This window comes from Camellia sinensis, chromosome 12, assembly GCF_055761805.1.
Source record: "Camellia sinensis isolate YWXY chromosome 12, ASM5576180v1, whole genome shotgun sequence".
Taxonomy (NCBI): domain Eukaryota; kingdom Viridiplantae; phylum Streptophyta; class Magnoliopsida; order Ericales; family Theaceae; genus Camellia; species Camellia sinensis.
The window spans coordinates 136,803,064-136,914,185 of record NC_138972.1 but is presented as its reverse complement, the minus strand read 5'-3'; the positions used below and the strand labels follow the sequence as shown (position 1 = coordinate 136,914,185).

Here is a 111,122-nt window from a genome sequence, read left to right as displayed (position 1 = left end):
TCGGTCTATCCATTCTGAACATTAAAGCTTATATTGTCATGTCTAATAATGTAAAATTTTGCTCATCACTATCTGGAGTCCGGACTGTACAACTACTGAACATAGGCCATGTTTGTTTGGACAAATTGGATTAAATTGGATTAGCATTCCATGACTAATTGTCCTAGGACTACGAATTCCTTTGGATTATGTATCCTATCCTGTGTTTAGATTGAGGTAGAATTATAAGGAATGACTAATAGTCCAGACTTTGGCTTAATCTTCCAATTTATATCACATCCCTCTTTGTGGGATTGAATAGTCCATCATATATGAGATACCATATCTGGATGAATTGTTAATCCGTACTTCAATTGTTTAACCAAATATCGGATTAATAATTTTATTGGACTATTAGTCCAATCCCAAGCTCATGTCAACCCAAACAAACATCGCCTAGGCTGATAGATTATACTCCATAGCAGAGAAGGGCAACAAGGGTGGATTTGTGTAATGACTAGAAATGGAAGTTTAAGAAATATAGAAGGAAAAGAGTTTATTGATGCTCTTATTCCAGCCCAACGACTGGTTACAAAACAATACAATGAATGAATTTGGCAGTGTATTCCCTCCTATATTTATACACATAACCAACCCCTGCCTTAACAGATTCAGTAATTGGAATTACAAGAATAACCTTCCTAACCGACTCCTTACCGACTCCAATTAACTTCCAATTAACTTGTTCATAACAATTTGTTTGGTTGGAAAGACAGACTGCATTGATCAATCAAATAGCCCCAATTTGACAATTTTGCAATCTAGGCGTTCTTAACTAAAATAGTTGAGGGAAGGGAATTGAGGAAAGGCGACATTTGCTGTGAAATAAAAAGCTTCAACAATTTGCCTTTCGTAAATCTAGGTCATATGGCCCATCCAATCCGAGAAATGCTCCAAAATTCAACATCATGCATGAAATTCATATTAGTCAATATAGATTTGAAGCTGCAACTAGCCTGGAAACAATGTGAATGTCAAGCATGGAAAGTCAAACAACATCAGACTATATCATGGACATATTTATGTTAAAGTGTATTTACTTTTCTTAAGTGTGCCTTGCATATGGTATGCAAGGCATTCACGCCCTTTCTACTTTGCATTTATACCTTCTATGTATTGGGTTATACGACATTTTCTTGAAAGTTTACATATTGGTGACCTGCTAAACGGGTCCTTTGCAGGTAAATTAATTAAATAATGTGAAAATATTTTCAGAAATGAGTGTAAACTTTTACAAAATGGTGTAAGGTATAAACTTTCAGTAAAAGGTGTAAACCTTCAGAAAATGGTGCAAGGGTTTTGACGAGAGGGTATAAACTTTCAGAAATGGGTGTAAACTATAACACAAAATGGTGAAAGTATTTTGACGAAAAGGTATAAGTTTAGAAAATTTTTCAGAAAAGGTATAATGTTTCAGAAAAAGTATAACATTTAGTTTAGTGTAAATTTTATCGACAAATAAGAGTTTAGTCGCTAAAGGTATGAAATTTTATTACCATCGACCCCCCTCTTCTCTGTTTCCCACCAACACCTTCTCTGTTCTCTCTCACACGCACACAGAATAGTCACCACCAATCCTGACCCCCGCTGACCACCCAAGCGTCGGTGGCCTCCAGTGCTCACTGCCGTCTGACATCGCCACCTCCACGGCCACCGCTGCCGCAAATCAAAGGTTTTTTTCTCTCTCGCTATCGATCTTGGTCTCTCTCTATCGATGTTGGCCTATTCTCCGTCGATGTCGGTCTCTCTCTGTCGATCCTTGTCTATCTCGGTCTGTCTCCAGCGATCTTGGTCTGTTTGTGTCCATGTGGGTCTCTTCTCTGTCGATCTCTGTCGATCTCGGTCCCTCTTTGTCGATCTCGGTCTGGCTGTCTCTATCGATCACTGTCCATCTAGGTCTCTATGTCTGTCGATCTCAGTCCATCTCTCTCTCTCTCTCTCTCTCTCTCTCTCTGTCCCTTGCTCTATATTAAAAACGGTTCTCTTTTACATTGACATACTTGGTTGGATTTGGACTTGGAGTCTCTATTCCAAGCCCTCCCAAACTCGTCTTCTCTGAAACGGACTTCTACTGAGAGAAAGACCAAGCCCTCCGAAACGCCCTTCTCTCTCACATTGCCATTATTTGAACAAGACAAATACGGTTTGATTAGATTTTAGGAACTTACATGTTTTGTGAAAAAACGGAACTTACATGTTATGCGAAGGTACTTACATCTCTTGTGAAAACACTTACACTATTTGTAGAAGGTTACACATTTGTGTAATAATTTATTTTGTAAAATTTACACATTTCGTTGAAATACTTATACCTTTTTTTAGAAGTTACTACTTTTGTAAAGAATGTTATTAAAAGAATTTACATCTTTTATTGGAACTTACACCTTTTCTGAGAACCGAACTTACTCTTTTTGTCAAATAATTTACATCTTGTGTGAAAAAATTTATACCTATGGAAAATATGTTTTCATAAAGTTTACACATTTTGTTAAAAACTTAAATGTTTTCTGAAAGTTTATACCTTTTGGTGGAAATAATTACACCTTTTATGAGAAGTTACTCTGTTTGTGAAATAATTTTTTTGAGAAAATATGCACCTTTCATTAGAACTTACATCTTTTCTGAAAATGTTTACACCTTTTATGGAAATCTGAATTATATTTTTCATAAAATTTACACCTTTAATGGGAAGTTACACCATTTGTGACATAACTTCGATCTTTTGTGAAAACCACATACAAATTTTTGAAAATATACACCTTTCATGGAAAGAATATTTGCATAAAATTTATACTTTTTGTTAAAAACATAAACCTTTTCTGAATGGTTACACCTTTTTGTGGGAATACTTACACATTTTCTGAATGGTTACTGCTTTTGTGAATAACTTTTTCCATAAAATTTACACTTTTTATGGGATATTACACCTTTTCTGCCAACAACACTTAAACATTTTTCAAAAATTTGCACCTTCTATGGAAAATATGTTTTCATCAAGTTCACACCTTATTTTAAAAACGTACACCTCTTCTGAAAAGGTACTCCTTTTGTGAAACAAAAATTTTTAAAAAATTTATACCTTTTAAATAGGAGTTACATCTTTGGTGAAGACAATTAGACATTTTTTGAAAATTTACACGTTTTATGGAAAATATGCTTTGATAAAGTTTGTTAAAAGAAATTATTTGACAAAAATTATAACCTTTTCAAATATGGTGTATGTTTTTCCGAAGAAGGTGTAAATGACCTTAGAAAAGATGTAAGTTTTGTTTTTCACTAAAGGTGTAACTTCAAATAATGTAAATTTTATGAAAAAGGTTTTGCCACAAAATGTGTAATTTTTCAAAAAAGTTGTAAATATTTCCACGAAAATGTGTAAATTTTTAGAAAATGTGTAAAATTTAGGAATAGGTGTAAATTTTGTGATACAATCAAGCTGAATGTTTCGTTTTTACAAAAGATATAAGTTCTCAAGCTGAATATTTCATTTTTACAAAAGATATAAGTTCCCAAAGAAGCTCTAAATTTTATCGACGACTTATACGTTGAAAATTTTATCACTACCGACCAGCCAACCGTCGCGGCCCACCGTTGCCCACTGCCGACTGACATTGCCACCGCCACCGCCACCGCCGCTGGTGCAAATCAAAGGATTTTTCTGTCTCTATCCATTTTGGTCTCTCTTTGTCCATCTCTGGCTCTTCTCTGTCGATGTCGGTCTCTCTCTCTCTGTCTATATCGATCTTGGTTTGTTTGTGTCGATCTGGGTCCATCTCTCTCTGTCGAACCATGTCTATCTGGGCTCTCTCTGTCTGTCGATCTCTGTCTGTATCGATCTTGGTTTATCTGTGTCGATCTGGGTTCGTCTCTCTCTGTCCAACCATTCCTATCTCGGTCTCTGTCTGTCGATATCGGTCCGTCTCTCTCCCTCCCTTCGTCTCTGTCTGTCTATATCGATATCGAACCATGAATAACACAAATACAGTTTGATTGCGTTGTAGCAACTTACTCGTTCTGCGAAAAAACGGAACTTACACCTTTTTTGAAGTTAATTTCATCTTTTGTGAAAACACTTACAGTAATTCTGGAAGGTTACAGTTTTTTGTGAAATAATTTATTTTGAAAATTTACACATTTTCGTTCAAATACTTACACCTTTTCGGAAAAGTTACCTCTTTTATAAAATAATTTCAATAAAAAAATTTACACATTTTATTTGAAGTTACACCATTCTGAAAACAGAACATACACCTTTTGTCAAATAACATACATCTTTTGTGAAAAAATTTACACCTTTTATGGAAAACTACATTTCATAAAATATACACATTTTGTTAAAAAAACTTACACATTTTCTTAAAGTTTACACCTTTTGTTGGAAATACTTACACGTTATCTAAAAAGTTACTCAATTTGTAAAATAATTTTTTCAATAAAATTTACACCTCTTATTAGAACTTACACCTTTTTGGAAAACAAAAGTTACACTTTGTGTGACATAACTTACATCTTTTTTGAAAATTTCTACCTTTTCTTAAAAACTTACACCAATTCTGAGAAGTTACTCCTGTTGTGAAATACCTTTCATATGACTTGCACCTTTTCCAAAATCAAAAGTTACACATTTTGTGACATAACTTAAATCTTTTGTGAAAACAGTTAAACGATTTTTGAAAATTTACACTTTCTTATGAAAATATGTTTTCATAAAGTGTACACATTTTGTTAAAAACTTACATTTTTTCTGAAAGTGTACACCTTTTGGGGAAAATATTTACAAAACTTTTCAGAAATGGTGTAAGTACATCTACTGAAAGGTTTAAACTTTCAAAAAAGGTGTAAGGACTCACAAAAGATATAAATTTTATGAAACCAAATTTTCCATAAAAGGTGTAAATTTTATGGAAAATATTAACTTACAAATGAAGCAACTTTTCATAAAAAGGTGTAAGTATTTGCACGAAAAGGTGTATGTTTTTAGCAAAAGGTATAATTTTATGAAAAAATTTATTTCACAAAAGGTGTAACTTTTCAAAAAAGGTTTATGTTTTTCACGGAAGGTGTAAATGATTTCAAAAATAGTCTAAGTCTTCGATTCACAAAATGTGTAAATTTTATATTAAGTTTATTTCACAAAAGAAGTAACTTTTCAGAGAAGGTGTGACCATTTTCAGAAAAAGATGTAAGATTTAAGAAAAGGTGTATGTTTGAACAAAAGATGTATATTTTTTGAAAGAAAGTATTTCACAGAAGGTGTAATTTTTTAGAAATGGTGTATGTTTTTCCATAAAAGATGTAAGTAAATTGGCAAAAGGTGTAAGATTCGTTTTCAGAAAATGTGTAAGTTCGAACAAAATGTGTAAAGTTTTTTGAATAAAAATATTTACAAAAGGTATAACTTTTGAGGAATGGTGTAAGTAATTTCACTAAAACATATAAGTTTTCAGAAAAAGGTGAATGTTTTAAAAATGTGTAAATTGTATGAAAAAATTTATTTCACAAAAGGTGTAAATTTTCTGAAAAGGTATATGTTTTTTCACAAAAAGTGTAAGTCACTTCATAAAACGTGTAATTCAAGTTTTCACGAAAGGCGTATGTTTTTCTACAAAATCTTTAAGGGACATCAGAAAATGTGTAAGTTTTGTTTTTACAAAAAGTGTAAGTTCCAAGGTGTAACTTTTATGAACAAATTAATTTATAAATGAAGTTTGGTTTTTACAAAAAAAGTGTAAGTTCCAAGGTGTAATTTTTATGAACAAAATTAATTTATAAATGATGTAACTTTTCATAAAAAGATGTAAGTTGTCAGAAGAAGTATAAAATTTTCAAAAATGTGAAGTGTTCAGAAAAGGTGTAAGTTCCCTCGACTCGTCTGTCTCTCTTCTATCTCGGACCCTCTCTCTTTGTTTGTCTTTCTCTCTCCCTGTCTCTCCGTTGTTCCATTTCCCCGTAGCTGTAGGGTTTTACAAAGAAAAATATTTTAGGGCAAAAATCATATTGAAAGAACAAAACTTATTTACTTGAGTTTGGCGAACATCAATCATTTAAGTTCTTGGGAAGGCTAGCCATGGAAGTGGATGCATAAATTCTTGTTTGAAGTTGATTTTTGTTACTGGAGCACAACTGCAAGGGTTAATCGAGCACCACCGCCGGTTTGTCTGCTCCGGTTGGTATTTCCTTTATTTCGTGCTGGTACATTCTCTGTCTCCTTGTTCGTCTTCTTTCATTCGCATATACCTTCACACCCAACCCGAAATTGACCCAATAGGAACTGTTTTGTACTTCATTTTCGTATTTTGTGCTATTCGAATAGGAACTCTTCCCTCTGCTACCCGAAATCGACCCAATAGGAACTGTTCTATACTCCATTTTTGTATTTTCTCCCTTTCAAATAGGAAGTCTTCCCTTTGCTATCAGTGCTGCAAGTTGAACATAGGTATCATAGTAGTTAGCAACAAGCATAAAAGGTGTTCTGCATTTACATGGCGAACTTGTTAGGTTAGGTTATATATAACCAAAGAAGACTTAACAAAAAATTTGTGTAATGTTGGCACGGGAAAAACAATTTTTTTTTAGAGTACCGAAAAAAACAAAAATAAGAAACTCGATAAACAAACAATGACTAATCTTGATTCTGCAACGGCTAGCACACTCGGTTGAATTCTGCTTTCAATTTTGTAGTACTCAATGATTTTATATTGCCGGAACTTATGTTTAGAAACAATCTGTGTTACACGGAGTCTTCAAAATAGTTCAAATACCCGTATCGGACACCTGAGAGTCGGACAAGGGTATGGGATATGTGTCGGATACTTTTCAATGGACACTTCTTATATAATTGTATATAACACAATTATTATATGTGCAAATTATTGTCAAAATACTATAAATGTCATTTTGACACTGTAAGTTACGTATAGTACCATTTTATGTCACATATTAGATTAAAAATATGATATTTTTTCCCCAGACCGCGTACCGTTGAATGTAAGATTTAATGAGTTGGACCTGTACATACATACCCGCACCCGTACCCGAGTCCGTGTAACACAGGAAACAACTATTTATTTCAGTGCTGAAGTTCATGCATAGTTGACGGTATTGAACTTAAAACATAGGAAAGCCAATTGAATGAGTTGAAATGAGGATGACGATTTTCAAATTTTGTAGAGAGCTATTCGTTCCCCACACCCAATTCTTTTTCCAGAGTCGAACCCTTCACTTTCATGGCTAGCCTTACCAACAACTTAAGCTGCTGGAGACGATGGCTGAAAACCAATGCCTTCTCCCCACCTGATTCGGACAAGCTTAACAGATTAAGGAAGAATTTTTCCTTCAGTCCTTCTCTAATATCCAACTTTTCTAAGATGTGGTCTATTCGGGCATCGTCAATGCCCTCTGTTTCTGTGGTTGACGTGTCTGTAGGTGAACTCTTTAGGAGAGATCTCAACTGTGCGTGCACATAGAGTGTGCTCCCATCCCAGCTGATGTTCAACTTCTTAACTAAGTTGTTCAGTTCTTCAACTTCACGAACTGTTGTAGGGCTAAGGTGAAGAAATGTAGAAAAGTCAACAAGGCCAGGCAATTCATGAAGAAAATCTCATTCGTAGAAATGGACAACCTTGCCTATCATTGCATGCAACTATTGAATAACGGTTACCTTTCTCTTGAAATTATCATCTTTCTGTTGAATAGCAGTTACATTTCAAGAGAAAGGTAGCTGTCATTCATGAGTTGCGGGCTGTCTCGACTTTATTGAGCGAGTTCATGAAATGCGTACTTTCATTTGTGGGAGTATGACCTTTGTCCAGAATGAGAATGGATGGGTATGTTAGTAATATTTGTTGGTAGGAAGCGACAGTCTTGCTTGTTTCATTGTCACATACAATTGAAGAAACTTGCTTGTACGCCCGGAAAAGTATCCTTTTCTAATCTGCCCACTGTCTGAGCACCCAAAGGTAATGGAGCGTGGGCCAGGATGCAGCCACCTCGATTCTCTGCAACCAAGTTGCTCAGTAGGAAATTGAAGCCCTCAACTTGATGGGGTTTCATCTGGTTTTTGTGCCTGGGATGAGCACCAATTTCAGTGACAGCAGAATCCTGTCCAGATTGTTTAACCCCGTCATGAAATAGTTCAGTTGCTTCTTTGTCCTTTGTAGTCCGGCCTTCATAAAAGTATGTGCGTGTAGTCCTTCGGTCCTAAATGAAAAACAAAATGTAGTCCTTCCTCTTTAATTTTTTGGGAATTATGCATTTATCGCTTGTACACATAATTATTTCAATTGTAAGCTGTGTGAACTAAATGCAAAATTTTGATGTGTGTCCTTTCTTTTGCCCGTTTCAAAATCTGTATATGTGTTGGGAAATTCTGCGTTTTGTTGTCTGTGTTTACGCAAAATTTTCAGGTTAACAGCCACATGTTGCAGCCGTTTGTTTGTGTTCTTGTAAATATTGATTGGAATACTTTGCAGGAATTGTCATCATTACATCTGATGGATATTGGTCACCTCGCACCAACAATGTTAGTTTTCTCCTTCAAGACTTGCTACCAGTTGGTTTCGTACATATGTTTGTAAACAAACGAAATCCATCACCAAGGAATACGCTGAATTTTTTTTGGAATCAATTCTTACAGCAGCCCATCTACTTTTGTGTTTGTGTTATTTGTTTTGCACAAATTTTGAATGGCCTCGCTTTGCATCATCTGCATGTGAACTTTTGTTTCAATTACGTCCATTTGATTACAACTCTTCCATGTTTTCTATCAGAATATATGCATATACGTGGCAACTGTACTTTTTGTTGTAGTCAACTTATAACTTTACTGAACTTACATAATCTCAATTAATTGACATGACAATATTTGTTATAAAAATCACAAACGACATTAGCAATTTGACCAAAATTGTCCAGGAAATTTAAAATGGAGTGTCAGAATTGAGGGAGTTTAAAGTGCATCAATTCAAATTAGACAATGGACAAAATGTGTTTACCACCCCTGTAATTTTTCCTTCAATCTAATTTGTATGATTTGCTCTTTCATAAAGGGGAACGAAAAGATTAAAGACAATTGCCAAACAACATATCCAAATGTTTGACACTATCGCTGGGTCTTGTCGAAAGCGGCCAGTTGCACCATTGTTACAGGTACTGGTTGTTCATTTTGACAATCTGGAATTACATTTTTTGTAGTGAAACTACGTGCCTTGGCGAAGTTCAGTTTGTGATGTTTGAAATTGGTTTCGTTTCGCATGTCTGAAAATGTTTAAATTGGTGTCGATTCAGTCCCGGATGTACGAAAGGTGTCTTATGCGGATTTTGGGACCAGCTTGACATAAATACTTGCATAGATATATATGTATTTATGTTTAAGATTCAGTGATGATAAACTTCACGATGCTTGCATGCAGCCGGCAATAATTCAAGGAAATGCAAGGGCCAGACAACACTCGACGAAAAATAGCGAGTGTCGAAATCTGTATTCTCTATAATATGCTATGATGGAAACACATGGCTGGGTTGCTATCCACACGTTGTATTCAATGGTCGTAGTGGGCTTGTGATTGTTTCACGTTTGTAGGATTGTAGCATGTAATAATGTCACCTTCCTATTGTTTTCGTAAATTTCAATTCGTTGTAAAAGTTGAGCTACGTTTTGCTGCTGACTTTTTCTTGCAACTGCTATTTGTATTTGCAATCTTATTTAATTACCAACAATGCACGCGGATTGCGTTTGGCATAAAGTTGTAGTTACAGTTATTTTGGACTCATAGTTGTTGCTTGTGTTGTACATCTGTCATTTTCGTGGTTAAAGAGTGGAAAGGAGATTGGGGAAAGGTGGAAGGCACTCCCCTCCGATGAGAAAAAGAGGTTTGCGGAATTGGCTAAGGCGAGCGCTGAGGAACACGCCAAAGTAGTACCGTGTGTACCGAAGTCTGAAAAGGTCATTACGTACTTCATGTTTTCATAAATGCATTTGGCTGGGTCCTGCTTTGCTGACATTTTTGGTTGTATTTTTGTATTAATTTAAAGGTAAAAAATATGCAGGGTAAAAGGCGACTTCGCATATCATTAAAGGCAATTGTTGAGCTAGTTAACCGGTTTAACGAAGCACAAAAGCAAGCAGTCATTGACATTGGGTTTGCTGGCCTTCTGGGGATGAAGTGTATACGTATAGATCGCGCTTGTGCGCATGGTTGGTACAGAACTTCGATCCTGATAGTAGTTCATTGAATGTTCATGGTCGTCAACTCAGGCTCACCTGTAACGCAGTTAATGTTTTATTGGGAATACGGTGTGAAGGCGATGACGTGCAGTTGGCTGGATCATTAGAAGCATATCCCAATATCTACGATGAGGTTGGAGTTGTTAACGGAGTCATTGCTTTGAACAAGTTGAGACTTTATCTAACCGAGACTGAGGTGCGGCAGGAAATTTACACTGTACGTCTTGGGGGCCATGTTGTGTCCTACCACAATGACCGCCTTGAATCCATCGTTCATTCATGCCGTGAAGGACATGAATAGTATGCGAGCTTGTAATTGGGCAAAGTTGACACTGCAATTCCTTCACAATGGTGTTCGCAAGTATAAAGGTCATCGCGGTGCAACTGGATGTGTTTTCTTGCTAATGGTATGCCAATAACTTGATTGTTTTTTCCATTCCCCCGTTCATATGTTTCATGCATTGTTCTGTCATGGTTCAACAAATTGGCCATGATTGGGACATACAATGTTACCTACTTTGTGAGTACGACAAATAACACTCTTCCTGACCAAGTATGGTACTTGCAAAAATATATTTTCTGCGAGTACCGTCATGAATTTAAGAACAAAGAGTACAGGGCAAAAAGTATGACAGACCTCAATGGAGGAACCAATTTGCCTACGTTGCAAAGAGGGGAACATAGTTGATTGATCTTCATCGGTTTGGAATAATCAATCAGACACAGAATGACACAGGAAATATTATACACATTTGTAGGCAGAGTTGAAGAAGAATATACAGAAGAAACCTTGATAGGACCATTACCAAACCAAACGTATTGATTCTAAGAAAGGTCTTTTGGGTTGCAGCCATTCATATATACAAACATGTACATAACTTTTTTTTCTTGGTTTCATCAATAAAGTCTTTAGCTTGCTGTACATTTTTTTTCCCAAAAAACATTGCATGATATGTGCCTATAAAGTTGACGGCATTGTAAACAAAATCGGTATTCTATGTACGTTTCGCTGCAAAATTTAGAAGAATGAATGTCATTGTTACTGAATATAGTTGATTTTTGTGGGAAGAATAAATTAATTATGGTGTGCCCTTTAATGTCCATAGCTATTGTACCTTGATTGTGTTTGTCTGAGCTCGACAAGTACGTCGGCTATAACGCGGTCCATGCCTTGGCTTCATGATTGGGGTGATACCCAAATACGGGAGACGCTGCGACGTATCAGAAGGAAGTAAAATTTCCCAACAATTGCGGTAAACACTCCAACCACTGTGCACATTTCACACCATCGGCCCACTTGTCTTCAACATACAATGTCAGACTTCATTTATGCGTTTCTATGATTAGGTGGAGTTTGATTACAGTAACGATGAAAGCGACGCCGATGATGCTGACACGGATGCATGCCATGTCGAGAACCAACAAAAAGGACAGTACAATCAAGTCCGTATGAGCAATTTAGAGTTCGACATTCGCGAACTGAAGGAAATGATGAAGCAAATTCTCCACAACCAAACAGATTTAATGGAGATGTTGTGACATTTCCAAGGCAAGCACGTTGTTGACAATGACAAGGTAATCTATCCAATCATTACACAATTTTGACACAGTTGAGCCACATCATTTGAAGATGATTTATAAGACTAAGTTCACGAATGTGTATGTATGATTAGGTGGAAGGCAATGATGTGTGTATCATTAACCTCTCCTCTAATGTTGCTGAACTGAAGGAAATGCTGAAGCAACTGCTTCAATGTTTCAGTTTGTGCTGCAACGAACCGTTCACTGAACAAACCAATTTAGGTGAACTGAAGCAAATGCTACACCACCTCATCGAAGGTATATTCTCTAGACCACAACCGGCAGGCGTGGACAAACAGGGTGTGGACCCTGCTGTTGGAGTCGAGGCGCATGACGATGGCGTGGTCAAACCATCTGAGTGTAATATTTCAGATGTACAAGGGGTGGATCACCAACAACAGAATTTGAAGGGAACCTTGGCAAGGGACAAAAGTCATTTCCATGATGGGCACAAGCTGAACATCGAAGAAGGTGGGGACAACCAAAAGAAGAGAGGCCTTCAGTCGGGGGAAACATATGAAAGTGAAGATAAATACAGTCCTGACCTTCAGTCAGTGGGCGTGAAGAATGCGGCGTGCAATGTGCATACTTCACCTACTAAGCTTGGCCAACCATTGGGAGCAACTGGAATTGTTAGAGGAAGTGCAAAGGGAAGAGGAAGAGGAAAAGGAAAAGGAAAAGAAAAAATGCGCGGAAGTGGAGTTCAAGCCACTGAGGTCGGGGATATGCAATTGTGCATCGATAGCAAAACAAATAGTGGAGTTGACGACATCAGTTCACCTGTGGATGTTGATGGTGTGAATAAGGTGAACAATGTACAAATACTGCCTTTAATGCCCCACAAGTTTTGAATACCTAATTCATGCCCACATCAATAATGTGAATCACTAATTTTACAATCATCTGTGTTGTATTGTACTAGTTGTCAAACAATTGCATGTTTGCAGCTATGACTGCTGACATATGTTTGTACACATTTGTAACAAACTCCGCACCAAACATCACAAGTTGGAAAAACTCTGAGGTTCACAGTTTATACATCATTTTACGTTATTTTTTATGACTACCGACCTTGTAATGTAAGCTTCAATTTTTTTTTATGAAATGTGTAGTGTTAGTTGGCTATTTATTTTTGTAAGACTCGTTGAGGATGTTGGACAGCGAAGGGTTGTTATCGGCGGAGGAACAAAAACTTCTCGACTATGTATTTGACGATAGCAAAAATGAAATGTATTATTTCATTTAGTACTTGCAAATTTTAAATGACAGTCCACTGTGAAATAACTATCGTTCTAAGGATCATTATTGCTTGTAGGGACATTGTTGTTTCCATGAATCTTCATGGACGGGCATGTGAAGTTGGTACCCGGCGTGACATGCGCACGCTCAAACCAGGGTCGTGGCTATCCGACACTGTAAGTGTTGGCTGCGCACATATGAATCTGCGTTTTTCAATACCCCTGAACTCAGAAACCTTTCTAATCAACTTGCCTTGTGTCTTACATACAATGTTCTAGCCAATCAACTTGGTGGTGGTGCAATTGACTAATCGACAGAGGGATTTACACAATGATGGGAGGCATACTGATTGGTTCTTTCCCATATATCTGTCGGTAAGTAAGTGTTTAAAGCTACGTTGTGTTTTATGTATGACATATTTTGACAAATGTTTCCGTTAATGACCTTTATGCATTACACATGCAGACTTTGATTCTAAATAAAGATACGCAACCTCTGCACCATGAAAATATCGTCACATCATTTTTCGGACATGACAGATACACTGGTGCGATTGATGCATACCAAAGGGTAATATCAATGTTTATCCCGTTATATTAAAACGAAAATATGAAAGCCATTACATGTTTACATGGCCTCTAAACAAGGTCTGCCCTTGTGGTTGCGTGTAGATTTACATGCCTTTCAATTACAGAGGAGTGCATTGGTTGTGCGTTAAAATTGATATGGTGGACCGTGTAGCCTACCTATTTGACTCGTTCCCATCCAACCGACTGAACAAAAGGAAGCTAAATGCGGCAAAAATTTTGGAATGTCTTGGTGCATTTCTCAACACTACAACAAACTTGAACATCCTTTACATAAACCAACTTCAACCTTGTGGAACAGGTTCAAACTATGCACGACTTTCTGCAACTACACTTTGGAAATGATTATGTTACAGATGTGCGTAGCTTCCACCTCCGCATGTTAGATGAGAGGCCAGTACAACAACTGGACGAGTAATCCACAATCCCTTCCTCACATTAATGTGTATGCTGCATGACTGACTTAACGAACCTACTGACATTGATGACAAATTTAATGTGAAATTATTTTTGTAGCACGTTTGATTGTGGGATGTTCGTCATCAAATTCATGCAGCAACCTGATTTAAGCCCCGGTCCACACAAGGTACATTCTACCGCTTCATCTCCATTTGTCAATCAAATCCTTCCTTGTATGTCTTGCAATTTTAACTCATTTGTCTTGTGATCTTTCTGTACAAAGTTCCATCCCTCTGTGCGTCATAAGTTGTTGGCTAACATCGTTATGGATGTTAATAATGCAAAGATTGCAGAGTACCGGGAGTGTCATCATATGAGCAATGCCACAAGCTAGGCCAATGATGGGAATGGGCTGCCAGTACGCCAGTAATTTGGGTGGCAACAGGACTTCACTAATTTTTTATTCTTTGATTTCAATATGGATGTTAATTATGGCTCCCCAGTATTGTTTTTGCTAGACGATGTAAAGATGGACTAACAGCAAAGTATTATTTTGTTTACGCATGTTTCTTGTTCGGATGAATGCAACTGAAACAAATATAATTTACGGCTGTTTTTTTTACTCATATTTGGAGTAATGTACTTGTTGTCCAATTTGTCAGCATAACTTTCATGTTGCAACTATAATAAAAAAAACAATTTGAAAATTTTCAAATTAAATAAAAACTAATTTAATTACAAAATGAATTTATAATGAAATTTTGTTACTGGCTGCTGTCTTAGTTGTATTTTTTATTTGTTACTGAAATGAATTTATAATTTAATTACAAAAAAGGAAAAATTAATTTTCAGAAATGAAACCAACCACATTATGAATGAAAACTCAACTCTTTGTAGGTAAGTTATATATCAGCCCATTAGCACAGATGACTCCACCCAAAACAAAAAATGCAACGTCTTACAGGAAAGGTTAAAAAAAAAAAAACTACATATCTGCTGTATCATCAGCAGCGTCTTCTGAAGAGTTGTCCGTACTGTCTGATTGACTGTCCTCATCCATTGTCTTATCAGACTTTGCTTCGTCCGCCGCCAATTTCTTATCGGTCAGCCAATCAATGTTCTGCTTCATAGCGCCGACTTGCCACTCCAAACTTGACAGTCGTGTGTCCACTTCATTCAGCCTTTCGTAGATATCTTGCAACTGCTGCAATACAGGAGCAACATGAGCTTCAACAATAGCTTTAATCTTGTTCGAATCAGACATTTTGTAGGAATATGTGTATGGTTTATTTTACTTACTACTTTTTTAAAGAAATGTACAGATTCATAATATTACACAACACTATGCTGTAAGTATTTGTAAGATATGGTACATGACTTGTATGTTTTCAGAAGACCTCATGCATTGTGACATACATTGTATTAATTTCTCAAACTGGTCGAATTCATCTTACACAAATTCGTTCCTTCTTGGATACACCAAGTCATCCGTTCAGTCCCCCTGATCGTCCATTATTTGGCATTTCCAACACACATGCATTGTACCTTTCATCAGTAATATCCCACTGTCATTGATTTCCACACCCACAGTTTATCATACATTCACATTCGTCATTTGTATTTGTGCCCCAACCCAACTTTTGGTCTACCCCAACTCAATTACATGTCTACTCATCCATAAAGCTTAGCAAAATTCCTCTTATCAGATACATATGTCTTTCAAACTACACCGAACCTATTAAATGAATATTATAAATAATTAATTTGTTTTTACTCAGTTTGGGTAGGTGTTGCCACCAAACAACAATAACTGTGTTCACATCTTTAAACCTATCGCCAACGTATTAATGACTACGGGTTTAAGGTAGTTTAACATTTACAACCAACCACAAAAAAGTTTGCAACCAGTGTTGTTTCCTTTGCATTTGGGTTTATTTTTGCGTCCATATATTCTTCGTCAACTTGCAAAAACAAAGTTGGACTCAATCAACAATCGTCACACCTATGGACGTACACCACGGTAAACGCGGTCGTGGACAATCACTTGCAAGGGCTGACAGCTCCCGACCGAAGTCACCAGAATTGGATTATGCAGGTGGATATATCGATTCCTTCGGTGATCGACGTTTCTTTGAAACAGGGTTCCCACTGTGGAGTTTTGAACCTCTACGGGATTACAATTGCACCCCAATACAAGATGCTAGCCTGGGGAAGTATTTTGGAATTCCAATTTCACTATTTGCCAAACGAGTTTAGTGTGAACACCACTGTCGATGTGTTTTTGTCAAGGTTACTAAAGCCTGATCGGTTGAAATGCAGCGGCAATTCCCTCATGTCAGCGAGTCCCAAGTTAGGCATCGTTTGCAAAGTGAGATTGATCAAATGACTCGTCGACTCATTAGGCACTCACGCATAGAGGACGCAAAGGCAGAGTCGAAGATACATGGATCGAACCTGGCATCTGCGATCAAGGCTATAATGGAGGATCCTACACTGGTGTCGGACCCTGACCTTTCAAATTACTCAGACTCCGAGGTTGTTGATTTGAGCGAGGATTAGGAGACCTCAACATGTGTATGACATAGTAAGCGTAGTGTTGTAAGATGCCATCGTGGTGCGAAAAAATACGACTTAGAAACTAACAAACCGTCAAACTCTGCTAACCATTTCAACAGTGCATGCGTTAATGTCTTCATCATTTCCGCTTTGTTGAAGGTATTTTTTTGGGTCACCATCATCGACTGAAAGCTGTCTTATGATTTTTGTTGGTACGATGACAAGGTAATTTTATTGTAATGTCATTGACCGATATTAGAAGCTATCATTAACCTATGTTTTGTTGATTACTTCATGTTTTGTGAATCGTTGAATATGGACAATAAGGTTTAAGTGTCAGAATCATTGAATGGAATCACAAGCTGTGATTGTAAAAAAAATTGTGCACGACTGGACAATGGTCTCATACACTCTAACATCAATATGGGCACAAATGTTTTATTTTTTCAAACACAACGGTTGTATGGAAGCATACACTGTGGGGTCAACCTGTGCATTAGCAATTTTTCTCCCATTGTGCATTGTTATGAACTAATCAACTCCCTTTCAAACAAAAAAATATACAATAGACCATTCAGAAACAGAGTATTGATTATCATTAATGAAGAAGTCAGCACAATGGTGAAGAAATGTACCACGCATTCTGTGCAATACAAAAGAAATTACAAAATACACTAGTTTAAGATATGGGGAAGGGAATGGCTAGAAGCTAGAGGACTCCATTCTGATTGAGCAGCTGCGACCATGGTTTGGGCTTGAGCAGCTACAGAACCAAAGCATCAAAAACCAGATATGCCAAATCTGCTTTAAACTTGCTAACAGATAATAGTTGAGGCCACAGATAAGTGACAAACAGATACTAATTGACAGATAACAGATCTACCAAATCTGTTCATTACAAACAATCCTGCAACAAATAACAGAAGTTGTTCATTACAACCAAAATTCATGCACCCAAATAACAGAACCTGCAACAGATAACAGGCCACAGATAAGTGACAAAGCACCCACAAAATTCAGTCATCCACAAAGTATCCACAAAATTCAGCCACATAGCATCCACAAAAATGAATCCACATAGCACCCACAAAATTCATCCAAGATCTGCCAAATAGCATCCACAAAGCTCTAACAATGAGACCAATATTTCCCAAAATTCATTCGATAATAAAATTATAAGTTACATCATAATAACTTATAAAATTCATTCCGTACATTTATTCCATAATAAAATTCATTCCACAAAGCTATTAAGTAAGTTACATAAGTTATATCATAATAAAATTCATTCCATAAATGTTAGTTACATCATGAAGTACAATACAACCAAAACTAGTACAAACTTCCATTCAATTTCCCAAAATATAAAAAAGTACAAAAGTTACATGATCAAGTACAAAATGATAGAAAATATAATGAAATACACCTTCGCTTTGATATTATTTTCTATCCTTTCAAGCCTTCGACCATGGTCATTTTGCAAGTCATCAAGCCTCGTCCTTACATCGTTAAAGTCTTCTACTGTTATAGCATCACAAACTCCAGTGTTGGAACAGATTGTGGACGTAACGTCTTCATCATCTTCAGCCACGAACTTGAAGTAATTGCAATGGAGAGTGGGAGTGGTACTCTACAATGCATGACAATCAGTTAGTTGAATACGACAAATATTAATGTGACTAGTAAAGGATTAAAATTTCCAATACATACTTACATATTTTGATGGGCAAACAAAGAACAAACGCCCTTCATTGCCATTCTCATTGGTTCTTACAATATGTATGGCAGCGATTCTTCCACAATTGCACAGCCTCGGTTGTAATCTTATGTTGCTAATGTTAGAAGAAGAAGCCATTTTTTAAATCTGCATACATGAGAAATTTGTAGTGCTCTGCTATGCTTGTGTTTGATGGGGTTAATAGCAGTTCTATTTGAATTTGAGGGACAGAGTGTGCTTTTACTGAAAACATCTATTTGTTCAAACTGCCATGTTTAATAGCATTTGAATAGAGGTTACACAGACTAAACTATTAATAGCATTTGAACAAACATCGCAGTTCAATGTCAGTCATTTTCTTCAGTTTCAAACATATCATTTGTGATTAATTACACACATGTTACACACATAGCATTTTTAAACTGAACAAACATGGCAGTTTTACAAACATATTAGTTTAATGTCAATTCAATTATCAATCACACATGTTACACAACTATTATCAACAAATCATACTGAAGTGAAATGATTATGGGTAGATTGTTGGAGAGTGTGATTCAACTAATAGTTATCAAACTGAAATAGTTATCAACAAATCACATGTGATTTTCAACAAAGCACAATGAAATACTTATCAACAAATCAGTAATAGTTATGAACATTTCAGTTCAGTTTGATAATAGTTATCAATGTTGATAATAGTTAATTCAATTCACGCAGCTAACATATTAGTTGATAGCAGTTCATTACAACAAATCATGCGTGATTGACAACAAATACACTAAAATTCAATTATCAATCACACATTGAAAATTACACCACTATATGCATTTGTTCAACTAATTATCAATCTGCATAATCATACTATGTTCTGCAAAAATGTGATCCTTTCATTTTATGTTCGATCACTTTCTGCATAATCATACTATGTTCTACAAAATTTATACTTTAACTCTAAAAGGTAAATGCATATATGTTCTTCACAATATGTTCCACATTTATCAATCATAACATTTATCTATCTGCATAACAATAATTTTCAAAGCCCTAATTTTCGACGCCTTAATTTTCAAAGCCCTAATTTTGAATGAGTAATTTTGAAAGCCCTAATTTTGGAAGCCCTAATTTTCAAATTTCAAATCTTTTTTGTCAATTATAACCCTAACTTTTTGATTTCAGTGTTTGGAGGACGAACCTGGTTCATCTATGGCCTGAAAGCCCACGTTCTCCTCAACAAATTCCTTCGCTACAGCCGATAGTGGTCGCGGTGGAGCTATGGTTCGCGAAGCAGAGAAAATGAGGGGTACAGCGGTGGGTTGGGTTTACGAGTGGGTCGCCGTCGGGAGTGGTCGTCGGTCAGGCTGGGTTCGGTGGAGGAGGAGTGAGTGTGAGAGTGAGGGGGAGTGAGAGTGAGATTGAGGTGTATACTCTGTATAACCTGTATAGCAGAGCGGGAAAATAAAAATTTGTATTTCTTTATTTTAATTTTTAGTCAAAAAGCCAAAAATTCACTAAAAAAATGAAAAAGCCAACATCTCATACAAAAAAGTCAAAGATTTTATTTTTTCTCTATTTTTTGCACATCTTTTCATAAAAAATCAAAAATTCGTCCCAAACATACTAGTTTTTTCTAGCTTATATTTTAGCCAAATAGCCAAAATATTTGTAAATCAGCCTGTTCCCAAACGAGCCCAGTCTCCACTTTAGTCATGACGCAGGCTAGATTGTAATCTATCAGACTATTAGTCCTGGGATACATTGTCCTGGGATTATTTTGTTAGAGTAAATTTGTATCTTATGTTTGTTTAGTCATGGGATTAGATGTCTAGATTGGACTATTTTTAGTTATCTAATGTTTGTTTGAAATATTATGGAGAAGGATAAATGCTCAAATGACTATTTTATCCTTTTCTAATTGTTTGCTAAGTAATAGCATGGAGGGTAAAATGGACATTTCACAAAATAATCCCATGGGATACCAATCCCATGGTTTCTATCCCACCTCCCCCCATGGGATAGGATAGTCCCATATTTGTGGGACTAATCGTCCGGGGGGACTATTAGTCCGGAGCAAAAAAATGAAACAAATAATGGACTATTAGTTCGGTAGGACTAATAGTCCAATCGCACTCCCTAATCCTTCAAAACAAACACATCCTATGTCTATTAAAAATCATGTTCATCGGATATCGCTAACTATATGATCAAATCAGTTTTGTATAAAAATAAAGGATGGTGTTATAGTTAACGGTTGAAAGAAAACTATTCCGATCAGATAGTTATCGATATCCGATCAACGTGATTTTTCATAGGCGTGTAGTACTCGACGAGCTGTACGCATTTAATGATTCAGATTATCAAAACGGGTCCTGTGATGGCCCCCACGGGCCGAACAGCACTGTCCAATGCAATGCCCAATATTTGTGTATTCGGAATACGTTGGGATTATGATACCCTCCATAGATGGGATTAGTAGTCCCCCATTGGAGATGGTATTACATATATATGTATACCCTTCACATTTGTTTATTACATATATATATATATATATATATATATTGACAAATTCTGCCAGACACGGATCTTAATACACCCTTTAATCCATCCATTGTATCATCATTCACATAGTTTGCCCTCTTTCTTTGGACTGCATAAGCGGGGATTGTAATCCACCAGACTATTAGTCGTGCGATACATTGTCCGCCGACCAGTCGGTTCGGGTGTATTTGTATCGTATGTTTGTTTACTCATCGGATTAGATGCGAAAATTGGAGTATTTGTAGTGAATCAAATGTTTGGTTCAACGGACTGGATAAGGATAAATTACAAATTTATATTTAATTCATAATACTAAATTTGTAATTTATAATTCATAACTGAACAACACAAAAAAATTAAATTCATACGGCCATACGAAATTTAATTTTTAATTTATAGGCCGAAAATTTAATTTAACGTTACCCTACCTTACGCTACGCCTCATTTGTGAAAAATAAACAAAAACCAAAAAAATCAGCAAAAATAATTAATAAGATAAAATGGCACGTCAAACCTATAATCAGTGCAAATTTAAGTCACATCATCTTATTTAAATCACATCATCTTATTTAAGTCACATCACCATTCACACACATCAATTCAACCCAACCCAAACAGAACTCATATTTCACAAAAAGTCAAAAAGTACACTTTTAGATTATCCCAAATATTTAGGGGTTGTTTGAGATGTCCTAAATAAGTGCATTTTTTGACTTTTTAGACTAAAAAGTTGAGGAAAAAAATATGGTTGTTTGGGTTAACTTTTTGACTTTTTATGGAAAAATGTGTATTAAAAAATTGTACAAATTAGTGTGTAGGAAAAATTAGGATTGGGAGTTGTGCAGCCGTAATTTTTGACTTTTGGTGAATAGTGATAACTTTTTAACTTTTTGAGTAAGTTTTTGACTTTTTAGCTTTTTGGGCACATGCCAAACTTGGCCTTAATGGATAATGTCACGTACGTTTCCGTTTCCCTCCCAAATTTGGAACAAAAACCATAGTTGGCAGACAAAGCCTATGAAATCCCACATAGGCAGTACTTTTCATGATGACCCACATGTCGTAGCCTTTCTAATCTCACCAACTCATTTCCATTTCCCACATACAATTTCGGCAACTTTGCTGTCCCTCCTTCTATCTGCATTTCGATTTTGCTGTCCATCTCCAGTAACACACTCTCTCTCTGTCTGTCTCTATGTCTCTCCATTTTGATTGCGCTAGCTCGCCGACGGTAACACTCACCATTTCTCGGGCATGTGTGAGTCTATCTATTTTTTCTTTTAGAGCACATTATTATTATGACCTGCTGTGTTCCACGCACGACATTACCATTTCTCAACTATTAAACTGTTCCTCGTTAGGTTATTGAAACCATACATATGATTAGGTATACAAACTACACGGGTGACAAATTTATATTGCCATTGAGGAGTTCCATAGTGACAAACAGTCTTGGTTGAGCAATGTAGCCAGTTTTTTATTTCTCTGCATGAATGTAAGTTGCGTATGGGTGCTCTTGGGTTGAATGTCCCATGTGGCTCTGTTTAAAGTGTGCGTATTGGTTGTTGTTTCTGGCTTGAAGTCGTCAATACTATAAAACGAGTACAACATATGGCCAATTACTTTTCATAAAACAATGGCATGCCATAGGTGCATAAATTAACGACAACATATCACACTTGAACAATAAACAAAAAGTACCACTCGTACAATGCACGTACGACTGAATGGTCCGTTCATTGTAAGTTGTTAATAGTGAATTTCGTTTTGTTACAATTTGGGAGTAACGTTCTTTATGCATCCTTATCAATATTGCATGAAATTCTTTGCAGGAATTATCGTAATTGGATATGGGCGATATGTCAGATAATGCGAAGCAACTGTGAGTTTATGTCGTTCACTGTTTCATACAATTAGGTTTGGAAGGATATGTTCCCTGTACGTACTAAATTCCACGGTCTGTTCGTGTAGGACATATTGTGGCGGTATGTACTGTCATCAGGAGGTTGTGCAATTTGAATTTCACACATTTGCGATAGCCTCAAATTGCACCATGAATTTCGTGTAATGGATTAAAACTCTATCCCATTTCTTAGCAGAATATGTGCACATACGACACATGTCGCGTATTCTGTGGAGAGAAATTGTGAAATCCATAATTGACTGAGTTATACTAAACCACTTCAGTTAATAATTTTCGGTCACAACGGAAAACAACATTACTAATTTCACGAAAATGGCACAACTTTTGAAATGACAAGGCAAGATTGACTGCCTTTAAAGTTAACCGACAAAGATGATAGAATGCATAAAACGTACATACCACCAATGTAATTTGGCCTTCAATAAAATTTCATTTACGCCGATATTTGTTACAAGCAAAGGAAAACATTGAACCCAAGTGGCGAAGGTTCACAAATCAAAACGGTTGACATTATTGAGCCCCCTCGTCGAAAGCGGCCAGTTGGACCATTTATTTTTTACAGGTTCGATCCGTGTCCTTGAAAGCGGCTCACAGTATGAATCCCTCTCGTCAGAAACGGTTGACAGTATTTTTGCACAATTGTGCATTACATATTTTGTACTCATAGTTTGCGCCTGTGCAAATTTCACTTTGTACTCACAATAAATTAAGATTTTAGAGATCAAAAATAAGGGCCAAAATAATTTCTTACAAACCTAATTGTTGTTGCAGAAATCATATGGTTATTATATTTTTAGCAACGAAAATTGGACATTATTGATGCATTATTATGTAGTTGGTACCAAATTTGTTTGTGTCACAAATTGGTCCCTAAATGTCAATGGTTGCAATTTGTGTACATAAATGTATATATATCCATCCATATCTAACATATATTTACGCCAAAATTCACAATGGTTGCAGCCAGCAACAATTCAAGGAAAGACGAGAAGCAGACAACCCCGGACAGAAAATGGTTAGTGTGCAGACATGTACTAAGTAGGGTACAGTGATGGAAACACGTGACTGCTGTGATAGCAAAGTATGGACTTCTATTCCATGCGCACACCAGTCATGTGCTTCTATTGTGTCGCATTCAGCGATTTCTAGCAGTCATAGATGCCATATTGCATGTTCTTATAAACTTCGATTATTTGTAAAAGTCCATGTCCGTTTTTATTTCAAATGTGTGCGAAATAGTAATTTGTATGTGCAATCATATGTAAATACCACAAAATGTGCACACATTGCGAGTGATACAACTTGTGGTGACAATTATTTTGGACTTACAGTTCTTATTTGTCCTGTATGTGCGTCATGTTGGTGTAACACTCACAGAGCCGAAAGGATATTGGGGAAAGGTGGAAGGAACTCCCTTGTGATGAGAAGAAGAGGTTTCAGGACATGGCTAAGGCAAGTGCCAAGGAACTGGGTGAAGAAGTTGCAAAGAAATCTGCAGAGGTACTTACATACTTAATGTTTTCGTAACTGCATTTGGGGAGGACCTGCTATCGACACAATGTTGGTTAAATTTGTGTATTAATGTTCACGTTAATAACATTGCAGAGTAAAATGCAAGTCCGCATATCATTGAAGGCAATTGTTGATATCGTGAACCGGTGTAACGAAGCACAGAAGCAGGCAGTCATTGATATTGGGTTCGGTGGCCTCCTTGGGTTAAAGTGTACCCGTATAGATCACAACTTGTGTCAATGGTTGGTACAAAACTTCAATCCCGACACGTGTTCATTGACTGTTCATGGCCGTCACCTGAGGCTCACCTGTAAGGAAGTACATGTCTTATTAGGTATACGGTCAGAAGGCAATGACGTGCAGTTCACTGGTTCAATAGACGCATATCCCAATATCTGCGAAGAGGTTGGAGCTGTTAAGGGAATGATTCTTTTGAACCAGTTGAGAGTTTATCTGACTGAGAGTGATGGTGCGGACGATGAGTTTCGGCGAAAGTTTGCGTTGTACGTGTTGGGGACCATATTGTGTCCTACCATAATGACCGCCTTGAGCCTGTCATTCGTTCATGCCGTGAAGGACGTGACCGGTATGCGGGCATGTAATTGGGCAAAGTTGACACTGTAATTCCTTGTCAAAGGTGTTCGGAAGTATAAGATGAAACGTCAGCGCGAGGCAACTGGATGTGTTTTCCTTCTAATGATAACGTAATCGACCGTTGTTTGTTTGTACCATGCCGATTACATATTTCATCCATTGTTGTGCATATGGTTCAATAAAATAGCAGTCGTTGCGAAATACAAACTTACTTGTTATTGAACAGCATGACAAATATACTTGTACGGGCCACAGTTTTGTAACCAGAAAGAGCTTATCTTTTTAACCGGAAAGCTGCATGGGGATTCTGCCATCGAGACACATAAACACATAGATATGATTGTGTTGTAAGTTGTATGCATTGTTAACGAATACGGATTATTTTGCTCGAAACTGTATACTAAATATCTTTCCCCCCTTATAATGCAACTATTTTACTTGGATCGTTTTGCCCCTCCCTGTCAGAGTACGTCGGCTACTGCACGCTCCATCCCTCGGCTACATGATTGGGGTGATGCCGAAATACGGGAGATGCGGCGACATATGGGAAGGAAGCAAATGTTGGAGCAACATGAAGTAATCAACCCATTGGTTGTGCACATTTGACAGCATTGCCCCACCTGTGTTATGGAAACAGTGACGAACTGAATTTGTGTTCCTATGACTAGGTGACAAGCAGTGAGAAACAGTGACCCATTCCTTAGCGTATGCCATATTTTAATTTTGTCCCTCCCTATTTACTCTCAAATACTCAAACTTTTGCGAGAAAGACATGAAGTTTCCATCTGGACAATATTGTAGCCTTACAAATTCAATTTATGTACTACCGTTATCAAATGAATTTTGGTTAAGCCCTGAAGTTAGATTTTTGGAAAAGTTTGAAGATTTTGGTTTTTTAACCTTGTAAAAAGGTCAAAACATTGTCGTTCTGTTATTGTTAGTTAGTTTGTAATTGAAAGTTTGTCTTTGTTTATCTAAATAGAAAAAGGTGAAGTGGTAAACATGGGATCGACTGTGAAGTTTTTATCCACCCCAGATGAGCTTCATTTACAACAAATTGTTTGTTCATTTCAGACAAATGGAGTAATTAATTTTTATTAGATATATTTAATATGTAAGTGTGTACACATGCATTGTGTGCAACTTAAGAAAGCGGACTGAAACTTTACGATTCACAGTTGAGATCGATTAATGATTCAGTACATTACCATTTTCATTCATGATTTGAATCCCGATTTGACAACTATGTTAGGTGGAGTTTCATCCAATAATAGAGGAAAGCAACGACATTGATAACGCAATCGACGCACACCATGTCAATAACAAACAGAAACCACAGATTGATGAAGTTCGTTTGAGCAAGGTTGAGTCTGACATTGATGAACTGAAGGAAACCATGAAGCAAGTGCTTCATAACAATGCGGAAATAAAGGACATGTTGCTCAATTTTCGAGGGAAGGAAGTTGTTGACAATGCAAAGGTAAGCAAAAGCAATCAGTACACATGCTTCACACAATTCACAGAGGTTACTTGAAGATAAAATATCGTAGTAAGTTAATGTATGTGTTTGTGTGATTAAGTGGAGTCGACTGAAAGAAATTGTAACATTAACATATCCTCCAGCATTGGTGAACTCAAAGGAATGCTGAACGAACTGGTTGCAGCTATATTGTCTAGGAAATAACCGTTTAATGAACAGACACATATTGCTGAAATGAAGCAAATGATGCAGCAAGTGCTGGGAGGTTTATCGGAAACAGCACAATTGCTTTGCGCAGAGGAAAAGGGTGTTGACCCTAGCGTGGGAGTCGAGTTGCATGACAGTGGTGTGGTCTTCCCAAATTATTATGGTAGCCTAAATGAGGGTAATCTTCAAGATTTACAGGGGGTAGATTGGGAGGACAATAATGTGAATGGAATGTTGTCAATTGAGATAATTGATATGCACGTTGGACAGTTGCGTACCGTCCAAGAAGTTGGGGACATGCACAACAACCGTGGCCTTGCCTTGGAGGAAACATATGCAAGCAAAGAAAACAAATCTCTTTCGATTCAGTTTCTGGCCATCAAGAACGTTGCAAAAGAAAGTTTATCTTCCTTTGATGATTTGCAAACCTTGCCACCAATGCGAGGAGAAGCAGACAATGTGCATCCTTCTGCTGGTAAGCTTGCCCAAACATTGGGAGCGGGACAAATTGTAACAGGCAGACGAAAGAGAAGAGGAAGAGGAAAAGGTGTTGAAGCCACAGACGTAGGGGATACGTATTCGTGCAACGATAGCAAAATAAGTACTCGACTTATTGCAAAAAAATTCCCAAGTCGCCACATCACTTCACCTTTCATATGTTTCATTACCAATTGATGTCGACAGCATTACTAATCATAATTGAACCATTATTTGTGTTGTATTTTAATACTTGTCATTCTAGTGCAAGTTTGCACTAACAAATGTTGTACAATTGTCTTATAGATTTCAGACAAAGTCCTGTCCAAACTGCACAGGTTGGACAAGCGGTTCCGTTCAGAGGTTAGACATCGCTTCACCAATTTTAGATGCATAAGGATGTGTTATGTATTTTGTAAATTAATTTTCTGAACAGTGTTCAGTTAGTTAATTGTTTATATTAATGGGAGGAGTTGATGTTACTTGATTGTTTATATTGATAGAAGAACTTGATGACACTGGAGAGCAGAGAGGTTTTATCAACGGCCAAACACAAAGTTGTTGACTCTATACTTGACGACAGAAAAAATGAAAGGTACGGATGAGTTTAGTACTCGCAATTAACCTGTTCCGTAGTATTTATGAAATAAGTTTGAATTCCACAATTTTTGATTGTGTATGATTTTGATGGGTTTATCCATGTTGTATGTAGGATTTTCTTTGAATTTAATACAGTGGCGTAAGGAAAGATCACTTGCTAAATTTTCTGTCTGAAGTTTTCTTCTCTTGGTCTTATCTTGTACACATGTAGTTATTGGGAAAATTGCAAATCACTGATTTTTTCACAAAATATTTACAAATTCATGGAAAACTTTATAATTTTAATTATGAAACTTAATAAAGTTTACCAATGATTTGCAAATTTTTTTGAAAACTTATACTGGAGTGCAATTTTCCGTAGCTATTTCCTTTTAGTCTGCTTACATTTTCCATTTTGATCATTTTGGAATATCGTTGGCTCCAGTTTGTAAAATACATGTGTTTTTTTTTTAACTTGCTCACCTGTAAATGAGCATTTCAATTTTCACATATTATTTTAGCAAATACTATTGGACATGTCATAAGTTGTAATATCTAAAGCTTTTTCTTTTAATTTTGTTTTTTAAAAACTTAAAACTAATCTTAATTGGATTGGAGAGTAGTAGAATCAGGAATATCTGCCATAGTTCTACAACAGAAAAAGCTAATCTTATGCTGTAGAGTTAAGCCAGATACGTTTAAGTTTTACTAGGCTGTAGGTTGCTTCTTACTGGTTTATGTATACGTTTAATGTAGGGACATTGTCGTGTCTATGAATCTTCATGAAGTGCCTTGCGAATGTGCTACGCGACGTGACATGCGCACACTTAAACCAGGGGCATGGCTATCCAACACTGTAAGTCGTGGCATCTGACAATGTTATTTCCACTATATTTGCATGATGGACATTTCCATGTAGGGACATTGTTATTTTGTATTACATTTAAACAAATTCCAAACCTTATTTCGCAAGTTGCCTCGTCTGTTACAATGTTCCAGCCAATCAACTTGGTCGCGGTTCAATTGACTAACAAATAGCGGCAAGTACACAAAGACGAGAGGCATACTGCGTGGTTCTTTCCAGTATATCTGTTGGTAAGTAAGTGTTTTAGGTCGGTTGTGTATTGTAGAAGACATATTTTCAGAAAACTTTGGCTGATTGAACTTTACACACCAAACATGCAGACTTTGATACTAAATCAAAACACTCAACCTCTGAACCATGAAAATATTGTCAAATCATATTTTAGACATGACAGATATACTGGGGTGCTTGATGCATGTCAGAAGGTAATATGAATGTCCATCCCATTGAAGCGAGTAGATTTAATATGAACGTCGATAATATGAATATCGATCCCATTTACATGAATGTCAATGTAAATATGAAAGTGCGTACATGTTCGCATGCCCTCTAAACAATGTCTTCACTTGTGTTTATGTGTAGATTTACATGCCTTTCAATTATAGAGGAGTACATTGGTTGTGCCTAAAAATAGATATGGTAGAGGGTGTGGCGTACCTATTTGACTCATTGGCATCCGCCACACTGGACACCAACAAGCTGAACACGGCAAAAATGTTGGTATGTCGTGCTGAATTTCACAAATCTACGTCCACACTGTCACATCCTTCACATAAACTAACCGTCTCATTCTGCAACAGGTTCAAACAATGCATGCCTTACTACAACTACAGTTTGGAAATGGATATGCTGTAAACGTGCATACCTTTGACATCCGCATGTTAGAAAAAAGGCCATTACAACAGCTAGACGAGTAATCCACAAACCCTGCGTCACATTGACTTCACTCCTGAATCACTCATTTCACGAACCTGCTTATATTTATGAGAAACTGAATGTTACATTTCATTTGTAGCACTTTCGACTTTGGGATGTTTGTGATCAAGTACATGCAGTGATCTGATATACCCAGCGGTCCACACAAGGTACATTCTATCGCTTCATTTCCAATTGCGAAATAAATCCGTTTATTTTCTACCGTTGTAACTGTACCTGATTTGTGTTATTTGCTTTCTCTATATAGTTTCATCCTTCTGTGCGTCGGAAGTTGGTGCTTGACTTCATTATGGATGTGAATAATTCAAAGATGGGCGAGTATCCTTCGTGCATGTGATTGATTGCAATTACAACAAATAGGGCAACGATTTTATCATGACCTGCCAGTACGACAGTAATTTCGATGCCCAACCACAACTGGATTACTACATCAGCTTGTCGTGACAACTTTTTAGATCGCAGCTGTGATAATACTAATTTCCCACGCGTATTGATTGTACACACAATTCCAATGTTTGGGACTGGAACAAATGAGGGAAAGTAGTAATGTTTGTTTGCTTTTATCGTGGCCTGTACGTAATGTGATACATATAATTCCAATGTTATGGGTATAGAACAAAAAATGCAATGTAATATTTGCCCAAATGAATATAGTAATGTTTGTCCAATGCAATATGATATGTGTCCAACAAACAATGCAAGTTGAAAGTAGTAATGTTTGTTCGCTTTTACCACATGAATTATGTTTGTTCGATTTTTCTGAATGCCATAATTTTGTCCAAAACAAAGCAAAAAAAATCCCACAGAACAAACATATAGCAGTGACTATAATGCACCAACAAGGGTCCACCTGTCCACAAGAATTCATGTGGTAAACAAACTGTTGTAATTCTCCTATCGACCCACCTTACTATTATGTTTCCAACTGTCCCTGCACATTGTGGACTTCATATCTTCAGGTCAACCTCTGTATTCTGCCAATGAGCGTTTCTACAATCCACCTAGTTAGTCCATGCAATATCCTCATAACTGCTGCACCATGTGGGCCCTCACGTATAGTTAAACTAAACCCCTTTCATATGTGTAACTGATGGACTCTGACGCTGACTTTCGTACATGTCATGTTGTGGTTGATCCACGTGTGAACAGGCAGAAACAAGTACAAATTTTAAATTGCAAACGTGCCACAAATTTTAAACTGCAAACAATGTCATGTTGTATACTGCATGGTTGTTTCCAGTATATCGGTCGGTAAGTAAGTGTTTTACGTCAGTTGTGTATTGTAGATGACATATTTTCAGAAATATTTGGCTGACTGACTTTACACACTAAACATGCAGACTTTGATACTAAATAAAAACTACTAAACATCTGTACATGACAGACATACTGGTGTGAAGAAGTATTATCCAACTATGTGGGAAACTTTGAAGGGGAGTTGATTACTTCATAACAATGCACAAACGGAGAAAAATTGCACAAAAAATAAAAAACCATACGACAGACCATTAAAAAACAGAGTATTGATATTCATTTTTTTTTATCGCCAAAAGACAAAACTTTATTCATGAAAAAGCACATACAAGGTGTGAATGATACATCAATAAAGAGGAGCTTGGAGCTAAAAAAGCTCTAACCTCCTAGTTGGTGAGAGACCAACGAAGAGAAACAAAACCAGAAGGAAAACAATAAGAATGTAACTCCAAGCCCATCCTCACAAAAACGCATAATAGGGCAACCAGATGAAACTCCAAAGCAACATGAACAAACTTCAGACCATACAACCAGGCTTCAGACCAAGAGCACAATGCAGCCACAAAAACCATGGCCAACTTCAGACCATGAACAAGATACCAACAGCCACACAACCAAAACAAGCACACATAGGTGAAACAGCAAACCAAATATGCTACTTAGCAACAACCACCAAAACACATACAGCAGCAGTTTGGATTTTAATTTGCAGTTAACATCACAAATCTGCAGTTTACAGCAGTAGTTTGAACCATTGACAGCAGCTCCAGATCAGTGAACTGTTGTTTGACCTCCAGATAGTAGCCCAGCAACACCAGAGCTACAGCAGAGAAGAACCATGACATGCACTGCAACCCTACAACTCAAGCTACACAACCCAGATCCTGCACTTCTGCACTGAATGGATATAACCAAACCAGGAAATCACCTATTAACATACTGCGGCATCACACAACCAAGTATCACCCCATTTGAGTCTGAATTCACACAGATCACAGCAGACACCAGCTAGGAGCCTGATCCATTAGACTTGATCCAAACCTCACAACAGCAGCCACCATTCAAACTTGAGTCTGATCCTTCAACCTCCAAAACTAAAAAATAACTACAGCAACAGACCAATAATTACAACAATGCCAGCAGCAGACCTCCAATAACTTTCCCCAATCCAGCAGCAGACCTCCAATACAGCACACCAAAACATCATTCCAACAATTGCAAAAAGTCCAATATGCAGCAGCAGACTTAAGCCTATTCCTTGATCCCATATAGCAGCAGCAGAGTACATATATAGCAGAGCAGAGTTGAAGCACAGCAGAGCAGCAACCAGAAATAAGCATGCTTGACCCCATAAACTAAAGCAGAGCAACAACCCAAAAATAAGGCAAATCATAGCAAAATTGAAGCACAACAGAGCAAAATTAGCCACCAAGAAGATCTGCTAATACCAGGTATACACCCATTTCTCCCTGCTTCTATCAGCATACCACAGATTGATCAAAATCCTGCACCCTTGCAACAAAAAACACCAAACACCACCCCTCAATCAGACTTTGATCCTATCCAGATTATTGACAATGTCCTCCACTGAATACTGAAGGCCTCTATAACTTTGCTTACACCAAAATGCAACCCTCACTTTCACCATCTTAGCCAATTCAGGCCCATCAACAATCTTATCATTAAAAAGGCAATCATTCTGTCACGACCCAAACCCGGCCCTATGGGTTTAGCACCGTAACCGGCCAGTAATCCGAGATTACCGAAGGCCTGCAGAACGGTAGTACAGTAAAATAGAGTACAGGGCCTGGCGGAAGCCAGAACAGTGAATAAACAATGCCCAATGAGCTGTGACAGTCTGTATGCCAAAAAGACTTTTCATGCATTCACATATACAAACAGTACAGAACGGTATGCACAATATTTACAATCATTCAGACTAGGGACTCAACCCTAGATAACAGTACGGTAAACATTCAGTCTATACAAAACAGTAGACGGTACAGAAGGGGGAATTGTAAAACACCCCTAAGCCTTAACACGATAGGCTCGGAACCTCGCAGTGAGGCACATAGGCTGGCTTGACAAAACTGGAGTCTAACCCACGCTCCTAGCTCCGGTCTGGTGGCTGAGCACCTACATATATATATAAACAGTGAGCTAAAGCCCAGTGAATAACATAATACGTAAAGGGGTTATGAATGAAATGTCCTTACAGTAATGAAATCAGTTCATTAAACAATACTTCAGTCTTTCAGTCAGAACAGTTATTCAATCATATGTGGTACATCCATTAGCATAGCAGTAAACAGTAGGTCTTAAAGACCGAACAGTAATGATGGCCATCAGTCAGTAAACAGTAGTGGTTCCACGAGGGAACCGACAGAGATCTCTATAACAGTAACAGTAACAGTAACAGTAACAGTAACAGTAGATGCCAAGGATGCCACAGTACAGTTTAGGATATAGGACATACATTCATTCAGTAAACAATAGCAGTTCAGTAAACAGTTCAGTTCAGTATTCAGAAGATAATCATTTGAACATATCTTTACACAAGTGTTACTCACAGAGTTCGGGCTACAGTAAGCTAGAGCGTGTCTCCCCAGTCGCCAACCCTACACAGTTAACAAATTGAACACACTAAGCTACGCAGTTGGGAAATATAACAACTTAATCCCTAATGCCTCGGTGTGTTCTACCTCTATATCCTCAATAAGATGTCTTAAACTAGGCCTAAGAATGTCTAGGATGGGATGAGGATGCAAGGAGGCACACTTAAAAGCATTTTCAGAAAAACAGAGTCCCGCTCGAGCGCAAGTTTCCCCGCTCGAGCGGTCATGCAACAAAGGTACACGCTCGAGCGTAAACTTTCCCGCTCGAGCGTACTGTAAAAGTACTGGATGGGTGAAATCTCCGCTCGACGTCCGCTCGAGCTTGAGACATGACTCCGCTCGAGCGGACTGTAAAACAGTGCAGAGAGATGCTGGATGCTCGGATTCTACGCTCGAGCAGCACTTCCCCCGCTCGAGCGGAAGTGCGAAATCTGGAAAACCCAGATTGCACCTCCAAGCTCAAAACCAAGTTGTTAACAACTCAAACCGATCCTCTTGGGCCCATTTTCTGGAAAACTCTTATAAACACATAGAATAACATGGTTCAAAGCTCAATTTGAGAAATCAAAGCCCAAGGGTGTTTAATTCAAATCCAATTTCAAACCATTTTCCAAGAACATGGAGAACATGCAAACATGCATGATCTCAAATCATTTTCAAAGCTTTAATGCTGTTTCAAAAGAGCTCAAACCTTCAAAAACAAGATGAACTCATGGAGTATGACCAAAAGATGGACATGCATGTGAGGAAACATGGACTACAACCTCAAAACTTCAATATATGTACATGCATGCAACAATTAAGCCACAATTCAACATCTAAACCATGTTTTGGCTCTACACTCCATCAATATGACATGAACCATGCAAGAATCAACTTAAAACATGAACAAGAAGACAATGGAGCTACCTTTAGTCTTGTAGTTCAAGAAGGGAGATCAAATATGCAATCTACCCTTCAACAATTCTTCAATTTCCAAGCAATTCACAAGGTAGAACTCAATTTCTCTCCCTCTCCCCCTCTTGGTCGGTTAAGCACAAGAAATGAGCTGAAGCAATGTTTTGATTGAAGTGTATACAAGGCTCAACATGTGCGAGGTAGTGGCCACTAAGTGGTCTAATGGTAATTAAGTCCAACTCTTTAATTAGCTTAATTTAATCTAATTTAATCATACCTAATCAGTTTTCAGGTAAATACACCATAAAATCACATTAATCATGAGGATCATAAAACACTAATCGGTTTCTAATTCGGCCGCCGATAAGGCCTTCAATTAGCAGTTGAAACATATAAACATGAACAGATAATCATACAGTCAACAGATAAAATGCAATTCAAACAGAAGTATTCATTCCATTCAGTTTCAATTTCGGTCAGTCAGTTTAGTACTTTTAATCAGTTCAATTATCAGCCATGATCAATTCAGTTTCACGGTAAATAGCGTTTATCGGTAACTAATCAGTCATTAATCGGTAAACAGTATGAGGGTTGTTACACATTCCTAGCTTTCCAAATCATTCCTAGCTGTGCAATACAAAAGAATACATATATAAACTAGCCTAGGATTTGGGGAAGAGAATAGCTAGAACACCCCATTCTGATTGAGCATCTGCCAGCATGGCTTGGGCTTGGTCCAACTCAACTTTAGTTGTCTAAATTGATGCAGAACGATGTCTAATTTGGGAGAGCACCATCCTTGCTTCTTGATTAAGCTGGTCATGTTGCTGCTGCAGATGAGCCTTTCTTTGCCGGACAGAGGCAAGTTCTGCCGTGAGTTTGGTTTCCTCAAGTTCAAGTGCTGAATGTTGCTCAAGAATGGCTGCAAAGGTTTACTGGCTGAGTTTGAGTGAAGTAGATATGGTGTGGGCTTCGTTTAGGAAATCTTTTTTGGTTTGCATATCCTTCGAGCAAGTCTGAACCATCTCTGAAAGGGTTGGCCATTCCGTGATGATCTTAGCCAATTGCTTTAGTTGAATGGGGTTGAAAGGATTAGGGGAGAGGTTTAGAACAGCAGAAAGACAGGCCAAGGTTTCATCAGGTTTGTGGAGAGTGATTTCTTCAACTGGGGTGTTAATGAGGTTGATGAAGGTGGTTAAGGTTTGTTGTGTTTCAGCATGAAAGAGATGTAACCTTTGAGGCAATGGGGATATTTCGTCTAGATGTTGTTGAAGAATAGAAAGTTCGGTCCAAATATCCTGACATGGAACGATGGCCTGTGAACATTAATAGTTTGGTGAGAATATATGCTTGCAAGTAATAAAGATTAAATAGGATGAGGTTGGTAATGGTAGTACCTGTCCTGATAACGTGCGCGCAGACGGTTGGCCTTGTTCGGCTGTGGTTGTGGCAGCAAGAGGAGTTGTTTCGGGTACTGATGAAATGGTAGCATCAGTGCCTTCAGGCTCTTTTTCTGGTTCTTCTAACAGGGGAAAGTCATGAGGACCTTCAAGTTCTTTCTCAGACATTGGTTGTGGAGATGAGTCGTGTATTATGTCCATCCCTATAAATTGGAGAACAATACCAGTTACTTAAAGAGTAGATTTTTTTTTCAAACGAACAGTCACATTTGTATTTCTATTTACCTTGGTTGTTATGAACTTCTGGTTGAGGGGAATTTGTATTGTCATTTGTTGGAGAGGATTGGCTGTTGATTGGAATGTCAAAATCAATCCTCTCTGATTCTTTGTTTGAAGTTTGGGAATTGGAGGGGTTGGATGGTGATGGTTGAGGGCTAAAGACAGAAGGGACAATAATAGGCTCAGTGCCCCCTGGGTAATCAACCTCCATCGGGACAGCCCCAACTGTGACATCCCTGAGAGCAATAGGAGGAGGTTCTAGCTATGAAGGATTGTGTGATGCAGATTGCTGTGGCGAAGACTGTGAAGGAGGTTGTAAAGAAGTTTGTTAAGATGCTTGAGGTGGTGGTGGAGTTGGTTCTACAGTGGGTTCTCTGGGTACATTGGTGATGGTGATGGGACTAGGAATTGGATCAATGTGTTGAGGAGAAGTGGAAGGATGTTGTGCTGCAGATTGTGTAAATTATTGTGGCGAAGACTATGAAGCAGGTTGTAAGGAAGTTTGTTGAGATGCTTCAGGTGGTGGTGGAGTTGGTTGTACAGTGGGTTCTCTAAGTACATTGCCGATGGGACTGGAAATTGGATGAATGTGTTGAGGAGAAGTGGAAGGATCCTCATCATCAGCAGCAGTAAGGAGTAATCTCCTTTTTTTTCTCTGCACAAAAGTAAGTGATCAGTCGGGCGTGAATGGAAATTGAGATGATGTAAATATGTGAAGTGAAGGCATACTTGGTAGAGCAGCCCTGAAGGATATGATGTTGTTTGGCCAACCATTTGGCTGAGAGGGATATCCCAATCACTTAGGTCTGTACTTAGAGCAGGAGCAGTGGAAGGCCCTTCTCTCTTCTTCGTTGTGACCTCTATCTCGGCAGGGGTACGTATGGTAGTTCCTCTCTATGCTTGTCTCTGCAAGGCTGCGAAAGAGTCTGCCATCAATTTCGGAACTGATGGGGTGTTTGTTTGAGTAGCTGGATCCATTGGAGCCTTGCCTTTATGTTGGTCCCTAACCAATGGTTCAGTAGCAGGCCCAATTTTGGCTGTCAAAGGTCAAACAAGTTAGTGTTGTAGAGAAAAAAAAAAATGCATGACAAAGTCAGGGATATGAAGTATATGAAGGAAGGATACCTGTAGCCTTAAGCTTGGAATGTGAGAATATAGGGCCCTGATTATGAATACAAGTATCGTGAAGGCAGGTTTCAAGTAGCTTGCAGAAAATAATGGCAGTCATAAGTCCCCACCAATGGTCAAAAGCAGTGGAGCAGTCCGAAGCAGGTTTGAAGAAGAAGGGGCCAAAATCTTGGAAATTTTTGGTGTTCTCTGTCAGAATGGATTCAGCTTGCCTAGGATCTTTGAAATAGATTCTGGACCCAATCTCTTCATAGATGGTTGGGTGGAAATAAGGATAAGGGATACCCTGGGAAAGACCTAATTGCCTGGACCATTGATTGGGACAGTATGTCTCAAAACTGCAGTTGGACATCTTGCTGGAGGATATGGAACAGCCAACCAAGACATGTCTAGAGGTTAGAATGTGTCTCCAAGTCTCATTTTGTTCTTGGACTTGCTCATTGTGTAAATCAGAAGGGTCTATGAAGAGGAAGCAAAGTCTACTGGAGGAGAATTGAAAGTTTTGAAATGGCATGTACAAGTTGGAAGGTCTCTTCAAAGGAAGGTTGTAAAACATGGTAAGATAATTTCTGAAAGTGAGGATGGGTTGGCTGTTATAAGTGAGCAATTGCTCAGCATACGAGTGGAAAACTGGTTTCAAGGTGTTAGCTGGTCGAGGTCGTGCCTCAGGGAAATAGGCATACAACCAGGCCTGGAAAAGCCAGAAGGGGCCACCACAGTTGCCAGAAATCTTCTTGTCGACAAATGAAAATAGGGCCTTGTAAAGGGTAGCAAAAAAGATAAGGGGCTAAAGCCATAAGTTGGCCATCTTGCATACACAAGGCAAGGGGAAGGTATTCCTTCATGATCTTGTACCCAGGGACACAAAAAACAAACTCACAAAGCTAAAGTAAGTAAAAAGCAGTTCTTTCTTTGTCCTGGACAGGGAAACCAGGCTCGCCTTTGTATTTTTTGGCGAAATCTGTATAGCAAATGTCAGTGTTTAAAGTAAAGGTCATTTTTGGAGGCTCAATGAGAGCATGAATTGGATTGCCCAAGATTGGGAGACCAGTCAAGTGAGCTACATCTAAGATGGTAGGGGAAATCATACCAAAATTGAGGAGTAGGGAGTTATAAGATTGCGACCAAAAGCATGCAGCAACAGCAATCAGCCCTTTGTCCATGTCATAATTTTTAGTCGACAGTCTAATTGCTTCACTAATGCCCTGGTGCTTCCATACTTCAGCGTCATGACCTTTAATTCTCCTGGCCCAGCTTCGCCAAACAGAGTCTGGTGACCTCCACGATCTGAGTGGGTTTTTGCTGACATTCCAGTTAGTCCACTTAAGTCCAGGTTGGTTGAGAAGAAGGTTCTCACCATTACCAAGGGGATAGTATGGAGCTAGCTCGTCCGGGAAGTAAGACGCGAAGGTAGGGCTTAGAGTAGCCTTAGCGACAGAGCTTGTGGTAGGCAATAGGGTTGCACCAAATCTTAGAGGAGTGATACGTGCTCTGATAGGGTCTGGGAAGTGGAGTAGGTCTTCATTGTTCTCCTCAGATGGAAATGGTTGAGATTTTTTTGGCACCATGGCTTAGGGTTTTGTGGTGCTCTGGTTTTGAACGACAATGCTTAAGAAGAAGAAGTACAGTCTGGGAAGTTCAAATCAGAGGGAAATGAAGTGGTTTGAAGTTGAAAAGGTGGGTCTTTTATAGCTTATGATGGGGCTAGTATATTTAAATGCTCTTATATTGGGCTGTAGTTTATGTTTGTTTTGGGCCCGTATTAAGAAATTTGTTATTGGGCCCCCTTGTTGATGTTCAATATCATATGACTTGGACCCCCACAAGGGGGGCACCCCCATGACCCCCTCTCTCTTTGATTGGCTAGTTTTTTTAAAAAAAATTTCCTTTTTTTTTTCCTTCTCACTGCAATCACCAGCCCCCACGTGTGTGTGTAGGGGGGTGGGGTGGTGGTGCAGGTGGTGATTGGAGGGGGTCTCAATAACTTCCGCAAGGTTAATTCATATGATATTTAACTTGAACAAGGGGGCCATTGTTTGCACCAAGTTTTGCCAGTCTCTATCGATAGATGGTCCACTTAATCAAGGACACGTGGCCAAGTTTAAAGGAATGTCCACCACTTGAAAGTGGGCTCTCTGCATGTGGGTCACCTAGAAGTGATGGGGGAAGTTTTTAGCACCAGTCATGGAGTTAGTGGGCACACTTTCAGGAGGAAGCATGAGACAAAGCAGGAGCCTTGCTCTGTCGACAGAAGTTTCAAACAGTTGGTGGCCATGAAGTAAACACAAGAAAAGGGAGATCGACAGATAGAAGTGGAGATTTAGTATACTTGGAAAGCCTAGAAGGGAGATCGTTGGTTTCGATATCTGTATACTGTTTTTGTGGCCCATCATTGCATGATCCCATACGTCTACACCATAACTGCCGCTGTAATTGCCCCCTAACTTCGAATCTTCAAGTCCCCTCTGCCAAATATTGACTCTTCCCTGTCGACCTTCCTTTTCACCATTGTGGGGCATGTCCCTCATCATTATGAGTTAGTGGGCACACTTTCAGGAGGAAGCATGAGACAAAACATGAGCCTTGTTCTGTCGACAGAAGTTTGAAACAGTTGGTGGCCATGAAATAAACACAAGAAAAGGGAGATCGACAGATAGAAGTGGAGGTTTAGTATACTTGGAAAGCTTAGAAGGGAGATCGTTGGTTTCGATATCCGTATATTGTTTTTGTGGCCCATCATTGCATGATCCCACACGTCTACACCATAACTTCCACTGTAACTGCCCCCTGACTTCGAATCTTCAAGTCCACTCTGCCAAATATTGACTCTTCCCTGTCAACCTTCTTTTTCACCATTGTGGGGTATGTCCCTCATCATTATGAGACAAAAATCGACAAAATATTGTCCACTAAACACAACCACAATCCTTGCAAACTGGGCCACTGAACCACAACACTTGGCCACTCACTGTTACTGCCCCTGACTTTGAATCATCAAACTCTAGAAAATATTGAATTTTCCCTGTAATTTAATCAAAATATATTCAATGTCGGTAAACTTGAAAATATGTTTGACATAACCTTTTTCTGTATTGTAATGACTTAAACACAATTATTGTCCTACATTTTACGTAACCAAAATACACAACTTATTTATATCAAAAACAAAATATACATCTCGGGTTTATAATTAAAAAAATGGAAACTACTTTTTTTTTTTAAAAAAAGTTCACTCATATTTTCAGCTAAATTATGATTGGTTATTTTTAAAAAATTCCTCTTTGCACCTATTTTTCCCACATCCTGCCAACAGCTACTCCATTCAATTGAGGACACATGGCAAGTCCACCTGAAGACAAGGGTTATCAACTAACATTGAATCTTGTATGCCACCTGACTTACACGCTGGAGCAGTTACTGGAAGTGCTCATGGATTTAGTGGCCAGCCTCCAAGAGGAAACATGAACGCATTGGGAGTTTGTATCTGTCGAGGAAAGGCTAAGAGGACTTGGGCACAAGTGGCAACTTCAATTATATGCACTTCGACAGGTACAAGTGAAGGTTTTATGTGGTTTTAAGACATGGAAATGACCGTGCAGTTACAGAAGTTGCACAGAAGCAGTTGCAGAATCGGCAGATCATGGGGTCGTGGGAAATAATAGCTATAAAGGGCAGAATGTTTGCAGAGAGAGAGGACATAAACAACAACACAACAACTTACTTTCTACATTGTAACTTCTAAGTAGTTTTTTCCCTTCTACTTTCTACTTTGTTACAAACAACACAACAGCACAACAACTTACTTTCTGCTTTCTACTTTGTTACCATCAGTTCATTGAAAGAAGTCTTCATCCATTTCAAGCATTCGAACCAATACCACAATTGCTTGATTTTCTTCTTTAACTTGTCAACTTTAAATTACTGCATCGTTGCTATCGATATAGGCCGACCATAATTTTACTAACAATAAACCCATCACTTTCATAGTTAACATGAAATAATTTCACAACTCCTATTCGTTACTCGTAATTCATATAGCAATCGGCATGGAGATAAAGTAATGAGTTCGTTGGGTTACTTTCTCCAAGTAACACCCAAAATTAGCTGCCATTTGGATTATATACAAAATGCATGTGCTGGTATGTAATTTTGCAAACCCGCATGGACAAAATTCGTATTTTACTCGAAATATAATACTAATTTACCGAAACAAGTCATAACAAATCAATACGAAGCCAAACACATCGTTAGTTGATAAACCATACCGCAAAAAACCCTTCAGTTAGATCCAACCAAATATGGAACAGAAACAAGCAACCCGCAATAGGAATCTTGGAATACAGACATAAGCCAATTTCCCACCCAAAACAATACACAGACAACCCATATATATCTCACCTTTAATTAGTTTTCAAAATCACAAGTCACTGTAAACACAAATGACAGCATCACTCTAAACAATATGAGAAATTTGCAACTCGTGGCCTTGTACATAAGTAACGTTGTGCCATTTCCTATCATTGTACGTAACCAATTATTTATACGTTACGTACAGCAATCCGTGCAAAATGAAAACTACATACATTATTTACATGTGTTTTCAATAGCTAGTACTGTCTACCTAATAAATTAAGGGAATAAGTAAATCATACAAATTATACAATTACCTGATTCACCTCATCAATTGTGGTCGAATCATTTTTGCACACTGCTGCTTCAACACTAACGTATTGGCCCACGGACTGCTTGGAATCAGGAGAAGCATCGAAAAATAGTCGCTATTGCTTAATGTGCAGTGTACTTGGATCCACCAACCCAGTTTTGCAGCGAACGGGCAATGACTCCGCATTGTACTCACGGTCAGTTATATGGGTTGTATCTGCATCTGAGTTACTACCCACTGTTCGGCTAAACTGAACCTTAGGACACGTTCGCTTTGTGTGCCCAATGCATTTGCAATTCCCACATTTTCTTGGTCTTCGACAGTTGGACGAGGCTCGTCCCGGGTTCCCTTTTGTCTTCACAACATCAGGATCTTCTACTCCAAATTGTCGAGGGAATGAATGTTTCCCTTTGTCTCCATTCCCATCGTTCAGATTCCTCTCATATAACTCCTTCATTCGGCTCGTCATCAGAAGGCATGCATCCCTAGCCTCTTTGAAACCTTCCATTGATTGCGAGGCATAGAACATATTTCATTGTAGGAAGAACTCAATATCCCATACCGGGCCGTCTGTGTTGTAGTGCTATCAATTGAGGGTTGAGGCCATTGCTGGCCATCCTTGCTTGCAGCCCTTGTCCATCTATGCAGCACACAAGTTGGGGGAATTTGCGTTAAATTTTCGGCTTTCATAACACATATCATGTGACAGCAAGGTAGCCCCAACGACTAAAACTTCATGCAAGAACATCTTATTACAGCATCCATTGGACTGTGTGTTACTATCCATGATTTATCCTTCAATTTGTACTTATGAAAATAGTAGCATTTCTGACCATCTGGCAAAGGGAACACGTCCTTGACATTCAACTTCCCCTCTTCTAAGATTTCATCACAGAACATTCTAAATATATTTCGGGTGAATAGTTCAGCTCCATGTCTCTCTATATCTCGCAATGGAGTAATCAATACCAAAAAAGTGTTATTTGTTTCAGCATCATCTCCAGCCTCGTTATACCTTATCCTTGCAAGAGCCTGATCATAGTGCCTAACAAATTCATATAGCTTTAATTTGTGTTGGAGGAGGGGATTGAAATAAGCATTCATACACTCTGAGCGCTGAGTGCTCTTCATCCCAGCAAAGAAATGTCCACGCATATATGCCCACATATTACGCTTCTCATATGTCTCCAACACCCAACTGTTGGTTTAAAGTCCAAAATTTTCGACCATTGTCGTCCAGCCATGCTCAAACTTTGTCTCATCTGTTTCCATGTCCATGCACTGCTTGAAAGCATGTGCAAAGCCACTTATGTGAACATTTGAAACAGCATTTTTCCCAAGATGCCAATTACATAATCGATGTCTTGCGTCTGGAAATACTCTTCTGATTGCCTCTCGCATCGCCTTATCCCCATCTGTCAGTATGGACACAGGTGCTTTATTGCCCATCGCCTCCATAAATGTTTCCAAAACCCATGTATATGTCTCACTTGTCTCATTAGCTAGCAAAACACATACAAATATCGTGGTCTTAAAGTGGCTAGTCACACCAGCCAACATGACAAAAGGTTTCTTGTATGCATTGGTTCTGTACGTTGAGTCAAATATCAACACATCACCAAACTTTGCATAGTCTGCCCGCGATTTTGAATCTGCCCAGAACAGATTTTGTAACTTGTTATCGTTACACACATCATACTTGTAAAAAAAACGTGCATTAACATCAAGTTTTACACATAGGTAAACCAACGCACCCTGTGCATCACCATTCTCAACTTCTGCTCTACGTTCGGCTTGAATATGGTTGTGTAGATCCGTACGGATGAAACCAACATTCTCATAAGACCCGGATTGATTTACCATATAGTCCATGATTTGGCTAGTCTTCACACCGACGTTGCGCATAGCCATTGCTTAAGCTTTGTCAGCGTTGTTTAAACTGCGATGTGACCTCAGATACATCACACAATGTTGTTCCACCAATTCATGGTTGTGGTCTGCGACAAAGTGAGTCACAACATACTTTCCCCCTTCACCAGCATCTGCATCGTACCATATGCGAAATTGGGCTTTGCAACCTACTCTTGTTAGTGTCTTAGGAGCTCTACTCTTCTCAGCAACACGGTCCAAGTATTTTGGTAATCTCTGACCTTCCCTTGAACACAACCACAGCCTACTAACGACCTTTCCCTCTTTATTTGTGTTAAATCTGGATTTTCGTATACTAAATCCCTTGGCTTTAGCATACGCATTGTAGAAAGCTTCTCCATCTTCGACTGAATCAAATTTCTGTTCCAGAATAGCACGTTCAACATCACCAACCATGTCATTGCGATGAGCATCGTCAACCATTTCTCTTTTCACATCGGCTCCGCCATCTTCAACGTTCATGTTGGTTGCTTCTTCATTGCTCGGACCAGCTTCGTAACCATGATAAGGTTCTGCCCGACTTTCATTCATGAAACGAATATCATCTGTTTCATTTGGAATATCATAATCATTACCTTCCCTTTTAACTTCCGCTGGGGCCATACTGCACATGACATTAGTACAAACAATTACTTGATGACCGAAAAATGTTAACACAAACACAAACATGACATTTTCACACGGTTTAGTTGTTTGTGCAAACACAAACACTCACTTGAGAAAGAGAAAGGCTAGTTGCCAATGGAGAGGTTTCCGTTTGAGCGAAGCGTAGAGCGGTTGAAGTTAGGATGGGGGTTTAGTTGAGGGAAAATAGCTGAAGTGAAGAGGCCAGAGAGACAGAGAGGGATACAGAGAGAGGGAGACAGCTCCATACCTTATATCTAGTTGGAGAAAAGGGCTTCACTTCAGCAATGGAACCAACACAGCCTTGTAGTTCCGTTGTTGTTGGAAATCGCCCGTTATACTGTTCCCTACAGAGCTTCGTCAATGGAACCAACCCAGCAGGGGCTTCTCGATGTTAATGGAAATCGAGGATTACACTGACTCAACCTTACACATAGAGAGATAGAGACGAAATACAGAGAGTGAGTGGGATGCAATCATGCAAATACAAGCATTAACCGGTTGTCTCGGTTTCAACTTTTTCACGATTAAACAATTCAATTGTCTTGATCAATTATTGTAATCTAACGGCTAACAATTGGGTTGCATATGGTGTGCAACCTTAAGGGGGTTGCACACTTAAACAAAACCCTTAACATAAATATACACTTTAAAGTTATGATATTTTCGAAAAAAATCTTTAAAAAACTTACTGAATACCAAATATATATATATATATATAAATTCAGTATATTTTTTATATTTTTGTGTGTTTATTAATTTTTTAAAATATTTTTCCACAAATATTTTACTATTTAGATACATCTAAGTAAGGTACATCTAAAAAAATAAAAAAATTACTTAAAATTTTAAAAATATTCACCAAAAATAAAAAAAATAAAAAAACGAAAAATAAAAAACTCAATTTCTAAAAAATTGAATTCAGAAAATTAAAACCAAACATATTGACAGTTTTTCTATTCATATATTTTTATAATTTTTTTCTCATATTTTTATAGAGTATTTTTTTTTTTTTTTTGAAATTCTTTAAAGTATCTCATATTAAGATTTTATAAGATAAAAGGCATTCAATATTTTTATATTGGTTAGGGTCTTTCAATATTTTTCTAAAGAAATTTCGATCCAAAGAAATTTCAGACAAATTTTTGTTTTTTGAAATTTATTTGATTTGCTCAATTTCTTTAATTTTTTCAGTCTTTTGAATTTTTTTTGTATTTTGAAATTTTTCTGAATTTAAAATTTTCTAATTTACCCACATATTTCTTAATATTTTGATCAATTTTATTTAATTTGCTCACAATTTTCTATTCAAAGAATTCACTTTTGAATTAAGGATTTGGCTTTAGGTTTCTTTCACAGCAATGATGGCTTCTCAGGACGAGAAACAAGCAGGTGGTTTCTTCACATCGATCACTTCCAATTTGTCCAATTTTGGCAACGCAATGCACAAATTAGTCAATGGGTATGCCTCAAATCATTCATATCTCATATTTTTTCTTGTTTTCACCGCTGCGTTTCATTAATGGTGTTTCAAAACATGCAAAACTGCTTTTATTTTTCATTTTTTTTGTGTATATTTATGGGTTTCGCATCGTTTATTGCTAGGCTTTGTTTGATGATGATATTATTATGAATAATATTATATACATCAATTAGTATACTAATTAGTGTATCAATTGATGATATGACATAATTTAAGAAATTTTCAGTATTTATAATTTGTATAATGAGTGGAGTCAATAATAATGTCATAATTAGTGTTGGTACAGTAGTTAGTATACTAATTAGTACATGTAACACCACCGTATTATTACAAAAAATGCTATAGACCCTAAAAATTCTATCCACACCCACAGTTGGTAGAAACTTTTGATAGAATTTTTGCGATTTTCAGAATTACTTGTATTATTATTATCACAGTGTGGTGGCTTCTCCTTCTGTTACGTGATAAATTTTTTTATCCTAAAATAAAAAAATATTATTCAAAGGCGTCAGAAAGATTTTGGATTTTACTAAGAACACTCTTAGCATATAGACAATATGCATATTATGATATTAATTTCTTTATTATTTGTTTTTATGCTTAATTGCACACGCATTGCGTGTGCCACCCACTAGTATCTATACTATTATATATATGAGCACATGACTTGGTGTTTAATAATGTGATTATTTTTCCTTCTGTCACGTGACCAATTTTCCTAAAGAATACTCTTACCATTTAGACAACATACATATTATGATATTAATTTCTTTATCATTTGATTAATTTCTTTATCATTTGTTTTTATGCTTAATTGCATACGTATTGCGTGTGCCACCCACTAGTATTTATAAATAAAAAATATTATTCAAAGGAGTGAGTAAGATTTGAACCCAATACCTTGGGTTTCGTTAAAAACACTTTTACCATTTAGACAACATACATATTATGATATTAATTTCTTTATTATTTATTTTTATGCTTACTTATCTAAATTGTACACGCATTATATGTGTCATCCACTGATGTATATATATATGTGTGTGTGTATCACTGATTTAAGAGCTGTTTTGGATAAACAAAAAAAGTCAAAAAGATATTAAAAAAACTAAAAAGTCTATACTATTCAAGGGTAGCTTATGGGGAAGTCACTAGGAACAAAATTATTATTTTGCCCTTTGAATTCAACTACTCAAAAAGTCAAAAGGGTAAAATTGTCATTTTGATTTTACTACAATTACTTATTACACATCTTTTCCTAAAAAGTCAAAAGGTTATCCAAAACATACATATTTTTTCTCTACTTTTTAAATTAAAAAATCAAAACATACAACTATATAGTACATCCCAAACAACTAGTTAGTTAAAACTAGGCCTACTATGCTTGAGGTAGACCCTTTGCATAAATTATGGCAAAGGTTAGCCGTTACGCAATAATGGGGATGCTGGGTGATTGTAGAGAGCGAAGCTCCATTGCTATGAAGTTTAGAGGGAGGGAGAGGAGAGATGAGAGAGGAGAGAGAGTGATAGGACGGGTGTAATATATGGGTATGGAGAAAAGACTTTAGATTACAAAAAAAAAATATTGTCGACTTCTCCCATTATTAAAAGTTGAAAAGAAATGTCAGATTAATTTTTTTTTTTTATATATTTATTCTACTGTTAAGTAATAAGTAATGCTAAAATCTTTAAAAATTATATTCAAATTTTTACTAAATGTCTCACATGAGTATGAGACCCAATGTAGCACTACAAAAAAAGTGGGCTTAAAAGACGGAACTTTTTGCGACGGCACATTTGCCGTCACAAAAGGTGACTTTTTGCGACGATGCAACTTTGTGACTTTTTGAGACGACACAACTTGTCGTCGCGAAAAATGTGACTTTTTGCGACGGCACAACTTACTGTCGCAAAAAATAGAGTATTTTCGACGACAGAAATTGCTGTCACAAAAAAAATAGAGTATTTGCAACGGCAGAGATTGCTGTCTCAAAAAAATAGAGTTTTTGCGACGACACCAGCTGTAGTCGCAAAAAAAAAAAAAAAAAAAAAAAGAGTTTTTTGCAACTATAATAGGTACCGTTGCAAAAAAAAAAAAAAAAAAAGTAAATATATATATTGTGGCTTTGAGACGGCTTCATATATATATAGTCAAAAAAATGGTTTAAATAAATGCAATGATATTTTTCTGTCATTAAAAAAAAAAAAAAAAAAAAAAAAAAAACCGACGTCGTCTTACTCTTTTGATATAACATTTATCTTTTCACCCATTTTTTCATCTTCTTGTCTCTATGTCTCTCTCTTACTCATCACTCTTCTCTGACTGTCTGTCTCTCTCTTTCTCTCTCTGTCTCTATCTCTCTTCTTTTTCTCTCTCTCACTCATCACTCTTCTCTGTCTGTCCGTCTGTCTCTCTCTCTTTCTTTCTCTCTATGTCTCTTGCCCATCTCTCGTCTCTCTATCTCTCTCTGTCTCTCTTCTCTTTATCTTTCTCGCTCTTTCGCTCATCTCTCTGTCTCTCTCTCGTTTATCTCTTTTCGTTTTTTTTCTTTCTCTCTCTCTCTCTCTCTGTCTGTCTCTTTTCACCCATTTTTCATCTTCCTCTCTCTCTTCTCTTTTTCTCTTTCACTCATTACTCTTCTCTCTCTGTTTGTCTGTCTATCTGCCCCCTCTCTCTCGCTATATGTCTTTCACTCATCTATCTCTTCTCTCATCTCTTTCTCTCTCTATCTCTTTTGCTCGTCTCTCTTCTCTCTATCTCTTTCGCCCGTCTATCTTCTCTCTATCTCTATCATCTCTCTTCTCTCTCTACCTCTCTCGCTCATCTCTCTTCTCTCTATCTCTCTCTATCTCTCTTCTCTCTATCTCTCTCGCTCATCTCTCTTATTTCTCTATCTCTCTCGCTCATCTCTTTTCTTTCTCTATCTCTCTCGCTCATCTCTTTATCTCTCTCTTTGTCTCTCTCACTCATCTTTCTTTTCTCTCTATCTCTCTCTTTTTCTATATCTTTTTCTCGATCATTTCTTTTCGCTCTCTTTCTCTCTCTCTCTTTGTCTATCTCTCGCACATCTCTTGTTTCTCTCTCTTTTTTTGTCTGTCTGTCTCTCTATCTCTTTCTTTCCCTGTCTCTCTCTCACTCATCACTCTTCTCTCTCTCTTTCTCTCTCTATGTTTGTTTGTTTGTCTCTCACTCTTCTTTCTCTCTTTCTTTCTCTGTGTCTGTCTATCTGTCTCTCTCCCCCATTGTGTTCACCTTGCTTACTCTCTCTCTCTTCCCTCTTCTTTATTTACCGAGCTCTCCACTACAAGAAAATGCACTTTTAGCGACCACTTTATCTCTCTCTCTCTCTCTCTTTCTCTCTCTCTCTCTCTCTCTCGCTCATCACTCTATCTCTGTCTCTGTCTCTATCCTTATCTCTATTCTCTATCTGTCTCTCACTCATCTTTCTCTCACTACCCATCTTCTCTACCACATTCACCATTACTGCAAATGTCATTCCACTACCACCATTATTACCACTGTTGCCACTCTACCTCTACGACTACCATTACTACTACCATCGCTACCACTCCACTACCACTACCACCACTACTACCACTACTACTACTACTATTACCTCTCCTCCACCACCGCCCCTCCATCTCCTCTACTACTACCACAACTTCACCACTAATCTCCTTTGCCATCACCACCACCACCATCACCACCATCACCTCTTATCCACCACCTTCACCACTACTGCCGCCCCCTCTCTTCTACCACAAAAAATTAGCTCTTGATTTCTAGTAACAAAAAAAAAAAAAAAATGGGCCACAATTTTAATGGAAAATATTTTTCATTAAAATATTACACCTATTTCTACCAAGTAAAAAAAAAATTCATTAAAATAAGAATGAAAAAAATTTCCCCCATTTTTTCACTGATACACCCGACCTACCCGCCCAAACTTAATTTCCCCTCTTTTTTCCCTCTGTCTTTCCCCTCCCTTGTTTTTTTCATTTCCTTTCAGGTTTGTAGAGCCCTAAGTTTCAAAAGAACACTGTCTCTCACTCTCTCTCTCACGGAAGCGAGCGACGAGCGGCGATCGGCAACAGTGGTAGCTAGCGACGATCGGCGATAATGGTGGCGAGTAGCGATCGAATCATCGATTTGAAGGTATTCTTCTCTTCTCTTCTATTCCCTTCTCTTCTTGTCTATCGGCAACAGTGTTTAGATTTGGTTTGGAACGAGAGAGAGAGAGATTGCAAATTTTGGTTTGTTTGAAGGGCCATGGACAAATCGAGTGCTTTGGAGTACATCAACCAGATGTTCCCCACAGGTCATCTCTATACCATTTACCCTCTCTATATAATATGTATGTGTATATGCTGAACAGATCCTCACATTTCATGTATTTCGTTGTAAATTGTTTTCCTAGATTAATTTGTCAACCAATGTCGATGATCCTTGCAAGCCCCTTTCCAATTCCACATCTGTTTGGTTTGGTTTGGTTTTCAAAACCAGTTTTAACTAAAAACTAATTGGTGTAAAAAATGAAAAAAAAAATAAAAATACTCATCATTTTCACATGATTTTATCTTTTTTGAGGACTGAATTAGCTTTTAAAAAAAACTAAAATTCAAAAAACAAAATTTGAAAATGAACTCAAAACTTTTGTATCACATCAGATTCCCAAGTCCTAAGCATATATATATATATATATATATGTTATAAAATTCATTTTATAATTATTGTAAGTTTGGAAGAAAACTCGATTTGACCTATCCAGAAAGCTAAAGTAAGTTTGGAATTAAATGGAGTTCCATGATTTTGGTCATATGTACATGATTTACACTGAAAAAAATAAAATAAAAATGGAGCCTCTATTGTATTTCTTGCATCTGGTGGATTTTTCATCCTTGTTATTAGTCTTATGCATCTGCCTTCTCTGAACTCTTTTTTTTTTTTTTTGGCTTGTCTATAGATAGGATTCAGTGTGGATTTTTAACTTCTTTGTGGTTCACTTGTAAAATCATGCAAATTAAGCTATTGTTATAATCTAGCCTTGACCTGTGGATAATATCCGTGTCTTTTGGTTCATGTTGTAAATTATGCAAATTATGCATGTTGTAATGTGTTGGATTTTTTTTTTTTTTTTTAATGATTGATTGATGAATCTGGTATAAGTTTCATGATATTTGTAACGATTTTCGATTAAAAAAAAAAACAAAAAATTGTAACTTTTGTGTGTGTGTGTGTGTGTGTGTGTGTGTGTGACTACTACTGAATTACTGACAGGGCTGTTCTCATAGAAGGGGAGCTAATTTGTCTTGGAGGAAGGGTCACTTATATGAACAAGATTGCACACCAAACACTAGTTTGCTATCTAAAAAATTTAAAAATTGGTGTAAGGCAGCTTTTCTTCAAGTACTTTCCGCCTAATTTACCTCTTGAGTACAAGTTTCATTTAGTGGTTATGTTGTGTTTAAATTTTGGGTTTGTGAACAAAATTATAGAAGAGAACAAAAAGAAGAAGAAAAAAAAAAGAAAGAAAGAATGAAAAATATATTTCATTTATTTTTTCTTTTCACATTTCTCATTCATTTTCTCTTCATTCCATAAATACCTCTCTAAATTCAAAAGCTTAACAGATCCTTAGTGAATTGCACTTGCTACTTGGAATCCAATTATTTTCAAATATTTCACAGTAGCGTCTCTTGAAGAACATTAGGTCATGTGAATTTTAAATTGAATTTGCTTAGTTCAAGTGGTTGTACTCTTAGGTTTTTATGGAGAAATTTGGGGGTTGAGTACTAACTTAACATACTAACTTGTTAACATTCTATCGAAAGACAAACAAAAAAAGAAGAAAACTTTAGATTCTTGTTGTGTTTTCATACAATCAAGTACTTTGGTTTCTAATAATTTTTCCACCTAGGTGAGGGTTCAAAGCATGAGAATCAAATCAAGAGAGAGTTTGGAGGTCAGAACATCGGTGGAGTGGAATGGATTGAATCAATTCTAAAACATGACAAAAGGTTGGCTGTGATCTAGACAGCTAAATTTCTGGTTTACTTTCTATAATTTCTTGAACATTGGCCCAATTACACCTTCTCCCTTCCTAATTTTTCTAAATGTTAGGCTATTTGTCAACAAGCAGCAATGCATACGGTATTCAACGTGGGACCCAAAAGGATACAGATTAGAGAGATCAAAATCCACAACATGGGACCCAAAAGGATACATACCAGATAGCTGCTATTCCAGACAGGATCCGGCCAAAAAGAGACAGCTTTTGAAGTCTAGTGAGGCCCGTTGGTCGTAGAATGTCTGAAAACAGCCGAAGATGAACCATGGGGTCTCCAGAGCCATCGAATCTATCGATATGCGGCACTTTGAACTAGTCTGGCAATGTCACCGCAGAGTCAGTATATCCATCTTCGATGAAAGGGATAGAGTTCACGTCCTGTGCCCGCTTGAAAAGCTTCTCCAACTTGTTGACCTTAAGCATAGTCGGGTCAACTTTAAATTCAAATGACGCCTCAGTTTGGTACACTGGTGCCTTGGAGGCTTGTGGTGAAATGGGGTCTACCAGATTGCCCTGATTCTCAGCCTAGGCATTAGCAATATGGACTGTGGCTCCAGGTGCTATGATACCTATAGGAGGTGCATGAGATGCTGAAGCCGTTGCTAGCTGTGGCTGTTGTTGTTGCAGCCTATTGACGACCTCAGCCTGACGTGCCGTGACTTCGACCTGACGAGCAACGTCTTGCTGCATGGTTTCAACTGTTTGTTGAAGGTGGTAGATCAAGTCCTCCATGCTGACCGGGGGATATTGAGCCATCGGAATGGGTGAATGATCTCGGACCGAACTGGATGTAGAAGACTGAGCCTGACTGGATGCAGGTGAAGTAAAGGGTGACTGCTGGACTGGTGAATTGTGCCTAACTCTTCTCCATCTGGTTACTGGTGGGAGCGAAGCAAACATAGGTTGTCCCCTAACAAGATCTTCGGATCTGTAAAGCCTCCTGACATGGGTCTAGAGCGCTTAAAAGATATCCAAATTGTCTGAAGCAATTGTGATAAACTACTTAGTAAAAAGAAAGGGCAAATTACATATACACCCCTCCAGGTTTGACAAAATTACAGATACCCCCCTGAGGTTTGAGAAATTACGAATTCCCCCCTGAATGCTATATTTGCATAAGAAATTAGGGGGTAATTTGTTATGAAATATAAACCTCAGGGGGTAAATTGTTATGAAAATACAAACCTCAGGGGGCGGGATGTAATTTCCGAAACCTCAGGGGGGTATCTGTAATTTAACCAAACCTGGAGGGGTGTATATGTAATTTGTCCAAAAAGAAATAGAGCAAAAAGAAAGCAAAAAAAAAAAAATCAGAAACCACACAGCACCTTAGCTCAAATGTTAACCACACACAGATGTAATCAAACTTGTAGGACTGCACTCAAACACTGAATTCTGGCCCCCAAAACTAATACCCAACTTGCAATTGATACGCATATTCCTATACAGTTTCACTGTAAAGCACATACCAGTTAAGTAAACAAAACATCCCTATGAGGGGGGTAGGGTTACCCTGTCCTAGTTTTGTCAGGAACTAGGGTTCACTATTCAAACAAAGCGGTTTCACGCAATCCTGCATTTGGGTAAGCATCATATCCTGGTTTGGAACAATTTCTATGGCTTTCGATATGCAACTAGGCCAAATGGTCAAAAAGGGTACCTCGGCAAGACTACTTAATATACGTCTCACACCTAACACCAAAAAGTGAAAGGCGGATCAAACGGTACAATGGTAATCCAGATCCAAGGGTTGTGTTCCATCATGGCAAAGCCCGTGACCGATAACCGTCCAGGAATAACAGATAGCAAACACAATGACTTAAACGCACCAATGCAAATGCAATGCAAAAAAACATATAAATGTAGATAAAATTTCATATCATGAATTCAAGTCAAGTTCTCTAAATCCCTTACAGAGTTGCCAGAAACTGTAGCTCAACTTTTTCGTAGCCCCCCTTTCGGAAGTTCGAAATATAGCCCTACAGTTCGAACTCTCGCAGTTTTGAATCTAATCTCACAAATGCAATGTGAAATTGATAAAAACCAAAGAGTCCAAATTTGACAAATCTTTTGGAAAATCAATTTTGAATCAAAAAAGTTAAAATTGGACTGTTTTGCCAGATATAGAGTCGCCACCTAAATATTTTATTTTGGGAAAATTTAGGAAACCCATGACTCGTGCCAAAAGCCATGTATCCGTCATCACCAAGATTGTCTCGTCTCGGGAACTTAGGTACGAAAGGGGAAGGTCATGAATTGAACACCCCTACTTGCCCGATCAAAGATCAGCCTCTACTAATCATGATATGATTTTTATCACATTATATGCTTTTGTTTCGATTTATTAGGCTAGTATTTACTATGTGATGCGCGCACACAAGATATAGACTAGTTTGCTGGAATTGGAACAATTTCAATTTCATGTTTGTTTTTCGAAAAGGGTTTGAATTTGCCACTTGGCAAAATGGGCTTAAAGCTTGTGAATTTGCCACTTAACAAAGTGAGCTTAAACGTACATTCATTGCATCATTCAAATTCAAGCAACAAGCCTTCATCCACAGGCACTCAAACAGTTTAACAAGTAAGCACTTAGCTTCATGGCAAGTACGCTAGTCATGACAGTCATTCACACTCATGCAAGCATGCTAAAGCATTAAAAACTCACCTAGTACTCCAAGCTAAGATAAAACAAAAGAGTTAGAAAAATATATGCATGATACCTAACTACACAAGATGGCTAATGCAACACATGCAAAAATTCAACTAAAAATTCAACTAAAATAGGCTCGACTACTTAACATGTTATTTGCAACAATTTCATAACATGCGTTTAAACACGTATTCAAAGAAGTATTAAAGTAACAATGCAGTTAGAATGATGGACCAAGCCTCGGTGTATGTAAGACAAATGAATGGATGCAAACATACGATATGCTAATTAAAACATGATGCCCCTAATCTAACCGTCAAAAGCGGATAAATAAAAAAGAGAAAGATGTGGAGTTGGAAGACATACACATTTTTACAACATTACGCTCTCACGAAGGAGAGTTCGAATGAATAAACTAGCTAAGCTAAACTACTTAACTAATTATTACAAAACTTGAATAAATAAGCTAGCTATCTAAGCTAATTAATTATTACAACAATGACGAACTAATTTAATTAACTACTTTAAACTAATTAAATAAGTACAATACGAAGCTAATTAGCTAACTACATTAACTAATTAATTACAAAGCAACTAATTAAACTAGTTAACTAGTTAATTACAACATGAATTAACTTAAATAACTAATCTAATTAAATAATTACAACACTTTAATTAGATACAACACATTTATGACTAACTAATTAACTAGTCCCAGAAACGAGGGAGACCCAATGCATGCTCGGTTTCCAACCGAAGAATGTCCACTGTTTGCTCCCGAAAGCCTCTGTTGCACAACCTTTGCACTGGTTTTCCTCTTCCAGATCAACTCTGCTCTGCTTCATAAGCATTCTGCTCAAAATTCACTCGTGGCCGGCTGGCCACCAATAGGGGGTTGTCGTCCAACACTGATGGCCTGCAGGCCAGGAACAGTGGCCGGCCGACCACTGATGATGCACTATTTCTTACTATAACAGAGAGCAAACAGAGCAAAGAGATGGTATTCTCACAGGTTGTTTATACTGTGTATCCCTCCTTATCATCAAAACAAGCTCAAATGAGTGATACACTTGGTTCAAAAACCATCAATCAAGAAATTTCATTGCATGATGGCTAAAAAACTAAGGTGTACAAGTTAATAAATGTGCAAACAAGACCCACAACCTTCACCCTATCATGCATGATCAAGGGCAATGGAGACGTAGGAACGTTGGCACATTTCATCACTTTGAGTATGAAATGCCCCAATTTTCCTTGTGTTCAATTAACATCCGATTGAACACACCAAGACACGACTAAATTCTTATCTTTGCACAATTTTAGTTTCCACTTTTAGTTACTCATTTTAATTACCCTTTCATTCTTTAACCAATTAAGTCGATTGATGAGAAGTCCTCTAAAGAGAAGGAAGTGTCAAACAAGAGGTAGTGTAAGGTAAGAGAGAGGTGTCATGCCATTGATAATGAACCCCCAAAAGAGGATTAAACCATTAAGCACGGACCTTAATCTCAAGCTTAAACAATCCTAAGGTTGAAACAACCCTCAAAGCAAACAAAGAGTCAAGAAATGAGAGAGGTTACAGAGATTATGCTTGCTGAAATTAAGTGAGAAAAGCACTGAAACATGCAATCAACTCAAACAAATGGTGTCTAAAGGCCTAAAACACCAAGCTTGTGAGGACACTTATACTAGAAGCATGCAAAACAAGACTCAAATGCAAAAACTAGCCAAAAACAGAGGCAAAATAATCTAAAATACAACCTAAAACATGCTGAAATTAAGCTACAAAATGCTAGAAAAATATGCTAACACATAAAACTAACTAAGCTAGCAAACAAGACACAATGAGAGAAGGCTAACCCCTCCAAATCTGGATTTCAAAACATGATTTTCACCACTAAAAATACTCTGAAATTCAGTGATCAAAGCCCCCAAAAAAAGATGGTTTGAAAGTGGGAAACAAATGTGGAAAGGCCTTACAAATAAGGAAGAAAAACTGGTGAACCACCCCCTAACTTTAAATGGCCTACAACCACCAATTTCAGCCCACAAAAATAGAGTTTTTAAAGCCCAAAAACAGCCTAAAATCAGTGGGAAAATGTCAGAACCCAAACCCGCCCCTATGGGTTTAGAACCATAACCGGCCAGTAATTCAAGATTACCGAAGGCCTGCTTAACAAGGCCTGCTTAACAGTAATACAGTAATACAGAGTATAGGGGCTGGCGGAAGCCAATACAGTAAATAAACAATGTCCAATGAGTTGTGACGGTCTGTATGCAAAAAGATTTTTCATTCAAATATATACAGTCGGACAAAACAGTATGTACATATATACAATCATTCAGTTTAGGAACCTAATCCCTATTAAACAGTACCGTACAATAAACAAAACAGTTACAGAGACAGAATGGGGAAATTAAAAACACCCCTAAGCCATAGCTTGACAGGCTCGGAACCTCGCAGTGAGGCACAGTGGTTGGCTTAACAAAACTGGAGCTTACCCGACGCTTCTAACCACAGTTTGGTGCCTGTACACCTACATATATATATGAGCAGTGAGTTAAAGCCCAGTAAATAACACAATGCGTAAAGGGGTTAAGAATGAATGTCCTTACAGTAATGAAAACAGTTCATTAAATCAGTATTTCAGTCGTTCAGTCAGTATAGTCATATGTGGTACATCCATTAGCATAACAATACAGTAAACAGTAGGTCTTAAAAGGCCGAACAGTAAATGATAGCCATCAGTCAGTAACAGTAGTGGTTCCAACGAGGGAACCGACAGAGATCTCTGTAACAGTAACAGTCAGTAACAGTAGTTGCTAAGGATGCCACAATACAGTTCAGAATAGAGGACATTCATTCATTCTATTAACAGTATCAATTCAGAAATAGTACAGTTCAATTGTTCAGAAGATAATCATTTTTGAACATATCTTTACACAGTTGTTACTCACAGAGTTCTGGGCTACAGTAAAGCTAGAGCGCGTCCCCAGTCGCCAACCCTACACAGTTACAGATTGAACACACACTAAGCTATACAGTTGGAAAAGATAATAACTTAATCCCTAATTTGCCTCGGTGTGTTCTACATCTATATCCTCATTAAGATGCCTTAAACTAGGCCTAGCAATGCCTAGGATGAGATGAGGATACAAAGACGCACTTTAAAAGCATTTTCAAAATTTTCAAAAAACAGGGGTCACGCTCGAGCGCAGGTTACTCCGCTCGAGCGGACATACAGACAAAGGTTTCCGCTCGAGCGTAGAATTACCTGCTCGAGCGTTCTGCAAAACAGTCAAAAGTGCTGGATAGGTGAAAATCACGCTCGATTGGGCGCTCGACACCCGCTCGAGCATAAGACACAACATCACGCTCGAGCGTCAATTATTCCGCTCGAGCGGACTTCAAAACAGAACAAAATGCTGGGAGCACGATTTCCACGCTCGAGCGCCAGTCACCCCGCTCGAGCGTGAGTCCAAATTCTGAAAATTCCAGATTTGAACCTCAAGCTCAAAACCAAGTTTTAAACCATAAATTTCGATCCTCTTGGGCCAATTTTCCAGAAAAAATCCAAAAACTCATACTTTAACATGATTCAAAGCTCAATTTGTAAAATCAAAGCCCAAGGGTGTTTCAAACAACTCAATTTCAAACCAATTTTCATGAATATGAAGAACATGCAAACATGCATGAATTTAAATCATTTCAAAGCTTTAAATACAAGCTCAAATGAGCTAACTCTTACAAAAACAAGATAAAAACATGGACTTAATATAACCATGAGCATGCATGTGACAATTCTCCATGGAATCAACTCAAAATTCAATAGTATAGGCATGCATGCATGAATTAAGCTATAATTCAACAATTAAGAGCCATAACTTAGCTCTAGACTTCAACTTGCTCAAAACCATGCAAGAATCAATTCAAAACATACACAAGAGGCAATGAATCTACCTTAGGTCTTGTAGTTCAAGATGTATAAGCTCAATTTTGCAAAGAACTCTTCAATTTACTTCAATTACCAAGCAAAACTCAAGATAAAATCAAGCTCTCCTTACTCTCCCTCTCTCTCGGTTATGTTTTGAGGAAGTGGGTGAAATGATCTCACAATTAAGTCCAAATAACAATGTAGGAAATGGCCACTCAATGGCATTTTGGCAAATAACCCAAGTTGATGCATTTTAACTCATATTAATCCAATTTAATCATACCAAATCAATTTTCAGATAAATATGCTATAAATTCACATTAATTCTAACGATCATAGAACATCAATCAATTTCAGATTCGGCCGCCGATAAGGCCTTTAATTCGCAATTTAAACACAAAGGCATGAACAGATAATCAAACAGTCAACAGATAGACATACAATTAAACAGATATACTTAATCAATTCAGTTCCAGATTTCAGTCAGTTCAGTACTTCAATCAATTCAGTTACCAATCATAATCAGTCTCAGTTTAGCAGTAATTGGTAGTTTAACGGTAAACAGTGGTGAGGGTTGTTACAGAAAAAGATAGAAAAACAAATATGCAAAGCAAGTTAAAAAGGCAAGTGTTATACCTCTTGAAGGGAAGATCAACTCTAGGCAACAATTCAAGCCAAAACCACATTCTAGAGCTCCAAGAACCTCAACTCCAAGATGACCAACTTTGGTTAAGGAGGTGTAGGCAAAAGTGCAGAATATCTAAGCAAATATGCACAAACTTGCAGGAGAGAGAGAGAGGGATAATTTTTGCTCCAAAAATTCTAACTCTCAAAAATGGGAAGGAGACCCCCTATATATAGAAAAACATGCATTTGGCTGAGATATGTCCCTCCATACACGTGTAAAGAGATGCAGCCAATTGTGCCAACAGCTAGCACAGTTGTCAACAAAATATCTGAAAAAAGACACTGATAGCCGACAGGCCACACCATTGGCCGGCAAGGCACAAGGGTGGTCTGCAACCCACAAAAGGTAGCCGACAGTCCACCAAAGGTGGCTTGCAGGTCCCAGGGTCTTGAGGTTTGAAGCACTAGGGTTTTGGTCCAAAACAAGGCATAGAATGGATAGGGTTTAAAGACTCAAAGACAAGGCATTTCGCCGAGAACTTCGGGCACTAAAACGAGCACATGCAGTCATAATCATCGAGTGCACAAGCAATGATGTCCAAGCCTTGAGGACGGTCAAAAATAGGGTGTCCACACATACCTCACTGCATGCCTCACATTTGCGATACAAGATTCAAGATCCTTCAATCCATCACTAACAATGAGATTTAAAATATGCGCACAACAACGCATATGCAAAAATTCATGGCCCAAGACAGTTCCCTTCCACAGTTTTGCAGTTCGTTTCAAGAATCTAATGATTAGATTATTGGAACTCACATTATCAACAGTTAAGGTAAAAAGACCATCAATGTCCCACTCTTTTAAGAGTGTCTTAATTTTTTTACCAAGAGTTTCTCCTTTGTGGTCAACTTGACAAAAATTTACGATCCTCTTTTGTAACTTCCAATCATCATCAATGAAGGTGCAGTTAGACACATATAACACAAATTTTGTATGGAAGTCCATGTGTCCGTGGTAAAACAAATTCTAGTCCCTTCACAATTTTCTTCAACCTCTTCCTTTCTTTGGGATATATGTCTACAATGTCCCTAGCAACGGTATATCGAGATGGGATCTTGAACTAGGGTTGCAGGACATTACAAATCCTCTTAAAACCAACCCCGTCCACAAATCTAAAGGGCAATTCATCAATTACTATCATCTCCGCAAGATACCTTCTAGCAACTTCTATAGAAAATGACGTAGCCACAACATCAACACCACTCTCCCCACCAACTTCTCTAGGTTGAAATCCCAATGATTGTTGCCTATGAGTATCCCTATATGGATACTTTATACAATTTTTCAAATGACTTAACAAATTACTTGTTCCATGACTCTTAGAGCCTACCGTATATTCTTTCTTACAATACCTGCGCATAGCCCTATCTTTCCCATCAATGCCCTTAATCTTTTCAAAATGATCCCAAGCCTTTGATGTTGTTCTCCCACTACTACTACTAGTTTTGGCCAGGGATGGTCTAGGAGGGGTCACATTAGGTTGGGTAGAGGGGTCAATAGAAGATGATTTGAGCTCAACATTAGAACTCACAAAAAATGTTTCTTTACTTGAAGGATCCATGACCACAAGATTATCAAATATGCTTTTCAAATCCATTGATTCCAAATCATTTTAGCAGCATATCATACTTGAATTCATCAACACCAAGTTACTAAAAACAGTTTATCAACTAAATCAGTTTAACAGCATATAATACATGAAGGACTAAAAACAATTTAAAAAAACCTTGTCTGAGACGTTGTTGTCCACAAATTAATATATTATTTTCATTTTGAATATCTCAAATGCCTCCCTCTCTCAACTGTCATGAATCTTTTTATTTTCAGTTCCTAAATCAATTTATAAACACAAATTGCTCAAATCAGTTCATTTCTGAAGCAATTCCTAAATCATACCAGAGTGTGATACTTTTAAATCAAACCAGTTCATTAAATCATATCATACTAGAGTGTGATACTATTAATCAGTTCCTAAATCATTCATGTCTGAAGCAGTTCCTGACTCAGTTTATAAATCAAATTGCTCATATCAATTTATAAACACCAAATTGCTCAAATCCTAACTCAGATTATTAAATCATACCGGAGTGTGATACTATTAATCAGTTCCTAAATTATTCATGTCCGAAGCAGTTCCTAACTCAGTTTATAAATCAAATTGCTCAAATCAATTTATAAACACCAAATTGCTCAAATCCTAACTCAGATTATTAAATCATACCAGAGTGTGATACTATTAAATCATACCAGCAGTTCCTAAATCCAATCAATTCAACTGTAATACTATTAAATCAGTTCCTAAACCATTCATTTCTGACGCAGTTCCTAACTCAGTTTATAAACCAAATTGCTCAAATCAATTTATAAACAGAAGAGGAGAAAAACAGTAGTTCCTAAATCAAATTAGTTCAAAACAAAAGAGGAGAAAAATAGAACATGAGACATACTAGAGTGTGGAAAGACATATCAGCGAACATGAGAAGAGAAATAATAGATTAATCTAATAAGTCCAATATACAGTGTAATAACAGATTAATCTAACAAGTCCAATATACAATGTAATAACATAACAGATTAATCTAATATTTTTCTCACTCTTGGAATCTAATATTTTTTCTATGAAGTCCCTTACAAAATCCATTGCAAATAACAAGAAAAAGAAACCAAACCTCCGCGTTTTTCTCTATGTAAGCTTCCTCTCTCTGTGTATAGAACCCTCAGATTGTCAATCTCACCACCTCTCTAGCTTTAGAACTGGAACAAAACCAAAAATAAAAAATAACAGATTAGACTCTAAAAGAAAGGTTTTTGAACTAGAACACACACAACACACACAAAAAAAAAAAAAAAGGAACAAATTATAGATTGAGGAGAATAAGAGAATTTCAACGCCCTAATTAATCAACAGAGAATTTCAACAGAATTTCAATGTCACACAATTTCAACATGTGATGAATTGAGAGACAAAAAAGGTTGCTCACAAGGCAACCTTAACCATGGAGTCTAGGTCATCAATTTGGGCTGTCATTGATCAAATACTCAGAAACATGATTAATTTAAAATGCCAAAGCCGTAATTAATTAATAAAACACAGTCGAAGCCCTGAAAAAAGAAGAAGATCTATACAAAGACAAAAAAAGAAGACAAGAAGAGAAGAGAATACAAGAGAAGAAGCCGAAGCCCTAATTACTGAAAAAATAAAAATATAGAACGCAGTCGCCAATCAAAGAAAAAAAGAGAAGAGAAGAGAAAATTACTTTCGAATTGATGCTTTGATTGCTGCTTGCTACCACTATCGCCGATCGTCGCTAGCCACCACTGTGTGTCGCCTCAGTTCAAGTGAGAGAGAGAGTTGAGAGAGAGGTAGACATTGTCGTCGAACTCGAAACCTAGGGCTACAAACAAACCTCAAATGAAAAAAAGAAGGGCAAGATTGGGAGAAAATGAGAGGAAATTAGTGCGGGCGGGCAGGCGAGTCAGGTGATTCAATAGAATTGATGGATTATTTGTGACCCGCACCCGTGAAAATGGTATTTCTAGACATGCACCCGCCCTCTAAATGCCACGCATCCACCCATTGTGCCTCGGGGTCGGGTCGGATGGGTGATCCGGGTCGGCAGATCCGTTGGACAACCCCTGCTACTGGGATAAACTAACGTTCACCCCTGCAACCTCTGGCAAGGACGTGCCACCTGGGCCACTACCCCTCTCATAATCTGACATCACGTCTTGCCTCAGAACCTCAGCCCGATCCTCATGGTCAGCAACATCTGGGTTTGTTGTGAGCGTGGTGTCCTTGGGAGCCACCGCACATGCGGCTTCCCTCCGCTCCGGCATCGGCCGGTTGCCAACCAGGTTCCACACCCTTTCCTCCGCTTTGTCCACCCAACGACGAACCTCCTTCATCGGTATATCCAGCATAGGGGCTCTGCAATTCGGACCCATACTCAGACTTTTGTCCTTCCTCACGGGTACGCAGTTTCAGACGTTTGTCAATCCAAATTCTGATTATCAAACAGTTTTACAAGACTATACATTCTCTCTCTGTATGTGCAGATTTAGTGTTTGATTGTTTGTTTCTTTGAATTTTGATCAAGGATGCGAGGAAAGAAGCGTGTTATGGTTCCGACGAACGAAGTTTACTTGGCGGCAGTCAAGTACGAGCCTGAGCCGATTCAAGGTATGTTTGTTTGTTCTTTTAATCGCAGTTTCAGTTTTTTTCCCATCATTTTGAAATTCAATGTTTCATTTGTGTAAATCATGGTGGAAAGAAGAGAATGATCAGATTGATAATCGCTTGTTTTTGAATTGTTGTTGGTGGTTCTCAACTCCTAACAACAAATCTCTTCGCCTCTCCGGTAAACCAACAGACTTAGTCCATGTCAGAATCGGAATGGCCTTCGTTGGAGGGCAATGCCAAACATCATCATTATCATTAGTATATTTTTTAGATAACACAACAATAGAGGGGGCCTCATTTGCGAATCTTCTGGCATGTCACTCGTAGAATACTTCAGATACCCTTTCATTTTACAATACGTAACCCCCCTTTTAATATTCGAATTTTCAAGTCGATACTTCACCATCCATGGCACCTGTTTGTCATTAATTGAACAATAACCATTCCAATAATAGACTAACTCGCATTGACAATCCACTGGGAAAATAAACCACGCCTGCAAACTGTCACTACCGTCTAACCTTCGATCATAAATATTTACTCTGACCAACCCACTAGCATTGGGTGCGCAAAGGGGGAATATTTTATCAATATTTTATCAATCTTAATACTTTTTTGTTTGTATCTTAACCTCAATTGAGAAAATAAATTAGGTAACGCAAGTTCAATACAACTGAAATCACTTGTTGAAACACCTTCAACAACCCAAGTTTTTATATTGTCCACCTCCATTAACCTGAACATTAGAAATAAAATACATAAAATTACAATTTTAAACAGTTTTAAAGTACATTTGACTCCTTAAAGTAATTTTGCATTCCTTTCCACTAACAGTACCAGCCACTAAATATATGGCACCCTTTTGAATACTTCCAACATTTCCCAACAACGTATCTTTGTAGTCCGTCCAAACATCAACTGGAAAGAACTGGTCTACAACTTCTATCCCGTGACGAACGTACTCTTTATCCTTGCCACCAACGAGCTTGAATCTCATTTTCTTTAGCATCCGAAACTGGTCGGACTGGTCAGGATCAACAATCCAAGTCTCAGGATTACCCTCCCCAACTCCAATAAATATCTTGTCAGGTGTGGGGACGGAATCTGACGGACTATTATCACTTATGATGAAAAATAATATGTGGTGGGCCACAGCTTCGTCTTTAGCATCTTGTCCCAATTGAACATTCCTAATTAATTTTATACCCTTAACCACGATCTTGTCTGATTGACGGTCACATCTCTTATTACCCAACTCAATACCATTAAGCAATCTGGCCACACCTTTATTATCAAATTTAACGTCCCTTAATTGTTCATCGTACAACTGCAACTTCCTTACTCCCCTCTTAGTCTTCTTAATATAACGCAGAATATTCTGAACGTACCGTCGGCGAATGTACGTCGCCTTAAAAAGTGCACGACCACGGTAACTCCGCTTATATTCACTGACCGCCGGTGTCCTTGACCTCCGATACGCAAAAGGAGTCCGATACTGGCTGCTTCCTATTCCTTCCATTTTTTATAAAACACTCCAAATCTTTTATCCTATAAATTCTACTGATTCTCTTACCTCTGCTAACCCTTCTGTTCAGACACCTTAGCTTTGATATATTTGCCCTTTGCTCCTCGTACACCGGAAAAAAACTTCGCCAGAGAGGGTTATCAACATCACTAGTAATTGTGTCGTCCAATAAATATCTTGTCAGGTGTGGGGACGGAATCTGACAGACTATTATCACTTATGATGAAAAACAATATGTGGTGGACCATAGCTTCGTCTTTAGCATCTTGTCCCAATTGAACATTCCCAATTAATTTTATACTCTTAACCACGATCTTGTCTGATTGACGGTCACATCTCTTATTACCTAACTCAATACCATTAAGCAATCTGGCCACACCTTTATTATCAAATTTAACGTCCCTTAATTGTTCATCGTACAACTGCAACTTCCTTACTCCCCTCTTAGTCTTCTTAATATAACGCGGAATATTTTGAACGTACCATCGGCGAATGTACGCCGCCTTAAAAGGTGCACGACTACGGTAACTCCGCTTATATCCACTGACCGCCGATGTCCTTGACCTCCAGTACGCAAAAGGGGTCCGATACTGGCTGCTTCCTATTCCTTCCATTTTTTATAAAATACTCCAAATCTTTTATCCTACAAATTCTGCTGATTCTCTTACCTCTACTAACCCTTCTGTTCAGACACCTTAGCTTTGATATATTTGCCCTCTGCTCCTCGTACACCGGAACAAACTTCGTCGGAGTTGACCGCCGGCTCTCTTCCCACAGCTCTATTTGCCACGTCAAAAAGCGATCTACACACATTTAAGTGAACTGCCCGTAATTCTCGGGATACTCTTCGAAGGAGTACAACATTGTATACCAAATAAATCAACAAAAAAGACAAAAAAAAAAGAAGGGACGAAATAAGATACCAGAAAGCAATTTCACCACAATAGCTATCCCACTACAAAAGCATATTCTTCTATGCCATAAAATATTTTCTAGTACCAAATATATAGCAAAACTGGCCCGCGTGTAAAGACGAAGATTCCCCATTCAAAATAATTCAAACGCATTTATTTTCCCGCCTTTGCTTTATGTCTATCATTCTGCAAAAATATTTTCTTTACAGCCACGCAAACCACCAGAAGAGTGACGCGTGTATAGCACTATCTGGCAAAGGAATCAAAAATACTCACACCACTCACACCTGGGCCTGGGTGTGACTTCCCTTTTACTACATCCATACACATGTCCATAAGTACAGCAATTGACGGCTCAGATCAGCGGGAGGGGGGGCGCTGGTAATATTAATACAGTGTTCCCCCAGTCACACCACTCACACCATTCACACCAGGTTTTTTAACTAATAGGGAGGCCTTGTACGGCTGGTGTGAGTTCACTGTTTACCACTACAAAATGCCTCGCCAAGCCTCTTTCCGTTTTTATGCCAATAATGTTTTTCTCACTTACCCACAATGCCCATGCCCAAAAGAACAACTCCTAGAACTCCTACAATCTCTCCTCCAACTAGCCTATCAACCATACTACATACTTGTCGCAAGGGAGCTCCATGAAGATGGAAACCCTCACCTTCATGCCATGGTTCAATGCACAAAGAAGATCCAAACTTCAAACCCGAGATTTTTCGATCTCACTGGAACCAACGGGAGGATCTACCATCCAAATATAAAAAAACTCCACTCCCCAACAGCAAGTAGACAGTATATACAGAAAGAGGGCGAGTTCGTCGAATGGGGAGAATTTTCAGCTAAGGGGAAAAGTCCTTCGAAAAATAGAGACGAACTCTGGAGGGGAATACTTGGCGAAGCAGAAACGGAGGAACAATTCTTTGCTCTCTGTAAAGAAAGATGTCCCACCGATTACGTCACAAAATACCCCCAATTAAAAACATTTTCGAGGGATCATTACAAAAGAGAGAGACCCCCATATACTAGCCCCTTTAATTCATTTCCTTTCTTAAATGAAGAAGTAAAAAAATGGACAGAAAATAATATTTTGTTTGTGAGTCGAAATTTCGTTCAGTACGAGTTATGTCAAAATTGTTGTCTCTCCGTTTGGAGGGAAGACGACTTCCTTAGATTAGGGATACACAATAACAATATCAATAATTTATATACTGACAAAGAACTCTCCTCCTCCTCTGATAACAGGAACCAGAGCAGAGGCCCATCCGCCCAATCTCCCTCTACCTCGCAGCACCCTCAAGAACAGGCAAAACCGCCGGACTGTCGCTCAAGTTTTTTGTTAAGATACTCGAATCCCCACTGATAGGTTCATCGATCACATCTTACTTCAAGAAGCATAATAATATGGTTGAGGTCTGTTCTTGTGCAAATTCTCCTTCAAATTTTGATATATAGGCTATGTTCGGTACAATTTATTAGAAGTCAAAATTGATAATTATAAAGAAGAAGCCAAAAGCATCGTCAGTGATGGCTTCTAGATAATCATTTGTTTTTTAGCTTATTGAAGTTGTTTTCTGCCTAACAAGAAGTTACATCAAACAGTCTGGCCACAAATTCCTAGAATTAAAAAAGCTTTAAGCAACTCAAATAAATTGCACCAAACAGTCCCTATGCATATACATGTGTGTGTTTGTTATCAGAAAACACTAATATCCTAATGAATTACGTGTTGATATGCACGTTCTGAAACATGATATACTTCCGTTCAAAACAGTAAATTTAGTGATCTAAAACTATTCCAATATATTTCTTTAAATGTTATCTTAGGAGGAAAAAATATATATAATGAACTAAGGCGTGTTAAGATTTGATAAAACAAAAATGTAAAAATGAAAGAAAAAACTTTATTGGATGCCTAATAGTTAAAAAAAATTATTCTAGAAGTATCTTAAAATTTTAAGTGTAACATATACAAGTCTACTCTTATGTATCACATTTTAGAGTATGTGGTGTATCACATTCTTGTTCCCGTTCCCATTCCCGTTCCACATATGAGAACGATTCACATTCCAGAAAACATAGATTTGGACATCTCTTTCTAGTTATATTCATATTTTTTTTTGGCATCAGCAGTTGTGATGTTAAAAGCATGAGACTAATTTTGCTAAAAATGTTGATAATTGACAAAAATTACAGAATACTGTGACACCAAAGACACCAATGTTTAAACCCGAGTTTCCTCCTCAAGGTTTGTTTTTAAAATTCTTATATCCATGCTTCTTTTCCTTAAATGAAAAGCTCATCTTCAATGTAGTTTACAAATTGTTGGAATGAGTAGCTCCATGTTAATTCACTGAATTGGAAGAAAGTGGGGGGGTCTGGGTTATCAATTTATTTTATTTAACCTGTTCAATTCATCTATCACTCCTACAAATGATCCCCATTCACTGGTAAGTAACTAGATGGAAAGACCTTGTGCTTAAGCAGTTTGACATCACACAATTGCATTTGTCCGGCTCTTTCTTGATGAATATTGTGATTTACTTTTTGTCTAACTCTTTTTTGATGAATACCGCAATTTTCTTTTTGAAGCTTTTTTTTCTCCCTTCCCGAGAGGCGTTTACCTCATTTGTGTATTATCAATGTCAGAAATTTGGGAAATTGGAAATCTTGATTGAAAGACGTTGGTGCTATACCTTTCTTGGCCTTTTGGCTCAGGCCAAGGGTTACTTTATGCTCTTATCAATTTAAGACATTTGCACTAGCTTTGTTGCTTTACCTGTGAGAGTATTGAAAGTGATTGAGGGCACAGGAATCATGACAGAAAGAGAAATTTGCAGTGTGGAATGGAGTGAAACATAAAAAAAAAAAATTTGCTTAAAATATGTGGTTAATAAGATAATGGCCACTGTACACAAAATTTACCCAGTTTGTATGATGTGAGTTTAGATCTAGAGCCCGGAGTTGTTGGTTTGGAAGAAGATGGAAAACCTGAAGACCGAGTTGAATTAGCCTTGCAGTGTCTCCCACATTATGATGCTTCTACCTGTTGGACTGGTGATTCAACTCCATCCTTTCGCTACTGGAAGACACGTGATTATGCATATGCTTATCAGTCTAGGCTGGCAACCCCATCTATGGTATCTTGTAATTGTTGCCAATTCTTTTTTCTTTTTTTTTCTTTTTTTTTCCAACTAACTACTGTGAAGAAGAATCTCACTGTCAGCATATAGGTTGCAGAACGCTTCATTTCAGCCATGGAGGAGTTCAGCAATAAGAAGCCCCCAACTCCACTATTAATATCTTTTGATGCTGAGGAAGTAAGAAAGCAGGCTGCAGCTTCCACACAAAGGTTTAAGGAAGGTATCACTGATTTTGAATATGAATTCCTGTTTTTGTTATTGTTAGTAGCAGATCTGTTACTAAATGTGTATTTTACATCTGACTGTCCGCTCTGTGTATGAGTGTGTAAGTTTTCTGAGTTAGAATTTAGTTGTTAATTCCCCAATGGTTGTGGGCAGTGCAGGACACCCACTGTCAATCTTGGATGGGATTTTCATGGCGATCAAGGATGATATAGACTGCTATCCTTATCCATCAAAGGGTAAAATATAATTGAATTTTCATTTCCATGAAGTTTTCTTAATTTACAAATTTAGCTCAGTATTCTATGACAAACAGGTGCAACGACGTGGTTTCATGAGGTGCGCCTTGTTAAAAAAGATGCAGTTTCCATATCAAGGTTACGTAGCTGTGGTGTTATTTTTGTTGTGTTATTTTTGTTGGAAAGGTAAATAATGCAAACCATGGGTAAGATTCCATTTAGCAGCTATGTAAACAAAGAGATAAATATGATTTCAGTGTTCAACATGCATGCATGACAAGGTGACTGCAGAGATTGTTGAATGGTGAAATAAGACTGTTATATTCAGCGTATTACCTGCTGGTGGCCCGTTAGCTTTACTAAAGGCTACTTAATTTATAACATATCTTGCATCTTAGAATTATATTTGATTTACATGTTTATCTACGTAAAATTGCTTTATACCCTGATATTTAAGTCTTTGCAATCTTCTTAGAGTTATTTAAATGGACCCCACATAACAATCACCTTACTTGTTTCCACTTTTCAAAAAACACTTTTCAGAAAATTCTACTTTCTTATTTTCCGTATTTTTTTGTTTTTACTGATTTTTTTTAATATTTTAAGCAATTTTTTGACTTTTTAGACGCACCTAACATAAATATACTTAAAAAGTAAAAAAATTGTAAAAAAAATCTTTTAAAAATTCACTAAATACCAAAAATACAAAAAAAAATATAAGAATTCAGTACATTTTTTGTATTTTTATGTATTTATTAATTTTTTAAAATATTTTTTTACAAATTTTTTACTTTTTAGATACATCTAAGTAAGGTGCATCTAAAAAAGTAAAAAAATTGTTTAAAATTTAAAAAATATTCACTAAAAACAAAAAAACACGAAAACTAAAAAAGTCAGTTTTCAAAAAACTTAATCTAGAAAACTCAAACCAAACACACTGAATGGTGCTTCATATACTGAACATGTTAGATTTTTAGTTTGGGGAAATATCTCAGCGTATTGCCTTTTGTTTGCACGTTATTCTTGGAAAACTTATATTATCAAATATATTGCGTCCTATTATTATTTATATGATTTACATGTTTATCCACTTTTGCATATATGCTAACCTCATGAGCTACATAAGTCATAACTTAAGTGATTTTTTTTAACAGAATAAATATATTGTTTAGACATAAATGGCCAAGATTATGTTTATCTTATATAATTTGAACCACGGTTGGCTTAGTTCCTGATTTTTTGTTTTTTTTGTTTCCAGTTAAATGTACTTACTACTAATAAAAGTGATTAATTGGCTTTAGATTCTTGCTTACATGAACTTAAATCATCTCACATTATAGTTTTGTATTTATTTATTATTTTTAAGAACATGATTTATCCGTTCACCTTTTCATCTCCAGCACTTCTTTCATTGACAAATATCTTTTACAAATCTGTTCATAATGACTGAACAACAAGAAACCCACATGATCCAAAAAGGTATACAGGTGGATCTTCCTCAGGCCCTGCAGCAATTGTAGCTTCTGGACTTTGTTCAGCTTCTCTAGGAACAGATGGTGGAGGTTGAACAAATTTGTCATCTTGTCTTCAACTGATTCTCTTTATTTTTCAAGATAATTATTGATATTGCTTTATTAATGCAAAATACAGGTTCAGTTCGTATTCCTTCTTCCCTTTGTGGTGTAGTGGGCTTGAAAACAACATATGGTCGGACTGACATGAAAGGGTAAAATCTTGGAATTATATGATGTCAAGTGTCTTACATTACCGTTGTCCATTTTACTGTACTGTTCTCTGCATAATGAAGTCACATTAACTGATAAAAAGAAGCATAATGTTTGCATCTGTCAGCCAATCTTCTGCGTGTTTTAGGGGAGGTTTATTGATTAGTATATTTACAGACACCCACACCCACACACACACATATATATACATGCAAGTATCTTTGTACATTTTTTTCTTTTATGTGATAAAGGGCATGCTTCATATGCTGTTGGAGTATTGGGTAAGCTATGGATATATATGATAACAAGTCTTAAAAAATGGACACCTACCACAAAGCAAGAAGAAAGCAAACTAAAGAAGAAAAGCTACCACAAGTCTTAGTATATTGAAATGAAGATAAAGAAGAAAAGCTTCAATATTAGGAAAGCAAACTAAGCAAAGCAAGAAGCTTGTGGCCACACCATCCTTTGCAGCCCTAAAAAAACTGAACAGCATATCATTATGATGTAGGGTCATGTTGCCATAGCCTGACAATCTGTGGTTTATTGTTGCAATATCATAGATGCAACTATAGTTGCACTTGGCCAATGCTAAGTTTTTGTTCTGAGTTGTGTGCAAGATTCAAGTTAGAATTGCTCGAGGGCTAGCATATGCTTTTGTTGTAGTTAGAAAGGTATTCAACTGATAAAAAAGAATTTTTGTTAGCTTTCCAATGCTATTAGCGGTTTTTAAAAAAGGTAGCGTTTTCTTTCTTTTCCCTTGTATGTACAGTCCAAGAAGACCTGTTTTTGTTTTATGAGTTGTCTGAAATCTCTCCTCATTTCTTTAATATCCGTCAGACAAGCAATCAGATAGTGTCACTTTGGGTGATAAAATTTGCAACAAGTTTTTTGGCCATCCACCAAGTCTTTTGAGTCTTTCATCTCCAGCGGAATGCCTCTTCCCACTTTTTATACGTCTGCCTCGTACATATATATATTCTTGCTAAGGTTATCCAACAATGATAGAGCCTGGATTCTTATCTGAATTTACATTTAATGTTCATTGTTGCCGAATGATGCTCAACAATTTACTTTGTAAGCTACTTTTACCTTAGTATATGGAATCCTTTCCATCTGTATATCAGTTTCAGTTGCAATTAACTTTTCTATTACATGTTGCTGACATTGAATTCCATATTATTTGTCTCCATTTAATTAATTTCAAAACGTTTAGATTTTGAGGCACTCTTCTACAATTCTTTCTTGTTAAATATCATCTCTAGTATAGTTGTTCAGCACATATGACATAAAGTCATCTTATAGAAAACAATTTATTTATACACAACCATTGCAAAAGAGATATCTTCACCGGGCTGATCTTATTTGCAAATTGTAATTGGCAAACCAGTTTTTCTGGTCATAGCAATGTTTGCTTGATGGATGTTCATAATAATGTAAACCATCCATTTTCCACCCATTTGAGTAGTCATACTAAGGGCAAGATTATGTACCAGTCACCCTAGTCATTTGCCATATTGAAGTCTTAAGCCTAATAGTCGAGGATATGTTTTCATGTTGGAATAATTATTCTTGGGCTTGACAAAGTCGGCACCTTTTGAACAATATGTTTTTGTCATAAATATTTATTAAGACATTAGTTAATGGCAGTCTTATTAGTTAAATCAAGAATTTATCAATAGGAAAATGTAAAATGGAGGCCAAGTTTGATGTTATAAGAAATCTTGTGTAATAGATGATATTAGAATTGAAAAGCCCAGCTCACATTTCTCCTTAAAACCCAGGTATTAAGGAGAGGGAATCTGGAGCTTTATAATCAGTATAGATGGGGCAACTCCAGGCGATGTGGGACACATTCCAACACACCCTCTTGGACCACAAGATATAGTAGCCAGACAAATGACACACTAGTCACAGGTCCAACCAAACTCTAACACCAAATTGAAAAGCTCAGCCCACACTTCTCCTTAAAACTTAAGTATTAAGGAGAGGGAATCTAGAGCCTTATAACTAGCACAGATGGGGCAACTCTAGGTGATGTGGGACACATTCCAACAATTAGTGAAGTTCCCAATGCAATGCACATTACCATACCTGTCTAACCCACTCCTTGAGCCATGTAGTGGAATTTTTGCAATATACCATATAACTAAAGAAGGAGAATTTGTCCTATATTTTAAGATGTGTAGTTTCTTTATAGCAAGCATTTTCTGTGTTGAAGATTTTATAAACACTTGTTGGATGGGCCAGTCATGCTCTATTTCACTTTTAACCTTCTGAATGTCTACTCTTGAAGGGCATTATATGATGCAGGGACTGTGGAAATTATAGGACCAATTGCATCAAACTTGGAGGATGTGATACTTGTGTAAGTGATTCATCCGGATGCGTTGCTATTTTTCAATATTGGACTGTTGTTTTTCTAAATTTCTACCTTTCTTATGTGGTAAAACCCTTGGCATTAGTTAATTAGATTGCCTTACAAGTTAATGTTTTATCTTGATACCCCATTTATGTGTTGTTTAAGTTATATCAAAATTTGGATTAGCTTTTTATCATGGGGCACATGTGTGGAATTTCTGTTTTGGCTTGTTTGGTAAGATATAGAATCTTTCGGGCTTGCAGTTCATCAGTGAACAACTGTAGACATGATCTTTTAAATATCAGTGACGAATCACGATTGAGGGCTTGCAAAACTTCTATAATTCATATCAGTACAGGAATAATAAAAAAGAGAGAAAATACATAACTTCATATTGGAAAAAGTGGCGTTCTGAAGTCATATACATACATGTGCTTAACTAAGATGGTGGTGGTGAAATGTGATGTGATGGTTGTTTGGTTTGTACTGGAAGAGAGAAAGGAGGTCGGGGAAGTTGATGTGCGTTGCTTGGGTCAGGTTGTTATAGGAAATAGAGAATTGAGGGAATTAATTGTTCAAAGGGAGAATTAAAGGAATTAACTCATTGAGAGAGAGAGGGAGAGAGAGAATATATTTTGTTTATGGTGAAATTAACATAATTATTTATTTATTTATTTATTTATTTATTTATTTTATAAATAGCATAATATAGGACTCATGATTTTCATGAATGAGGGAAGTCTGGTGATTTGAGGCACTCTCTGACGTCTATTGTAGTGCTTGTGTCACAACTAAGGGTATATTGGGATTAAAATGGCTTATTACATAAGATACAACTACTTGAAGGAAGTGGGGGATTTTTCACTCATCCTTTGCATGAGGGAGGTTACAGTTAATACTTGGACGAGAGGGGTGGTAAGTGTATTTTGGGGAAGCAACAGGCGTACTGGGTGAAATTTGCGTATTTTGGGGAAACAACAAGGGTACTGGGTGAAATTTGCTTTCTTTCCGCCCCCTAAAGAATTGTTACCTTCTTTATGCTTATACTTTATGGCACTCTATTTTTTAGTCCAGACTTCCATTTTTGGGGTCATAATCCAGTATTAGTATAACACTTATAACTTGATACTCATGCTTTGAGAGACCTGAAAACACTTGTCACGATTGTTTAAATTGCTTGCACGGCCTCCCAAAGCATTTATGTCCACATTCATATTTGCTTAAATTCTTTCTTTTTCTATGTTTTTGTTTAGTATAGTGAAATATTTTTTGAACTCTCGTTGCTTGAATTGAAGTCTAGATGAAAATGAAGTAAAAATTGATGTGAATAACTATCAGCAAATAGGAGGCTTTAGACTATCTTCATTTGTTATTATGCCGCAATTCTGGGCTCCTCTCCTGCTGATAGAATCAGTTTAAGGCCGGTAATTACTTCAACAATATTTACTTTTTGGCTGAATAAATATTTGTTGCTATACCCTCTTAAGACTTGGCTATGAATATGTTTTCATTTACATGAACTAAGCAGCTGAACCCAATGAGTTTTATGGGTGAAAAAGATTTAACGGTTCTGTCTTAATGACATTCTCCATGAGCAATGTTGAAATAATTCCCTTCTTGTTTGTTTAAATGACATTCGGACTAAATGCCCTCTGCAGATGGTTCAAGTAAGTACTCACATAAAGTTCTTAATCGAAAGACTGCAAACAATGACTTGAAAAATATGTGATGGATGAATTAAATTATCTTCCTTACTGATCTTTTCAAGTGTCCTATCTGATTTTTTTTTTTAAAAAGTAGTAAGGCAAACAATTCATTTATTTATCTATTTATTTATTTATTTTTGGTATTGAAAAATCTAAAAGGTTCACTTATTTGTAGCAAGTGAATAACTTGGCATGCACATTATGATTCATAGATATAATTTGTTTAAGAAAGAGGGGAAATAATTTTATGTGGATTCCTTAACTAAATCATGCCTTATGAAAAATCTCATAAATGATTGGAACCCTGTAAAGCTTTTACTTACTTTGTATAAATTTTTATTCTGCTCATTATATATATTATACTATTAGAATAGTTATTTTCTAGTTTATTTCTTTATTAACCTTCTGTTAATATTTACCTAAGTTGAGGGTATAATGGTCATTTCACTATGTTAGGGTTTGTATATATATTTTGCTGATGTAGAGTTAATATTTCAATTCTAGATATATAAAATCTCTTTTCTTTTTCTTCTTCTTCTTCCTCTTAAACCCTATAAACCCTAACCCTAAATTTCTTCATTATTCATTCTAACTTGGTATCAAAGCAATCTATCATTCATTAGGAAGTGTTCTACAGATTCTGGAGATCAATTGGAGGTGACTGCAATGTGTTAATGTTATCATCTGTACAATGACGTCAGCATGGCATCAACACTATATGGACGAAACCCATACCCCTAGGCTCGAAAATCTCTCCAGAGATTTATGGTGATTTTTTTTTATCATTCCTGATGTGAGTTTTCTATTTTCGAATGTTTTTCGTAGTGGTTGGGTGAGTATTTGGTTCGAATTTTTGCCTCAATCTGTTTAGCAGCTTCAGTATCTGTTCAGTGAACTTGTTTTTTCTTCCATTTCTACCTATTGGAATTGACTATATAGGGGTTGAAATCCTTCTAGCAAGGGATAATTGATCTTCAATGTTAATTTCTGCTAGTGGGTTGTTGTGTTGGTTCAATTTAGGTCTAAATCTGTATGATAGATTTGTGTCTTCCCCACTTATGCCTGATTTGTCATGAGCTAGTTTTGTTGCCTATATTGGTTGTTGTGGCTACTGGCTACTGTGGATGGTGACTATTTGTAAGTATTTTGCTACATTCGTGCTCGTTGTTGCGTATTCTGTGTGATTGATCATTATGGCCGAGATTGAGGCTAAGGCTATGGTTGTGGATAAAGATGATGACATGCCTAAATATATCACTATAAAGAAATTGAATGGTGCCAACTACTTAGCTTGGGCTCATGCAGTCAAAATTTTCTTGCGTGGCAAGAAGAAATCCTACTTCCTTAGCAAACTCCCTCTTGCCATTGATGGTAAAGCATATGATAATTGGTGTAGTGAGGATTCTTGTGTTATGGGTTGGATTTGGCACAGTTTGGAGCCACATGTTGCCACTACCATAGAATTTTGTGATACCTCTAAGGAAATATGGGACTCCCTTGCTGAATCTTTTTCGAATTAGAGTAATGTCTCTCGGGTCTATGAGTTATATGAGTAGATCTTTGCTATGTGCCAATCTGGCCGATCTCTTCCCGAGTATTATAGTAGTCTTAAGACCTTGTGGGATCAGTTATTGTAGCATCGACTCTGCACTACTGATGTAAACAAACAAAAGCAACATTGCGAGAAGTTTATGGTGGCTTCTTTACTCTCCGGCTTATATCCTAAATTGCAAGGGTTCAAGGATTAGATTCTTGCCAGTGAGACTCTCCCTTCTGCTGCTAATGCCTATTCTCGGCTGTTACGTTCTTCCTTGGGTCAAGCACAACTACCGCTGTGTCCTCTACTTTGTCATCGCCTGCAATAGTCTCTAGTAGTGGAGATCATGGGCCTACTCGAGGGGGTTTTCATGACCCATCTGGCCCGTGGGGCTCTTCTTACAGTTCACGAGGTTCTCGTGGAGGTGGTTCCCTTGGTGGTGCATCTCGTGGTGGTAGTTCTCGTGGTGGGGTTAGTAGTGGACCTGGCTCTCGCACACGTGGTGAGCACAAGTGTACTCATTGTGGTTCTCAAGGTCATACTGAACCTATGGCAAACCTGACCATATGCTTCAAGTTATGGATGCTACATCCTCACAGTCCTCCTTATTTTCCATTGGTTCTATTGCTTCTCCAATTGATTCTCATGAGACACTCACTACTCAGATTAGTGAACTTACTGCTCTTGTCCAATCTCTTCAACCTAGTATACCTCTATCCTCTACCACTACTCTAGCTAGTTCAGGTAATATTGCATGTGTGGCTAAGTCTACTCAGCCTTGGCTCCTAGACTCTAGTGCTAGTTCCCATATCTCTGCTACTTCTTCTCTTTTTGATAATCTGAGGCATGTTGATCATACTATTATACTTGTTGATGGATAATCTCGCCCTGTTAGTGGTCAGGGTCCTTTTCACCCCACTTCATCTCTTTCCTTACCCTCTGGTCTCTATGTTCCTAAGTTTCCATTTAATTCGCTTGTTGTTAGCTAATTAACTCAAGCTCTCCACTGTTCTGTAACCTTTTCTCCCACTTCATGTATTTTGCAGAACCTCCAAACCAAGAAGATGATTGGTTCGGGGCATGAGAAGGATGGTTTATAATTTTTGGACACTGATATTCCTTCTCATCCTCCATCTACTGTGTTGAGCACACTGAGATTTCTCTTTTGCAGTATTTCCGCTTGGGTCATCCCTCTTTGGCCATGCTCAAGTTAGTTGTTCTTAGTTTGAGTCATGTTTCTCAAATTGAGTGTGAAGCCTTTCAATTTGGAAAACATTACCGTAGTTCTTTTCCTAGTAGAAGTGTTAGTCATTTGTCTGAGTCTTTTGTTCTTGTCCATACAGATATCTGGGGTCCTTCTAGAACACCCACTGTTAATGGTTTTTTTATTTTTTTTATTTTGTTATTTTTGTGGATGATTACTCTCGGATGACTTAGTTGTTTTTAATGAAACAAAAATCTGATTTGCCTTCTATTTTCTCTAAGTTTTATAATGAAATCTTTACTCAATTTGGGAAATGTATTAAGATATTTTGGCTTGATAATGCCTTAGAATATGTGCAGTCTATTGTGACTACCTTTTGTGATGCTTGTGGTATTATTCGTTAGACTAGTTGTTCTCATACATCTCCTCAAAATGGTGTTGCGGAGTGTAAACACCATCATTTGTTAGATGTTGCTCGCACACTGATGTTTAATACGCGTGTTCCCAAACAATATTGGGGCGATGCTGTTCTGACCTCTTGTTTTCTTATTACCGTATGCCTTCTAGTGTTGTACACACGTCTCCTTATTCTCAGTTATATCCCACATCGTCTCATTTTCCCTTGTCACCTTGTGTTTTTTATTGTGTGGCCTTTTTCCATGTTCTTGAACCCGGCTTAGATAAGTTCTCTCCTCGTGCTCGCAAGTGTGTTCTTAGGCTACTCTCGTACTCAAAAAGGGTATCGATGTTATCATCCTGAGTCACGTCAATACTTTATCAGCACTGATGTTACCTTTTTTGAGTCCACTCCTTTTTTCTCCTTCTCTGGGCAACAATTATCCATTGATCTTCTCTCTTGTCGTGAGGGGGAGTCAACTTCTCTCACCCTTACTCTTCCGTCTTGTGTTCCTTCCTCCTCTACTTCTATATCCTCTCTCTCTAGTCTTCCCGTTACCCCTCCTTTGCAGGTTTATCAAAGGTCTCAAGCTCGTCGTATTTGTATCTTATGGCCTGACCAATTCATCTCCTTCGTCTGAGGTTCCTGCCTCCCCTATTCCATCTGCTGATGTGCCCTCTAATGATCTTCCTATTGCCCTCCGCAAAGGTAAACGTACTTGCACTCAACATCCTATTGCTAATTTTGTTTTTTATGGTCACCTCTCTCCTGGTCTTCACTCCTTTACTTGTAGCTTGCCTAGTATTCCTATTCCTCATTCCTATCAGCAGGCTATGTCCATCTCCGGTTGGAAGCATGCAATGGACGAGGAAATGCATGCCCTTCATCAGAATCAAACATGGGAACTTACCCCTCTACCTTCTGGCAAATCTAGTGTGGGTTGTCATTGGATTTATACTGTTAAGTATCTTCCTGATGGGACTGTTAAGCGGCTTAAGACTCGCCTGGTAGCCAAAGGCTACACACAAACCTATAGTGTTGATCACTTGGAGACTCTCTCCTTTGGTATGCCTTAATTCTGTTCGAATCCTTTTCTCCGGTGCAGTTAGTCAATCTTGGCCTTTGTATCAACTTGATATCAAGAATGCCTTTCGTTATGGTAATCTCCAAGAGGAGGTCTATATGGATCAGCCCCTGGCTATGTTGTTCCCGGTCATGAGCATCTTGTTTGTCGATTGCAGAAGGCCTTGTATGGTCTCAAGCAGTCCCCTCGTGCCTGGTTTGATCGTTTCAGTGTTATTATGCTTGCCTATGATTTTCACTATTCCACTTTTGATCACTCTGTCTTTGTTCGACACTCATTTCTGGGGAGTATTGTTTTTATTGTCTATGGTGATGACATAATCATTTTTGGTAGTGACTCCACTAGTATTGTTGATTTGAAGTGGTATTTGAGCCAACAATTTCTCACCAAAGACTTGGGTCATCGTTGTTATTTTCTCGGGATTGAAATTGCTTGCTCTTCTCAGGGATTGTTTCTCTCCCAACGGAAGTATGTTCTTGATCTCCTCACTGAGACTGTCCTCTTAGGCGCTCGCCTTAGTGATACTTCCATGGATTCTAATGTCAAATTTGATGGTGAAACCGGAGACTTGTTTCCTGATATTGGTCGTTATCGTCGGTTGGTTGGGAAGTTAATCTATCTCACTGTCACTTGTCCTAATATTACATATGTCGTGGGTGTGGTTAGTAAGTTTATGCATGCTCCCCGCCAACCCTATTTTGCTGCTGTGTGTCGCATTTTCTAGTACTTAAAGAGTGCCCCCGGTCGGGGTTTGCTATATCACCCATCTTCCTCGTTATCTGTCACTAGCTTCAGTGATGCTAATTGGGTTGGTGATAGGACTGACCACCATTCCACCTCGGGCTATTGTACCTTTGTTGGTGGTAATCTTGTTGCTTGGCATAGCAAGAAACAGCCTGTTGTTGCACGTTCTAGTGTCGAGGTTGAGTGTCGTGTCATGGCTCATACTGCTTCTGAGATGCTCTGGGTTTAGTCTCTTCTTCGGGATTTTGGTTTTTCTGTTCTCACTCCTATATGAGTATGTCTTATCATAATCAGGCTGCTATCTTCATTGCCAATAATACCGTGTTCCATTAACGAATCAAACACATCAAAGTTGATTATCATTTTATCTGTGATCTCTTACTACGCAAGCAGCTTGTGACTCCTTATGTTCGTTCTGAAGATCAATTAGGTGATATTCTCACTAAATCTTTGACTCGGTCTTCGTTTCATCGTTTATCCGTCAAGCGCATGTTTGACCTCTATGCGTCCTTCTGTTAATATTTACTTAAGTTGAAAGTATGATGATCATTTCACCATGTCAGGGTTTATATATATTTTTTGCTGATGTAGAGTTAATATTCCAATTCCAAACATATAAAATCTCTCTCTCTCTTCTTCTTCTTTCTCTTCCTCTTAAACCCTATAAGCCCTAACCCTGAATTTCTTCATTATTCATTCTAACTTATACTTTTTTTTCGTTTGTTGATAAATGTATATTATACTGTCACTGTTAACACCTTCTTTGTAGGCCCTCCCTTGTTTGCCAAATTTATCATCATATGAGAGTTCAAATGCTTTGGGATCAATGCGATTAGGGAAGTATACAGAGGTGATCACTTTCTTCATTTACTGAAGCATGATTAATGTTGTTGTTCTTGGATATCATATAATCATATGTGGTTATTCCTGTGCAGTGGTTTAATGATGTATTCTCAACTGATATTTCTGAAAAGTGTGAAAGCATTCTTACTTTACTTTCGGAAAAGCATGGGTGCAAAGTAAGTCCATGACCCCTATTATGTGCTTGTATTGTCTTTCTCATTCGTGGTTATTGTTCATGACACGAACTATCTACATTGATTTAGGATTAGGACAAATTTATATTTACTCTTTTCTAAATTCAACTGTATATCTTCATTTCGGAAGGCAATGGAGATTGTGGTACCTGAGCTGGCTGAGATGCGCTTGGCTCATATTGTTTCAATTGGTTCTGAATCATTATGCTCATTAACTCCTGACTGTGAGGATGGGTATGTTTCTTTACCTTTTTGTAGGTTTCCTTATTTGCATGTCAGATTGGTTTTCCCACAACTTTTTTCGCTGCATCCACAGCCTCAAAGGGGAAATAACCATTTCTCTAGCAAGACTCTGGGTTCAGCCAAAAAGAATGTGGAAAATGATGGCCAACTTTCTATTGTTTTTGAAGGATTATTTCATAATTTGGACTAGACTAGTGATATACAAACAAAACTTTTACACTGAATTTCTATTTAAAATGATTTTGGATTATATAGTTTGCTCTTCTCTCTTTGTATAGGAAAGGTGGGAAACTTACTTATGACACTCGCACTAATCTGGCCCTTTTCCGGTCATTCTCAGCTTCAGACTATGTTGCTGCCCAGCGTCTTAGGTGAGGCAAAATTTTGTCAGCTTAAATGAAATATTAACTGGAAACATGCAACTGCAAGTTTGTAGATGACTTAGATGTTACTGTATTGCATTCTTTTTATTGGGTTGTTAGTAATAATGACTAATGGTTTAGCTGTTTGAACTAGGATATCAACACTTCACAGTTTTTTTTATTTAAAATGTAGTAAATATTTATCTAAATTACATGTTCATTTTTTTATCTTGTTCTTCTCTTTACAAGTCTTTAGCAAGAATGCTGGACCCAAAGGTAACAAACTAATGGATGATGTGGCTTTGAATGGGTAGATTAAGCAGAAACTAATGGGAGATTGGCTATTTCTTGTTCTTACACTGTCATTATGGTTTAAGCTGTTTGAAGTAGGATATAGGCGCTTTACAGTTTTATACCTTCAAATGTAATATACTTTTCTAATGTTGATGGTCATCTTTTTCCTGTTATTTTTTTCATTAGTCCTCTAACAATAATGTTCGATCACAAAGCTAACAAACTAATGGAAGATTTGGCTTTAAATCTGAAGATTTACATAATGCAATGCCATCTGTGCATCTAACCACAAAATAGGTAGGTTAAGTTTGGATGGCAATGATCAAGATAATAACATTAAAATTTCTGAAGCATTTTCTCAATGCAAAGTTTCTCTTTACTGAAGTGTGCAGCTGAAGTAAAAAAAAAAAAAAAAAAAGCTTTTTTAAAAAAGCGAAGTTTGTGAAGAAAGGTGGAATGTATAATGATTCATTGTGATAGATGGTTCTCGTTCATCCATTGGAGATCAATGGTTGCATGGTCTAAATAACAGTATCAATCTAGGTAATGGTTGTGGTGTCAGTGTAGTGTTATTGGGTGTATTGGTTATCTAAGCTGTGAATTTACTCTTTTCAATATCCCTTTAAAACTAAGCATATTTATTATCAAGATCCACTTTATAAATACTAACAATTCTAGTAAATGAGATTCAAATTGATAGATCATCAGTACAAACAAATGTTGTCAAATATCCATTGTTGGTGCAGCTGAATGAACTATGAGAAAAGATAGTGCACAAGTGACATAATATTTGACCTATCAAATTCTAAGAATTGAGCTCATATCTTGCTACTAGAGGTGTGGGGGCACTCACTACGTTTTTGGAATTTAAAATAATTATGGTAGTTATTTAAAGCACTTAAGATCTGAGATTTTTTTTTGGGGGGGGGGAGTATTTTAGGTATGTAGAAGTTATGGCAAAGCTTTGATACCTGAAAGTATAGGTCTAGCTTATAGTTTTTTGAGTGGAAAAATTGATGAAAAATGAGATTTTTGGAAGCGTTAGGTACCTGTCAAATTCATGTTTTATGACACACGTAATTCCACCATAATGAATTGTAACAATTGATATGGGATGGAACAGTATGTAGTGGCCAATACTCCTGTGATTTTCAATCCCACAGATATATGTAGTATTGGAATCCTACGTAATGTTATCTAAATATTAGAATGCTGTAATGTTTCGATCATTGAACATGAAAGCTGGAATCATTGTTTCTCTTTGCCACCTTATCCTGTAGTTTATCTTGTTTTTTGTGTTATATTCGGCTCAACTATATGGTCAATATGTGTTTGTATTTTCACCAGAGTACGCTCTACTTGGTATTAACATCTTCTGTTCAAAGATTCTTGGCAAAATATAAGCATTGATGTCATAGTGACTCCAACAACTGGGTGTGAGAAGCTCACCTGTTTATTTTAAGCATAATTTTGGAATTAGGTTCATGTGCTTGATAATCCATATACTTAGGCCTTTCTCATTCCAGGTTTTGGCTCCTCTTTTTTTTTTTTTCTTTTTTTTTTTTTTCCAGTTTTTAACTTCATTTGTTTATATTTATTTTTTTTAGGTTTTACTATTTTATTTGTTTTTTTTCCCTTTCTTTTTTTCGGGTATGGTATTAGTTCAATTGTTATATAAATCATATAAATACAAGTTTTCATGTTTATATCGTTGCATATCGCATAAACATCTATATTATGAGCAAGAATTATTTTTTTTGTCTCAGCAACTTTATTAAGTTGAGTTTGGCAATTGTTTTTTTAGTAGTTTTTTTTTTTTTTCTTTTTATTTTAGTAGCTTTTTTGCTTGTTTAGAATCTAGAAAAACTGATGCAATTGATAATTGTTGATTTTTTAAATATTTTTTAGGGGGAATTATATTCTAGTGATAAATATGGAGGTGTGCATGTGACAGATGGTGGAGGTTGAACAAATTTGTCATCTTGTCTTCAACTGATTCTCTTTATTTTTCAAGATAATTATTGATATTGCTTTATTAATGCAAAATACAGGTTCAGTTCGTATTCCTTCTTCCCTTTGTGGTGTAGTGGGCTTGAAAACAACATATGGTCGGACTGACATGAAAGGGTAAAATCTTGGAATTATATGATGTCAAGTGTCTTACATTACCGTTGTCCATTTTACTGTACTGTTCGACACTTTTTTTTTTTTTTAAGTGTGGAGGTGTGCATGTTGATTTTTTTTTTTTTTTTTTTTTTTTAAGTGTTATTGACACTTGCACCTCCACAGTTTTTCACTTTCACCCTACTACAGAATAACTTGCACCCCACATGTTTTTCTAATTTTTTGTCTCTATCCCACTGTGTTGTAATTCTCCCTATTTGTTATGGGAAGATAGTTTTGTGGGTCTTTTTAAACTTCAATTTTTTGGTGGGAAATTACCATATTATTCTAACCATAACCAAAGGAACACTGGAATTTCTCAAAGTATTGAGAGCAAAACCGTCGCTATAGAAATCTGCAGAGATATTGAAAAAAGAGGAGTTTCTATTTATGCAACAAAATTCTCTCCTTAGTCATATTTGTTTTTACCAGCATGACAGCACCTGTAATACCTCCAAAAGCTCTTGAATCTGGGGAGTCAAATTTGGAAGTTTCAGGTGAGTTGGTTGTCCTTCTCAACTTGCACCATGAGAAAGTAATGTTGCCTTTTTGAATCTGAATGTCATACTTTGAATTGCCTTCTAGAATCACCTTTGAATCTTTGATGAATGTAAGTTGTGATGTAAAAAAGTTATATTTTTATCCCACTTTAGAGAGGTAGTAGGGCATGCAACCAATCTGCCACCTGAATGTAAATGTCAGCTTGATAAGGCCCATTTTCTGGTGAAAACAGTAAATTATAACTTTTAGTGGGCCTCATTGTGGTAATGTGTATATTCTTGATTTTTATTTTTATTTTTATTTTTGCTATTGGTTTAATTTTATGTATGTAAACTAACTCGTATTAGTAGGGCTGTTCAATGCACAAGATGGTTGTTTCAGCCAGTTGCTTGGCATTAGCTTTTAGAATTTTGGCACTGATTGCAAGTGCTCCTATTTTTACCATGCAATTTTGTGTCAGAACGCGGGAGCCCTCTTGTATTTTTTACTTTTTTCCAGTCAGTAACAACGATGAAACTTTATTAAAAAAATTATTAAGTACAAAATGAGGACAAGAAGTCCACCAGAAAGAGAAAAACAAAAAGAGCAAAAAATATTGCATCTCTCCAATCCCTAGAAAGTCACTGATGCCCAGAAGCATGCCAAAAACCAAATTATTTTGTTCCTCTGAACTCTTGATGTAATTTTCCATTGCATGTAAAATCACCTCAGTTATCTTTGTGGAACTCTGTGTGGTATTATTTATGAGCTAGTTATGTCTCTTGTTAGTGTGTTGTGACTTTTTCAGTTTTTGCAGCTTTATGTTCTTGTAAAAATATTTTATGTTTGCGGTGCTTTTTTCAGGTAATCTCATGCGATTTGTTTTAGCAGCAAATCTTCTTGGACTCCCAGCCATTTCTGCCCCTGTAAGTTTACATGCATCCTTTTTTCTTGGCATTAAGAATTAAAAGTATTTCAACTAGGTTAACAGTATGTTTGGTTGGGATTTAACCTGGCGAGAAATGATAACAAATGATGAAAACACTTTCTCATGTCGTGTGTTCTTGTTTATAAATTACGTGAGAAAAGATAACATCCTTTTTTTTGCCTATTTCATTTCTCACAAAAAATTGTGAATTAGTGATTAGTGAGAAACAAGTTGATTGGTTATAAAATTTTGAGATTGTCCATTTAAAATAAATAAATCTCACTCATATCCTTCTTTCACGTACTTTGTTTTCCTTTATCCGTCAAAATATGATAGTGATAAAATACAATTTTTTTTTTTTCTCACCTAAACGAGAAACCACATTTATTTCTCCTGTTGAGGACCGGATCAAATTTATTTGAAATTTCATTTTAATTACTGTTCATTGTTGATGATTGTTTAGGTTGGATATGATAAACAAGGACTGCCAATAGGATTACAACTAATAGGCCGTCCATGGGCTGAAGTTTCAATTTTGCGTTTAGCTGCGGCAGCGGAGGTATATCAATTACTGTTATTGCAGCCTTTAAATTGTGTTTTATAATAATAATAATAATAATAATAATAATAATAATAATTTGAGAGTCTGTAAAGCCATTTATTGCAACTTCTACTTACACCTCATGACTAAAAAATGACTTAAACAAGATTTTAAAATTAAAAAAGACCAAAAAAAAAAAAAAAACAATTAGCTAACAGCTGGAAAAAAGGGTGTTGATTGATTACTGACTTATAACTTTCAATAAGCTGCACAAAAGGCACGACTAGCACCACCATCCCATCTGTAAGTAATATGCAAATCTTGCCATTTCCAGGAACTCTGTTCTGAATCTAAGAAGAGGCCTCAGTCATTTTATGACATTTTACCGGGAACTAAAGAAACCAACGAGGGGTTCACTTCATGCCTGCCACGCACACGGTTTACTTGCTTTGGAATCTCGAGCCTGCTCATGGGAATGGCTGTCCCTTTCATATCATGTTTGAACATTACATTTTGTTGTAGTTTGAAAATATGTATATATTCTTTACCTTTTATCAAACTTCAATTCAATGATACAAACCCTGCTCAACAAAGATTATGACGTGTAAATTACAGGAAATAAATTGGTGGCAACGGCAGTCCCCTTCAGTGTGTTTTTCGCCAAATTATCCATGAATGCTGGGCCCAAGTAGATGGCATTCTTAAGTATTAACCATACTCAACAGTTCTAACTATAGTTACAAAAATAGAAATTCAGGTATCATACCTTTAAAAAATTGGAAGTACTAAGTTAATTTCAATGGTAAGTAAAAAGTTATAATACTACCTTCTTCATCTCCCCCACCAAAGGAGCTGCCTGAGAAATGAGCTAAACAAAAGCCCTCTGTAATGACTGTCGACTCTTTTTAAATCCATAATGGCATAACAAAAGGAATGCTTGTGATATTCGGGAATATTCGAATCATGTGGTCAATACATTCACCTTGAAAGCTAATGAATTGGATGTTCTTTACATATCCAGAATTGGGCTTTGGCTTACTTCAAGTTCTTCTCGTCTACACCATCACTAGGGAGATCAGGACCAGGGGGTATCTTTCCTGGATAATTAGTTGTTGAGGGATCTGATCCTGACATGCTGGAGGATATAAGAGAAATCAAAATCGGGACCCCAAACAACCAAGAGGAATTCATATAGCAGCCAATCAATTGAGAACTTTACCTTTTGTCCACAATAATCATAGAGCGAAGCTCGCAATTTGCAAAACTGCAGATACATGTTGCAAAAGTTCAGGTGAAGACTACGATGCTAATTTTTCTGTTACTTCTTTTCCATTTTCAAATCTTAAATAGAGAGAAGAATATTAAAGAAATGAATTTGCACCAAGTTTACAAGTTTTAGAAGCAGATTATGGAAATGATTGCTAGCTCACAGAGAATAATTTTGACTTTTACTATTGTTCTGTTTGAGTAAACAATGTTTAGCATAGAAAAGAAAGAAACCACATACATAAGAAATTGAGAAAAAGTGTATGCACAATAGTGTTTCATCTTTCTAGTCAACAACTTACAGTATATCAAAACTAAGCATTATTGAGTACTAGTTTTTTTTGTTTCAAGAAAAACAATTCTAGCAATGGAAATTTTGTTTTTGTTTTTTGTAGTGTTGTGTTTTGTTTTGGTTTTTTTGGTGCCTATCAAAGCAGAAGAAAATAATAATATCCGTGTTTCTATAGGAAGAGTAAAACAAAAATATTAGCCACCTTGGAGAGAAATTTTTAATGAAATTACAGGCTCTAACCTTTGACCAAGAAAGAGAGAGAGAGAGAGAGAGAGAGAGAGAGAGAGAGAGAAGTTCTAACCACCCAGATGAAAAGAAAATCAATCCTTCACAAAGACAAGAACTCACATGGTCTTGCAAACAATGGGTTCGTGGATACTTACTGCTTGCAAATTTCTTTCTTAACCAAAGGGTGACAGTCATTGCCGAATGCATTTAGTGTGTGAAACAAGAATCCACTATGTGTGATGATGGCTATCTCCTTTTCTTTCCGTGTCCACAACCTGTATAGAATAAAAGAAATTTGTCAATAAGGTGGCTCAAGTTCTTATTGTTTTGTATAAAAAGGGCGAGGCTTGAGTTCTAACAAAGTTTCACCACAAATTAAACATCCTGATGAATACACCAAATTATGAGAAAAATAGTTGTACGAACACATATAGAAGTTGTTTTGGGGAGGGGGGGGGGGGGGGGAGAGGGGAATTAACCATACTAAACCTTCGAGTCCCACTCAAGTGGGGTCAGTAAGTGGAGGGAACAATCTATCTGGTAAATCAACAAATCAATTGTAACTTTTATTTATTGGGAACCATTTAAATACATGTTCCTCACTAACTGAGATGAAAATTACCCACCAAAAATAAATAAATAAATTGATATGAAATGGAGCTACACATACAGAATTATAGATGTTCTTGTGAATGATGAGTTGAAAAGGACATGTACACCAGACTACCTAATGCAATAGAAAAAGATAAGAGTCAAGCTAAGTATACAACTCGGGACAACACAAAGGGATCTGTGTTCTTCAGGTGATTATAGAGAATTATTATGACAACACATTGAGCATCTTGTGCATACATTTAGGCACCAAAAATGAAATTATCATGTGACGGCCAATACACAATTTAATGAAACACTTTTTGCCATGACAGCACCTTTTTCATACTTAATATTGAAACATGAGAAGACAATCGAGGTAAAAGTCTTGGAGTCTAAAGTTTCATGGGCAATCTTTAATTCACATGTATCTGACTAAAGTACTTTTAAAATGCATTAAAGGATCCAGAAAGAATCAATAAATCCACTTTATTGACATGAATATCAAAAGGTATTCACCAGTTCATGAACTCCATTCCCCTAGCTGCAAGTTCTTCCTTTGTCTCTCTTATATTGGCTTTCCATAATAAATCATCGTCACTTTCTATCTAACAAAGTCAAAAGGTATTATGAATGTAATAGGACCATGCTTGAATATGTTCAATTGATAATAATGATAGCATTGCAGACAAATGTTTAGTACCACTTTACATAAGCATTACTAATATCAAAATACTTGCCAGTGAAAAATCCACCGCTGGAAAAAGGCATTGATAGTCACTGATGCTTCTCCTCCTATCACAAGGATGAACACCCTGCAAAATTATTTTAACCAGGTTTAAATCTTTTTTTCATATTTTTTTTTTTTGGGGGTAAAAAGAAGCACACCAGCTATTACATGCCAAGATTAGCAAGAGTTCTAGAAGCTTCAGTTTTAACCTTATAGAATTAATAAATGTGGACACCGAACTACCTCTATAGCAAGAAAAATCAGGGGTTTCTAACAATTACCCAATCGAAGGCTAAGCAACCCTTGCCAACTCACTCATATAGGTTACATCACATCAAAGCCTCACATGTGAAAGGAGAGAGAAAGAACTCATCTAGACGTTTTTAATCTCTCACAAAAGATGTATGCTAAAATTCATTTCGAACTAAAATCTACTTGGCCAGATTACACATGCAAATGACCATCAAAACCTCATCTCATGTACAACTGTAGTTCAACTTTTTCAGAAGAATATGCATTAAAAAGAACTATGGATAATCACATAAAAGGTTAATAATGAAACTACTAGAAACTAATGTCTTAATGCCCTGGTTTACTCATGCAAATTAGGAATGAACCCTAGTGCTGACAACAATACATTCAACCATCTGACAAGCATATATGCATTTAAAAGAAGAATTACAAACAATTGTGCCATGTTTCGAAGTATTAGTTTTTCCTTTCCATACAGTGTCTGACTATCTTTAAAAACAGCTAATAGCTTTCTAAACTATCTACTAATATATAATTATATATTATCCCTCTCTCGCATAGCTTAGCTACAGAAGCTTTGATTAGCTCCCCCACAGATCTTTAAGGTTTCCTCTATTGGTCTTCATGCCAACTTTCTCCAATCACACCTACAAGTTTCAACTTTGCTACACAACTTACTATTCAGCCATCAACGACATTATAGAGAAGTGAAAAGAGAGGCATGTTTAAGATTCCTTTCCTAATGTTACCTATTGCTGCAATAAAAGCAACATTCATATGGTGCTCAAACATAGTAGAAAAATAAACTACAAATTAAAGACACAAATATTTCTATACAAGACCGTACCAAATGTTCTCGACAAAGCTCTACTGCAATGATAGGTGGGGAATTTAGACTTGAAATTGCAGGACGGTCACTATTTCCTGCATTTGCCACCATTAGTGGTAATGCATCAATCTTGTCTGTATAGCCGTCACCACCAAATACTCCAACAGCTGTTTGCATAGTCCTGCAATGCCATAGTAAGTAACCATAATCCAATGCAAGAAATAAATTACCAAAGAATGCCTTATCTGACTTTAAAAAAAATAAATAAATAAATAAAAAATCCCAAAGCAAGAACATCCACACACAATATCTGTGGTTTGAAAACAAGGAATAAACAGATGAACCTACAACTCTGTTATTCAGCCAACATATTTTTATAAACAATAAAATTTCATTAAAAAATACAGCATCCACCCAAAAAAAAAAAAATACTATACACCTTTGCATGTATCAAAAACCTCTAAAAGTCTAAGAATTGGTCAAAAGAAAGGTTATTCATCCAACATAACTGTTGTGTATTAACTAGAAGTTGACGGATTCACATTTCGGAAATTCAAATTCCTAATTAAATACTTCTAAGTGTGTTTTGTACCTTGTAACCAATTTATGGCCAAAAGCAAGCCTTTCCAACTGTCACTAAATCATTCAAGTGCATAACAGCGAAAGTCATTCTAGATATAATAGAACATTCAAGAACCTTTTCACATATCTACAAATACACTAACACTTTTCAAGAAGCATATTCACTTTCATGCTAGTAACTAAATTTTCCATCTTCCCAAGTCCTGACAATAAGTTAAGAAAACAATATTCAATTAAAAAGTGACATTTTAGGCTTATCTAATAATTAGTGATAGAAAATTGTGTAGAATTAGAATATCATGTATAAAAGTACAGAAAACCAGCATTAATACCTTAATAAAGGGGACGTGATAACTAATTCAATGCTCTTAAAAAGGCCACGTGATTGGACATGTTTACGCAAATTATCAACCTGTTACAGTAGTACAAAAATTTCACATTAGACTCAAAATTTTGCTCAGGAGTCAGGACTATATATGTAAGAATATACTTATTACAAGTTTTCCATTATTCAAACGAGTTTGCATAATAACATACAAATGATTGGTTTCCCACCTGCTGCCAGCCCAGTGGAGTAAGCTGTGCATCAAAATATTCAGGCGACATGTATGCTTTATAGTTCTTATCTCCATCTACATTGTGAATTCCTTGTGCATGCCTCACCTAGATGTAAGGTTTTATATAAGACAACAATGGCTTGGAAAGCATTTGCAAAAGCCAAGAAAGATAGTGGTCTTGAATGTCCTTTAAACAAAAGACATTGGATTGGGCAGCATAAAATATAGAAATAAAAAATGAATTTGACACCTACAATGTGAAGAGTTTTGCAACGGTGCAATGGGTACAAACTTGGACCTCCACTAATATCCATTTTTTAAACTGCATAAAACAAAAAGTAACTTAAAAAAAAAAGGCCATTAGCAAAATAGAGCAAGAGAACATCAAATATTCTTCAAAGTTCTATAGGATATCTCAAAATGATTACTACGTAACCACTTCTAAATTTACACATTTCAGCAAGAAAAAAAAATTACAAGCTACTTTTAAAACAAGAAACCTTTTCAAAATTACTTGAAAACTAGTAATCAAGTTCAATCCAGTTAAAAAAAAAAAATAGCAACACAGATATTCTGCTTTACTTGGTGGTGCTTCCCCTCCACAATTTTCATGGATCAATAACTTACAACCTTTGTTTCAGATTCCAAGAACATCTCTATTCATTCTGAACATTAAAGCTTATATTGTCATGTCTAATGATGTAAACTTTTGCTCATCACTATCTGGAGTCCAGACTGCACAACTATTTATTCAACATAGGGTGATAGATTATACTCCATAGCAGAGAAGGGCAACAAGGGTGGATTTGTTTGGTTGGAAAGACAGACTGCATTGATCAATCTAATAGCCCCAATTTGACAATTTTGGAACCTAGGCGTTCTTAACTAAAAATAGTTGAGGGAAGGGAATCGAGGAAAGGAGACACTTGCTGTGAAAGAAAAAGCTTCAATAATTTGCCTTTCATAAACCTAGGTCATATGGCCCATCCAATTCGAGAAATGCTCCAAAATACAACATCATGCATGAAATTCATATTAGTCAATACAGATTTGAAGCTGCAACTAGCCAGGAAACAATGAGAATGTCAGGCATGGAAAATCAAGCAACATCAGACTATATCATGGACCTATTGATTGCATAGAACAACGACGAATCAAAATGTGAATCGATCAACAGCTACAAATACTTCACAGCATTACTACAGATTAACCCATTAATAGTGTCCTCTGATCATGCCCAAACAGTTAAACCTAGTTTGAAATATCATCACAACCAATTCTAAATTCACAGTAATCCTAATCATAGAAGCAAATTCAAAAATCAAATCATACAAAATGAAAACCGATAATTCTTTAATCATAGTCACTAAACCATCGTTACAATCTGGCAAATTTGAAACATGGAACACGAAAAAATAAATGCATTGAGAGCCGAGAAAATTTGAAAGCTAGGTTAGGAACCGTACATTTTGAAGTAATTAGGGTTTGGAAAATTTGTGTACCGGAGAGAGAAGAGGAGGAAGCACCGAGCGGAGAGACGAAATTATTGAGGTTTCGATGATGAAGATGCAGATAAGATAACTTTGAACATGTGAGAGAGAGAGAGCGAGACTAGCACACCACCAGTGAGTGAGTGGTGTTGGGTGATAGTCCTTGAAGTGCCTCAGACACTGACGGGACTCAGAGCAGAGGCCTTGTTTGCCAACTTTTTGATTTTTTAGTAAAAAAAAAAATAAAAAATCAAAAAGTTATGCCTCCGTTTGGAAAGTGGGTTGACTTTTTGACTTTTTAATTTTTTTTGGCTATTTTAGTCTGGGCTTAAAAGCTTGGTTTGGGAAGAACTTTTTGAGTTTTTTTGTGAGAGAAGAATGTAATGATTATGGGTTGGATGTGATGTTTTGTTTGTTATGGCTAAAATAGCCTATTTTGTTTTTTGTGGCTAAAATAGCCAAAAAAGCCTGCAAACCCACTTGCCAAATACACAAAAAGTTAATAATTTATATCAAAAAGTTAAAAATTCTTCTTTCTCTATACTTTTTACATATTTTTTCGTAAAAAGTCAAAAAGTCATCTCAAACATACTAGTTTTTTTTAGCTCATATTTTAGACAAATAGCAAAAAAATTACTAAATTAGTCTGTTTCCAAATGAGACCTCATTCCACTGGCCATTTCAGTTTTATTTTTGGAAGAATATAAAAGGTTGTTTGGGGTGTCCTAAATAAATTTTTTTTTGTCATTTTAGACTAAAAAATTGAGGAAAAAAATATGGATGTTTGAGTTAATTTTTTGACTTTTTATGAAAAAATGTGTATAAAAAAATTGTATAAATTAGTGTGTAGGGAAAAATTAAGGTTAGAAATTATACAGTCGTAATTTTTTATTTTTGATAAATAGTGATAACTTTTTAACTTTTTAAGTAACTTTTTAACTTTTTTTTAACTTGTCAAACTTGGCCCAAATGGAGAGATGGAACTTGCACCCACACCACACACACTTGATTTCTATTTTTAGAATTTACGTTTTCAAATTTTTTATTTTTTTGTTTTCCTATTTTTTATTTTATTTTTTTTGTATTTTCTTTATTTTTAAATACACCTAATATAAATATAAATATATGCATAATATTTGTAAAAAAAAAATCAAAAAATTATTAAATATCAAAAATACAAAAAATATCTATATAATAAGGGAGAAAGGTTTTTGAATTTGTCTCAAAATGTATGAGAAATACATTTTATTTCAACAGCTGAGATGATTTGTTTTTAACCATTAAGGGCTAAGATGGTTTGTGATATTTTCAACATCCCGCCCAAAACAATCCTCTCTCTCCTGCACCCAAACGTTATTTGCATACTTTCTCTCTCTCTCTCTCTCTCTCAAACTTCTTAGGTCTCTCTCTCTCCCCTCAGAGATCTCTCTCTTCCTCTCCCTCCTCTCCACTCTCCACTCTCCACTGTCACTTCGCTTCCATCGTTGCGTCGCCTCCGATCTCCACCGAAAGCCACTCTTCTCCCTCCCAGATCTCAGATCGTCCTCTATCGTCAAGAGTTTGATGAGTTGGCCACCATGTCTTCCCAAAGCAAACGTAGAGAGATGGTGAAACTGTAAGTCTCCAATTTTAATTTGCTGTAAACTATTTTAATTTGTTGTGGTTGTGATTTCTGAAATGGGTTTGATTGGTTTGATGGGTTTTGATTTCTAAAATTTGAAATGGATTTGATGGGTTTAATCCACAGAAATCCATAGAAATTCATATACTAGAGAATACTCTCTCTGTAGATTTGATGGGTTTTGATTTCCGGCTTTGCCACTTTCCGCTCATCCCCGTGAGTTAGGTTCTCTGTCTCTCTAGCATGAATATAGATATTCTCCATGAAATGGTATGCTCTTTTTCCACAATTGTTCATCTAGAAGAAATGTTCTGCAACTGATAATGAATATACACGATATACTTGAAAGTCTAGAATGAGTTGGATGACAAAAGGACAATACAAGTTATACAACTTCCAAATACATAACAGAAGGGCCCATTTGCACAACATGAATACTGCTAATTTGTATACAGAAGGGCCCATTTGCGTACACCAACCCTTCTCCCGCTAAAGCAGGAGCTTCATGCACTGGGTACACCCTTTTTACTTTTTACGTCCTTAAATGTGGGATAAGTGTTAAAACTGTCAGATTATTAAACTCTAAGCTAGCTTGGTTATTAGCAAAACCTTGAGTCGATATATACTCACAAAACAGTCATTCGTCGACCTAACTCTCGGAGGGAAAAGGAATACCATTTGTTGAAAATTGAACCAAGTCTTAAATGGCATATGATAAAGAGAATTAAGGCTAAACACCAAGCAAAATTTAAGCCAATATCTTTTTTATTTTAATTTTTTTTTTAATTGACAAGTGGAATTCAAATACCGTAACAATCCAACAAATAGTAATGAACCAACATTTATATGGCCTGACACACAAAGCTACCTATGTTATTAGACTCATTCCAATGATTTAAAATCTCAGTTGAAAGAATGATTTGCTTAGTTTCAACCATAAAGGATAGGATATGTGGAGATCTAAGTTCATTTTCCCCATGTAGCGTCTTAAAGTACTTGGCCAACATAAATAAGTAAATCATGCCAAGAAGATCTAAGATAGTTAAGGGACAAGAAGAATCTGTCCACTTAGAAATACAAGAGCAATGGAAAGAATGATTGCAGATAGTTATGAGAATTCCACTCATGTCTTGCTCCAATCTCTCTGCAACAAAGGAGAAAAATAAGTGAAATCCAAACTGTAAAGCTACAGATCAACTTCCTATTCCACAACTTCAAGTGGCTTGAAAAAACCTTAAATAAATCAATGTAATTAATGACGGAAACAGATTAGCAGGATTTTAAATAACCCTGATGAGGTTTGGATTGGGCCAAACAACTGCACTATAGAATTCTTAAATATCAATTCCTATACCAGCAGAGATCCCTGAGGTCTGAATAGAAAATACTAATTACTCTAAGTACATCACTAACCATGAAACAGAATGCAAACCAATAGACCCCATTGCCTCTTAACCTGGAGGTAGATCCAAAAGTGAAACGAGAAAATACCAGACAAAATAAAACACTTAGCAGATTACAGTTAATTCTTATTTTATTATTTCTTATCTATATAATGAGGGAGAAAGGTAGATAAATTTGAACTCAAAATTTAAATTAGGTTTAAATTGGGTTATCTTAAAAAAGTGATCATGAAAGTGAATTTTGAGAAAGAGAAGAAATAATGGGAGTGGTGTGATTTGTTCAAAAGCTAAAAAAAAGAGTTTTTTTATTAATAGAATTTTGACTTCAAATCTATATAATAAGATAGGAGGGTTTTTGAAAATGCATAAAATGTATCAGAGATACATTTAATTTCAAAGGCTCAGATCAACTCTAATAAACATCAATGGTTCAAATCAATAGATGATTTCTGCCCAAACAATTCCCCCCGCCTTTCCACCTACCCACGTCTCCTCCCCACCTTCCCTCTTTATCTTACTCTCCCTCTCTGTTCTTCTTCTGGATCAGTTGAAATCTGATCTAGGTTGAAGAAGAAAAAGCAAGAGAGAACAATCGCAGGGGAGAGCAAGAGAGAAGAAGCAACGAAATCGCAGGGGAGATCAATCTCGGAGTTGGCTAGGGTTTCCGATTGAGCAAAAGAGAAGAAGCAGCTGTCAAACTCACCGAGTTGGCTCCTCGGTTCCCTACCACCAACTTCACTACCACTACTACATCGACACCGCCGTCTTCTTCTCCTCCCTCATCGTCTTCTCTTTCTCTCTCTACTTCGAACCCCCATGGGAGCTCTCTGGTACCCCTATATTATATATATATGCTTCAAGTTTTTTATTTTTAATTTTAGTTGGATAAATTATTGTTGTTTGTTGGTGGAAGGTTATCAAAGAGACAACTGATTTTTAAATTGTAGCTCCTCGCATTTTAAATTGTAGCCAATTCAAAGGTTATCAAAGCGATAGCTTTTTTCTTGGTTAGTAAATCTTTCTCTTTCTCTCTTTATATGGATGTGTCTGTTAATATTTTTGTGATATATCATAGTTTCTTGGGTGGAAGCCACATTGATGAACTTTGATAACTCCTTTTGGCTCTAAATAAAAATTGATATTGTAATAGTGTACTGAAATATGCTTCAAGTTTTTTATTTTTAATTTTAGTTGGATAAATTGTTGTTTGTTGGTGGAAGGCTATCAAAGAGACAGCTGATTTTTTAGATTGCAGCTCCTCACATTATGAAGCTGAAGATATCCATGTTATAGCCAATTCAAAGGTTATCAAACAAGTAGCTTTTTTCTTGGTTTGTAAATCTTTCTCTTTCTCTCTTTAAATAGAAATTGACGTTGTAACTGTGTACTGAAATGTATATATTGAAATTTTTAACTGTAGGGGCGAAGTTTCAAGATCAAAAAATGTACCCATGTGTGCTCCCTACCACAATTAGAGGGACTGTGTGTACTGAAATTTCTTTCATGAGTTGGCATATCTAAGTTTATACTTCAAAGAAATGTACCCATGTGTGCTCCCTCACTCTAAAACTCATTAATGTACCGATGGTTGTTGATTTTGTTTTCAAGTGCTAAACTTTTTCTGTGTTTTCGTTCTCTTCTCATTCTTATTTTATTATTTTTTTTATAACTTTGTTTTCAACTCCATGAGGAGTTATCTTTGTTTGCTGCAGCATTGTCATCTAATTGTGATGATATAATAGATTTTACTTGCAAGAGTGATTGTGTTTTTCATGTTAAAAAATTGTCACTCACAATGGAGGATTGAAACAGTGATTGTATTTTATTTTATTTTTTGATCAGAGTGATTGTATTTTATTTTATTTTTTGGTCAGAGTGATTATGATTAATTGCTATTTACTGTCTGTTGATGGGAATCTTATATAATGGTCTTTCTAGCATGATTATTAGTAGTTGATTGGTGTGCTTGGTTTAGTGTGTAGTATTTTCTTTTTATTCATTTATTTATTTATTTATTTATTTTTTTGGGGGGGGGGTTCCTAGCAAGAGTGCTTGGTTTGTTTTTCTATATGCTCATAGAAATTATTTTTGTGCTTTTTTGGCACTCATATTTGCGAGTTGTGATGTCACATTTGTTTGGTTACTTATTGGTAGTTGTAAAGAAGTAACCTCACTATAAAGAGATGGAGTCTTCCCTTCCCTTGCATTGTAAAAGGGAAAGGTGAGAGAAATGGATAAAAAATTTAGCTTATATTTCATTGACATTTCCCTTACCTTTTTTCGTTGTTGTTGTTGTTTTTTTTTTTTTTTTTTTTCAAATTCCTATCCAAATCCATGATCTGTACTCTCATTTGGAACATATGATTTTGTTTTTATTGTTTTATAGGTGTAACCTATGTTATTTGATTTTGTTTTTGTTTTTGATGATTATTTGAGCTTCGATAGAGTTGTTCTGTGGCAAATCACTTCCCCTCTTTCAAATTCTTTTTTTTTTTTTTTATAAAAATGTTTTAGTTGAATTGAAGGTGTTAAATGTTATGGTGATTACAGAATTTATCATTGCTTCTTATTTTTAAATTTTTTTGGACCTTTTATGTTATGGTGATGATGACTTAAATGCTTTTTTTAAAAAAAAATTGGATACCAAAGACATAGAGTAATCCAAGTATTGGTTTCTATTGTGGGTTAATACTCCTTATATCATAGTGGTACTTTTATATAATTTTCAATTTGTTATTCATATTTAGGGGCTTCTCTAAATTTCATCAATTTACATACAAGTTTAATTGTACTAATGCATTGTTCACAAGTTGTTTGACAAAATAAGCATGAGAGATTTTTTTTTTTCTTTTGAATCTTTGAGATATATTATTTTTGAGTTTTAGCTGAAGTTCAAATGGAACCAACCGCTGGAATAGAACAGCAGGGATTCATTAACTAAGGAAAAACAACAGTGGTGCTATAGGGAATGCTAGCTTTAAATCTCCTCTTGCAAATGTACAATTTTCTCCTAACTGGTTTTTACATGAGCATTTGCCCATTAAAAAAAAAAAATTTGTATGTTGTTTTTGTGTTTGTGAATGGAGCTGAGTTAAAATGTTATAGTAACAACAGTGGATAGTGGAAGGAGAGCTCCGCAATAAATTTCTAGGCTTGAATGAGGAGAAGAGCTCTATTGGTTTTGATGTAAGTGCGATTACCTTAAAAGTTAGTTTCTCGAACTCGGCTCACAAGGTAACGTGAACTGGTTTGTATCTCTCTATCTGGTTGTTTGATTATGCCAAAATCCAGTCCAGTGTTTTTTTTCTGGTTTCATTCAGATTTAGTTTTTTTTTTCCCCGATTTTCCCTGCTCTGTTTTCGACCCAAAATAATCTGTTGTTGTGTGTGCAATCTTTTTTTATTTTGTATTCAAAATTTGATTTTTTTTAAATGGAAAAGTATTTGTAAATGGAAAGTAATTTTTTTCCAAACTTAGAATTTGTTTTGTTCTCTCATTTTTGGATGTTTGGGTTGTTTTCATGCATCCTTTCTTTCCTGGTCAGTTTTTTTTGGGTTTTTGTTTCACTCATCTGTGTTTTTATTTTTGTTGATTGATTGTTTTAATTAATAGGAAGGTTCCAATATCCAAGTTAGTTTTTTTTGTTTAATTTTTAAATGAAAAAGTATTTGTAAATGGAAAAGCATTAAACTTAAATTATGTTGGGTATTTGTTCCATTGGGTTGTTTTTTTTTTACGATTTCCCTGCTCTGTTATTTTATTTTATTTTTGTGTTCAAAGTTTGATTTTTTTTAAATGGAAAAGTATTTGTAATGGAAAAGTATTTTGTTAAATGGAAAACTTAGAATCTGTTGGCTTCAAATTCTAATGGAAACTTAGTATATGTACAGAAAAACATTCAAACTTAGAATTTGTTGGGTGTTTGTAACATTGGGTTGTTTTTTTTTTTTTTTTGTTTTTTTTTTTACGATTTCCTTGCTCTGTTTTTTTATTATTATTTTGTATTCAAAGTTTGATTTTTTTAAATGGAAAAGTATTTGTAATGGAAAAGTATTGATTGCTAATGAAACTTCCAATATGTTGGGTTCAGATTGTAATGGAAACTTAGTATATGTATATGTATATGTATATGTATTTTAATATCAAATGGGTTTTATTCTGTAATGTGTTCATTCATATTATTTTTTTTAGAATCTGTTGGGTTCAGATTGTAATGGAAATAAACTATTTGTTTTTTAGAATTTGTTGGGTTCATATTTTTTTTTAGAATCTGTTGGTTTCAGTCTTTTTCCCCTTTCAGTGTTGTTGTCTCTCCCCTGTTCTCTCTGTCGAGCTGTGACTGATATAAACAAACAGGTTATTTTAGGGTTTTGTTTACGGGTCATTTATGTTTTTTTTTTTTTTAAATCAATCTAATACATATTAGTTCACTGGAAACTCCCACAACTTTTGAGTTTGTGATTTTTTTATTTTTTATTTTTTATTTTTAGATAACAAGGTTTGGTCAAAACCTCATACTTGAGGGCATTGTAAAAATTATATCTGATAACATTGTATTTTCCAGTGAAGCAGTGTTGATGTGATAAAATTGTCACTTGGCTGGTTCAATCTTTTATTAAATAGAATGATCATTGTGATTTTTTTCCCAGTTAAATTTTTGGGCATTGTAAAAAATAACTCAATTAACTGGTTGGGGGCTGAGAGTAGGTTTTTACTGATCCCATAAGCCTGAAATATTGAATATCCTATCTCACAAATTTTAAAAGATAATAAGTTTGAAGATATGCAGGTAAGGATGTCTAAAACCTATCTTTTTTCCTTCGCGTCTTTTTATTTTTGTGAGGTTTCCATTGAAGTTTTTCTTTGTTTACATTCTTTGCAGCCTATCCCCATCCCTAACAGGTAAATCCCTCTAATTCTAACTAATTAAATTATTTATTCCCTCAAGTCTTTTTATTGGCTGTTGTAAACTTCCACAGCCTCTGAGTTCGTGAAACTCCCACAATTGTTTGAGTTTGTAATTTTTTTTTTCTCTAGATAACATTGTATTTTCCATAATATAATCAAATCCAATTTTTTGACTTTCACTGGAAACTCCCACAGCTTCTGAGTTTATGAAATTTTGTAAGTTTGTGAAACTCCCACAATATTTTTAGTTTGTCAAATTTTTTCGGATAACGTTGGATTTTCCAGTGATACAGGGTTTGGTCAAAACCTCCCACTAGAGGGCATTGTAAAAATTATATCCGATTACATTGTATTTTCCAGTGATGCAGTGTTGATGTCATAAAATTGTCGCTTGGCTGGTTCTGTTTTTTATTAAATAGAATGATCATTGTAATTTTTTTTTCCCAGTTAAATTTAAGGTACCTAATTGTCTTATTAATATAATAACCCACATTCTGTTGGACCCTTTTTATGAGCTTGCATTTATCGATTCAACAATCTTACAGGGGCATCCAAGAGCAATATAAGTATATCTTGATTTGACCTGAAAACAAATTTATTCCAATACAAATTTTGCTGCATGACACTTGTCTAATATAAGTTTGTTGAGCTGAAAAATGCTAATATGTGAATATTCTCTCTTAGTTGTTTGGTACCCATAGGACTACCGACTAACTGGGAAATGTTATGGCATGATTCCCAAATTGGTGTGGTTTATCAATTCAATAATAGACAGATATTTGAATGTCTTATTGGTCCCTGAAGGGTAGAGTTTAGAGAAGATAGTGAGGAAGTGGGATTAACAGAAGCTAAGCTTTAATCTGCTCCAAATTCATACAAAGCTGATGCTTTACAGCTTCTTTTAGAACTATAATATGCTTCTTGGTTCTTCTTTGACTTCTCTCTCCCTGTTCCGTCACTAGGATACCTATAAAAAGCATTGTATTTTCCAATGATACAAGGTTTGGTCAAAACCTCTCACTTAAGGGCATTGTAAAAATGATATTTGATCATTGTAATTTTTTTCCCAGTTAAATTCTTTAGTTTCAATTCCTTTTTTTGCTTTATATATCTGTTTGCTAACCACGTGTTTCCTCTCATTGCGATTTGAAATTATTTAGCTGAAATTGCTCGCTCGTCTTTCTTTGTTGACTTCATTGTCTTTACCAATTACCAAACATAAAATTCTGACTCCGGAGCATGAACTGAACTGATTCTCACCAAGGTAATCTCTTTATCCTCATCTTTCTGTTTTGTTATCCACAAAAGGTGCAAAAAACAAAAACATTTGAACAACTCTTTTGGGTTTAGGTTTACCTACCATTAAAATAGCAATTTGTTAGAAACTTTTTTTTTTTCTTCTTCAAATCACTAACTGACTCTTGGTGGTTTGTTTGGTTGCTCAGAAAATGGTACAAAAATAAAGGAATCTAATTCTGAATAATCTGAACTACTAACCCTAAATGTTGACGAAACTTTAGATTTATGAAACACCAAAGCACCACAATTGTATTTTCCATAATGCAATTTCACAATTTCTATGCAATTTCAATATTAATTTCTTTATTATTTGTTTTTATACTTACTTATCTGAATTAATAATTTTAATCTCACTAAAGATTTATCTATAACAAACGCACGCTCAATAATCTCATCTCATGCCCTGTAAAACCCAAAAACACTGCAAAGACGTTAAAGACGTTGCTTGCACGATCTCTTGAACAAACAAACAATGGAAAATAAAATTGAACAAGCAATTGAACAGACTCAAAATCAAGATGGTACAAAGAATGCATACTAAAGCAGGAGCACCAAAATCTTCATTCAAATATAACAATTTTTATAAATTCTATCATCATAACATAAATCAATCAAACCCAGATGAATTCACACACACATGTATCGACACATTAAAAAAATACTTTCAATTGTTTAGTAAAAGTAAATCAAATCCGCCCACATTAAAAAAAAAATACTTTTTTTTTTTTTTTAACTTGGAATGGACGCATTTGATGGAGAAAACGAAAACCGAAAGAAAACGCATTACCTTAAATTCTATAGTGACTTATTAATGCTTCTTAATTAATTATTGAAGTGATTAACAATATCAATTGTGTTTTTAATTAAATTATATGATAGGCGATAAATTTATTTTATTCCCTTCTTGCAATTCAAAACAGTAGGTATGGTTTAACCAATGTGTTTTTCTAGTTTTTTCCCAGTACGTATAGTTTGTTCCATTGTATTTTCAATTGTATTTTCCATTGTTTGTTTGTTCAATTGTATTTTTTCCATTTTTTATCATGAATTTGGGGTTGTTTGTTCTATTGTTTTTGGAAATGTTCCATTGTATTTTCAATGTGTTGGGTTAGTTTTACTTGATAGTTGGTATAAATTGCTGATGAAACGGTTTTTGTTTTTTATTTTTTTGGCATAAATTTATGTTTGGACTTTCTAAATAATAAATGGTTAACGGATTTTAATTTCATCTCTATAAAATTGAAGTCAATTGAGAAAAAGAAGAATTCAAATTTGGATAATTGTTGTGCTCCGATTTTAATACTTTTCATGTTGCTAGGGCTAATTTTAATTTTATCATTTTAATGTGATTGTTAAAATACATCATTTATGGGTTTAAAATTATATAACCAAATACAAGTTCTTTAAAAAGAAAAATATTTTAATATATTTTTATAACTGCATTTTAATCTTAATATTATTTATACCGTGCCTTTAGGCACGGGCATACGCTAGTATATATATATATATATGAGAGGGTATTTTTTTGGGAAAAATTGGGCCGAGCTGCGAGTTGGGCTTTGAGGCCCAAAACGCGAAGGACTGAGTAAAAAAGGCCGTAAAGGGTATTCCGGCCCAGGAGAGATTAAAGGCACTCCGGCCCAAGCTGTTAGAGTTACTCCGGTCAAGAACGATAGATTTACTCCGGTTCTGAGGAGATGTTGACTCACTCCGGCCCAAGGAGGTGAGATTACTCCGGCTCAAGAAGAGATAGTTACTTCGGTCCAAGGAAGAGTAAAACTACTCCGGTCTGGAGGCAACTCACAGTTGGGCCGGTCTCAGTTAGTCCGGTCGCAGTATGTTCTGGGAAGGCCGGTGTCGGAATTAGTCCGGTCGTGACTTACAATGGTTAGGTCGGTCAGAACTTGTTACTTGGAAGTTTGATCTAAGTACGTCAAGGTTGAACAGAACAGCCGAAGTAAGGAGTTAGAGGAGAAGACCGAGCTAAGGATAGTTCGGCCCTCTGTGGCTCGGTATAGCCAATTTTACTTCGGTCAAATAGAAGTTCGGCCATAAAGAGAACCATCCCACTTGGTTTAAGCAGTGGGGGAGGGTGTGAAAGGATAAGCATTATCCTTAAGAGTATGAATCCTAGGAGGACTCTGCATGGAGAAATACAAGTCCTACTAGGATTGTGCCATATGAAACTTATAAAAGCTCACAAGCATCACCTTGGAGGAGGTAATTGAACACAATCTTTCTGAGAACTTAGAGCTTTGTCTATTTGTCAAGTTTTCTGACTTAGGCATCGGAGAGGTTTCCGGCACACACTCGCCGGCTAGCTCACGTTTGTGTTTTCAGGTGACAAAGCGACGTCGTACGGAGGAGCGTGGACTTGGTCAACAGGATTATACGAGGAGAATTATTTCCTCCCCGTACAATTGGCGCCGTCTGTGGGAAGAACAGACAAGAACAAAAACCTCTTGACTAAGCTTCTCCTTTTCTCATTTAATGGCACACATTGAAGACTTGCCGCAGTCCGCCGTCGACGGACTAACTCCAGAAGGGGGCGCGAGGCATGAAGGATTACCTGCTGTCCCTCCCATGGCGGACTTGGAGCCCCAACAACATAATTCCAGGAGGAGTGGCAGGGGAAGGCGGATTGGCAGCCCTCGTCACTCTCAAAGTCCCGACAGGCAAAGGAGGAGGATTGATCCTCAAGCCCTGGAAGATCGCGTAAAGGAACAAGATGAATTAATTCGAAAGATGGCGGCGGACATGGAAGCATTAAAACGCCAGATGAAGACTAAAGAGGTGGCGACAGGGGAGGGGCGCAAGCACAAAACGCCCCCTCGCCACTCAGAGAATCGTAGTAGGAATACTATACCCTCCCAAGGAGAGAGCAGAAGCCTCAGGACAGGCGACACTCACTCCTTATCTTCAAGAACTCGTCACTCCAGGTCTGAGAGGACGAGATCCGAAAGATCATACACTGAAGGAAGCACGTATTGGCCTTCACATTCACACCAAACCAGATCCAGACAAACAGAGCTGCCCAGGTCATCCGACTTACGAACCGTGCTAGAAGAAAAAACACGATGCAAGGAGGATGCCAGGGCAAGAGATCCACACCGAGTTTCGGCCTTACAACGGTTGGCTCCTCGGACGCATGGAAGCGTCGAGGTTGGAATGCCAATACCGCGACCGGCCTACGAACCAACGGACAAGGCATTGGCAAGACTACAGACTTCGCCGTTTGTCCCAGCGATCGAAAACGCACCCCTACCATCAGGCTTCCTTCAGCCGAAATTCAATACATATGAAGGGAAGACGGACCCGTATTCACACTTGAGCCACTTTCGCCAAGTCATGGCTGTGTACAGGCGAAACGAGGCCTTAATGTGCATACTCTTCCCATCAAGTCTGGGCGACCTAGGCTTGACTTGGTTTGAAAAACTCCCAGAGGGCAGCATAGCCTCCTGGGCCCAATTGGCAGAAGCGTTCGTAACAAGGTTTCGGACAAATACTAAAACACCGGTGGAGATAGACCAGTTACTCTCCATCGACATGGGTGAAAAAGAGACCCTCAGATCTTACAACAGTCGCTACTGGGAGACATTCAACCAGATTGGAGACTGCCCCACCAATCTAGCCATTGCGCAGTATAAAAGAGGCCTACCAGTAGGGAACCGACTAAGGGATTCAATTACCATGACGCCACCCCTCACCATGGAGGCCCTGATGGAGAGAGTGCATCAGCACATCAGGGTAGAAGAGGATGGCGCACGTGCAAAAGCAAAATCTAGTACAACCACAATGCCAGAAAAGAAGACCTCAGCAAAGGTCAATACAGTAGATCGACAGAATAAAAACGGACGCGGCAGACGAGATAACGAAGAAGATCCAGATAAAAAATGGTTGAGAATCCGCACTGCCATAACAACGGTGTTCAAGAAACCAATATATCGGATTCTGAGCGAAATAAGAGATGAGCCTTTCGTCAAGTGGCCAGCCAAGCTAGGAGAAGCCCAGAAAGACTACGACGACAGATCACGGTGCACCTTCCACCAAGAAAAGGGGCACCGAACTGAGAATTGCACGCCACTGAGACAGCACTTGGAAGAATTGGTGGCAGCAGGACACTTGGATAAGTACATTGAAGGAGGGACGCAGCCAGCCCCCCAGGACCATAATAACCACCCCAATGGAATGCCAATAGACGCCCCGCCTCAAGGCGTCATCAATGTCATACATGGAGTCTTTGAACCTGAGCGTGTATGCGAGCTCAGGGGATCGATCAAAAAGCCAGAACACTTTAGAGAAGTACTAAGTGCCCAACCAGCCATCAAGAAGGGGAAGACGGAGGCAACAAACGTCATGACTTTTTCTGACAAAGACTTGGAACGAATTTACTGCCCCCACAATGATGCCCTGGTCGTCACTCTCCGAGTCAAGGATTTTGACGTCAAGCGGATTCTGATTGACCAGGGTAGTTCATGTGAAATCATGTACTACGAGACATTCAAGCAATTGAAGCTGCAAGACAAAGACTTGGCACCTGCCGTATCCCCCCTAATTGGGTTCAACTCCATGCCAGAATGGCCCGTCCGCAAAATCATTCTTCCAGTCAGAGCAGGAACCGTGACAAAACAAGTGGAGTTCTGGGTATTGAAGGTCCCCTCCACTTACAACATCATCTTAGGCAGAACATGGCTGCATGCCATGCGATCAGTGGCGTCATCCTACCACCAAGTAATGCGGTTCCCCAACAACACCGGCATAATTGAAGAAGTCTATGGAGATCAGATCATGTCAAAGCAATGCTTCGTCACGGCGAATGGCAGCCGCGCTGCCAAAGGATATGTTCATTCGGTGGAAAAACCGGAGAGTAATGAGCTATTCGCAGATGTCGGAAAAGCGGCGGATCGGAAAGCAGTGGAGGACCAGGAGATGGCAAGTTAAGGCCAAACTGGGACGGTCCTTACAAAGTGGTTTGGTTAACAGACAAAGGGGCATACCACCAAGACAAGGACGGCAAAGCAATCCCTAGGCCATGGAACACGGCCAACCTCAAGTTATTTTACTTTTAGTTTTTCTCTTTCTAGCATGTGTAATTTTTTCTTTTCCCAATAAAACAAGCGATACTTTTCAGCATGAGTTGTTCTCTGTACAAGTTAGCTTTAGTAAAATCTAGGTACATTGTAAACACATTATTCTAAGTTAGCTGGAAAAACTAACTTAGAGGTTGGCTGGAATAAACCAACACCCCTCCTAAGCCCAAGATAAGGATCCAGGCTGCAGGACGTTTGGTCGAAATAACCAAACATTATTCTAAGTTAGCTGGAAAAACTAACTCAGAAGTTAGCTGGAAAAACTAACTCAGAGGTTGGCTGGAATAAACCAACACCCCTCCTAAGCCCAGGATAAGGATCCAGGCTGCAGAACGTTTGGTCGGAATAACCAAACATTATTCTAAGTTAGCTGGAAAAACTAACTTAGAGGTTGGCTGGAATGAACCAACACCCTTCCTAAACCCAGGAAAGGATCCAGGCTGCAGGACGTTTGGTCGGAATAACCAAACATTATTCTAAGTTAGCTGGAAAAAACTAACTTAGAGGTTGGCTGGAATAAACCAACACTTGTTACTCTTCAGCCGAAGTAAGTGTAAGGCTGAAGAGTGGTTGGCTGGAATAAACCAACACTTGTTACTCTTCAGCCGAAGTAAGTGTAAGGCTGAAGAGTGGTTGGCTGGAATAAACCAACACTTGTTACTCTTCAGCCGAAGTAAGTGGAAGGCTGAAGAGTGGTTGGCTGGAATAAACCAACTCTTGGCTGGAATAAACCAACACTAGTTACTCTTCAGCCGAAGTAAGAGTGGCTGAAGAGTGGTTGGCTGGAATAAACCAACTCTTGTTACCCTTCAGCCGAAGTAAGTGTATGGCTGAAGAGTGATTGGCTGGAATAAACCAAACACTTTGTACTCCTCAGCCGAAGTAAGCATATCGGCTAAGGAGTGGTTGGCTGGTAAGCATAGTTTAGAAAGCTAAAACCGAAATAACAGTTGGAGTAATAGAAGACATTACAAAATGCAAGCATACACACAACAACCGGAATAAGAGTTGCGTAAAATTTTCATTCAAGGAAAAGTCATTACACATGGACATACTTCGGTTACAAAAAGAATACAAAGTCAAGCGAAAAGATCTTCAATCTCGGCATCAAAGGCAACATCAGTGACAGCTGGAAGACCGGTCTCTGGCGGCAGGACTCCTTCAGTCACAATAGTGGTATCGACCGGAGCCACAGTTTCATTTGGCTGTTCAATAGTCAGATCTTCCACTCTGGACTCCGGCCGATCTATCTGATCCACGTTTTCAACCGAAGTATCCTCAGAAGCAGAATCTTCGTCAGTATCTGAACCTTCAAGGAATTGCTGCTGCATGGCATCCGCATACTCCGCAAGGGACTTCGGTATAAAGTACTCTGGAGGGTTGAAGACCTCGGTCTGTTGATCATGACCGAGCTTCTCCACAGCCGCCCTCCAGCCACACTTGAAGAAAAGCTCCTTGGCGGCGTCGCATTGCTTGACGTAGGCCTCCTCTGCCTCCTTGAAACCTCGCTTGAACCCCTCATTTTCGGCCGCCTCCATGTTCTTTTTCAGTTCGTTTATTTCGGCGTCTTTTCTCTTCTCAAGCTTCAGCAGCTCACGCAGATATTTGTCTTTCATTACAATGGCCGCTTTTTGCTTCTCCGCTTCAGCCGAGTCAACCAGATCGGCAAGTCGGTCGTTCTCCGCTTGAAGCTCGGTCATTCTCCTTTCGGCCTCCACTAGTTCGGCCGCCTTTGCTTCGGCTTCCGCCATCGCTTGCCTTGTGGTTTTGCGGAGTTCTTGGACTTTCCTGTAAGTGACATTGTTCTTTTGCAAAGCTTGGCAAAAACAGAAATTTCATCTCAGCCGAAGTAAAAGTTAGAAAAATTTAGACAGAAAAAACAGACAGAGCTACTTACCAAGATCATGGACTTGGAAGCAGACCGAATTGATTTCATTTCGGTGTTCAGCTGCTTCAAGTGGTGCTCCATGTCCTTGGGGAGACACACACTTTTGGCCAGGTTAAAGGCCAGTTGGTGGTCTTTTTCGGCTACGACCGAGTCAGTGGCTTTGATGTTTCGGTCGTTAAAGATCAGCGGCGGAGCCCACTTCGGAGATTCAGTTCGGTTAGTTTTCTCCGGTTGGGGGGCAGGATGAGGACTTTGGGGGACGGATTCGACCTCATCAACAAGTTGCTGTTCGGCTGACGTAGATCGGGTGCGTTTGGAAGGGCGAGATGAAGAAGGCCGTTGTGAAGGAAGGGCCACGACGGCGGGCTGCACCTCAGTAGTTGGTGTTACTTCGGCCCTGGTTGTTGCGGTCAGGAGGGCCCTAACTCTGCTTTTCTTGGCCATTTCTTCTTCAGCTGTTAGTGGGACAAGTCTTATCTCGGGCAAAGTTGGGTCCGGTTCTGGGTCTTCCTCGAGAAGAAAATCGGTTACCTTTGCTTTTCGGCGACCACTATACCGGTAGGTCGGTTCAAAATTCAGAAGCTTGGCCCAACCTCGTTCTTTAATCCGTAGTGCGGCTCGCAAAACCGCAAGGTTGGGATAGCTGTATAGAGAATGGAGGTGGGCGAAATCTGCAAAAAAGAAGAAGTGTTAGTTTGGTCAATAGATTAAAAAACCGAGATAACAAACAAAGAACAAGACCGAAGTTAAATTACCAGGCTCTCCCATTTTCCAATTTATAGGTCGGCTAGGAATTTGGGCTTGAAAATCCTCAAAATTCCCAGAGACCCAGAAGAAGTCATCATCATTAAGGTCTTTGTCCGGTGTGTACTTGACAATCTTCTCTCGGCGGCGGCGGATCCTAAGGTAATAGACCCATCCAGCATCTTTCGAGCCGATGGAATATTAATGGAATATTTCGGCAAGGCCGAGGTTTAAACCGGTTTGGTGGTTTAGTGCGGCTATTCCCATAATGATTCGGTATGTATTGGTGGACAGTTGGGTGGGGCATAACCTAGTTTGCCTAAGGAATTCGCAGATCAACGGTTGTACGGGAAACCGTAGTCCGGTTTCTATTATGGATTGAAGAGTAAAGGGGACGAAGCCTTCGTTATCCCAGGGTGTGATGTCTTTTTCGGCCAAAGTCAAATGGACGTCATCCGGAATGTTATAGTCCTTCCTGAATTCGGCCATCCCACCAGGGGTCTCAACTAAATACCTATACTTACCCATTTGTTGTATAAGTTACGGATAAGTTATCTCGGCGCAAAAATCGTGCTCAGAAGCTCGGTTGAGCACACGCAGGAGTGCCTGGGTAACCTAAGTCTGCAAAGTAAAAAACAGGGGGTTAAAGCACTGATCAGTGGACCGTGCTACAATTTAAAAGCAAGGTATAAGAGCCCTACTTCGGCCTCAAATTGGCTGGTTCTATTTCGGTTCATCTAAAGGTTTGGCAGCTCGGCTTGAGCAGTTTGCTCGGTAGACCGGTTTAACGTCTAGGGGCAGCTTTCTGAGTTCGGTCTAAAAGACTAAGAGAGCTGGTTTAGCCCCAAGGCCTAAGTCGGTTGCAGTGTGAGGAAAGTTACTTCGGTTGAGCCCATAGGGGCGGCTTTCTGAGTTCGGTTTAAGAACTAAGAGAGCCGGCTTGGCCCCAAAAGCTTAGCTCGGTTATGGACCGAAGTACCTAGTTCGGTATGTGCACGTTTGTTCGGTGATCTTAGCTTGGCTAAAGTGGTTCAGAAGAAACTACTGACATTCCTACAAGTTCTAGTTCGGTCATTCTCTGAATCTATCTACATACATAACACAAACAGTATCCTAGTTCGGTTGGGACGTGATTCTGGATCAAAATCGAGTTTTCTCTAGGGTATATGATATATAGTCACGGGCTTTACTGATTTTTTGCCATGAAAGTACTAAAGTAAATTAGAGCTGGAAGAAAAATGTTTTGC

At 37.2% G+C, this 111,122-nt stretch overlaps 3 protein-coding genes and 2 long non-coding RNA genes across 7 annotated transcripts; 2 read left to right on the top strand and 3 right to left on the bottom strand.

Annotated features, from left to right (window-relative positions):
* Window positions 1–43,605: 43,605 nt before the first annotated feature.
* Window positions 43,606–44,043, bottom strand: LOC145803900 (protein FAR1-RELATED SEQUENCE 5-like). The gene has a single exon (XM_082897290.1). The coding sequence runs from the start codon at window positions 44,041–44,043 to the stop codon at window positions 43,606–43,608; it is 438 nt and encodes a 145-aa protein (XP_082753416.1).
* Window positions 44,044–49,484: 5,441 nt separating this feature from the next.
* Window positions 49,485–51,580, top strand: LOC145804811 (uncharacterized). Its single transcript, XR_014347283.1, has 2 exons — window positions 49,485–49,883; window positions 49,935–51,580. It is a non-coding gene; the product is annotated as an uncharacterized LOC145804811 (long non-coding RNA).
* Window positions 51,581–56,721: 5,141 nt separating this feature from the next.
* Window positions 56,722–63,100, bottom strand: LOC145804810 (uncharacterized). Of its 3 annotated transcripts, XR_014347282.1 has the most exons (4): window positions 62,328–63,062; window positions 61,740–61,824; window positions 57,404–57,451; window positions 56,722–56,982 (listed from the first exon to the last, which is right to left on the bottom strand). It is a non-coding gene; the product is annotated as an uncharacterized LOC145804810 (long non-coding RNA). The 3 variants fall into 3 exon arrangements; XR_014347281.1 differs by lacking the exon at window positions 57,404–57,451 and having other exon boundaries at window positions 62,328–63,060; XR_014347280.1 differs by lacking the exons at window positions 56,722–56,982; window positions 57,404–57,451 and having other exon boundaries at window positions 57,870–61,824; window positions 62,328–63,100.
* A 68-nt stretch (window positions 63,101–63,168) lies between these two features.
* LOC114318530 (fatty acid amide hydrolase) lies at window positions 63,169–86,770 on the top strand. Its single transcript, XM_082897289.1, is given in 19 exon segments — window positions 63,169–63,250; window positions 67,884–67,943; window positions 68,645–68,835; window positions 68,929–69,058; window positions 69,222–69,299; window positions 69,377–69,529; window positions 70,748–70,861; window positions 70,950–71,025; window positions 73,320–73,395; window positions 74,741–74,809; window positions 80,827–80,907; window positions 80,993–81,076; window positions 81,225–81,328; window positions 81,616–81,708; window positions 83,341–83,427; window positions 84,589–84,653; window positions 85,501–85,562; window positions 86,028–86,123; window positions 86,440–86,770. Coding segments are annotated over 19 exon segments (1,968 nt in total). The 3' UTR covers window positions 86,707–86,770.
* Window positions 86,771–86,842: 72 nt separating this feature from the next.
* Window positions 86,843–93,123, bottom strand: LOC114318490 (Phosphoglycerate mutase family protein). The gene is made up of 10 exons (XM_028265392.2): window positions 92,935–93,123; window positions 91,687–91,754; window positions 91,431–91,538; window positions 91,208–91,287; window positions 90,312–90,474; window positions 89,223–89,297; window positions 89,002–89,090; window positions 88,047–88,166; window positions 87,325–87,369; window positions 86,843–87,240 (listed from the first exon to the last, which is right to left on the bottom strand). The coding sequence occupies exons 2-10, from the start codon at window positions 91,744–91,746 to the stop codon at window positions 87,141–87,143; spliced, it is 840 nt and encodes a 279-aa protein (XP_028121193.2). The 5' UTR covers window positions 91,747–91,754; window positions 92,935–93,123; the 3' UTR covers window positions 86,843–87,140.
* Between the last annotated feature and the right edge of the window lie 17,999 nt (window positions 93,124–111,122).

Excerpts from the sequence above, each read along its gene's own strand:
- LOC145803900 (XM_082897290.1), bottom strand. The coding sequence starts at position 44,043 with ATGGTTGACGATGCTCATCGCAATGACATGGTTGGTGATGTTGAACGT.
- LOC114318490 (XM_028265392.2), bottom strand. The coding sequence starts at position 91,746 with ATGGATATTAGTGGAGGTCCAAGTTTGTACCCATTGCACCGTTGCAAA. Across the intron at positions 89,298-90,311 it reads AGCTTTGTCGAGAACATTTG|GGTGTTCATCCTTGTGATAG; the intron begins GTACGGTCTTGT and ends ATAATTTTGCAG. Across the intron at positions 89,091-89,222 it reads CAGCGGTGGATTTTTCACTG|ATAGAAAGTGACGATGATTT; the intron begins GCAAGTATTTTG and ends TGACTTTGTTAG.